Below are 144,179 nucleotides of genomic sequence, written 5' to 3' on the forward strand. Positions count from 1 at the left end.
TCCCATCAGGCCCGTTTCTCCGCTGTCTTTCATCGTCAACATCTGTTGTTTTCGCTCTCGTATATCGGTTAAAAAGTTCCCAGTCTTCCCACCTGAGCAGCACCAGAACTCAAGTCAAACGGCAGCGAGGGCCTCCTCTCTGAACCGCTGTTAACCCAGTTGCATCAGCGCAAGACTCAAAATCCCCGACTTACTCCCTCCAAATCTCCCCGAGATCATTAGCGCCTTGTTTTTCACCCACATTCTCGCTCGTGTCCTCAAGCACAAGTCCCAACAGCCTGTGCGGCTGTCCCCAGAAGATCAGAGGGATGATAACAAGCAGCTATTTCTGAAGTGGGACGATGCGAGGCTGCAGACTGAAGCAGAGAAAGAAGCCGACCCCCGAAAGCGGCTTTGTGCTCGTTGCTGTCTGGCTTGGGACGGAGGGGACGGCGTCGAGGCAGAGGAGAAGAGAGGAAGAGGAGGAGAGGAGGTCCGCCTGAGCCAGAAGGCATGTATGTGCAGAGTTTCCCTCTGCACATACATGTGGACTGCGTGTTCATCGTCAGGCCGGCCTTCTCCTCCATCGCCGTCTTCTACTCTCTGAATAACGTTTGTTAGTGCTTCAAATGAATTTCCTCACTCAAGTGTAACATTTCTGGTTAAAGGATGAATTTTCAGATTTTACACTTATATTCTCTTCCCCTTTGTATCATTTTTCACGCGTAACATAACCTTTACAAGTTTATTATTTATATTTTAGAACCGTATGAGAGCGCCTGTTTTTAAATCGGACAATCATCCGGTGAATGTGCAGGTTGTGTCGTGTTCAGCCGATTGTGATCACAAGGAAATGTCACATGTCACAGCTGAGAACGGAGCTCGTTGGCTCCAGATCACAGAACGATTGTTCTGTAGAAGAAAAGAGCTTCAAACGAGGTTCAAACGTTCCTACGCGTGATGTTTGGAGGTTTTTCATCTGAAAGCGCCGTCCAGCTATCAAGGAGAGACGATGAGAATCTGACCGCCAAGGAACAAAGTCGCTGTGACCTCACGGGACACGTGATATATATATATATATATATATATATATATATATATATATATATATATATATATATATATATATATATATATATATATATATATATATATCTATATATATATATATATATATATCTTTTTCACACCCGCGTTACAATTTCATGCAGACGTCTAACAGCAGGAGTTCATCAAGTGATGACATTTCAGACGCCATTAATGTAAATTGGACTGTTTGTCAGAGGGATAAAACCTTGAGGTGGTACTTTGACTTCATGACAAACATTGGTGGGATTAAGGTGTTGAGGTGCTTTGTGTTGTGTTTTTGTGATCTAGTGGGGTTATTTTGGCTTTTGGATAATTTGAATGATTTAAATATGTACTAGAGTAGGACTTTATGGCATTTTATGACATTGCTTACAGCATTCTTATAACTTTTTGACAACTGTTTAATGTGCTTTCGTTGACATGCAATATTGTGACTACTGTTTTTAAGGCTACTTTATATATTCTGCACGACCCTTTTGGAAATATTCCCAAATTTTGTTTTTATTTTGACATTTTATGACTTTTTGTACATACTGTGACTAATTCATTACTCTTTTTGGGCACGCTATACTTTTAACACGTTATGTCACTTGACATGCTAAACCACTACTTTGTTATGACTTTATTCAAGATGTTTTTTTGTGCCATGCTATACTACAACTCTTTAATCGACAGGCTACGTACATATTTTTGACATGCTATAGTATGACTTTCTTCACCAACTTATACCGTAATTATTTTAAGACTTTTTGATTTTTTAATAAACCTATTAACATATTATAATAGAAATAAAATTCATTCTAATATTATTGTACCCAGGCTTTCTATTGTTTATCTTTCATTTATTGAATCCAAACTAATTCGTTTCACGAATTGAAAAGACGGAGCACATTCGTTGCCTTTTTAATTTGCCATTCTATTTAATCTGGTATCCTTTGAGTCAGAGAAATTACTTCCTTTATTTCAACTTTCTGACATAAAGGTGAGCCCAGGTTTAGCTTTTCCACAATTACATTTCCATTGTATATGAAATCCTGCAATAACTGCTAAAATTGGCCTCAGGGGAGTGTTTGTTGTAGCTCAGTCCATGACGTGCCTCATGTTTCATTCATCCCTACAGCTCCTGTGGAGAGAATTCTAATGTTCCGATGAACGTCGTCAGGGTCTGATGACTCGCAGTCATCCAAATGGTTGATGCACATGGTTACACATTTTGAACAGCACATCTCACTACTGTACAATTCAAATTCACTGTAAATCCCCGTTTTCTTTTCCTCTCAGCTCACGTGATCAAACGATCACGGTTGAATTGGCGTTTTCAGACCTTCAGAACTCAACAGGCTGAATGAATCCAAGGCGCTTGACGTCAAACTGACGACTCATATCTGACGCGTAACTCTCTCTCCCCGCTGCTGTCAAGTTGAATTAATGCGACACCAAATCACGTCAGCCGGTGTGGTTCCACGCGGCCGTCTTCGAGCCACGTGCAGGAAAAGGGGCTCAATTGAATTAAGAGCCCCTTGCAGGGCTGCGACGTGCTTATTGCGCGATGCGTGCGGGTCTTTGAAGCTCGAGCAGTCGCGCCGTCTCTCTCCCACTGAAGTCACAGGCCGACCTGCACATCGTATCCACACGAGTGTTTATCTGTTTCCGCGTGATGCTCCTTTAAAATGAGAACACCAAGGAGCTGAAACATTTCCGACCTGAGCGTGCAGCGATGAGGCCTTCTGAACTATGCACCGAGCACCACCAGGGGGCATCAGAGGACCTTTAGGAGGAATACACATTTGATTTAAAGCTTCATGTTTGTCAGATTAGTTTGCATCTGAAGATTTCTCAGCAGGGCTTTAAACTCTTTTTATCGGTATATGAAAACAAGCGGGGGTTTGAGTAAGTCCATCGTTTCAGCGTGAAGGAGCGGTGGATAACGCTTTAAGAAGGTATTTCATCACGAGTTGGTGGAAGTACATCCTGAGGGAGTCTGATGAGCACTCTGAAGGCATGTGTTTCACAGGAACATCCAAAGAGACGTCGCTTTGTTTAGCTGAAACCACATAAAGGATCTGCTGGATGTTGGAACAGCAGCAGCTGGTCGAAAAACAGCAGCATGAAAAGAGCTGCGAGAAAAAAACATGCTGTGAAAACGATGTTTGAAGTGTAAGCATGAAAAAAAAAAAAAAAACACACCTTGATGTGAAGTTGTTTTCAGAATTGGGATTTCTATCGGCAGAACTTTGTGCTTTGATGAATGACACCGAGCGTGAGAAGCGTGATCACGAGCTCAATGTATTATTCAACATTCAGGAATTAAATGTTCTCACATTAAGCACTTGTCCATGTTTTGACTGTTTTTGGGATACTGAGACGTTTTGTTAATATTCATATTGTCTCAGTAACCTGCCAGCTAATATATTTCTCCCCAAGGCTCATATTCAGTGTGAAAAGGAACAGTTGATTAGGTAGATGATGGAAAAAAGGCAGAACATCTAATAAAATCCTTAAAAACACAACACACAAAAAGAGAACCCCAATATCATTTTAATCCATGAGTGCATTTGACATTCAAAATAACTACCGAGAACATGGATGTGATCTTTATTTGGATCCACTGAGACCTTGTTTTTGTGACATGGGTTCATGAGATATTTGTGTTGATGAAATATTAATTGGAAATATTAACCAGGTCAAAAGGCGTTATGCCCAATCAACATTCAATTCAGTGGAAATAATAGTTGATGGCATGTTATAAATACATCACCACTTGTAAATACGTATCACTACATGCACAGGTTTCTGTTATTTACTTGAACAGAGCACAGTGAGGAAGCCCCACGAAGCCAAATGAGAAGGAACGCAACTGCAAAAAAAAAGAAATGCTTGTCGAAAAAATAAAAGAACAAAAAAATAAAATCCGCTGGACTTTATTGGTCATGTAAAAAACACAACATAAATTACTGTTAATATGACTAATACAGACATCTATTCAGTTTCTTTTTTAAAAAAAAAAAACGCCAGAAAACTCTTGCATAATTTACAAAACATGGTGTCCCTGTGCTGACCGAGACGCCTGTGCCCCTCCCGCTCCAGCAGAGTTCGTACTTTTCTACTTTCGTACTTTTTCGTTCGTACTTCTTTCCCTCCCTGGACGTTGGGTATTGAAACATGAAACCGGTCCCTTCCTGTCAGTGCTGGATCTGGTACACATAGTGGTTGTTTGGTGAGGATGTCTCCTGCGTCAGAAGTCTCTGGTTTTATAAACAAACATTTTCTCGAGGACGCGGCTCGTCCTTCCCGTGCTTCTAGCCAAGTGCAGATATGCATAATGTAAACATTTCCTTTGCGCTTAGAATACTTTCTGTCGAGTCAGACTTTCATTGATGAAAACTAAAAAATTAAATAAATAAAAAAACACCTAAAATTTGCTCACTCTCTCTCTCTCACAAAGACAAAACTTCCAGAGTCCGGAGTCCAAAAGGCTTGTGCAACAGAGGAACTGACCTGTAATTGCCATGGTAAGGCTTGGTGTAGTTATACAATTACTCTGTAGTCCCCAGGTCACAATGCACAGCATTGCTTTTGACCGCTTGTATATTTTGTCTTTCGTCCATTTCTTTTTTGAATTTTTTTTTTTTTTTACAAAAACACACGACACTCAGAGTCCACAGCAACCCTCGATTACAGCTGCTTTTCATTCCGTCCGCCCGTCTCTACCAAAACAGCGTCTCTCTGGCAGAAAATGCGCCGCGCATTGTTACCTCTTCCCAATTTCACTCTGCCGAAGGAAGTGAATGTTATTGGCGCTGTCCGCTAACTCGGGGTACTGCTCGATGGAGAGCACGTAGTACCCGTCGTACCCCAGAACCTTTCCGCCGCTCAGGAGCTGCCTCTTCTCGCCCTCTGTCCAGGGGCGGACCCCTTCCTCGCCCTCCCGCACGCGCTGCTGCTCCCTCGCCCAGGCGCCCGCCAGGGACCGCTGCCGCGCCAGCTCGACCACCCGCGCCTTCTCCTCGTCCACGGTGGATCCGTAGCGGATGTGCAGAGCCAGAGCGCCGGCGCGGACCTCCACGTCGGCGAAGCGCCGCGTCCGGCTGTCCATGACCGTGGTGGACTGGGAGACGGTCACGTTCACGCCGTTCTCCAGAGTCTTGTGTCCGCTCGTGAGGTGCAGGGCGGCGAGGTCGGCGTCCGGGAGGCCCGGCTTGACGAAGTAGTGCGTGTCCCGCCCCTCCACGGTGAAGTGGAGGTCCTCCAGGTAGAAAGCGTTGTTGAGGATGGTCGCCACCGTGACGCAGTCCTCGCTGGCCACGTTGAGCGCGTGAGTGTGAACGCTGCCCTTGTAGATGGCGAACATGACGGCTCGCCCGATGGGAGACATCGCCGCCGAGAACCACAGCCAGGGCTTTTCACCTCTGCGACCTCGGCTGAGACGGACCTCCGGCAGCCGCTCGAAGGACAGCAGAGAACGGGCTTGTCTGCTTACTTCCTGCTGGACCCCAGAGATGGACTGCAGGGAAAGCGCAGTGAAACGTTAACGCTCGAACATGGCAGAAGCTGACTCTGCTCCACAGTTCTTCTTCGTCCCTGTCTGAGATAATGGTCTTTTCAAGCTGCGTTCTCAAGCCTAAAAAAGATAAATCTCCCATGACAATTTTACTGGAACACTTTATGTGTGAAGGCCATGAAGCAAAGAAGCCTGGTTTAAATAGCCTCAAAGGATTGTTTAATTAGAAGAGTAACCAAAATATAGCATATTAGGCTAGACAAGTAAAACAACAACACAGAGAAAACCTGTGCTTATTATGCATTCATGGAAATACGGCCCAATTAAAACTGATATCCTCTGTAACACATAGCAACCCAATTAAGAGACGGCACCTTCAAAATACTAGTTTAAGGGAATAACAATAGAAAATGTGTTTTTGTGTCTTTGACACTTGGATCATCATAATATATTTCAGCTGTGGAGTTTAGCATTTGTTTATTTCGTGTTCAATATGCACCGAAACGTTACCGACCGGCAGGTCATCCCAGCGCTGGCTCTTCCTCAGCTCGTAGGACGGTACGCTTAAGTCGAACTTTGGCACCGGGAATCCAGGGATGGTGTTGTGAAGATGAAAGCCGAAGGTAACGAGCCAGCTGTTCACATCTGTGCGAGAATAACACATGCATAAATACCGTCGCTCCACACCGTAAAGTTGTAAAGTTGAAACATTCTAATTTAATTTGTGTTGAGTGACTCGTTCCCGTCACTGAAATGCTTCAAAATCTTAAAATGAATTAATTACCAATAAGAATGCATATATTATTATTAAATCAAAGAGACAATCAATTGAGTGCACAACTGTGAGGATATTCCTTATTGATTGAGTCAACTAAATATATTTAGAATGGTGAGACAGAGTAAATGTAACAAATGAAAGGCTCATAGAAGCTCGAATAATCTTTTACCTGCAACATATTCCCTCAGCTCATGGACTTTGCTGATTGGATTGTTATTTCTGAACATGTACAAATTAAAAAGAGCTGGCTCCTTGGCAACTTTCTGCCACGCGGAGACATCGGGAACCGTCCACCTCCCGGACATTATGTCATAATCCTGCTCGCCAAAGTGCAGCAGTTTGGTCAGCGGCTCGTAAAGCCCTCCGTGGAACCCGAGCACCAGCTGGAAGTCCGGGTTTGAGTCAAAGTAGACCTCGCCGTACGCCGTGTACTGCAGCTGCTTGACCAGCAGCCCGTTGCTGGTGAACACCGCCACCGGCGTGCCGGTGTTGTCGCAGGCGATGTAGAACTCCTCGCCGCTGCTGATCTCCATGGCAAACAGGTGGCCCTGGAGGTCGTAGTAGAGCGAGGTGATCTCCGAGCTGGAGTGGTTGTACACGTGCGTAATCCTGGCCGGGTAGCTCAGGTCGGCGTAGAAGTACTGCAGGTGTTGTCCCAGGCTCGTCTTGGTGGACACCCTGCGCCCGAGCCCGTCGTAGCGGTACTGAATCGTCCAGCCGCTGCTCTTGCTGTAGACCCGCACCAACAGTCCTTTGGAGTTGTACTCAAAGATTTCTGCGCCCCTCTGGCGCAGGAAACCGTCCTCATCCATCCTGTATTGGATGTCTCCCAGGCGGGTGATGCGGTCCCTCAGGTCGTAGCGCAGAGGGAGAAGCCTGGCGCTGTTCCCTGCGTTCAGCAGGTGCAGGTTCCCGTTGAGGTCGTACGTGTAGCGCCACATCACCTTCTCGTTGAGGTACACGGTCTGCAGCTGCCCGTCCACGTCGTACTCGTAGCTGTACTTGGTGGTGTTCGCGAAGGGGCCGATCTTGATCTCGCGCTTGATGACCCTCCCCACGTCGTCGTACTGGAAGGTGATCCAGTACATGAGCGAGCGGAATATCTCGTACTGGATCTCCTTGATGCGTCCGTGCGCATCGAAGTGCTTGGTGTAGGTCATGACCGCAGTGGATATGATCTGGTTTATGTCATAGTAGATCACCCCAAACTTCCCGAACTGTTCCACCTTCCCTGAGATGTCGTCGAACTGGTACAGGTCGATGGGCAGCGGCGTCTCGTTGATGACGCCCTGCACGCTGGTGACGCGCAGGCTGCTGTCGTAGGTGTAGTCGAAGCGCGCGTTGACCATGCCGTCCTCGCTGAAGCGGAAGATCTGCCGGTCCACCAGGGGACCCACCTGACGGTAGCGGATGGAGCAGATGAACCCTTCGTTTTGCAGGTTGACCGTCTTCAGCACTCCGGCCGTCTCGTCGTAGGTGAAGCTCACCCTCGTGCTGTCGTACAGGATCTCCGACAGCTTGTTCTGCCGGCGGTACCTGTACAGGACCCTGCGGCCCGTGCCCAGGTGAGCTACCCTCAGCAGGAGGCCGTCCTCGCTGTAGTCCACGGCCACCGAGGCGTTGCTCTCCGGGGGGTGATAGAGGTTCCTGTAGTAGCCCACCGAACGGATGGTCTGCATGGTGTAGCGGGCGACGCTCGGCATCGTGACAGCAGAGAGCCGGTCCAGAGGGTCAAAGTCGAAGATGTACTGCCGTTGACTGTGCAGCAGGAGAACCATGGACTAAAGGGGACAAGAGCAAAAGAAGCCGTCTCCGTGGGTCATAATATGAATATGTAAGACATGATTAATGCCGTGCATTGCAGAAACATTCCCGCTGCATACTGTCCCTGACCTTTTAATGCAGAATATACAGCTTTGATTTCAAAGTGAAATACTACGCAGAGCGTCTGTGTGTTTCAAACACTCAAAAGTGAGTGAATATAGTAGTAAGTAGTAAGTAGTAAGCACCCACAAGAACGCAATGGAACTCGCGTTTACATTCAACGTCTATTTCTCACAGAGGCCCGTTTAATTAATTTAGTGCACGCAGTTTTGAGTGCGGCCCGTCTTCCCTCCCCCGTTGAAATGTCATGCCCAGTCATCCGTTGCGACACGCGGGTTCCCTGCGCTCCCTGAGCGCTCCGTGTTCCTCGTGTCAGAGTGTTGACATTGCCTCTGCAGGTCACGCAACGAACGGAGCGGCTGATGAAATCTCTCGGCGCTCACAGCCGAGCATCTCAGCGCAACGTCGAATACGGTCTGCAAAAGAACTTCAGGGTGTTTTGGGGACAGAGATGGACGACGTTTTGCCTTTTGACGTCACGAAAAGGGATCATCAGTTTGGTGGATTTCAACACTTTTATGTTTTTGTGTAGCATGTGCGTGCTACTATACGCTCTTGCAATCACTGCATACATAATTGATATTTAGCAGGCGGCGTCTTCCTACACTGTGTAACAGGGTGCGTCTTCCCGTCTGTCCTCAGCTCTGCACACAGCGGTTCAATACTTCTCCATTGCACGTGCACTGTATTCTTTATACTAATCCCAGAGCTTAGGACACTGTCATTTAGGATTACCTACTACGAAGAAATCTCATGGAAGAGATGGTAAGCCAACCCGTTGTTTAAAACATGTGTGGTCTCATTTTCTCGGGTAAACTCACATACTCATCATCTAGTTTACCCGCTGGGAAGAGGTCAAAGTAGAGTGTGTTAATACCAAAGCCTCCTGCGTGACGCTCACACACCTGCTGTTAGTGTGAAAGCATAAGTACCCGTGTTAGAGGCAGAATTATGTACCAGCAGCCGGCGGGTTTTGCATTAAAGGCCTCTTTATGGTGACCTCCGCCCCGTGTCACGCTCTTAATGACTAGTCTGCTGTATTGCACACGTCACATGGGGGTGGGGGTCATGTGATGCCCTCACCTGCTCCAGGTAGGTGTAGCTCCATATCTTGCCATCAGCAAACACCCTGGAAGCCAGGCGGCCTTGGCCGTCGTACTCCAGTCTCTCGGTGGTGGGGCCTCTCTGCAGGGCACTGATCTGCCCGCTGCTGGTCCGGCTCACATTAACCGGCAGTAGCTTACTGCTTGGCACCCAGAGCACCGGGTGGCCCGCTGTGTCGTATATAATCTTCAAGAGGAACTTCCTGTGGTCGTCGTAAATCTTCTCGGTCCTCAGGGTGCGATCGTAATCCACGGAGAGAATGTTCCGTCCGTTCACCTGTGGATATGATTTAACAATGCGCTAAGACAGAAGTCTGCAACCACTGCTGCTGCAACTACAAACGATAATAAGACACGGGTAACAGATGATGCTTAATCAGAGTTATACAACCAATATAATTGGTAGTAGTTGATTAAATTGTGTATTAATCACACAATAGTGCAGTCTTAAGAATACACTTTGGTTTTGATATCTCTCGTCTTGGTCTGGGAGGATCTTTAAACGGCATTCATGTCATTTTCCCTCTAATTGTCACAGAGATTAACGCCTTCCCTCACAGGGCTCATTTAACTGGGGGCACTGCCGATTATTCAGTTACTCTTAAATCATAACCTCCTAAATTTAGAAGAGACAAAAATTACTCAAAGGGAAAGTAACCACCCAAGTTAAGTTCATGTACCATAAGTACCATAAATCACAAATTGGGTGAGGAAGAGGAGCTGGACCACGGACAGCCAAGTACTCATGAAGAAACCTCACGTTCTGGCGCTTCATCAATTTCAAGAAAAGAAAACTATCGTAGATTTCTTTTCAAATGTTATAATAATGACATGATGAATAATGACAAAAAACATCAACCGATGTCCGACCCGAACATGACGAGCTGATCATCTAAGGATCCCACGAGCAGGTAAACGAGAAGAAGAAAAGAAGCAAACGCACCCTGAGCTTGCGCCCGAACACGATGACTTTCCCCCGGGCTTGCTCCTTGCGGAAGCGCCACTCCACCAAGTTCTGCCCGCCCTCCCCAGGCAAGCTCATGTTGCGCCTGGCGACGGTCGGGTTGGCGGCGCCCGTCAGGATGTGCGGCTCCGTCTGGTAGTGGGTGTCCATCCCGTTGGCGTACGTGATCCTCAGCGAGTTGTCGAAGCCCACTTGGTAGACGCTTCTGCATTGGTCTGTCGGCGGCGAGCATAAAGGCATCAGACGCGCAACAGAGGATCACGTGATTAACCGACGGCTCTTTATTTGGGTCTCCTGGGGTTTTTATTGGTTGAACTCTGGAGGAAATAAATGGACGTGAATGATGCGCCGGCGATAACGCGACCATCTGGGCCCTCGCACAGAGTAGAAACCACTTAGGCGCAAGGTTGATGCGTCTCCCCGACACCCCGAACACCCGCACGCCGGGGCGAGCGATCACTTACACTGTCGTCTGTCGCTGCGCTGATGCACGACTTAAGCTTACTCAACATCGACCCCCGGCGACCCCTGAAACAATGACAAATAACCGCTGACAAAAACCAGCCGCCCGGGCGGCGGCGGGGAAGGAGGAGGACGAGGCCTCACCCTGAGCCAGCGTGTAGAAGGAGCGCAGGGCGGAGGCGTTGGTGGTGATGCTGATTTCCTCCTCCGTCATGGAGCTCTCGATGTCCACCGTCAGAGCGCTGTAGATGTCCGCGTACAGGTTGTTCACCATCCCGGTGGGGAACGTCACGTTCATCAGCCGTCCTTCGCTGTCGTAGCTGCTCGACAGAAATGACAAGGCGCCGACGTTGCCGCCGCGCGCAGTGCGTTCGATTATCTGCCCCCTTTCGCACTCGGGGGACTCGTCACATGTCCGTTCCCGCGCAGCCTCCGTGATGCCCGAGGCACAGTGCAAATATTTGATATGGGAGGACGACACATCCAATCAGCCATCAGTTTTACATATAAAAACACAGCTGTGATTAATGAAATGATTGATCGGACCATTAGAATCTCAACTGACTGCTTTGCTTTTGGGGGGGGGGTCATTCAAGCATAATGTGACACAAAAGCAAATCACACAGCAAAGTCCATCACTGTGCAACGTGATCTCCAAAACCTGTTCGTAAAAATGTACACAAAAATCTTGAAGATACAAATTCGTAACAATACGTAGGAACTGGCGGCGGTTAACCACGCCCCCTGAGTGAACAACATGGCCGACCGTGTTGGATTCTTGAGTGAAAGTCTTTCCGCCATGTTGGATTTTTTGAGAGGGTTAGGGTTGGTATTCTATTCTTACAATCTAACATTGATTTCTCGTTAAAAATGCAATGTATCTTCAAGATTTCCGTATACATTTTTACAAACAGGTTTTGGAGATCAGGCTGTTATAATAGTACAATAACCCCACAACAAAAAAATGTAGTCGTTTAATAAAAAAAGACCTTGATTGATTGATTGAAGAAGGAATGAATGAACAGGTTTTGGAGATCAGGCTGCACTGTGAGGTGCATGGCAGCAAAATAAAAAACGGCTACGCGATATGATCACAAGCCCGTCATTAGTTATAATAATAGCATTATAATGAATAATGTGGCACGTTATAATAGTACAATAACCTCAAACAACCAAAAAATGTAGTGGTTTTATAAAAAAAGGTGATGATAATAATAGCATTATAATGCTATAATAATAGCTTCCTATTATTATCAGTTATAATAATAGCATTATCTATCATCGTTACTATGCACAGAAGTAACATCAAGACTTACACAGAATGTTCTTTCCGATCTCTTTCGTACTCACTCGTAGAAAGTCGTCCAGCCGATCTCGGAGGTCTTGGTGGCCAGGAGGCCGTTGTTGCCGTGGTAGGTGAGGAGCACCAGCTCCTGGCCTTGCGCGGTCAACGTCTTCAGCCCGCCGTTGGTGCTCATGGTCAGCCAGATCACCTGGTTGTCGGGGGCGACGATTCGCACCGGCGTGCGGTTGGGATCCCTGCGGATGCGCAGAGTGTTGCCGCTGCTGTCGGTCACCGCGGTGATGTCGTTCTCCGTGCTGTAGCTGAACGTGTACTTCAGGTCGCCGGTGAGCAGGCTCGCCGTGTGCTGGTGGGTGCCGTTGCCGTCGAACACGTACAGCTCCTGGGCATCGGGGGAGGCCACCTCGTACGTGTTGCCGACGGGGGTCGGCCCGTTCCTGGAGATGGCCCGGATGCGGATGTTGCCCAGGTCGGCCACGTAGAGCGTCCCATCCGGAGCCGCCACCATAGAGGACGGCGCGTTGAGCCTGGCGTCCTTGGCGTAGCCGTCGCCCGTCTGGTAGCAGTCGCAGTTGGCATCGTTCTTGCAATCGCAGTCGGAGGGGGAACCGGCCAGGTGCGTCATCTCGCCATCCACAGACACCTTTCGGATCCTGCTCATCTTCCGCTCGTCCGTCTCCGCTATGTAGATGGCGCCGTGGTAAGACACGGCGATGGAAACGGCCGATTCCATGGGGGTCAACTGGGCCCGCTGGCCCGCGGCCGCGCCGCGCTCCAGGCCGGCCAGCGGGCAGTGGAGAGGCCGGCCGGCCGCGATGCTCACTTGCCCGTTCTCGGTGACGCGCAGCACGATGTTGTTGTCCAGGACGTACAGCGAGTTGTCCATGGGGCTGACGGCCAGGTCAGTGGGCCACTCCAGAATCACCTGAAACAAGAGCGCGTCTTCGTTATCCCGAAGCTCGCTCACAGTCATCACCACGCAGGATTCACCGGGAGGAAGAAACACATCGAAACTTAAAAAAAAGAAGAAGAAAGATGGAGCAGAGGAAGCGGAGTTCATGTACACATGAATAATGTGGCACGTTATAATAGTACAATAACCACAAACAACCAAAAAATGTAGTGGTTTTATAAATAAAGGACCTTGATTGATTGAAGAAGGAATGAATATTCTTCATCACTTCACCAATAGGCTGAAAAACTCAATGATTTGAACCGGGAGTCAAATTTAAACGGACAAAGTCCACCTTTTTAAAGCCAAACTTACCTTAACCTGAAACGGAGAACACATTTCCTCCTAGAAGAACACTCGTATCCGACCATCTCAATACATCTATTTCATTACCAAGACTGTGACTGTTGCAGGAATAAAAGGTGACACTTTAGTGGCACATCATTCTCTTTGCACTATCCTAGTTTGTCTTAGAATATATAATTTAAATTGGCTCGAAGGGAGAAATAAAAAGTATTTATTATACCTTTGGGGTGCAGGATTAACTCTTATCTTCTTGCGCTGCTGATACATGAATTTAAAAGGGATATTTCTGGCCACATTGCTGTTTTAAGATAACATTCTATTATGCCCTCTATCCCTGCAAAACATTTACATTCTATCATGCTGCTGCTGAGTTAATCAAATGAAGTGACGTTGCAGGAGGTTCTGCCCCGTGAAGCAACAGCAGAGCTGCCAAAATAACCCGAAGCCTCCACACTAACTGATGCCGGAGCGCCGAGGGGAGACCCCCATTAAGTGGTCAATTAAGTGTATCAAATTACATCCAAATTAACTAAGAAACGCTACACATACAAAATATAGCAGTGTGAAACACATCTTGGAACAAATAACGAGTAGATATTGCAAAGCAACACTTTGACCAAAGCCAACTATTACAAATCTGCTGTTTTTCTCTTTATTTGTAACAGCACAAAAGATTTAGACACATCGAATGTGTGATCGAAACTGTCAAAACGCCCCTGAATTGTGCTTCTCCAAAGGGTGATTAATAACCAGACACACGGCCTGTGAGGCTGCCGCCAGTCCAACCGCGCCGAGCCAATTCCGCAGCCGCCGTGCCCGAGGATCACACGCTGGCGCCAAAACCATCGTTTTATTGGCTCGCACCGAATGACTTGGTTAATTAGCAGAAAGTGACGAGCTTAATCCTTTGTCTCGTGTTTTTCCGCCTTCGTGTTCACCCGCGCACGAACGCGCACAACCACACACGGGCGCTCTGTCCTGTTTACCTTTAAAATGCTTCAATAACGCCAAAACGCTGTTTAATTTCCTTCCGTCTGTTGCTTGTGTTGATGCTGTTGTTATCTAACCCTCTCGAAGGGATGCGAGGGTGTTTGTTATATCCGCTGTCGGGGGGTCGCCGTCCTTCCCATCTACTTTTTGAAGCGTTTTGTTGGTCAGCTGCTCCGTATTAGAACACCAGAAGCCTAATTAAAATGTCGTTGAATGCCTGGTGCACACATGTGAGAGGCGGGAGAAGCTCGTCCTGCGGCAGCTCAACACCGCCGACACACTTGAGAATTCACCGTCTGCAGAGTCGAGATATAACGGACGCCGTGAAGTCATCCGCTTCCTCGTGCATGCGTCTGCAGCCTGCTGCTTTCTGGGGGTTTTATCGTTTATCTGGGGGCTGCACTCCTGTAACGCTTTCTCACCTGTTGTCTTATGTCCCCTCATTCACAGGGAGTTAGAGCGTCCTGCGGGACAGAGGTCGGCCGTCCTCAGGCCCCGGCTGAAGAAAAGGTCATATGTGCTTCCGTATCAGGATTCAGGATTCTATTACGTCTTCAATCCCGAGTGACGCTAATTCAGCTGCAGCCACATCGAAACAAGCCCCCCCAAACGCGGTGATTATTCTTCCCCCCGCGTCGTCTGCCGCGACCTGAAGAGCCGTCTCCTCATAAACACGGCGTGTCTCCATCTTCATCGCAGCAGATTTAATTCTTCCTGTATTTTCAGAGAAAATGCACTGCTCTTGTCGAGTTGAGAGCAAAAGAGAAATCAGTTTTTTTCCTGATAATGTCGGTGTGGGAACTGGAGCTTGTTCCACAGCTATGACGCGTCAATTAACCGACTGTTTTAATTTAACTTTGGCTCAACCGGGAATTTCACATTTGAAGAGAGGCGGCAATAACAATGTCACAAGCTAACATAATTAAGTGGATCACAATTTAGCAGAAATGGGATTATAGAGCCATAAATAAAATAGCCAATACAAATCTTTTAAAAGACAACTTCCACGAAACTAAGGGAAGAGGCACTTTAAAATCGTCCAAGGGCGATGCCACCATCGATAAAGACAAGTAAGAACGATGCTACCAAACAGTAAATTAATTACGCTAAAACAACCCGATTGTACAGTTCTTCCTAACGGCATCCAGGAAAGACGGCGCACAGTTTCTGCAGCCATGATTCAAATTCCCAGAAGGAGCATTTTTCTCTATTTGAAATGTGATTGCAGAGCGTTCCAGAGAGACGGCGGCAGCATACTAAGTAACTCTTCCACCTTGCTTGCCGAAGATTTCCCGCCCTGTCAATAATTATATAAATTATGAGGTAAAAAAAAAAACGCATTAAAAAGCCTCTGCGTGTTTTCTTTGCCCTCGGAAATCAGTTTCCCAACAAAGATTCAGCGTTCATAAGGAAATCAGTTGTGCATTAATATGTTTTCCTTATGTAACACTGCATGTCAACGATGAGTCATGGGAGAGCGAGAGGGTGCGATGGAGGGGGGGGTCGGCGCTGGGACGTGCTCCGCGTCGAGCGGTCCTGGCCCGTTTGGAGTCACCTGATTGACGTCCATGCTGTGGTCGCAGGTCAGAGGGCGAGCAGACGTCAGGTCGTTGGAGCCGAGGAACGTGGAGATGATGCCGTTCTGGTCCACCTTCCTGATCGTGGTGCCGTCGACGAAATATATCAGTCCGTTCTTGCCCACGGCGATGCCTGTGCACATCGGGGGGAGGGGGGGGTGATAACAAAAACACATGAGAGCCTCTCTGCTTGCATGACTCAGTGGACAGAACACGATGGATACATGTGTCAAGCTTGCCTTCCCATTATTCAGGTCACTGCAAAAAGCACAGCCATCAATAATTCACTGGCTGCTTTTCTGCTATTAAATTATTTCGCAGGCAGAAGTGGGAAAGGCTGTATTCATAAGGTATATATGCACTTGCCACTACTTGAAACCCCCCTCTCTAAAAAAGAGGACCCGGGCACCGGAGGTGTCAATGAGTGGTGCGTTTTTGGAGATCTTTTTTTCCGACATGGGCAATCATCAACAATCTGCACACCATTTGAGAAATAAATGAGCGCGCGAGCTGAAATGACAGCTTCGGCCAATTTTGTATGAAAGGGGTGAGAGACGGGGCGTTGCCATGGCGACGGAGTGCGGAGAGTTTTTTGTTCTGTTTCTCAGCGCCGGAGCGCCGGCTCAGAGTTGTGACTCGCAGCAGGAGCCAGCGTGGAGCTGCAAAAAAAACATTTGTCCCAAACTGGGAAAATACCCGAACGCCCCCCCCCTTCCCATCCCTCTGCGTTCTGGCGTCGCTTAATGGAGACCAGCACTCATTCTATCGTACCTCACAATCTGTTATTTTTCACACCGCTTTCAAAACGCCGCGGCTTCGGCTTTGATTCCGACACAAATGTTCCTTTCGTTTCTCTTAAAGACTTTAAAATCAGCTTCACCTTGAGAACACCATTTATTTCTCTTTAAGAGCTCCTACAGAAGGTGAGTGGTTGGGCTTGACCTGTGGCTGGGTCCGCCCGAGATTACTTTCTGCTGAAACATTTACGAGCTGAGGGAGCCCGCGGCGAGTCGCGGCCGGCCATTTGACGGTCTGAGAGTCTCAGACAGATGAAAAGTGTCACCTCGGAGCAAAGTTCACCAAACGTCTGAGAGGTGGAAAAAAAAAAAGATGGAGCCGTCTGCTGTTTCTCCTCCGGTTTGGGCTTCCACCATTTAGTCCCTCCCTCAGATTGCCTTCTCTCCAGCTGAGCGGCTTCATCCGGCATTTAGGGCACCAACAAGCGTAAAAGAGAAGTGAGCGATCCGAGCACTGACGGCACCGAGGGCCACGTGCTATTTGAATGTGGGCAGGTTGCCGTTGGCGGGTCATCGACTGCTTCTCTGAGACTTAAAGCGCCGGATGCTTTGCTTTCACAAGAGCCCCTTGTGGGAAGACAAGTAGGAACAGGAATATCACCCCCCCCCCCCCCGTAGATTATGCAGATTAAACCCCGTTATTACCTTTGGGTCCGGTGAGCGAGGCCTCGGGCGCTTTGCCTCCGTCGCCGCAGTGGTTCTCGTCGAAGGGCAGGCAGTGCTCCCCGGTTCCTGCCACCACCTCGGCGTTGGACTGCAGCTCCTTGGTCCCGGTCAAGGTTTTGGGCCGGTAGATCCGCCGCGAGTTTGTGTCGGACACGTACAGCTGCCCACTCACTGGGTCGGTGGTCAGGTAGTAGCGATGCGCTGGGTTGTTGCTGCATTCAAGAAAACGACTGGGTTGTAAACTACACACCGTCCGCTTCCTTTGGGCTTTCTTTTTTAACAACGAAGCCAAATAGTCATTTATTAGGGCTGATTTACCACCATCGTAAAATAAATCAATACTATGCGAGATAACTGAAACAACGTGGGCCCTGATCAAATTAAGCCTGATCTTCACCCCCAATTAAACATTTAGTGAAATGCATATCATTTATTTAATTGTACCTCTCCAGAGAGCGAACAGAAAATAGCTTTGTTTAAACGCTAACATTCTGCATAACGCCGTATATTACATTAAAGGAGGCAAGTTAATGCTAATGTTTAATAAAAATTATTTTCCAAAACATCCCGTAAATGGTGAATTTTGTTCCATTTGTTATTTTCCAATCCTTTGACATACAAACCTTTTAATCAAGTTTAAACAAGTAGCAACATTGTCATGCACGTGGATAACAAACTGAATGTCGTGAACAGCGTTTTGTGAATGAGGAATAAGATGCAGAAAGTGAGACATGGGAGGCTGAAAGGGGGGGAACAGGAAACCCTGCAGCGGGCTTCCTGTTTGCAAAGCACAAACAGCAACTTGTGTCCCAGATCGTTTCATTTGTTATCGCTCCCCTGCTGGGAAAAGCTTCTGGAAATTACATAATTGACTTATGGCTTATGTTCACAAAGAGCAACAACTAATAGCACTGCATCTGTTTCTGCTTATTTGATTTCTTTTTTTTTTTTGTGTGCGTCTCATTATGAATCCATGATTCAAAGAGCAAACGTGTCAAGGAGAAGGAACTATTTTACAAGCCCCCGATTGATTGATATTTAGACTCGAAGAAAACCAATTAAATCATCATTTTCGGTGAGTTCCCGGTAAACAAATTTCTATTAGGTCAGAGTTGATACATAGACGGGGGCTTAAGTGTCATTAAAGGGCTAAAAACAGAGGCAGTTAACATGAAACACAGCGGCGTGCAGCACAGCCGTAAACACGGCTTCTCTGCTTGTACTCCGGCTTAACGGCACTTTAGTCAACGCTGGTCGGCTTTGCAAGTCGGGTGACGCCGCGGCAACATAAGTGTGGCAATGAAACACCTTTATAGATGGAGTCGCACGGCTATTATGAGTCAAAGCAAACGCCCATCGAGCTCGTACGGAGAATTCACAACGACGTATGTGAGTGACCCTCGGGGGGGGCCGGGCACTCAGAATGAAACACGTGTGTGATGTTTGCCGCCCTGCAGTAGAGGAGTCATATCTAAAGCTTCTCATGCTGAGACGTACGACTGGCGGCGATCTGGACAACGCGATTGGTTAATCCAGCACTTGTCGGGAGGCGGCCTCAAAACAAAGGAATAAGAAAAGAAATAAAAAAGAGACATCAAGCGGATCGTCTCAAAGGAATGAGGGAAAAGCCACCCGGATGCGTCGCGATAACTCGTGAGCCTGTTTGCCACGTTCGCTTCAGACGCATCAAGGCCGAGTTAATTTTAGATGGCTTCTCTCTAAATCCGTGTAGCTTTCTGGCGTGATGCTGTGAGCGCCGCGCGAAGGCTGCGGAGCGTTCATCCAGGAGGTTTTCTGTGAAACATGAACCGGGGATTGTGTTCTTCAAAACCACCGAGAGACATTATTGTTCCTGAACACACCACGTGTCCCCTCGACGCGGTTTCCTTATTTACCCGATTCGCTGCTGGTTAAACCACTAACTGACCCCTCCTACTTAACCATACAGTAAATGACAATACAATTGACACGGCTGACATTTCCGTCCTCATATATATCAGCAGCATCAGCAGAGCCACACAAATGACACCCCGGAGGACGGTCCAGGCCGGATGTGTTCCGGTGACCGATGTCGGGGTCGCAGCCCCTCGTGTGCTCTGCGGCTTTGATCTGAACTCTACAGCGTCCGAGCAGCACGATTTAGAGGAGGGCAAAACAATGACGATGAAGGAACATGGAAGGGGGCTCTTTCTTTCATCTGTACTTCTTAGTTTGGGACCACTGACGTGGCCGAACGCGGCGGAGGGAAGCGCTGCTGCGTCTGCATCAGGTAAATGAGTTCAGATGTCCAATTAAAATGAAATCAAACATATTTTCACGTCAAATAAATCCGTGGCCACATCGACTACCTCGAGAGCCAGACAACCTGGCTGTGGTTTGCTCTGCGTGCCCCCCCCCCACCCACCCCTCCGGCCCCTGTGGGGCGGTGGGACAACCTAATTGCATCTTCACATGATCTGTTCACGTTGTCTCAATCATGAATACAAAGCATGAGCCCGTCTGGATGAGAGCATCTGCCAAACAGCATCGTAATGTAATTATGCTGCATGCTCCACAGTGGGGCTGTTTATGGTGTGTGTGTGTGTGTGGGGGGGGGGGGGGGGGGGGTTGTATGGGACAGCACTAAACGCATTAACTTTCTTCTTTACATTTACACTTAGAAATACTTTAAATATGTAAAATGCAATTCCCTCGCTACACACATTGTGCAGCTTCCTCCGGTTTAGATGTAATTAAGCCATAATTGTTGCTATAATTACCCGCGGTAATCACCACCGGTACGAAAGGCGACTGTAAAATAACTGAAGAGGATGATGCAGATGGAGATGAGTGAAGAAAACTAAAGCAACGTGCACGGACACCATGCACCTACCTGTGTCTAAAGTCTTTATTTCTATGACAGGATACAGGGGAGCAGGAGGAGAGGGAGAGAAATTCACACAGTGAAATTGGTTAATCGTAAAAGGATGAGGATAGTAGTAAAAATAGTAGTAGTTTCCTTCTCATACAGAAGACTTACCGGCTTTAAACACTAACCCTGGTGAGGAAAAAAAAAAAACAAGCAGCAAGAGAACCCCCCACCCCCCGGAGGACGAACACAGTGGCCGGCAATGACGGTCCGGCTGGCAGGAGGTGGAGAGGAGGATCTCCATGAAGCTCCATGCATTACCACTTGGTCCCCTTATTACTGAAATGTTGATTCGACCACTTGGCCGCTGAGGCCCGACTCCAAACCGTCTTTTACGTTAACAGCGTTCAAGCACCGGATCGGAAACAAGCAGATATTCTGCAAGCAATGAAGATTTGGTGTATTATGCACTTGTGAATCAGCACTGGTTACAACCTGCAAACTGCTACCGTCGTCTAAATGTGGACTAAATGTGTCTCCGGTGTCTGTTGGATGTCAGAGCGAATGGAACACGACGAGGTTTCACAGAAGCGTCTTTCTCCTTGCACACACTGTGAAATAGTTGCTTGGAGACAAACAGTTCCTTAAACCATTATTTATCCAGGAAAGGCTTGCTGAGCAGACACGCTCCTTTACAGCACCACTGGGCCTCGCATTCACAGCTACACGCACATCTGCTCAGGAGAACTGGCCCGTGGGGGCCCGTCAGCGCACACAGAGGGGGCTTCCTCAATCATTTCCCCTCTTAGTCTCATTGTTTGCTCCTTGTTATCCCAACGCTGACGTCCTGCTGTACTACATCGGCCATTTTCTCGTTCAGCTCAACGAGAGAGTGGGTCCAAAACTTCAGGCTGGTGCTCTTAGTACTTTTTACGCGCTTTCCCATATGCATGCGTCTCATGGAGGACGATGTACATTCCATCAACATCTGCCACTTTGAAATAAGCCAAGTGGTCGAATGGGAGTTATTGCAGACGGAAGCCGCCTTGGCACGAGGGCGTAAATCATCCCAATTACACACCGAAGACAGGATGTCTTTCCTAATTATGGAGACGGATGGGGGAAATATTTCACATTTTCTGTGGGAAGGGGAGCGATGTGTGTGACTGACTGGCCCCACGCCATTTTAGTTCCAGTAGCAACGGAAAGCGGGACCCAAAGTGCACATTGCACTTTAATTTAAGGGTCAGCTACAGTACTCTGCGTATTTGTAATCGTTCTTGTTGAGCCTGCGATGCAAAACAAAATGCATATATAACAGGTATGAAACCCCATGATGGTGATATTACAGCCCCACCCCCCTCCCCCCCCAAGCGAAGAATATCCCGCCGACGAGGCGGCGCTCTCACCTGAGCTCCATGATGCTCGTGACGTTGCCCGTCGGGTAGATGCGGCGGATGTAGTTGAAATCGCCGACGTACAGACTGCCGTCGATGCCCCACGCCAGAGCCACCGGCGCCAGCAGCTTGTTGCCCTGGGCCTGCCCGTTGCAGCTGGGGCAGGAGATGCTCCGGCGCCGCCCGTTGCCCATGACGGTGGAGATGACGGGCGGCTGCAGGGAGATGAACTGGTTCTCCCCGCTGCCTTTGTAGAGGATCCCTGGCGAGAGGAAACAGCGGTTGTTTGCAGGTGCGAAGCCGTGATTGATGTTCGTCCTCTAATCAATCAGGAAAAGTCCGGCCAAAAATAATTACATCTCGTTCAACTGATCGTATCAATATTCAACATGAGACAAGATTTGACATTTGGGGAAATACGCTTTGCTAGATTTGTGGCCCAGAGCTATGAGATACAAATGATGCCCACATAATTATGTTTAATCCGTAGAAAAACACCCATAAAAAGACCACTTGTGGTTTTAGATGATAATAAAACGCAGCAGCCATTTCAGTTTGCAGCCTTGATGCTGAAATGGGCAACATTTAGGTTCTAGCTTAATAGAACGTAGCATACTTAACCCGTATAAATCTTCATTTTCAACTCAAAGACAGCACATAAAAAAGATATTAAACAAGTGAATAGACTTTGCTTGTGCCAAATATGCTGTGAAAACTGAATACAAACTAAAATGTTTTGGCTTATTTAGCTGAATATACGATCAATGTGCATGAACTCTGCGGAACTGACAAATCAGATTAACAGATTACAATCTCAATTCCATTCCACAAACTATTATCACACAATTTAGGGGATTTTAATCAACTTCTCATAATCACTTTTACTCAACCCGTAATCCAACATTCGGTTCATTAAAAACAAATACGGCTCATTCATGACACCTTCTCACTGCAGGTTTATTCATAGCGGTTTGCTTCCCGTAGTCGAGGATGAACATCAGACGGCGATGCGGTTTAACTGCAGTAGTTGAAGTGAAGTGGAGGCAAAACACAGACGAGCACGGAAACGCAAAGAAAACTTTATATAGTATTATTTTGTTATGAATCCTTAAGTCGGGGGGGGGCATAAAGGCAGTGGAGCGACCTCACATACTGGGACCCTCTTCAAAGGGGAAAAACACATCAAAAGGGAAGACGTGTGCGCTGGAAGCACCTCGTGTTTGAATCCACACCGCCTCCGCCCCAATTCCTGCATCGCTGACTCCACCCAATGGCCACAAAACACCGCCCGCCCTCCCTCCCGCGAGACGCCCCCCCCGACCCCCTCGACGGTTTTCCTTTCATTGATTTAATCGACTGAAGGGCGAATTCGAATGAAGGCGCGGCCCGGCGAGACAACCTGACCAATCCGTCTTCTGTATCCGAGAGCGTTGCGCAGCAAAGACAAATAGGGCCGGGGGGGGGGGGTGGAGGGCGGCTTTGAGCGGGACGCCATCCGCCGCGCGACCCTGGGCCTTTAATTGAACCGTGATCCGTGTGTGTGTAGCGCACAAACACAGCTCCACACAGAACAGAATGAGAACGTCTCCTTTGACGTGACGGACGTCCCTCGTATCCGGGGGCCCTGATGGGGGACGCCAGGGATCACTGCTCAGGTCTTCTCCACTTCCACTTTCATCTCAGCTCCCCGTGCACACGTCTGGCCACCAGCGCCAAGACAATAAGTCCCCTCCTCAATCAGCGCCCCCCCCCGGATACACGCCGCACTTTGTACGGAAACTACACCCGTTCATTCTTATCGTTAACACACACACACACACACACACACACACGACTTCTTCAGATCTCGACGTCGAGCGAGCGAGGAGATTAAACTTGAGTCCCCCCCCGAGGACACATCGCTGCTGATGATGGTTGCAGGGACGGAGCTTGTGACGTCTCAGCTGGAGTGCTGCGCTGATGGGACTTTGGCTTCCGCCGATCCGACGCCCCCCGGGGGGGCGGGGGGGGGGGGGTGGGGGGAACTCCTACAGCGTCCGGACTGCAGAAATATCTTCTTTTTTTTGGCTGAAATCGTTAAAACCTTCTCATGAATAAAATACCGCTTCTCTTGTTATAAATGGTGATAATAGCTCTGTATTTTGGATGCATCAGCCAGCAGGAACCAGTCCGCCCATCGAGAAGAACAAACCAGTGCGACTTCTGATGGAAGTCGGTGATGGAGAGCCCCCGTTTGGCATAACGTGGGGGGAAAAAGGCTTCTCACAAAGTCTCAGAATCTGTTGTCCCTTTTGCCCCCGGAGGTCAAACCAACGTCGGCTGAGGGGAGCAGAAAGACGCTTGCGATGTAAAGGTGCACCGCTCCGTCTTCGTGCCGTCGGCACCAAGCGACTCGTCTGTTGACCGCCAGGAACGCGGAAATCAGAGGGATAATAGAGGAATATTAAACGCGATTCAAAGGATACACAGTGTACACAAATGAGTGCGTGGGTGTGTAGGGGCGTGAATCGACACGTGAAGCGCGTTTTCTATTAAAAAATAAAACGGAAAAGAGAAAACTAGAGGCGTCATCACATAAATATTTCATCACGGGGAGGAAATTGCTGTTGCTCTTTTCATATAGTCTGACCAACTGCTGTATATAAAACATTCTCATTACGTCGTACAAGGCAACCTTCCTGAATCAGTTCCTTCAATCGATTCCTCTCTTCATCATTTCGGGGGGAAATCACTCCTTTGATAAAAGGCTAATTTGAGTCATGTGGTGCCAATTCTTTAACGCCGACATCACAGCTTCCAAGGAGATTAATGGTACCAAAGCACGAGGCCGGGCCTCCATCGCGATGAGAAAAAGCCCGGGGAGCCCAGAGCAATGTCACCTTGGCGACACGGGGGGGGGAGGGGGGGGGGCGCAGGGATTGGTCGGGTGTCTAATTGCGCCGCGTGCTTCTTTTGTTCTCCTTTGCGCCGTCCTTCCCCTCGGGTACCGCCGGGGGGGGGGCGCCACTCGCCGACCGACCCACCAATGATAAGAGGCCCAACGCGGGCCACGAGAACCGCACGGGGGGCTCCGACCGCGGGCGTGCACGCGGGCCGAGACGCCGGACCCATGGGAGGGAATCGCCCCGGACGGAGGCGATGGAGAGGAACGGCGTATCCACCCGTAATGAAAGAAAGGAGGCAAAGGAGGACGTGACTAAAGCACCGGCACCGGCAATTTGCCTTATCTAGTCCGACAGGCCCCCCGAGTGCGTGCGTGAGAGATGGAGATGGCTTTTCGCTCGGGTCTTTTGCCACAAAAAAGTCCTCTGATGTTTGAAGTGGTGAGAAAATGGAGCAGGAGACACAACAAAGAGAGATAGCAAATGTCTGGAGCCAAATCCGCCGCGCAGCCGCGGAGGGCCGCCGCCCGCTGATGCGCCGGGTGAGGACATTAGTCAAGGTTTTACAGCATGAAAGAATCAATACTGCAGCAGCAATGAAGGCAAACAGTGATATTTGGATTCATCTTCACGCCGGCACGAGGATATCGAACCGCATTCCTGGCCCCAAAGCCCGCGTGGGCCATAAATCTCAAATGTCAAAAAGTGGCTGGATGGGAGACCGAGTGATTCCGCTCGGATTACGAAACGCGAGGGGGGGGGGGGGGGGGACAAAAGACGGCGCCGGCTCCCGACCCCCTGGACTGAAAACCACCGCGTGAGGACAGGGAGGGAGAGATGGGATTACAGACGGGCGTAATGATGCTTCCACGTGGACCAGCACACCGACAGAGTCACTGACAGAGACATTTCACAGTGCGCAGGAGCTCGCTGTCTTCGGCTTGAAGCTGATGGGATTAAACAGATTGATTAAAGCTCCCGTCAGACACCGGTTACATGAAACTAACTATTTATGAATCCTCCAAATTTAGTTAGACCCTGTGATGTATTTGTGGAGGGGCGCTGTGATTGGACAAGCAAAAAAAACCAGGCTTTCGGGAGGAAAGAACTTGACACCATCTGGTTGTTTGTTTCACTCCTGTCATCAGTGTTTCCGCGTTAAAGCGAAACGCTTGCACACGCCCATTTTCCACGAGGCCGTGGCGTCCGATTTCAATCCAGACGCGCGGCTCTGTCTGACGAAGTGCATTTGCATATCACACGGGGGGCTGCGTGTATCTGTTGATCTCACAACGACTCCGAGCGCGATGCTGCCGGAGTGGAAGACGGGGCGGGATGAAACGCCGACGCCCCGGCAGCAGTCAGGCCGCAGGCACGTTTCGGCGTTCTCACAGAACCTCCTGTTTTTGGATCGCTTGACAGATTGGGTTTTCGGAATCGGGCCCTCGTGATCTGGTCCTTTAATGTTGAACAAAGTGAAGCGAACACTCGGCTGCAGAAACTGCTTCTGTTGACGGGTTTTTATCCCGACCCGCATCCGACAAAAGACAGCCCGTGTAATCTCGGAGATGCGAGAAGACGGTTACACGTGTACCGAGTACATGGACGATGTGGCTGCGTAAACCCACCCAGCGTTGGTGGGATGAGTGGGGTCGCATGCGAGACGCTGTGAAGCGGCTGTAATTCGAGGCGCGGGCTGTGTGAGTTTACACAATCGGTACTTCTTAAGAAACACACCTCCTCCCGCTGCCAAAATACCTGCGAGGGGAAATACCGCGGGACGTTTAATTTTAGCGCGATGATCCGACCGTGGCTAAAGGCAGATATGTCCCGTAGAGGATGTGGAAGGAGTCCATTTAAAGACAAACACACATGGGGGAGAATCGGTCAGCTTGGCCCGCTTGTATTTTCTCCGCTGCGTTGATGCCTGATGGCAGGAGAGATTATGAGAATTACGATTCAACGTCAGCGACGAGGAATAAATAGTTTGACTAAAAAACATTCTATTTTCATGCACAATTGACCACACAAACACTTTAATAATGTGCTGTTTAACAAGTGACCCTCATTAACCTCGTTACTCTCACCGGACCTTCTGGTGGTGCTTCATAAATTATACTATTTACATAGTTATATATTTGCACTGGGGTGATAAATACATTTTAGGATCATTTTATATTGTGTCCTTCAGTAACCAAGACAATGCAGCTAATCTTTGATTAGCAGGAGTTTGTAAAAAAAAAAGAAAAAAAAAAAAGAAAAGTCTCCAAAGCACAGAATCCATGCGACTGCTGCCTGCAGACCTGATGAAAGTCTCGCTGGATTTGCAAATGTTTGCCGCTCTTTGACGAGATGATTCTTTCTTCAGCAATCAGAAGAGGTTGACAGTCCTCCCGGTCAGGTGACCAGTGGCGTCGGTGGGCGGGCTGGTCAGAGGAGGAGAAGCTGGGGCCAAAGATTACCAGCATGTTTTGGAAGAATGTTAATACTGGTATTATTGCATAAGAGGTCTTTAGGGGACATTTATATATATATATATATATATATATATATATATATATGTATAATCATTGATCTGCTGATGGCTCAACATGATGGAAGATGTTACACGTTCATGCCAACATGCCACACTGTTCTCCTCAAGGACAAACTCCCATTCGCTGCCAACTGAATGCCATTTTAAAACCCAACCAGCAGGCAGACAAACAAGCAAAACCCTGGATCACAAACTCTGGACACTGTGAGGACTGAGGAAGAATCTCGTCTTATTTCATATTGTAGAGATGAAAGGGACACAAATCTTGTTGGACCGGTGGAACAACGGCGGTGAGCTGGAGCAGATTTCATGTAAAAACCTGGCAAAGTGACAGCGCACAACGCCTGAGGCGCCTCTCCTTATAACAGCTGACATATTACAGCTGCAAACAGATGTGGCGCAGCGCAGAATCCAGCAGATTACACAATGTGACCCCGCGATGACGACTTCTGCTGCACCGGACGCGTGTTTTCCGAGACGCTGAGCGCGTTTCACGCTCCCCGAGTCATGTGCAGCAGCCTCGACAAAGACAAACTCCTGTCCGTTCACTGCACTCGCCGATTAAAGCCGCTCTGATTGATGACAGTGCGAGAAATTAATTTAGTTTGCAGAATTAATGAGAGAATTAAACCCGACGCCTGTTCATCAATAGCGCGAGCCTCCGCGCGCAGCCGACGGCCCCGTCTCCTTCCCGAAATAGCCGCGTTTCGTGGAAGGCCGGCGAGCGCCGCACCCTGCTGACTTATTCACTGATTTATTCTGCCATTACTGTGAACGATCGGCCCCTTCAAAACTCTTCTATTATCCCCCCGATGGGACGACGAACCATATTTCATTTTGATTCAAGTCTTTATCGCGGTGATTCGGGGGGGTAAAGACCACCTGCCGGTAACGCTGAGAGGCCGCCTATCTCTGCCCCGCGCGCAGGGCGGCGTCTCCTTACCGCTCTGAACGTCCAGCACGTGGTGCTTGTTTAACATCCACCCTCCCATGTTGGAGGCATCCAGTTCGTAGCCTTGCAGCGCCGCCGTCCTCTTCTCCCAGAGCACCACGTCGAGGCAGGACTCGTATTCGTATCCCACGGACACTGAAAGAGACGAAGGCAGAGGCCTGCGGTGAGCGAGGTGGCCGCCGCCTCACCTGACACTTAATGAGGCGTCCTGCGCACGCCGAGGGTCGCTGGGCCTGTGGGGGTTCCCGCGTCTCGCCTGCACTTTCATGGATTTCATGCTCCTTCCTCTCATTTGTTTCATCTTGTGCAAATAGGAAACAACGTGAAGCGGCCGGAATTATTGCGAAGGGCAGAAGTGGAGAATATGACAGTAAATACCCTCCTGCACGTGCTGCACCAACACTGCGAGTTCTTCGCTAAAATCTCATCTAAAAACATTTTAAAAAACTGCAAAACATTACATTACAAGTTCTACTGGACAGATCTGCAAAACGTATATTTGATTAATTAAACATTTAATTTAATACACAAGTAACACATCGGTGAAATATTGCGAATTTGTTTTAATTCAAGCTTCTATTTTTCTTTTCTTGCGAACCTCTTCTTTGTTTCTCTGTTTATTTTTTAAATTTCTTTATATTGTACGATAACAATCAAGATGACGGCAAACATAGAAGATATTCCATCACGTATGATCCCATCAAATGATCCAGTTATTTCTGATGCTGCATGCGCTTCCCGTATTGCTATTCTAGTCCGTGCTTTGCTGCTGGAACATCGCACATGCAAATATGCAGCGCCGGGGGGGGGGTATTTCAGCACTTCACACCACCTGCTAAATCTTTATTGCACATGGCAACAAAAGCAGTTCCCGGTTAAATAATCCTCAATTTAGAAAGAACTGAACAAAATCAATCTTGCAAAGTTCACCCAAGGTTCACAGCCTGCAGGCGGCGTGAGTAAGTGAGCGAGCCTCCGCCTCCACGACACGCTCCCAGCGTGGTACTCACCCACAGCCTCCGCCAGGCCAAAGACCTTCTGATTGTAGGCGTCGGTTTTGTCCCAGATGAAGGTGTACGAGAGGTCGGGGAAGGCCGGGAACGACTTCTGGAACTGACGGCCCATGACGGCCACCATGAGGTGGACCTTCATCAGGCCGAAGGGGAGGCGCTCGTGGGTCAGGAGCACCTTGAGGATGGGCTTGTAGCCAGCTGCCCTGGAACTCAGGTAGACCAGGTTGAGGTCACTGCCCGGTATGGCGACTTGCTCATGGAGGACCTGCGGTTTAAATCAGCAGTCAGACTCAAGTAGCACGAGCAACAAGTTGGCTGCTATTTCACGCAGAAGATAATTCTCGGTACAAAATGCAATATATTTAGATGATGTGATGATAATATACTGCTCTTCCTCATGTTGGTTTTGCTGTTATCACTCAGTAATTAAACATATGCATAAGATACACAGGCTAATTAATCATATATATTCTACGCTGTACAGTTTAAAATAATACAAACTACTTCTTACTTAAACAAAACCACAGTACATACGTCCAAGTGAATATTAAGGTCAATAACTAACCCTTCATTATACGAGCATATTGAGTCATTTCAGAGCCTGTGGATTTCTAATAATTGAGTCTTGTTGCTTTGACCAGGTTTCCTCTCAAACTGCCACTGAAGAATAGACATTTTATTTCCCTCCTCGAATGTAATACAGATCTTTTTTGTTCTAACCGATTTGGGGGCTGCGGAGCCATATTCTGTATTCAGAGATTTTCAACTCTGATTTGAGCCAAATGGATATAAACCAAACCCTGAGGCGTGGAAACCTCCACGCAATGCGCCCTGAGAATCTATCAGCATTACAGACAATTTACGGCTGAGTATTTGGGGAGACGCCTCAGTTCGATCGAAGCTCAAAGGCAAATCTGACTGTTTGAAACGAGCGGCGAGGCCGCGGCAGCAGGACGATAACACCGTGTTCTCAATACCGCCGCGCGTTACGTGGTCAGGGGTCGACTTATTAAGGACATCCGAACAGTGAGATACCAGCGCACACGCGGGACCCCCTGACCTGTGTCTCGGGGATGACGGGACTGTCCTCTGGGGACGTCTTGTACAGCGTGGAGAGGGGCGTGGCCAGGATGAGGGGGTTGGGCCGGGCCAGGCCAGTCAGGTAGCAGCCGGGGATGTCGTTCTGCTCCCGCTTCATCACCACCGTGTCCATCACGTGGAACACGTTCCAGGGCAGCCACACCGTGCGCTGCAGCGCGGGGAAGGGGGCGCGCTCGTAGCTCAGCGTCAGGGAAGCGCCGCCGTTGGCCAGCAGGTCGAACCTTCACAGGACACCGTGGACACAAAAGTGTGCCGCTGAATGAATTCCATGGATGTGGGAACGTGGTGAGAATGAAAAGTTTCACATCGCTTCCTCTTGATCTGACATCTTTTCATCAACTTTATTTCTGAAAGCAATGACGGCAGTAACTTCGGAAAACGGGCCTCTGGCTGTAAAGAAAGTATTTATTTAAGGACTAAGTCTGAAAATCCTTTCTCAAAAGAAAAGAGGACTTTTTAAAAATTGAAGTGCATTCATTTTTCCCAGCCTCCGTGCATATTATCATCAGTCACTGAATCAAATCGATGGCTTGTGTTTAACCGGGCGTGCTGCGAGAAGACACTGTGTGGTTGAATGTGGTTTTGGGGCTTCGGGAGTGAACTGGTTCTAATTAGCACGACGTTACTCGGGGAAAAGTTACTGGTTTGGAAATAAAGGGCGAGTCTTTGAAGTGCCGCTCTCTAAATTCTGCGAGCTCCACCACCCGGGGGTGTAGGGGGGGGGGTGACGCATCTGTCTGGTGACATTGCTCGCGTTCACATGCACAAAGACACACACACGCACACGCACACACGCGCGCGCCAACAGCCAAGCTGTGCAGCTGACCTCAAACAGCTTCCTTCTCAAGCTCTCTCCACTTTGGGCAGTGGGGAGCTCACAGCTGCAAGAGGCCAGGCTTTGATGCTTGCCCCCCCCCTCCCCCCCTCCTCCCCTCCTCCCCCTCCTCCCCTTCTTAACTCCGCTGAGCGGATCTGTTGGCTAACCAAGTGTGATTATCCCCAGCCATTTATCAAGCTCCTTGTCAGAAGGGTTACGGGGGCGGAATATCTGAAGAAATCAGCTAATCCTCGGCTATCCGGCGACCCGAGGATTGTGCTTCGCGACAACAGCTGCGCAATTCGGTGCCACTTACGGGACTTTTATTCCACACACTGGCGACGCGGAGACGCGTGACCTCCAGCCGCGCAATGTGAATGAAAGGCCGCCGCGTGCTATCTCCGGCGGCCATCGCCCAAATAAAGCTCCAGCCGGAGATGAACCCCCCCGTAGAAGAGGACGCGCTTGGGCCTGGTTCGCGTTGCCGTCGGTAAGGAGCCGTCGGCTCGTGCAGCAGGAGAAGGTCAGACAGTAATCCCATGTTTTACTAGGCTGCAGGCGGATTGATTCTACCCTCGCCGATTCAATGCATTTTAAACAGCCTGGTTCAAAATGGCCACCACCACTGTGACATTTGCATGAGGAATCGTTCCAGGGCACAATGTGCTGCGCTTTCTATTTGTTTTCCAGCGCTTTTTTTTTTTTTTTTTTTGGTTTGTTTTCTTGGGATAACTGGACGACTCTCGCACTGTAGGACAGATTGTCCCGCATTTTTTCCACGCTGGTCTGGGGACACCACTCCAAGCCGCGAATAAATAGTTGCAAGGGGCAAACGGCTGCACCTCCGAGGGGGGGGGATTTCTCCAGAGGGCGACAGAGCGGCCGTGTTTGTTTGAACATGTAAATCAGTGGTGATGAAGGCACAGAGCGTCTCTCGCTTACATGCCGTCCTGCCGCGTGACGGTGTATCCGTAGTCGGGGTAGCGCGGAAAGGACACGTTGACTCCGATCAGCGGCGTCCCGTCTCCGGTGAGGACCTGACCCCGGATGACCGACGCCAGGCTGTGCGGGTAAACAAACACAAAGAGGACAATTTGTGAGTATTTAGCCGACGAGGCTTTTACAGTTAGTAGGTCTGTAAAGTAAAGCCAACTTAGTCGGTGCACAATATCCAGCAAATGGCACTCAAATGAGATGAGCGGAATATCTACTCTGACCTCACGTGTGATCTCGAGGATGTAATTCAAGTGCTTTTACTTTAAAGAGCATGTTTTCCGTGTCGCACTCGGTGGTTGCGCTCGCTTGCTTGATACGTGCACGCGGGTAGCGCTGGTGATGAAAGATGATATGTCAAAAAGCATCGCGTCAGAAACAGCGGATCCTCTCTTCACGTGAGAAGTTGCGAAGCTCGGCGGCTGACGTGTCAAGAGGCCCTTTGAAGGAATTCAGAGGAACAAAATGCAACGCTGGAAGCAAACTGTCAAGGGACCAAATAAATGAAAAGGCAGGTGGCAAAAAGTGAAATACCGCAATCCGAAAGAGCGGCCACAGCGCTCCGGGAAGGCGAAGTCATCAATTGTGCATATGTGGAAAGAGAAATCATTTCGGATACAAGAAACAGAAAATGTTCCGCAGTGAAAAGTGGTTTTAGGCAAATCTGGAGTCTGTGGCGAAAAAAACCTTTTCCCCTTTTTTAGAAAATAAATGCAGGCGAGGCTGCGTGAACAATAATCCTCTTTCCGATCAGTCTTTTGACGTATACACACACTTAGTGGCTGCGAGGGTTAAATGCTTCACTTGAGGGCACCTCTATGGTAGTTTGTCTAGCATTGGGGAGCATTACTCATTCACTTTGCTCACACACATTTTCCCTGCTGGCAAATGGATTTTCTCCTGGTCCAAAGCATCCCCGTCACTCGCCTTCTCCGATAATACTCGGGTTTTTTCTTTTTTTCTCTGCCGGTGTTTGCTTCATAAATCACAGCGGCGGGATTAAAACCACAGATATCCTGTGCGGTTATTCAACGTGACTGCAGGAGACTCAGGTAAAACGTGCCCGAGCACGGCTCCTTTGTGTGGAGTCATTTGTTCAGCCGGTCCTTTGTTTGATGGTAAAAAGGGTCGACAATGCGATTTTTCTCCATCAACGTTTAATTGTGCCCTTCTTCCCCACCGTAGAGACTCATTTCAAAAGGCTTCCCAGCGCATTCGTCACTGGTGGGCAAAGGATGTCTCATTTTGCCACTTTGTCCGCGGGTCATTACGTAAACGCGACCGGGCTGATCAACAGCTTTATCCTCTCGTATCCCCCCGGCGCTCAGAGCCCTGCACAACCGTCTCCGTCCTCCATTCAAGTCCACTTAAGAGCCGCACTTCCTTTCCCGCGTCTCGATTAATCTTTTGAGAGCATCGCTAGAAAAAAGCCAAACCCCTAAAACGGTCGCCAAGCCACACCGCCGGCTGAGACCCCGGAAGTGTAAATGCACGCATTCTATTCCGTCATTATCTCGCCGTGGAGCAACGCCGCCTGGAAGTTGTGCTCCGGCTCGGGGACTCAAACCGCAGCGCGCGTTTAGTCGTCCGAGTTTACTGCATCTGCACCTCCGGCGTTTACATGGCTCCCTGAAGCACGGCCTCCGTCACTCTGAGGTCTCTGAGGTCAACGCTGCTCTGGCTTTGTTCCAGTGCTATTTTTATAATGTATACTCTGCAAAAACTCTCAATACATTTTTCAGCCCATAACCTCAAACATGTGTGTCCATTCTTCTCCCTCGTACATTTCTTTCTAAGAAGTATTTAGTTTTTCTGCTCATTTTGTCAAATTATGCATGTTTGCCGGGCCCATAAAATACATGATTCACTTTTGACTGAAACACTCCTACAAAGAGATAAAAAGGCAAATGAATATTTGCAGCTAGAGAGCTAATGCCACTATCAGACATGAAGTCGACAGTAAGCTGAAGACAATGAGCAGGAGGATTACGGAGAACCGTGCTGGGGGGGGGGGCAGATTGCCTCATTCTATATTTTCACTAAAGCGCTATTTACATAAGGATTACTTTAAACTATTGGAGGAAATATTCCCGAAGCCTTCCGCTCACAGGCGGCAATCGTTTTCCTGCCCATCGGCTCTCCGTCGGGTAAGAGATCGTCCTCCCTCGTACCGAACTTTCAAACCGCTGAGGGAATCGGGCGGCCAGACTGCAAAAGTGTCAGCGTTAATAAAACACCAGAAGGTCACAGGTGTAATTAATGTCTTTAAAACCCCCTCCTGCGTTGAAGGAGAGGGAGGTGTGAGGGGGCGCTGATGTCAGGGGTCATGATCAGGTCAACAGCTTCCAATTAGACAAAAGCCTTATTGCCATTTGTGGTGATTATATCAGAGGGAACATTTTATTCGCTTCACGCTTCAACTCTCACGGCTGATCGCTTTGTTGTTAGAGACAAATGAATCCACACATCTTGAAATTGATTCCCCCGTGTTTAATATTAAAGTGCCATTGTGGGCTCTTTGCCGACTCGGAACCGGAGGAAAGCGTCTCGTTTAAGACCAACTGGGTTTCCGACGAACGTTGATATGCAGTAAAAATGTTCTTTTCTCCCCCGTCCGGCCTCCCGCTGAAAGAAATGAACGCATGTGGCAGCGACGCCGCTGCAAACACACGTGTCACAGTGGCGAGACGCGAGACTCTCCAAACGCAGGCGTCCCCCATCCCCGGCGAGCCGCCGGCCAGCTCACCTGCTGTTGAACGGGTTCTCCCAGCCGATCACGTGACTGCCGCCGGGACCGATCAGAAAACCCACGCGCTCGTAGAAGCCCTTGGACAGGGGCCGGGGGCTTGAACTTTGACCCTGGCCGGCGACGGCAGCGGGGTCGGGTGAGCCGCGACAGTACGTCTGACCCTGGCAGGAGATCTGAGTGCAGCAGTCCGGGTCCATGCAGTCCACGAGTCCGTCTGGGAAAACAGGCGGGACGTTAAAGACAGACAGGCGGGGGGGGCGGGGCTTTGCTGACCTGCATGCATTACTGCACGCGGAGACACGAAAGTATGAACTATTTCAAAGAATGTTACTTACTAAGAACCCCAGCGGTGTTTTAGTGTGTGTGTGTGCGTTATAGATAGATGTGTGTACACAGTCTCAACTCTGCATTGTTGATCTAGTGCGTTCAAGCGACATGCTGTTTAACAATCTGCTCTCTTACAGCATTTGCATATTCTTTCCCGGGATGTTTTGCGTGTGATTGATTCGTCGGCGGCGGGACCGCGCCAGGAGCGTCGCTCTGTTCGCTTCTAGCCTCACCTCCCTCGTTGTCCTTGCCGTCCGAGCAGAGCGTCTCGGTGGCCACGTCGCATCCCAGCCCCCTCCAGCCCGACTGGCAGATGCAGTGCCAGACGTTCTGGTCCAGGATGCACCTCCCGTTGTTGTTGCACAGCCCCGGGCAGCCGTCTGTCAACGCATCATGGACGTGTCAAGCCGGGAACGAGGGAAAAGACAGGAGCGAGGGAGGGAGGGGGGCATTTAGAGTGGACGGGGGGACAGAGACGATAGAAGACAGTACCGAGTGAACATACAGTACGATACACCTCTGACAGGACTCGGGATGTGGGAGGGGGGGGGGGGGGGGGGGGTGGGGGAGGAGTTACTGTCGTTTCACATGAGCACGGCCACGCTGACGAAAGTCAAGCGCGGGATCGAGGGAGGAAGCAACCCGCTGAGCCTACTCAGGGTTCAAAGGTCAATCAGAGGCGTGGAGTCAAATCCCAGTTTTACAAATCGAACCAAGGAGAATTCCCCGTGAGTTCGGAGGACTTTCCGGGTGCATCTCGTCTTGTACAATGTTGCATTTGAATGAAGCGTTGAAGGGGTTAAAAAAAAAAAAAAAAAAAAGGCACAAATCCCATTTAAGAAGCAGGGAATCAGTCAGCGTGTCTAAGAAGTTCATTTCTTTTTCCCCAGAAAATCATTAGAGGAGGAGAAGCCTATTGCGGAAACACTCATGTGAAGTAATAGCAACATCAAAGGGAGTAAATGTGTAAATACGGGGGGGGGGGGGTGTGGGGTGGGGGGGTGTCAGGAGTCTCCACATTTACAAAGAACAGAGCACTTGCTGCCAAACCGCATTCCGTCTAGTGGAGGGTGGAGACAGGGAGCCGAAACACGACTAAACCACACCGGTTCGGGGCGTTTAATCTGGCAGACACAGGGAATTAAGACAGGGTGTGGGGGGGGTGGTGGGGGGGGGGGGGGGGTCTGTGTGAGACTGGTTGAGACGGACAGGAGATGAGGAGACATATCGGACGAGCGGGATCACAGCAGGAACATTATGATCGACTCGGACAAAGAACAGGTGTATAAACGCCGTGCTAGGAAAGACAAGAGAGCAGGGAGGGGTCGTCTGAGACAATCTCTCTTAGGTGGGGGAGTAGGGGGGGGGTGGTGGGGGTAGGTGGGGGGGGGGGGGGGTAGTGGTTCGATTTACCTTTATATCCTATCTTGACTGCTCCTATTACACAACCGAGGAAAGGGGAAACATTTGGAAAAAGAAGATTACTTATCTCCCGGGTGGCAGAGCGCTGAGACCGACAAACACATTTACTTGTTGGAACTTGCAGGGGGGGGGCACAGAAAGCATCGCCGGCTTAAAGCTGATGCGCCCGCCAGCGGGAAGTACTCGGTGCGCGCGAGATTATAGCTGGCTTTCGCTTCGTTTGTGGAGTTTCTGCTCTAATTTCAATCACAGTCGCCGTGGCGATTGAGCCGAATAGAATGATTCCAGGCCGGAGCGACAGGATATGACTGGAAAGTTCGCTTCCTTCTTCGTTAAGCGCGCAAAGGCGCTCCGTCTCAAGGGTGTAATTCTCAAAAGCAGAGTGAAAAGTGTCTTTACCTGATACTCTGGAATCCAGGGCTGCACATGCAAGCCGAGCGGGAGTCGGATAGAGAGAGATGGAAAGGAGGTATAAGTAGGAGTTAGGGCAGAGGAATGCAATCAGACAGAAAACAAGTCGGTTTGAGAGCAGGAGACCAAAGAGACACGAGAGCTGCAGGAGTTTAGCTGCAGTGAGAGCGTGACTTAGCGTGCAGACGTTACTAAAGCAGCACGGAAATGATGAGAATTATACATGCTCCCGGATTAGGAATCAGACTTTTCTCCTAAATCGCCCCCCTCAGACGGTGTTTGGACTCCTGTCCATAGGAACCGAGATGAATGAGACCGACCCCCCCTGAGGCATTGTGAAATATCCATCTGCTGTGCTGAAGCAAAGAGGAACGTGTCTCTCGTTGGGACCGACTCAACGCGTTCCCCTCTGTGCTCGTCGGGAGGTACGACGGCCCATTATGAACGCACGGCGAAGCGCTCACACGCAACCTTTTCTTCTCTTTTCTCTCCAGCGTCACCGTCACCTCCGCTTCAGTGATTTCAACGGGGGCCCCGGTGGTGAACCGGCGTCACGCTGCACGCGGCGAGTGGAAAAAAAACGCCTCCAGCGGCGACAAGGCCGTCACAAAGGGTTCGGCCGGGCATACGGAACAGGATCTAGATGCCCGGCGACAAAAGCGACGGCCGAGGACGTCCTCCATTCGAGCGGCGGCCGTGTAACGCGATTAAAAGGCGCCTTGTGCAGATGGAGGTTATTCAGGGTCTGAGAGACTAAATAAGCTCCGGGTACAGGAAGAAAGAAAAGGGAAGAGGGACGATTTAAGGCCCGATTAATAAGACCAGGAATGTGACCCCCCCCCCCCTGACGGCTTCCCTCCCTCCCCGATCCGGATGTACGGGCTCCGTGGGCCGCTCGCTGCTCGTGACAGGGCCGGTAAATACGTAATTAGGCCCGAACGGTTTGGAGAGCCAGATCTTTGCTTCACGGAGAACGCGCGTTGTCGGAGGGCTTGGAGATGACGCCGGGGGGGGCGGGAGGGGGGAGCTGTTTGATGCGGCGTGTCAGGGTTTAACGAGGGGGACCTTTGACAGCGGGCGCGGTGTCGAGGGAGTTTGAGTTAAAGGTCAATAGGAAGTGACATCTCAGGACTCATTATCCTCATTAATGTCAGGTGAAGCGCTGCCATTTCACAGAAATGATATTCCAAGGAGGCCTCGCCGCGGCTCCGCGGCTCCCTACACACCTGCCCTTGACTCGCTAATACGGGAGCATCATTTCAGCAGTTCAGCAAGGTGAAATATCTAAATGGATGAAGGAAAAATTACGAAGTTGCTGTGGTGGGGGGGAGGGGAGAGGGGGGGTATTTCACAATGAAAAGACTTGTGAATAGTGAAGCGTATCTTGCCAAAAAGCCAAAATATATCACAATTCTTCTTTGTTGCAACGATGGTTTTTACGGTTATTTAACATCAATTAACGTTTTTATACAATTTCTCATTTAACATCTAATTCAGCCGCTCTGGCTAACAGAAGTTAGGAGCGACGCTTCCACAAGCGACGGCTGACACTCAAAAGAAGGAATCACAAGCATTATTTAGTAAAAGGACAATATTTCCCTGTGAAATCTGTAAATGTGTGTGTGTGTGTGTGTGTGTGTGCGTCACCGCGGCTCACCGATGGTGCAGTGTTCACCCGTCCAGCCCTGGTGGCAGTCACACTTGCCCTCTCGGCACACTCCGTGGTCGATGCAGCGCGGGTGACAGTCCCTCTGCTCGCAGTCGGGCCCCGTCCAGCCCTCCTCGCAGTGACACGCGCCGCTGATGCACAAGCCGTGGGGGCCGCAGTCCACCACGCACACCTCTGTTGCAAAAGGGGGAAAAAAGGCAAAGCCGGAGAGTCCCGTCGCTTTTCTCAAAAGCTTCTTTTGGTGTTTTTATATTCTGTGACTGCTTTAATGCGTTTGATTCTCTGGTAATTGTGTCGACTTGAGTGGTTCAACTGTAAGCAAGAGACTTTTTTTTGTGAGGGACATCCTGTAATTGGTAATAAGGCTTAAAAATAAAAAATAAAAAGAGAAAAAATTAGCTGCACTGAAAATATTTCATCTCAAGGGCCTTGAGAGGGCCTCATATTACCGCCGTCTATGAAAGGACATTTTAAGAGGCCAAAAAAGGAGCACTTAACTGCTTCCTCTGAACGCAAAATACAAAATGTGTTTTCCAGGATACACAGATACACGACACGTCAGGGTATTGAAACAGGTCCCCGATCTACTGGCACTCTGCTGACATTTTGCCAAATTATGCAACGAATAGTTGGGAAAGGATGAAAAATGGGAAATCGTCCAACACAAAACCGGGGAAATTAATCTTCATCCACATTGCGAATGTTTTGCCGCAACAACAAAGGCCCCTAAACTTGCAGTGGTTGACATTTAATTAGTAAACTGCGTGGTCCACAACAGCTGATTATAAAGCACATTCAGATGTAATGAGCGCCTGCTGGAATGAGCAACAACTTTAAACAGCAGGGTGAAAATAGACGCTGTGCTTGTGTCCGAATGGAGCCAGATGGACGATATCTGATTCAGTGTGCGACTTATTCATGTGAAATCCACTCGGCATCAAGCTCCGGAGGACCATTCCCTGTTCTCTCCGGAGCAGCGGCATTCAAATGATCGACGGGGCGGCGAGCAGATCAGCGCGGTGGCGGCCGTGAGCTCGCGCTCAACAAGCTGCTCCTGTGAGGGAACGAGGAACGCTCGTTTACCGGGGAAACCCGAGAGCTCGGATCAAAAGCTCCGGGAACAGAAGCGCCGTGAAAACTCTCTCGTTGGACGGCTGTCCTCGAATGCGAAGTGACTGGAGGAAGATGGAAACGCAGTTCGCCCCAGTAACCGAGAAGTTTGTACATTTTTAAAAAGGCCAAAAGTAATAATTCTGCGGCGTAAATGCAACCCGCCGTGCAGAAATGATCTGCTAACGTTGTTCATGAATCATTATTGCTTTTCTTCAAGCTTCATCCATCCCACTGTCTTGTACCGAGGCTCTCTTAGCATTCCGTCTCCAGCTCTCTGAATGGGAGTTTTTCTTCGATTGAGAGACCTTGGATGGTTCTGATTAAGTCAGGCCCACACTGCAGAATATTAAGCGTGCCTCCGGAGGGGAGTCATTTGATTCCAAAGGGATTCCTCCTTCCCATTGAATCTATGCAATCAATTTTTCATTAGTCCAAAAGTGTTTATCTGCCTTTAACATGCCCCTGACTCCAGCCGGAGAGGGGGGGTTGCGGGCGGTCGATACGTGCTACTCGCTTGTTAATTCAAATATATTTAATTGAAGAAGAACCGCGGCATTAATTAAGAGGGAACGCTCCAGCCGCCCAGGTGGGTAAACCTTAACATCTGGACCTGCTCAGCTCAGTCTGCTCTTGTATTGACAAGCCTGAGATGTCTTGCTGCATTGAGTCTGCAATGTTCTCCACAAAAGGAAAATGAAAAAAAGGAGGAGCACAAAAGAAAAGGAAAAAGAAACGCTTTCCAAGCAAACAATTATTCCCTTTTGGGACGGAGAAAACCGGCCGCATGCCGCTTCAAACGCCCTGCGCGCGTACAGCATCAGCACCGTGCAGCCTCGTCCCGATTCCATTCTTCGATTGAATCGCAGCCAGAAGAAACGCATTTCAACATGCTTTCATGGTGACAGGAACCAACTGAAAACTTCCACTCAGTTGTGGCCGCCGCGTCTCGCCGCGGGCTCAGACCGCCGAGAAGGAGTCTGTCCCCGAGTAGGAGACGCCCGCATCGATCACCCGAAACCTCCCGCGCGGGCAACGGGTGGGAGGGGCCGACCTCTGAACCAGCGCGTGGCCTACCTGTGCCCGAAAGGACCTTGTGGACACCGAGCCGGGAGCAAACGAGGGAGCTCTGCAACCTGCAGACGAGAACACTCCTCCGATGAACCTCAAGCTGCAGTAAATAAATGTACGAGTCTCGTTTTTTGAAGCAACACCCGTTTGTGTTGGACCTCACGGAGAGGAGTAACGTTCTGCAGAATCCATCCAAAGTGGAACTTTACTGGAGATGATTTAGGGGAGATGTTACCCGGAGCTCATAAACACAACAGTGACGGTGCTTTAAGCATGCACGCATAGCTCACGGGACGACAAACCTCCGTCGGGAAGGTGCCCATTCATCTTATTTTGGAGAAAATCCAGACTTTTCTATCAATAATTTTGTTTCCTTCAGGAATTTCATTCCGTAATGTGACATTCATTTTGGAAAACAAATGGCTCTCTGCTGTTCTCTAAATTATATTCCAAAAACTGAGGTGATTAATAACTTTAAAATGTGATTTAAAAAAAAAAAAAAATCATTACAAGATTAAAGCATACATCTTATTTTCCGCCTTCTACAGTTTGTTGGAATTCAAGAGCTGATTAATGATTAAATAAAACGTTCTAAATGAGACACCCACATAGACAAAACGTGCTCAACTAGATTTTTTATTTTAACCTCCAGCTTGTTAATAAAGGCTCCAACATCTGCTGTTGTGGACACATGTTTTCTGCAATAAGTGTGTGTATGTGTGTGTGTGTGTGTGTGTGTGTGTGGGTGTGTGTGTGTGTGTGGGGGGGGGGGGGGGTGGGGGGAGGTGCGTCGACTTTGAATAAATGTTGAGAGAATTTTGACGCCAAAGAAGCATTAACTAGAAAAAAGCATTGACGCGAGTGGACTGTCTGGAGGGGTCTGCTGGAGCAAATATCACTGCGCTGATCAGATCAGATTACATCACTAGGTTGATTGTTCTGCCATTTCATCATTTAAAAACCAATAAGTCGAAAAGAGCTCGTCACTTTTCCCAATAAGCAAATAATTCCACAACAATATTAATAATCCCATTTCGATTTTTTTCAACCTATTTTCATACCAATTTTCATATTCAATGAACCGTTAATGAATGTAGTATTATGAAGTATTTGTTTTTCATTAACAGGACCAAAAAAAAAAGGTCATCTTCTTTACTTTGAGATTCTGTGGTTTTCTTTTTCATACATGATTGTTATATTTACATTTTGGAGTTTGGGACGGAATAAGAGAAGATCCATCGTCCGTCGCTTTGTGACACGTCTCACAAAACAAACCGTACAAACGGTACAAACCGTCGGCAGGTCGACCAGTAACAGCTTCGTTTGGTGCGGTGAACTGACCGATGGAGCAGTCGGCGCCCGTCCAGTTGGCCTCGCAGACGCAGGTCCCCGAGTCGGTGTTGAAGGCGCCGTGGCTGGAGCACTGCTCCGGACAAGTGCTCTTCAGGATCTCGCAGCTGGCGCCCCCCCAGCCCGGGTTGCAGTGGCACTCGCCGTGGTGACAGGCCCCGTGGGCGGAGCACGCCGGGTCGGCGCAGTCCACTGAGGACGCACAAGACACGGCCTTGAGTTCACCGCTTCGTCGACAGGCCGCCGGCCCCGGCTGTCAACCCGCTGCCCCTCTGCCACCGGACAACCCCCCCCCCGGCCACTCCGAAGAGCTCCTGCGCCAGGTGACGGCTTCAGAGCCCCGGGTGAGATCTTTTTAAAAAAATGTTTCTATTTAATGTGTTGAATGGTAGCCATTTTCCACTCAATGTTCTACGTCCTCAAAGTGATATTATAGGGTGCTTCCAATACCCTGACAACATAATTATGCTCCATTATAGGCACCAGGAACAAGGGTGCAATTAGTCTCAAAACATATATAATCAATTACTATTACCAATTTGCAGAATTACTTGATGATCTAGGTTGATAATTGGCAATTAAGACCCACGTAATCAACCCGGAGGGATAAGAGCATTGTGCTGCAGCTGATCGCTCCGTGCGTCTCCGCCTGGACACCGATGTCGATTAACGAGCTCAAATCTACCAACGCCCCCCCCCCCCCCCCCCCCGTCTACGTTCCCTCCCCCCACAGCCCCGATTCATTTAGTAAAGCCAACAGCCTTTACATGCGCGAGGTCGGCCGTGGCTCGCCGCCGGTGATCGTCTTTCAGAGATCAATGAGGTAAAATGAACTGGAGGCGAAAAGGACGAAGAACCACAGAAGAAGACGCTCTCGGGGAGGGGGGGCCACAATCTGCTCCGGCGCGCTCCCTCGTGTGGTCTAAACCCCCGAGAGGAAGTTCATTTGCACGCACGCCATCAATAACAACATCCAGAGCATTACCCGCTCGGCGGAGTTGGAAACAGGCGATTGTTTCCCCAATAGACTGTGTCGGCCCCCCTTTACCCCCCTCCTCTCCCCCAGAGCCCCACACGGAGCGGCGTTGCGTGTAGCTGCTTCCCGCCACGTTTACCTTGTTCACAGCCGGGTCCTTTGTGGCCGCTGTTGCACACGCAGTTGCCGGCCACGCACAGCCCGTGACCGCCGCACTGCGGGTCGATGCACTGCGAGGCGGGAACGTCGCACTCGGTGCCCTTCCAGCCGCTGTAGCACTGACAGCGCCCCCTGGTGTACTGGCCGTTACCGCTGCACAGGACCGGACAGGCGGCTGAGGAGAGACGACAGGCCTGGAGAACGTGCAGAACACAAGGCTGCATCTGAAAGCTCCTTTGATTAAATGCTGACTTCAGAGCTGCAGGATTTGTCTGTGAAGATGGTCGGCTGGTCAGCTTATTAAACCTTTTCACAACGAAACAGCTTGGTTAAAAATGATTTTTTTTTTTATATGCTGCCAACTGCTTTTTGTGTTCATTTATACTTAATTCAGGCTACCAGGCGGAGCGCTCAGCGGCCGCTGGCTGGTTTAGTTCATCTACTCAATTACAGACATTTTCTTTCTCCCCATCAAGAGAACTGTTTCCTCGGCTTGTCACAGCCCCAAACCTCTCCGTCTTTTCATGTTTTCCGACGTCTCCAAATCTATTGAACGGTGCCTCTGCTTTTGACCATTTTTTCTTTGTATTTTGTTTTTAACTTAATTTGTATTGTGGTTTTTACTATTTCACGTGCATGTATTTTATGGCTGTATTTTTAACGACGTGTTGCTGCTGCCTTCTTGGCCGGGTCGCCCTTGAAAATGAGATCTCAATCTCAATGGGGCTAAATAAAGGTTAAATAAAAAAAATAAAAAATAAAAGTTACATTCGAATTGTTTTGAAATAAAAGACACTTCTAAAAAATCTAGGACAAGAGTCTGCATATCTGGATACAACCAGCGTGACCCTTCAAATAAGAACAGGAAGTAAGATCTGACCTCTGGAACAGTACGGCCCGATGAATCCTGGGAAGCAGTGACACGATCCGGCCACACACTCTCCGTTCCCGTAGCAGTTGTGCGTGCACTCTGTCACAGACTCTGTGGGCACAACAGCGAGCAGGTTGCTATTAATAAAGCATCATCGCAACGCCAGCGCAAATCCCACATCAATACAACACTTGCAAGCGCACAGATTGATACTTACTGCCAGACAAGTAATGGATCAGCGCTTTTCACACAACCCTGGTGCAGTGCGGGTGTCATGTGTTCACTAAGGCTAAGCCTCCATAACGTGTGCGCCGCTGCCTGCGTCTTCCCGTGTAAGCTATGCTAAATAAAACCACACCGGCATTCTAAATTAGGCCAAATAATTCGCACATTTTGCTCCTCTTCCTGTCTGCTCCGCGCTCGCCCGCCACCCTCCAACGCCGTGAATGACTGATCATGCCCGAGCCATGCAATCTCCTGAGTGGTCACAGCTCAAATCCTCTTTGTTGAAGTTAATCTGACATATCCTAGAGACAGATCTTTTGTTCATTCAACAGACCATTGCTCATGAACTGCACCCCCAAAAGACCAGGATCCTCGTTTTTGATTGACGTTAAGAGGGCAAACTTTTTGGTTATTACTCTGACTGGCATTGGATGTTCATTGAGCCGGTGTCGGACCCGAGCAATTTTGACCTCACACATCGATCCCCTCATATTTGCACGGCGGGATCGATGGAAGTGCCCAAAGGAAATAGAAAAACGGTAACTCAGACCTTAGTGTTTTTCCCTCCCCCAAAACCCACAAGGAGATGTCACAGACTTCCGAGCGCTGCAGAGGAGGGTAGGGAAGGATCGATGCCCCGCGCTGGTATTGTCGTACCCTGGACGATGGCGTTGTAGGACACCGTCTCGGCGCTCCGTCCGTCGTTGTAGAACGCCAGGTGCCACACCCCCGAGTCCAGGTGCTGGATGAAGCCGGCCTGGTGGACGGCGACCGGGTGATCCGGCCGGCTCCTCGGCTCCGGCTCACTCGGGGTCCGGTGCTCCTTGGCGATGAGCCGGCTGCCGTCCAACAGCTCCACAAAGTCGTACTGCGAGAGGTCACAGCAGACGCGGGCGATTGTTACTCGAGCGTTTGCGTGATTAAATCAGGCGCGTTCAAAAAGTTTGTATGGGATGTTGTGCATGCAGCTCGCCTGCCGATGTCCTCGACAGTCTGAGAGGAACTCTTCAAAGTCGTAATTAAAGACACAACCAGAAGAGGTTTGTGTACCCGGCAAATATTCCAATATAATAAATGTTGATTTTTCTGGCACAGTTATCTGGAGTTGATAGATGTTGTTTGGAGAGTTGTTTGTGTGCTGATGAAGCTGATATGGCTCTGGGGCTAATGCTCGAAAAATAATCGCAAAATATATTGTCAAGTCGGACAGGAGTGCACTTAGAGGCTCCGGCAGCGCGCTTAATAGAATCTGTTGAATTAACACTGCGCACGTTCTGTGTTGATGTGTTTACTTCGAATTCAGAGGTACTCACTGCTTGAGCGTCTGCACAAAATACAATCAAAAGCGTAAACAAAGTGAAAAGCTTCCTGCAAGGATTCTTTTAATTACATTTGATACAAAACGGCTTATATTGTTTGATTTATTTTAATGCTTTTGATACATAAAATATATGTATCCTTCCTGGGACTTCATATATCATCGAATTAGTTTATTCCGAGCAAATACGTCTTTTTTCCTTCTATACAGATGCACAATGTGCTCAATACACACGCGGTGTACATACGGTAAACATAACTACGTGTCCCCGGCCGCGGCGGAGCAGCAAACGTTGATTCACGGGGTAAACAAGGAGTAACGAGTCGTCCCCGCCGAGCGCGCGTCGAGCCGAGTGGAACCTCCACAAACCTGGAGCCGCTTCCGACGGAGGCCGCGGGGTCACAGAGCGCCGCCGCGGCGGGAGACAAGTGTCGCACGCGCCCCCGAACAGATGCAGGCGGAGGACCCCGGGCTAATGTTCCCGCCGGCTACGCGGACGCACTGAGCCGACGCGAGGCTCCGCGCGGAGGAGCCGGTGTGCTGCGGAGAGCGTGAAGCGTGCACAGAAGAGCTCGGGATTTAAACCCAATGATGAGGCTGTTTGCCGAGAGCTTTGATGGAGCGCTGAGCCTTTCGCTTCTGACGGATGCACAGCTGAGATGCTTTTTCTTCTAATTAGATCGCAGACTTCTACATTTTACAACAAGCAATCTAATTGAATTTGGATACATTTTACAAATAGCACCCTGAAAAAACGATAATCCAGAATATTGAAGGGAGAGAAAAGGGAAAGATACCAAGATAAGATGCATCCTCAGGGTGTCGAAAATATGAAACAATGTTCAACATGTTTTTATTCCATTAAAACCGGATGCACCCCCAAAGTGTGTCCTCTCCCACCAAGGATGATTTTTCAATATGCAGTCGCATCCCGTGAAATATCTGCTGTGGAAATAATGCCTTTTCATCCCAAGTCTGGTTTCGACCTAAATCAGCAGCTCTCATCCGATTTGTTTTGCCTCTTTCAGGCCTTTGTATTGTGTGTTTCCGGCCCCTAATGAAATCACAACAACCAATTCCCAGAAGCATCAAACAGCAACAACAACAGACCCCGCATGCACTACCTGTCCGCCAGCAACTGGCAGGCGGACGCGACTATCGGCCCACAGGTAACCACTCGCCTCTCAGGAGCCAGCAATCGTTTCCCAGGAGCTAAAAGCAGCAGAAATGTTGGACTGACATTCATCAGGTGCAAAGAGACAGACGTCCAGAATCGCCGTCTTCGGCAACTGCTGGCAGGACGGCTTAATAAGCCGGTCATGTGTCAGCGCTTCCCATCTGTCATCGTGTTATTGAGTTCTTTTCGTTGCCTACTGGCCCAAAAATTAATCATTGCGGCTTTCGATCGGCATCCAGCCTTAAAAACAGACAATGTACTGCTGGGAGTAAGTACGTGTAGTAAAGACAGGAGTCAATGCTGGGGAAACAAAACTGTGGATTAGACCCCTTTGAGTAAAGCAGGGGGGGCGGGGGGGGATTCAGGGATATTAACCTTGCGGAAGTGGACTTCTTTGTATCGTTGGCTTGAGGGGCGGGAAGCAATAAAACATTTCATCCCACGAGTCCTAAACCTCCTGACCAAGTGAATACATCTCGCTTAGCCGATGTAAAAGGGGGGGGGACGTGGAGGCCGAGGGGGAACGCTCAGCGCCTCCAGATTGAGCCGCCGACTGCAGTCTGGCACTTGGTGACAACACACCCGAGTGGCGATTCTTAAGAAACGGACGAACAAAAGTTGTCTCCTTCTGAGCGCGTTCGGTTCGGCATCGGCCGACGCTCGATAAGCAGAAAGCAGCACGTCTGTGTTTGTGGGAAGTCGAAAAAAGCCGCTGCACTTAAATGTTTTCTTGTCTTCCCGAGCTGTGAGTGCGACGCGCAGTCGATACCTCTCATTGGGGTCTTTCATGCTCAGTTAAGTAAATGCATTGATTTCTTCCCCTGATCCCCAGAACACTGTGTGATTTAGAGGCGGCGACAATGGACACGGCGTCCAGCATTGACCAGCCTGAGTGTCTCTCCGCAACAATTGCTGGAGACATAAAAGCAGTGTGTTGTTAATTAGCGCCCTTCGCTCTGTGATTTTGTTTGGGCTTCTTTTTTTTTTCTTTTTTTTCACCTTGAAAAAGCAATCCGGCTCTGCTGTCGTCACTCACGTCGGACTTTCCCCCGTCAAAGAGTGGCCCCTAACTGTCTCCACTTGAGTGAAGCCCATATTTACTGGGAGAGAATGTCAGGGAGGTGAAGCTAAGAGCTTTTGTAGTCAAGTGCGGTAGAAAATAACCATTGTCTGAGTGCTTCCATCACCGTCCCCCCCCCCCCCCCCAGACGTCGGCAACGCGATGGCCAGAAAATGTCATTCAAGTGACACGTCAGACATGTTGGAAACACTTCAAGTTTCAAATGGCCGACACCTAGAGGGAGTGAGGGACGTGCGAGCCCACACAAACCGACGCGGAATCGGGGCGAATTGGAGCCGAGAGGAGAAAACGGAAACCAAACCAGTGTCCGGCCCTGATTGGCAGATGAATACATGTCATGAATTCAAAAAGGGGGAACCGCTGGAGGCAGATAGACATTACGGTCTGAATATGAAGCTGACTCGATGCTCCCACATTAACGTGTCATCAGACGAATGTGAAAAGGGTCGAGTTTCCTGTCTCGTTACCTGCGTGTGAGACGGGGCGAGGCCCTTCCGTCCGTAGACGCCCACCAGCGCGTTCCGCTGCACCGAGATGTTAAACTTTAGGAATCGCGGTTGCTCCAGGCTCAGTTGAGAACGCCAGAAGACCCCCGGTGGGACGCTCTGAGCCGCCCTCTTCCCCACGTCCACCTGTCCCGAATCGATGGAGTTGTTCTCCGGATGGGGGACGCCGCTCCTTCCTAGAAGACAGAAACGTCCGCTCAGACGACGCCGTTTTTTTTATGGAATCCAAACGGCACAGTTTCAGGTGATGCGGTTTGGATCCAATCGTCACAGAAACATCAGATAAAACCTTCATGGGGGGCTTTTTGCCGGCCTTTGATATCCAGTCCAATCTTCTCCCTTTACTCAACTTAACAATAAGACAAGTCATATCTTTTTCCAAATGAGCAGTGGCCAAAAAAGACATGATTAAAAGTAATGGTTCCCCTGCGCTCCGTGTGGCACGGCTCACTGTAAAAAAAGAAGACCAGATATAATTGGCTTTTATAAGACTCTAACAGGCCACATCGCCCATCGTTTCTCTTGTCCTGATGACTCATAGAGTAAGGCCTCATCTCGGATAAGGTCTAAATAGAATCTGTCAGATACACTGAGCGCTACCTTCCCGAAGCAATAACAGCAAATCAAAACAACGCCGCGAATGACGTCCTTAAACTGTGTCCTTAAAGAGCCAAAGATGGAGAGCCGGCCAGGTTTATTATCGCCCGTGCTCGCGTGAAAAACGGCGGTCTGCAAGGTGCAATTACAGGAACAGATTACATTGTTAAGAAGAAAAATGTGGCCAGCTTCCTAAAGGCCTCGCGGTTAAAAGCTTCGCCGGAAGAAGGAACGCAAATGTGCTCTTTAGAATCCGCCGCTGCGTGGATGGCGCCGGGTCCTCCCGACTCCTGTGAGGCGGCTTTCAGTGTGCCTTCCGTCGCTCGCGTCCCTCAGCGCCGTGAGTCCGCGCAGCCGAGGCCATCGCCTGTCACTTTAGCTCCTGTCAAGGCGAAGACTGGAAGCCAAGTTCGCCTCGGGGGAGAATGATAGCCGGCTATTGATTGCCTTTAAACAGTCCAAAACCTGCCTCGTGCCATCTTAATTAGCAGTACTTATGAGGATTTAAACCCAGCAGAGTTTAAACAATTGAGCTTTTGCCCGGCCCACTCGACTCCGTTAACGTTCCTGTGGCCGTGCATTCTGAGCGCCGCGCTGCGCTTGGAGATCCGTTTGGTGGCTCCTGCTGCAAAGGCGCCCGCTTGGTGTCGAATGCACAACAGCCCGAGATCATGATTACGGCCCAGCGGTCGATTAATATCCAGAAGGTGAAAGATCCCGATAAGGTGCACGGGCTGAATGGGCGTCACTCACCAGGCCAAAGGGTTCGCTGTCGCCATTTGTCTTTCTTAATCGCCGTCTGAACCTTTGCTTGATTTATTTCTCTTTGTGGTATTTAACCTTTTCTTAAGCTACCAGTTAATAACACGCGGCTTTATTTCCTTTAATTTTACACATTTTAATTCCTCATGGAACTGGGCAACAGTTTATTATTTGTGAAAAGAATTATAAACATTGACCCTGATGAAAATATCGGAAAGAAGAATGGTAATCACCTCGAGCCGCATGCAAAGCCAACAAAAGAATAAACACTATAATTACTGTGCATTCAAATCGCACAGGCTTTCTTCTATGTTAATTAGTCATTTGGTGAGCGGTCGGTCTTGTATTTCCTCACCGTCAGCAGCCAGAGACGTCACGCCGCTGGACTGAGTGGGACCCGTCTTCCCAACGCCTCCGTTTTCAAAAGCCGGCTGGTTGTCCAACTCTTGGAGCTGCCAGTTGAGGCCGAAAAGGTGCATCGCTGCCAAAAAAAACACACACAAAAGAAGCCGTTTGGACTTAGCCGGATGACAAAAGAACCAAATGATGTGCACATAAACAGGCCATCGTTTCGAACACAAGGCGGCAAGAAAACAGTTTCACATTTCACAACATTTCAGTCGTTGCATTAGTGTTTGTTTGTGTTAACGGTGCACTGACAGAGGACAAAGTCATTCCAATCAATACTTAGGAACCCTGCTGCGCTCCCATGTTTCCTCGAGGAACACTGATCACTAATGGCGCCGCACACCAAAACGGCATCAAACTGAATTTACCGGATGCAGAACACAGAAAAGTGTCCAATACAAAGCAGCAGGGAGGACGCAGAGACACAGCTATGCGTGCGCTGAAAGTGGAGGAAGAGGACGAAAGGAAGCGTCTTCTAAGAAGTGGCGAGTTCATTGAGAAAGACGCTCGCAGCAGGAGGAGGAAGTGGGAGGCCGCCGCAGAGCTCTTACTCAGCCAACCTGCTTTATTGTGTCAGTGTCGGAGGCAATCAAACTGTGTTCTTGTTGTTTTTTGGAAAGCGACGTGCGCCTGTGAGCACAGCGAGAGGCCCAATCTCCTTCAAAGCCACCGGCCGCAGAGCATGCCGAGGAAGCATCTTGATTTCCGACCGTTTGATCCGGCGGAAGAACTTTTCTCCAACACTTGCTGCAAGACGGATATTGACTGCAGCAGATAAGCAGAGAGGTGGATGTGGGGGCCGGAGAGGACGAACAACGTGAAGGAGACCAAAAGACAGATTGAATACCATTACGGATGGTTTATCAATGAGTGCTTTTCTTAACAAATAAGGTATTTGTTCCCGAACGCACACTGTGACTGGTGGCTCAAATGAACAGGGGCTCCCGAAGCCTCGAATTCCAATCAAATAATGCAGATTTAACAGCGGGTGATGATGTTTGGCGACACAATACATCCAGCAAGTGTCAGGCTGCATTTCTGATGCACGCCACAAGCGACACAAATGGATGCTGACTGGTCCTTCGATGCATCCGACAGGTCGGACTTCTCTCTCTCGACGGACTGGTCTCGACAGTTCCTCCCGACGCAGGAGCTTTGCACTTTGTTTCTTTTTGCTTCACACATATTCCCTCGTCAGTGCCATTTCCTGCTGTTATTGATACGGTTTAATTCATATTTCACCCGATTCAGACGTCTCAGCGTGTACAGACGGACAGAAGCGATGAGTTAGTGTTAGCTGCCAATAATCGCCAATAATTACATCAAATTGTACATTCACCTTGGCATGTGAAACTGTGATTCATATGTACTCCTTCAAAGTGACAATGACAATGCTAACATGTTACATTTCCCAGGCTCATGTTACATTACAGAAGGGGCAGATGAAAATTACATTTAGTTCTGCAGTTATTTGGTCATAAACTAAAAACTGAAACTTTGACCGAAGGACAATTCATGTTTGTAGAAAATTTCAACCAAAGCTTGTCAATATATTCAATGTAACCTACACATGGCTCATATAACAAAGCCTCAATAAGTCAGGGCTTAAACAGCATCTCCACTGGCTTGGTTGCGGATTGTAGAATCTAGTGAATTTAACAAGATTAGTGCAGAGACTCGCGTCTCCCAGTGCCACCAAATTCCCCCAGTGTGTGTCGGTGGGCTCTTGGGTGTCGGACACAGCACAGAACCACCAAGAGTCTTGCCCTCCAGGACCTGATCCCCCACTTACCTCATCAACAAATTGCTTTGAGGCGAATAAACCCTCAATTTAGGAATTTGCATAAACTACTCCTGCAGCCACGGCCAGTTCAATTCATATTTATGGACCATGGGCAATTATGTTCCCGGGCGCGAAGATGAGAAAGCTCTCTGAAATGGAAACGTGCCCCGTGGAACCTCTGCACCATGGATGGAGGGCTGGATGTCCTGTTGGTTTGATCCCTGACATCGCCGTGCCAGTTAGTGTACAGAAGCGCAAACCCGTCTGCACGGGGAAAAGGTCACATGAGCCTGAGATAATCCTCCTGGTGGCAGCAAACCCCCCCCCGTGTTACCTTAAGAACACAGCGTTAATAATGATAGGGAGGAAATCGTGTCTCTCTTTAGTTGAGAAACCTACCAAGGAATTAAAAACACCAATGACTATTAAACCTCTTAAGTGCTTCCTGGTAAAATATGCAGAGGTTGCCATTGTGGTGGCCAAACCTCACCCAAAATAATTAGTCCATTTGCCATAGAGAGGAGGCGACCATCTGGAGCCACAGTGTGCCAACAACATCTTGGAGCGCAACAGCCTCAGAATGATGGAGATAAACATTGTTTTATGCTGGAACCTGCCTGCACATCTCCCCAGAAACACCCCCGGGGGACAGCTCCAAATAAGCCGCGAGGCAGTGAGCACGGCTAAGATCTTCCTGTTTTCTAGTGTCTCCAACCTCCTCAAATGCAATGACAACAACTCGAACACGAGATCGACCCAGGCAGGCTTTGTTGGGTTTTTTGGTCCTGTGGCAATTGAAGGAAGCTCTCTGTGGGATTTCTAGATTTTATTTATAATAGTATTAGATTAGTATCAGAAGCAATCTTGTTTTTTTTTTCCTACTCATCGCCGATGTTGTAGTTTCTGTGGTGTGGCCTTGTTGAAATCAAAAGTTCCCATGTCAACTATTTTATGAGGGCCGTCGCTTCAATAGACCGGCCTTCAGCGAAAAAACACACGATTAACCGCAAATGGACCCTTTCTTTGAAAAGTCTTTGAATGGAGCGGTTGAAGGGAATTAATTACTTCATAGACTCTGTAAGAAACGCTTTTGCAAAGCCAAAATAATCCTTGCTTCCTATGGTTTTACATTAGGTTTTGTTTGTGCGGCCGAATCTGAAGTGCAGAAAAATCCACATGCCGTCTCTGCATCCAATCAGATCATCAAAGCTGGACTCGGTCATGATTGGCCTCCCCTTGTATCTGAACAAATGCTGAAATTCTTCCAATCAGGCCAGTTCGCAGAACTGGAACTGCAAAGCCTCACCTCAGCAGCTTTGCCCCGTTTGAGTTACGGGAGATGCCGCTGCTCTGCGAGGTGTTCTTCAAATTAAATGAATTCAGAAAAGAGACTTCAAAACAAAATGAACTTTTTGTTTCCGAAATAACACAAGGGATATTATTCTCACACACGCACGTGTGCCCGTGGTTGTCTTTGAGTCTGTCTTCGCACTGACTGTGTGGGCTGACAGCAGAAAAGTATCAAAGCACCAGTGCACATTCTATCTGTTTGAGTCATTTCACCTGGCAGGAGAATTGGCCATGGATGAAAAAAAGAGAGGAAGTGGTGGGAACACGATCAGACACCTGAGGCAAGTGGTAAAGAGGTGCATCTGTTTAATTCAGGCTCACACACACACACACACAGCAAAGAGGCTGGAGCACCAGGCACACACCCTGGAATCGGGCCAAAAATGCAATTCCCAAACATGCGACAGGTCTACAATTAAACAAGTCAGTGATTGTCGAGATGAAAATGTTGCGAGTGAATCCAATCTTGCTACAGCGGTTAGGGACAAAAGCTGAACAAATGACTCCTTTTGCTTGTGTAAGCTGAGCACAACTGTCTCAGTACGAATAAAGACACCAAGCGACTGCCGGCTCACAGAGGAGGAGTTATGTGTACACATCTGCACCAACTTCACCAGCTAAGCTCATGAACGACAACAAGTAACACCAACAGTTAGTCAATAAAGGGAATGTGAGAATTGATACAGCACATTTATGACCTCTCCTCCAGGAGAGCTCCCCCCCCCCCCCCCCCCCCGCATTGACCAATAAAACACTGGTTATAGGATCTTCCCAACGACCCCCATATATCTCCTTATACAACTGTGCCACATCTCCCCTGCCTGCGGGCTGGGGGAGTACTTGTATTTGCGCTCAGGGAGAGAGTGTTAAGATTAAGGGCTCGGATGACGGGGGACGGCATGAATCTGTAACGGCTTTATTGCTGTGGTCAAGACTCCAAAAGGTCAGCGAGAAGCCACATTCAACACATGCTGTGAAAAAAGGAAACAATGCCCAAACGAGTGGAGAGGATCTGTCCCATCTTACAGAGGGCCGTGGTCTTCTGTGAAGATCGTGTTTTGGAAGCGTTTCCTTTTGTTAGAACTCGGTCTCCCCCCGACCGGGGTTTCGTTTTGACATCCGTGTGGCCACTTACGACGCTTTCACGCGATCCCTGAGGAAATGAGTTCTGGGGAACAGAGAGGAGTGTTTTGTTGGAAACTGTAGCACGTCTGCATATCTGACGGAGGCCGTAGTCACGCGGACCTTCCTGGATCCTATCGGGACATCTGTCTGCGATTCCTGCACAAAGGAAAAGGCAGTGAAGTCGAACTACTCCTGGCAGAGATCAAACCTCGTCGAGATTAAGAGGCCAGCTGGCCACATTCAGCGTAAGCAACTCCTCTATCATTTCTCCCGTTTGATAGACGTGTCGTCTGAAGATTGCACATAATGGAGTCATGTTTTCTGACTCGAAAGCTGAGAGAAATATCGTATCGTTCAGGCCGTTTTTCCTGCACCTCCACATCAATACCAACAAATATTCAGTGGCAGTATTCATGACAAAGCCTTGCTCTTTGGTTAATTGTGTCTGGCCAGATGTTTCATTAGTTTCACATGACCAGCATGTAGTTATAACCGCACCATACCGCTGATATCTACTGGTATTAACACAAAGATTCATCCGTTCTCCCCTAGAAAAACAGAAATCCTCATAAAAGGCTCGGATTTCAGGGCAGATATTTCTCTAAATCGCCCCTCTAGAGAACGCGGGAAAAGTTCTGGTCTAAGCCCCCAGTCGGTACAGATGTTCAGCCTGGAATATGTGCCAATGTGAGCTGTTTACAGATGAGATCTCACCCTCGTGAACTGCCTCCAAACACGATCAGGGACTGCTGCGGGGAGGAAAGGAGGGCTGCTTTTTTCTGAAACTGGTTTGAAGGCGGTGTGGCCTTGAACCGACGATGCCAACGGCTCGCCGACCATACAGATTGAGAGTTCGGGGGGGGGGGATGTGTGTCGAAGCGAGACGGTGATTGAGACACACAGAGAGACAGAGAGAGAGAGACGCTGAGCAGATGTCAAGTCTTTTGGGGTAGCTTCAAATCAGGCGTTAACTCTTACACAGCACGCTCAAGTACACCACTCATTAATCTCCAGAAACAAATTGCAAGTCAAGATGAAAAGGTTTTTAGGTGCGAATGCTCACCATTAAAATGGGATGGTTTACAGATCTGACACTTTAAAGCGGTTTTAATTGTATTTTTTTCCCCTTTGCTCTCTGGGACAAAGACTCTTTCACATTGGACACAACAGTTTAATATTCCACGACAGACCAGAGCGGCTTGTTTATCTTTTACGCAATCTCAAATCCAAAAATGTTTTCGGCTTTCAACCCCTCAAGGGCGAAGCGAATACTTGAGGAGGTCTCGAGCACTGGTGTGAATCATGTGTAAATCAGTGTCAAATATGCATCTCTCATTAACATGAATAATGCCCCCTTAATCTGTTTTCCCATGTTGAGACGTGTCCGTTCGGGATCTGGAAGGAGAATGACTGATTTTAAAATGCCCCGACGGACGCCGCCCCCCCCCCTCATCCTTACCAATGCAGTAGCTGAGGATGACGGACAGGACCACAGCGATCCCCACGGCGACCAGGGCGGTGCACTTCCAGGAGCAGTGCTTAGGTGACTTCTTGAACTTGAAGGCCCCTCTGGACAGAGTGTTTCTGGGCAACGGACGCGCCGGTGTGGAGTAAACCGTCCCCGTCGCCATGGTGTAACCGGGGGCCGCCGCGCCGAAGAAAGGGGTTGTTCCGGTGCCCGTCTTAAAAAGGAAGTGCCTGCAGAAGATGGGGGGGGGGGGAAGAAAATGTTCTTGAGCTGGACAAACGATCCCCTACATGTGTCACAAAGGCTCCAAGCAAGTCAAAATCAAAACGGTCATGAAACCAAAGAAAACCCAACAATACCTGTGAGTCTCCCACTGCAATAGAAACTGGGATGAATTATAATATTCAGTTTATTCCTGACATTGGAAGAGGTGAACAAAAAGTGCCTCATAAAAACAATCATCTCCCACTTGCCCTTTTACAACTGGGCCTTTGCTAATAGCCCATTATACCTGGGGTAATTAAGAGGGTTTAATCAAATGCACTAGAGTGATGGTCCTATTAACTTATAAACCCCCACATGAAAAGCTCTTAAGTAAATGAATTAAGCCTTGTTGCCACTCTTGCCACTGCTTAAAGATTAATACCCAAATGCCTCCAGGCTTATGGGGCCAACCGGAGCAATTGGACAGATTGACCATGATTCTAAATGCTTCTGCATTTCAGAACTGCACCATTTCATGCGTGGCACTTTGTCCCATTTCGATAAAAGATAAAACTGGTCGAGTAATATTTAACAGCAAGATTACAATTAATCATTGTTCAGATCCAAAACCGTTATGTCCTGATTGATAATACTTACAAACCTTGCAGACTTATAAAACAATTGAATGAAGTATTTGTACCGACCTACCGACCGAACTACCCATCAATATGTTTGTTCACCCGCAACAGTTGTGGTTAAAGTGCCTTGCTAAGGGGCGCCTCAGTGTGATAAACGTGGGAACAAGAGCTACATTTTACATGCATCTTACATAACGTTTAAAAGCCTATAGATTGCAGGAGGAACGCGTTGCCATGGCAGCCGCCGATTTAAATAGAGCTTATGAAGCATCAATTATTCGTGCAGCATCTGGGAAGTCCCTGAGTTTTGTATAGGCTTTTTAATCCCAACTGTGAATCCGTATTACAAGAGCCTGAGAAGCGCTAATTAGGCGCTTAATCTGAAGATGAGCCTGAAATCCGATGTAGTGGCACTTACTAATGACGGTTTCCCCGATTATTTGGTAGGAAAGGGGGTTCAACTAAACTGTTTCATTAACTAAAATGTTCTTGATGTTGACTCTCCGATGATTTGTGGTCCAAAAACATACTGAGGGAATTCACGATTGAGATTTTTCTTAAACTGTTTCATCAGGTTTGTTTGTCATAAACTCCACAATGCATTGCTCATATCTGTGCCTTGCTGCTGATATATGAACCACTCTATCTCCTGTGAGGATCTCTCAGATCCAAAACCTGCTTTGATCAATGCTTGTCTAAAAAGAACAAATGTCAGGTTTGGATTGTCTGGCTTCTTGATGCCCTGATTGACACGTGCTGTCATGGGCAGGTTCCATTTAAAGGTCACAGCGTGTCCCTGCTGGAATGACAATGCTCAGGGCGCCTGCAAAACCCGGGACAGGTTCGGATTCTTCAATCTGGAACAATCTGCAGTGTTGCTGCAGCAGACACAGACAGTCATACACGCTGCGGTATGAAATGAGGTCAGACAGTGTGAAGTCAGACAGTGTTAAGAGCAAGTGGATGCAACCCGATGATGTAGACGGAAAGAGATGCGATCCTGGGAGTTCATCTTAAATTAAAGGGATGTTACTCTCGCTACTCTCTGCAAGTTGCAAAGATGATGCAAAGACAGTTTTGCCCGTAAATAAAATATCTGAAATCTACTGAGGCTCTTATCTAAAGGGTTCTTGGGCACCCAAAAGTCGAAAACACCTGAACTACAAGCATCGATGGCATGTCCATTGCACATCTTTAGCACGGTCACATGCACAGGGCAACGACGCTGATGATGAATATGCAAAATAAAAACAGATGTAAACAAGTTGTGGGATACCTTATTTGCAAAATGTAGTTGATTGAACCATCCAAGTGCACATATCATTACTGGAGACATATGGCACGCTGCGGGTGGGTTACAAACCAGAGAGTCAGCCATATTTCAGTCATTTATATCCCTTACGCTTTGCACGCTGTCAGAATCTGTGTGTACCAGCATCAATGGGACAAATTCCCCTGCTGGACATTTATTGCACTCGCCGTTTAATGTAATTCTGTTTTTTTTTTTTCTTTCTAGGGGCAGAGCAGAGTGAAGGGGTCTAAAGATGAAATGCTGTTGGACATGATTAACAAACAGCGGACCGGTGTAAATGTCCGCCGGACGACCGGCTAATTGATTACAGCCAGTGTGATAGAACACGGCACATTACTATGCTAATCCAGCCAGCCCCAGTGATAGCAATGTGGCGCCTTCTTTGAGCGAGCGAGAGGGAAGAGAAGAGCAAAAGAGACAATGGAGAGAGTGTGAGGGACAGCGAGAGGGAAAGCGAGCAAATGAATGGAACGGAGCGTCAGCGCCGTCGCAGTGCGTGCACGCCTGTCTGTGCCATTGAGGAGCCGGTAGCACAAAAAAAAGCAGCAGCCGGCCCGGCCTCCTCTGCGCTCACGACATCGCTTGTCATCGGGGGTGACATTTGAAAACGTCCTCGCAGAGGACAAAAAGACACAACAAGAGAGTGGGGTGGATTTGTCTGCGGCTAAGCTCCAGCTGGAGGGGCGAGGGAGCGCGGCGGAAACAACGCGGAGCGAAGCCCCCGGAATGTGTAATCTGCCTATTAGCTGCTGTTCTGTGTTAGCGTTAGCATTTCAAGGTGAGAGCTGGAATAATGAGGTTGCTTCAAATCCGCGGTCAGATACTAAAGGAAGAAAAGAAGAAGAAACAAAAAAAAAAAACGGGGCTACAGATGTTGCCGGGTGTCTCGGCGACTCGTTTTTTCCCGCTCGGCGCTGTCGCCCTCCTCCAGATCACCACCTGCCCTCTCAGCAGGGGGGGGGGGGGGCTGTTAGCAAGTGCTATTCTGGTACCGCTAGCTCCGCGACGGTATTTGTGTGGCGGAAAGCTTGGCTGTAGCGTCTTGCCCACGAATGTCAGCGTGGGGCCATTTTGAGACGCTGGGATTGTTTGCGGATGGAAAGTATGACTGTATGTTTAACAAGTTTGATAAGCTTTTGCGTAAGAAGAGCTAAGCTCTAATATTCACACACGTGAGACTCCGGCCTCCGGAGTAAGTCGACATGTATTTAGCAAACGTGTTGCATGAATAACTTTTCATATGACTCATTATTCATCCCGTGTTTATTTTGTCTTTGTCTTTTGCACCAGATGGTAAAATTCATCTGGACCAGATGCACCTTCCAGTAGCCTTGATATTGCAGGACCTTTGAAATAACACAGCAATGTGTGCTCGGCTCTAAAAACGTTGGCAAAATGAATGGAAATAAAAAACACAGAAGAAAAATAAAAAAAAAACGCACTAGCACTTTATCCACAGGTCATCATTTCCTCCCCTTTCTATTCCCAAAGGCCCGCTGGTTGCTCGCTTACACATGACTAATCCGTCCCGTTGCCACCCCGACACCGTGGCTGTGAAGCATGAGGCATGAAGCATTTGTGCATCGCACACAAACAGCCGCACACACACACACACACACACTAACCGAATCCTGCTTGGATTACATCCGCTATTCTTTTTTTGCCCCCCGAGAACAATCCTAACACGTTCTCCATCAGGGAAATTGTGCCGTCCGCGGGACACAGTGCCACACGACGCTCATGGAGCCGGGACGTAATTTCATTTCACAAAAGGGGTCCCTTGACACGTGAATCCAACCGGGATTGACAGCACATTTATAACTGCGACATGCAAAGACTCTGAAGATGGTGGATGTCATAACGACTGCTCTGGCTGAATCTCATTGGACGCGAGTGACAAAAGGAAAACTCAAGTGGGCTCCAAAGGACGTACACATGGAAGAGCAGACCAGCGGAGCACTTATAGATCTCACAGATTGCATCGTAAAGGCGTCACAAATACTAATTTCACACATACTCGTGTCTTCTACTGGAAACAATCATTAAGTACTGCTCAGGAATAATTATCATATATCTGTAATAGTCTCTAGAGGGACATGGCAGTTCATTTTTTAATGAAATTCGATGGAATAATTGAAAATATCTAGAAAAGCATTTCGGTGAAGCAAAGTGCTTAGCGAGGAGAACCCGAGGGGTTCAGTGTGAGTACTCTGCATACTTTAGAGATCGGAACGTCTCCTGTGCACTTTAGAATTTCAACGAACAGCAAGCGTTATCGCTGCTCTGTTACCAACTAATTGAGCCCTTTAAATGAAGTGGTCCACGTAGGACTAAAGCAGGACAAAAGCAGAAGAGAGTGAATTCACTGAATTATCTCAATTGGAACATTTCTCATAGCAGGACTTCTTCTTCTCCAGCATGTTCACTTATAAATGCTCTCTTTTTAAACGTTTAAATCTTTTGTTATCTTTGAGAGATTATGGGTTGAGTCCGTTCGTCCATCCTGCATTCTGACCCATCATCTGAATATTTGTCCTGCTCATTCGAGGTTGCAGTTATTCACACATTAACTTGTCAACATTTGTGATGTAGGCTGTAACTATCGCTTGGCCAGCGACGGCGGATGCGACGCAGAGGGAGGCTAGCTAGTTAGCCGCTAGCAAGCCGGAGGGCAGCACCGTCCTGGTGTTGCTGTTCTTCAGAGAGTTAGCAGCAAACCAAAGCTGCAAACAACACGAGGTTTGTTTTCTTTTTTCAATTTCCTGAGCCGTAAAAAAGATTTCACGTCGTATTTTTAAACTGCTAAAGAAAGTGAGCCAAAATGCAACTGCGCGTCTGACAGTGTGATCACAGCTCATAATAATGAGCCGTAGTTACAGTAGAAACTGAGTGCAGCACTTGACTCATTTCAAACAACACCGAAAACTATTCAAGGTAAAAGCTAGCAGTCAAATAAGCACTTGTGCTTTGAAGACCAGCCCGTCGAGGGGGGGGGTTACACACACATAATTCATTACTGCTAATTGCTGTAAAAGTAGCTGACGCTGGCAAATACATGCTTTATTTTCAAGGAGGTCTTGTGGAAGGAAATTTATTAAACAAGAGTATTACAATGTGATTTATACTTGACTTTATGTTTAATCAACCGTCTTGTATAGAATAATTTACTGCCTGCACGTGTCACCCCATTTACTGAGAAATATAATCAATGTCGAGGTTTGAAGAGAGACTCACATTCCTGCCACGGCGGAGGCCACCTACGTACATGCTGTGCCGGGCTCCCCACCCCCAAGCCCAAGCCCAAACCCCCCTGCAGGCATCCTAATAAATACTTTCTGAAGCTTCTGTTAACATTTCCCAACCCGGTGGTTTTCACGACGCGGTGAAGCCGTGTCTTCCCTCTTGGCCCGGTTGGCGCCCCCCCACTGACAAGCGCTTGATTTAGGCTCCACTGTGCTGATAGTGATTTATGCCTCCGCTGATGATAGGTGTGCACATATTGTTTTGTCGATAAGACCGGGACGGCTCCAAGGTCATCGCGCGGCTGGCGTTCAATCACTGCGTCCGCCCCAGAAAGTGAAACTGTCGCAGCGCGTCGCCTTCGATTCGGTCGGATCATAAGAGGTCGTTGCTCCGCGCCGCCACGGACACACACTTCAAAGTTTACACCGGCGCCTCGGAAAGGGGGGAACGTGGTGGCAGGGAAATAAGGCTGGGATCCAATCATCTACTCAAGGCCGTCTCTGAGCCGGAGCGCAGTGAACCACACTTCATTAGCCAGGATGGTTTGAGCTCCCTGATTAAGACGAATGTAATGTATGTTTCAAGAGGGAAAACTTGGCGGCGGCTCTTTGACAAAGTAGTGTCTTGCGCAGCTACTTTTTGAGGTGGCGCACAATCCCCTTTACGGATTTAACCTTGGTAAATCGGAGCCTCTCTGATCTGAACCGGCGAGCGCTCCGATATCCCCATAATTCCCTCTAATCAGGCACTGGGCTGCTGAGTGTCGGCCTATCTAATTAGGTGATAATCGTGGGAGCACACAAACAGCAAAAAGACACTTGACAACATTATTCTCAACCGACGAGAGAAAACATGGAACTCAGCAGGAGGGACATTATGCCACGCACAATTTGTGTCATGGTACTTTAAGCCTGATGAGGTGTAGAACTTGAAATGGGTTTAAACTTAAGTAGCCAAAATCATGGAGAGAATTATGATTTTATTATTCACTTACTCTCAGAGGAGTCGCACAAAAACAATAATAAAATCAAACCAGTGGGTTCATGAGTGGATGTAGTCTACCACAAGACGCAGTGTGGACGCATTTTAAGTAAAATATACTCGGTTTTGTTTTCGACTGCAGCTCAACACCTGGATGTCCCCCCGCTGTGGGCCTTTGTGCGTCACCCACCTGCTCTCCAGGGCCACATTGCTGCCCAGGACCCAGCTGTCCTGCAGCTGGACGCATTCCGCCGTACTGTGCAAGTCGGTCGCCAGGCCGGCTGTGGGCGGCGGGCTCGGGCTCCTCTGATTGGCCAGTGAGCTCCGGCTCAGGGACGTGATGGACGGGTGGTGCTTGTGTGGGGGCGGGGCGGGCGGGAGAGGAGGCGGGCCTTGCTGACTGGAGAGATGGTCACCTGGATTGACGGGAGAGAGACATCAGCGCGTCAGGTTGCGGGTTCTTACTCTGTTTTGCAGATTGGACAGAACAAACAGAGAGCAGATGGGCGACGCTGTGCATCTGGTTGTGGTTGAAATGCACTTATTGTAAGTCGCTCTGGACAAAAGCGTCAGCTAAATGACATGTAATGTAATGTGTAATCTGCCTCGTGTGTACCATATGCATACAGCATACAGCCACTTAACAGACCCACAAAAGTAAATACAACCGAGAGCAAGACATTAAGATGAGATGCAACCGCTGCAGAAAGCAGGGAAATAAGAGCTGCTTTTATGGGGACACACACATAATAATTGTCGCCAAAACGCCACACGGCTGACAGTTGGCTTCTCTTAAACAGAAGGTCACTTAGGGAGGCAGCTGTTCTTTTATGGGCGCTTAACGCAATGTTTCACGTTTGATTACAGCCAGAGAAGACTCTCAAATAACTAATGACCAGAACATCCATTAGAGCTCTGAGAGAACAGGTTTTCCAATTTCACACAAAGCTGTGTAATTGGCCCCCAGAATGGCATGTGGTGATTATCTATCCATCTTCCCTGTTTAAAAGGTAAAAACCCACAGTGCTGACAATTGTGATTTGCTCCAATAAGCCCCAAATGGGTATCGTCTTTCTTGCCTTACAGTGGCCCGGTGAAGAGAAAGCTGGGAATTGTGTCTTTTAAGAGCTGTTGTTTTTTTGCATTGACAGCATAGTTTTATATAAGGCCTCAAGGAGCACATTTCATAGCACACCAGCGCCGTGCGTTTCAGCGGTTTGTTTGATTTAACCTTTTGCTTTGTCAACAATGCATCACAACCGGCCCCGCGCTGCAACAACGCAGCAATCCTTACATGCTCCTGCTTCTCATTGCGTCCTTCTGTGCATGTAAGTAAGCCGTTCAATTCAGACAATCAAGCCTTACATTCGCTTCCGCAGAGCAAATAAGAAACCTGTCCGCCATTCAGAGCTTGGAAATCATTTCCACCGCTTCGGGGGTAAAAATCCTTTCGGCTATTTCAGGCACACTGTAGATTATTTCTCACATTAAACCGAAAAGAATACAGAATATAGGCTGAGGAAGATCGTAATGAGAATGATTATAGGGAGTAACTCAAACAGCCGACAGTTGCAGCTGTAATAAAGCAATATTGATAACTGGTAGGAGCAGGTTGTACCAATCATTTTCTATGGGTTTATTTCTTATTCACTAAAGAATAGATTTTTGGAACATCGGTTTCATCTGTAACGAAACAGACAGGAAGACAGACTAACAGTGAAAGACGAATTGAGTGGAGCAGAATCAGGTGAGACAAGAGTGCACCGTGGAGGCCAATCGAATATTAATTGATATCTGATTAGACTTTGATCAAACCCAATGAAATATGATCCCCCCCTCATCAGGACACATCACTTCGTTTAAAGGCGGTTTCTTCTGAAATTAACCGTGACACACCACATTTGGAAAATCCGCAGCGGCCATGACATACTGATGAGTACAAGACATGCTGCTGATCCTCAGGCTGCAGGGCAAGTCGAAGGTGCAAAGTGGGATAATAGAAATATGAGGAACATCCACCAACAGCGGCCGCTTCTAGTTCACCTCTGGGCCTCGTTCCATCGCATGAGCCCACACCTGCCAACAGCTTCTCTCTGCCAGAAGCATTTCTCACACGCCAGCGCCGCGGTTCAATGTCATGGGGGAGGACGGGGGGGTTAAGGAGGACGTACAATCCGATGGGCTCTGAGAAACAGACAATGATGTCACGCGGCAGTAAATGGAATGTTGATAGGCAGGAAGGATCAGTTTTAGAACTCTCTTCATTATCACAGAAGAGAAAAGAGCTCGGGACACTTTCTATATGGCTGCAGGCCATAATCAGCATGCTTACAATGTGATTATAGAACTGTATAATTCTACACTATAATGCTTTATAACAGTAGCATGACATAACATTTATTAATGACTACTAAGGTCAAGCATAATAATACGTCATGATCGCTGGTCATTGGCAGACATGCGTTTGCATCATAGTGTATTATAATCCCCATTGTTGTAACGCAGTGCATTATTTTCCATGAATTAGAAAAAAATTAAGATAACAATACATATTATTTGAAAAATAATCATAAATGTATTTAAACCAAAGAAAGACCACTTGAGAGTAACTAATGATTGCATTGTATTATCTCAATGGGAATTATAATACTGAAATAAAAAATGCATGCTATTTCATGGCGATTGGATTAAAGCATTTTGCATTCGTAGTGTGCAAGTGTGTCCAATTCGAAATGTGAAGTGCTAACAGCAGATTGTAATACAGTATAAGTAGGTTTATTACGGGTTATGGACGTGGCCATCATACAAAGTGCTCCTGCAGGGAAAATGTCACATTCATGTCATTGAATTAAATTCCATATCAGGAGAATAAACTACAGAATCGACTTGAACACAAAGAGCACTTCTCTATTTTTAGGAATCAAACAGCTGCCTTTGTTGCCGTGCACAAACATCTTCTCTTAATAACACCCACACGTGAAACAATCGACAGTCGATGGCGGTAAACAATCCGCCTTTTCTTTGTGCATAACAGAGACACAGGACAGATATCGCACACATCAGTATCCATTTGTCTTGTCATGTCTGCGCATTGATCTAGTGACATTTAGTCCAAACCGACATCTTGATTGGCCTCGTTAATCTGCACTGCTTGACAGTCTGAAAACTCAATTTTGTGTACAGTACCAGCCAACATATTAAGAGTACTTGCGGTTCAGGTGCGTTATGGGGGATGTGAATCGCGCCGGCACAGCAGGCGGGAGATGAGTTTCAACAAGTCCAAGCGCTCTCACTATCGGGACTTTATGTTGAATGATTTTATGATGAATCAACGTGTAAAAAGAGACGCCTGAAGCGCAACAGGAAATAAACCTTTTTTTTCCTCCTCTTCTTCTTCTTGGTGAAAGCACATGCTGAGCACAACAAAAAAACACAAAATCCCCCAAACCTTCAAAGCGGTAGGATTGGACATGCAGAAAATCGGACCGCATAATCCCACAATGTACTAAGGGAAGTGAATTAACTCTGCTGTGTACGTACTCTGCAAAATGCACACAAAGCCTGTGGGGGAAAATGAGGTCCTCCACCTGAAATGCTGCTCTTGAAGTAGCCCGAAAACGTTGGGAGTGAAACACTGACACCGTTTCGTCGTTGAGCGAAGCTAAAGCAGAAAAACTTTAACTACTGAAATACAAATCTGACCGTATAATATTTTACCAAGGGAAATATTTTGGTCTCAATCCTCGGAGGTCCCAGTGAAACGGACAATATGGCCTCTGACGCTTCTGCACTGGTGAGTATTCCCCACTGAGAAGGACTTTAGTCAAATGGATGGAGAGGGATTTAAATCAAATCATTCCTATTTGATTGGACCGCTAAAAAAGGGGGCCGGCTTAAAATGAAGCGCATCGGTTTTCGTTTAGTTTTCAAACACTATTTTCAAAAAACTATCGTGCCTATCAAAAATACTCCGACCTTTAGTAATGGTATCAGCTGTGGGAACAGATTTAAAATGGCTCCTCCGTCACCTTACAGAAGAAGAAACACACCCACACACACAGAAAGGTTACTGGTGGTTAACCCATGTTGAGTAAAACAGTAATACTGAACACCAACTACATCTTTTATACATCTCCTTCTGAAACTTCAGTCCGTGTGGATTTTAAGTGATTAATTATGCAAAATAAAATCTTAGGGAAAAGGCCGCTCTCATTCCTTAGATCTTTATTTATGTGAGATGGAGATCAAATGCTGCAACGGTTGCTTAAAAAGGAGCCTTGTTGAGGAGTTATCAGCGAAACCAATCAAGAGTTGTTGTCAGGAGTCTAAATTTGAATACTGGAGTGAACATTTTCTAAATGTGGCACCAGCCGTGCGTTGGTTCAACGTGCATTCTGTGTGTTTTAAAGCCACGGGGGCCAAGCGGGCCACAATATGGGCTTCTTGGCACCCCAGCACTTTGAATTAGACCCACTGACGTGCGCATGCTGGATTGTGTGTTTTTTAGAAGATTAAGCATACTAAACAATGGACCTTTAAGAAAGCTTGGCATTGTCTTCTGTCGGGGCACAGAGGGAATTAAGCTGGCCTTTAAAGTGCAGGCTCGCCAACTGAGAAGGCAGATGAAACAGCTGTGTGCTTCATGGGCTCTGGCTTTGAAATCGGATCAAGACGGATGCCTCTTTTGCATAATTCCTCAACGTCATCTTATCATCGGATCCATCGGCAACATGCTGAAAGAGTCACAAAGTACCTTTGTGATAAATATTGCATGCCGGGGCTGAAATGACGGACTCATTCCTTCCTTAATGATGCCCGCAGTGTCCATCCAACGACGGCGTTTTGCTTCAGCTGCACGTGATGCGTTCGCTTTTAGAGGTTTATAGTCTCGACGTCGAGTTCCATGAGCAGTATGTTGTATACTTGTTTATTAATTGTGTATTTGGTGAATAACTGCCTGAGGCTCTCACTGTGATGTTCACAAACATGTTGTTGTTACTTCTTGATACTCTCCCCGTTCTGAAAAGCTCTTTTCTGAAGCATTGACGAGCGTCGAGTACTGCGCATTATGTCCCAACACAGTCTGAAGACAATTAAACGCCGTTTTTCACTCTCTAAGCTTTGCAAGCTTGGTGAAAGCCTTTTTATGTTCATTGTGTAAGTAATGCAAAAGTACTTGTGCCATTTTACTCTCCATTAAGAGACCGATTGAACTGCTAATGGCATCGAAAGGGCGTTTGCTTTGACCGGCTTGCCCTTCGCCGACAAGCGAACGCGTGCACCAAAGGAATCAACACAGGGCACCGAACTGTCAATCACAGCCGATCGCTTGTATTTTTATGGAAGAGTCTTAATCAACAAATGCTTGGCAGAAAGTTTGATTTTCAGACAACACATGATAAAACAAAAGAGGGACATCAGGCAGAATCCCTGTTTGATTTGAAACAAAATGAATAATGGATTTGGTGGCATGATACAACATGCCATTTGGACCAGGTATGTCTATATATGTCAAATCAATAAATTCATTCTCAGCACAGCTGTGGCCCCCGGTCGAAGGCAGTCGCTGCATCCTTCAGTGGAAAAGGAGACGGAAGCCTTTCCTCATGGGGGGAGCGGGGGGGGGGGGGACTCTGGAACTCAACACCATTTGAACAACCTTGCCCTTGGTGGGTTCGGGGGGATTTACTCTGCAAAGAGAGCTGGCAATTTTCAGTAGCTCTGGGTTTTGAGCGAGAAATAAAAAAGGGAAGCTGTGTGAATTCCATCATATTTCCTGCCACATACCTCCACTGCTCCCACAGCCGTGCCCACTCGAGTGCAGACTGTCTGATCAAAGACGTCTTTCAAGCTCTTTCTCTGCAGGGGGAACCAGGATGTAACCAATATTTCGGGGGTTACATAATCATTGCATTATAGAACAATAAATCATTGCTGTTCCCTCATACATAATGCACGGGTAACTCAAAAGTCCTAAGTCATGCAGCGGGCATTCGTCAACTCTAATTCTGATGCATATCCCAGACTGCGGCTCACCTAAAATGCATGATCTGTAAATACACTGACTAAGTTCAACCTTAGTGGAGATGCACCGTGAATACGAGCAGTTTCACGTCGCTGTTTGTCCCTCTCTCTCTCCCCTCCCTTCCTCCCTCCCTCCCTCCCCTCCTCCTTCCCTCCCCTAGACATGGCTACAGACGGCAGATCATCATACAGATGATGACTGCCGAGCAGTCCGTTCTGACAGCTCTCAGATTACATAGCAATTACACTCCTTCTCAAAAGCCGCTTCGACAAATTACTCTTCTGACAAAACACTTTGTTGTATTTATTCATGTGTGGACAGCTTCGGCCTCCTCGTTTGTTCCACAGACATTGTGTTCACACGTCGGTCAAATGCTACTGATGCATTTACACAAACATGAACTTCACCAACCAGTGACCACAGGTTCCTTTTCAGGTTCCTCAGCAGCTTCACAAGCAGTGGACTTGCCAAATGTTCTTGAATTCCTCTGATCATGCACAAAGAATTCGTGTAGATTTTGTCCCTAGATTGTGCTATTTCAGGTACACTTTGTGAATCCTGCCTGAACGGAGCCTTTGTTTAACTCATCCGAACACGATCAGAGGCCTCAGACATGCGAGATGATACCTGGAAGGGGCAACTAGAGGGGGCGACCAAGCTGAGGTGTAAGGAGGGAGAGAACACGTCCCATTTCAACCTAACCCGTGTCATTTGTACCAAGCTCTGAGCATAGCGCTCAATGACGGCAATATCGTACGAACAATTGAATCCATTGGAGTTTTTCATTTTTGGTTTAACGTCTTTAAAGACGTAACCAGGCTGAACAGGGAGAGTCTGGAAACGGGCTGCAAAAACAAAAGCAATGGGCTGAAAAAGAGGAGAAAGCTCAGTATATGTGATGCTCACTGCAGAGTCTGGTGACTCTCCGTGAGTCAGCAGTGCATCATATTTTGAAAAGATTGGATTTAAAAAAAATATTTTATATTTTTAGAAATAAGAAAATAGTTGATACAGCCATTTCCCTTTACTTTAAAAAATAGCCAGAAGTAGCACAGCTACAATGGACCAGTGACATTTCTCCGCATATTAAATAACTAACGAACCTGCCCAGCTTCTCCAGATCGGCAAATCACCAACAGGGACGAGGCGAACGCAGACACAGGAGAGACACGCTCTCACCCGGATGCGTCTCTGGCCTTCGGTGCTCAGGGGTCATTCCCTGCATCTGAATGGCTGCCGGGTCTTGGGTGATGGGGCGCAGCGGCGTGAGCCGGCAGACGCCAAGCCTTGGTTAAGGTGGTTTTCGACACGCTCGCTTAACGATTTGCAGCCAGTTTTTCTCTTCCAAGGAACAACAACAAATCACCGCTATTCTTTCTGAACCGTGAGTCACTTCCCCCGACTCCAGCGATATGGATCTGAATCAGTAATTGCACAGAGAATGCTGTGTACATCATCTCGGGGGTCATAGAAATGTGACGCGTTCGCCGGAGAGCTATTCATGGGCCTCCCCTCTCATTTACAGCTCGCTTCCCCCAATCACTTGAGGAAATAGTTGGTGTAAAAGAAAAAGTCTCTTCCAATGGCTGCTCTAATTGCGTTTCCTGAGCAAATCTGTAAGGAGATCAGACAAAGGAAACCGTAGCCGTCTAAAAATGGGAAAGCTTATCTCCTGCTGATTAATTGTTGGCATATTGTTCTCAACTGGATGCACTCCACTTAAATAATGTTCACCTCTGCTTGGGGACGATTTGAGGGGAATTAAATTCAAACAGTGTAGACCTTTCACACCACGCTGAATAAACGAGCAGCTATGCAGTATTCTATGGGGGGTTGATGTTTACATACTTTTGCACATGGAAATAACGTCTGAGCCGAGGTCTATTATTAAGTATCTGTGAAGATGAAAAACGACACACTTACAAGGAGGAGAGGACGAGGCCAGCATTCGCTCTCAAACAAACAGGAGTGCGAGGACATGAGTAGGAAACAACACAATTTCAAAGTTGCCCTGGTTAAAATGGAACAATTTGGAGCTGATCGTTTGGTACGAAGATGATCGACTGCTTAATAAAAGGCGAACATGAGACGTCGACGCTTCATGTCAATGCAACAAACGATTGCTTTGTATATTAATCAGTCCGCCGCTCATCTTCTTGGTTGAATAAAAAGTGCAAAAAAACCCCGAATGTCAAGTTTAAAAAACAAAGAAAATCATGTTTTGCTTGAGAAGTGACTCAAACAAACTGCAAAGTAAATGATCACCTCTCATAATTTCTTAACGGGTGATTCATTCAGTAATTCTTTCTGAGTTGTTAATAAACTTATTTAAAATGACCATGCAGCATGTACCTCCACAGACACCACAAGAGAAAGTGACTGCTGAACGCGTCGTGCACAGTGTGTAATCCAGCGTAAAACATGGTGCTGTTTTTCATACAGTCTTACAGCTGATAAATACATGGCGTCACACAGATTCCTCATTTGGCTTTGCAAGTCCCTGTTATCTACAACCACAATGAACAAACAACACATGTTGGTGCCTCCACGTCTCCCCCTCGTCGACTCCTCCAAACATTCCCACATATCGTTCTCTGAGCCAACATTTCTTGCAGAGTCCGCCGCCGGAGCCGAATCTCCAGCAGCACGCGGGCTGCAAATCCCTCTGCTTTCAGAGGAGCTTCCCTGAGGCCGCGGCCACGAATTGATATCCCATTGTTGCGTTACTCTTGGCCGCCGAGCCCGAGCGCGGGGCGGGAATAATAACCGGCCGACTCATTGGCAATTCATGCATCCGCCTCGCCAACCAGTGCGTTCTAGCGATGTCATATGTCAATATCCCCGACGGGCGTCGACCGTAAACTGGATGCTTGCAAGCACATGTTTGTATATGCAGTTCATGCACGTGTACACACACACACGCACGCACGCATGCACGCGCACACGGTCTTCAAAGCTCACTGAGCAAAGCCTTGCAGCACTGCTGATGTTTGGTGATTTCCCGTCGAAGCACCCGGTGCTTCTCTGAGATGCGACCTGCGTGCCCTCTGAGGCTCGTTCAGCGGCGCCACGAGGCCCGCGGCTCGGCGCCGAGGTCACCGCTGGAGTCTGCGAGGCCGATCATGCGCGAGGTGGCAACACAGGTGTTCCCTCCTCTTAACGTGCCAAGCTAGGCGTGCTGCTTCTGCAGGCCCGGTTCCCGCTGCACCTCGCTCGGTGCGCGCAGCGGGAACGTGTTGACGAAGACACTGCAGTTAGAAATCAGGTCCAATCGCCGGGACAAATGTGACTAATCTAAACTTGACTCCAAAATGTGGAATTATGTGGACTGTATGTTCATGACCTCAATCATCACACCGTCGACTGGCACACGGCTCCCGTGTGGGAACGTTGGGGCTTTTGGCAAATAAGTGTTTTGTTTTTATTGTCCATATCTAACTTACAATAAGAAGTGCGGAGAAACAACACAATACAATTCCTAACCGTTGGGCAACTTAACTCAATATTTAATTCAGTGCAATATTTTCTAAAACGGCCTCAGAGTTCACTTTATTTCTTCTTTGGGTTTATGTGGTTTCATTTTATTCATGTTTTATTAATTCATGCTTTGAAAAAAAACTATCCTAAAGTCTTAAAGTCTTATCAAAAGTGAATTGCTGTTTCAATGGGTCTACTTACGTCGTTATGCATTTTAAAATAGTCAGAAAATGACAATAATATATTCACCACAATCCTTTGGAGGACAACACACACACAAACAGTCCTGGTGAGAGCGCAGACTTGGTGATGTGTTGTCTTGCTATCAAACATAAGACACTGTTCTGATCTGAGGACAAATCAACTCTAATCAGGATGATTCTAACGACGAGCTCTCTGGAGGGAAAAGGCATTACGATTAATTAGTGAAATTCGCTTTTAAAGTGTAATCTGCCGTGCAGTCGTTGTTCATTTTGAACCCTCCTATTTGAGAGTAGTAGCGCTCACACGCCGCGCATTAAATCGATACTGAAAGTAGTCGGGGAAGTCAGATGCACCGCCGTTCAGAACCTCCGCCGCTGTTTTGCTTGAGAAGAGAAGACCGGCCTTTGAAAACACCACCCGAAGCCTCATCTGTCATGTATCGGCTGCAGCCTAACATTTCACTTTGTTTGGCAGACATTGATTTTTTCTACCTCCAAGGTGTTGTCAAGGAGGCATCCAGCTCATACATGCCCCCCCTCCTCATACGTGCCCCCTCTGCTGCCTCTCCCGGGGCTGCTATAGAAGGAACGGCAACAACACACGCAGACACCAAAGGAACCCCGGAGTAAATACTACATTTCAAGGTGGGCCGAAATATTGGCAGATCTGTTGAATCAGGGCGGCGGCGGCGGGGAGAAAATTTGCGTGCCTGGTTCATGTTGTAGATTTGTTCATGTGCTGTGAAAAGTCATCCAGATTCAAATAAGCTGTGTAAATACACTCAGCGATGAGCCCCGATAGGTGGAGCGAGCGGTGTGTCACGCGTGGAGCGAGCGAGGACGTGACGCGGCCACTACAACGCCGTGAAACTATTTCATCAGGTTTACCAAAACCTCCGTCCACACGGTTCGCCTATTTTCCAGCTCAGCAAGTCAGAAAACAGCAATTCATCAACCACTGTCTCACCACAACCTCCACTCCCCCCTCGCACACACACACACACACACACACACACACACACACACACACACACGTGCAACCTAGTTGAGTCACACTTTATATTCATTAAGTGTCAAAATGCTATAACAAATAGCTGGTTTATAAAACCACCAGTGAATCTTATTTAGGGATTATGTGTCACCAAAAGAGAAATGAACGAGGCGGCCTTGAAGGTAACATCCTCCTGCAGTTGGATCAGATTAAGCGGCTTTATAACAGTCAACACCAATTATAACAGAGTAGATGAGCATTGCACTTTTGTTTAGGTTTAGTTATAGAACTTCATAAAATGCAGAAAGCAAACAAGCATCGTAACACTCTAATTAAAGCACTGCTGCCACATATCGGGGGCTGAACTAGTTTATTAGCAAGACTCAGGAGTCCACAGCCAAGCTAGCGGTTCTGCAGGGCTGCACGATTATTGCCGAAACAATAAGTACTTTTATTCATGGATTCTAGCAAAAACATATTTGTATTGGCCTTCCATATTTAAATAAACAGACACTGCTTTGAGAGTTCTGATTACATACAAACCTCCTCCCTTGAATGATTGGTAGTTGATTATTTGTGAAGCACTAGTGCACTTGGCATTTTAATATTTGCTGGCTAACTGAAAGAACGGCTAAAGGCTTTGCATTAGTTTTGCACATATTTGTCACAAGCAAGTATTTGAGACATTCAAAGTCTGACTTGTTGATGCCGCTGGATGACAATTTAAGGGATTAACAAATGTATTACAAATCATGCAAAGAGGGGGGGGGACTCTGAACTAAATGTCAGGGTGATCCATCTAATGCTCATTGGGGCATTTTACTCAAAACCACAAATGTCAACCTGCTGGTGGCGTTGGAGGACGTCTCAGTAGAGTCATTAAGACACATCGCCCGGGAGACATCAATGTTCATGGCACCTCACGGCACTTCATGGCACCAACAGTGTATTTCAGCCCGGATTAAAGGTTTGGTCCAGCTGTCCAACATTAAAACTGCAAGAGCCACAACGCAACAGAAAAAATGCAGAAAAGAAGGACTGCGAAGGGAAAATGTGACTCTCAAGCGCTCAGCAAACCGTCTCTTTTGTCTCTAGAATTGATCCCCGTTAATTTAACAAACCAATTCACCAGTTGAAGAACAGGTGAATAAAACGTATCTCCCAACGTGTTGCACCTTTAGTTGAAAGGATAAAGTCCTAATGATGACGCAGTGTCGGCATCTCATTTTACAAACGAGAACGAGACAACGGCGCGGTTCGCTTCTTGCTAAGAGCAAGCACGACGATAAGCATGGCGATAAATATCCTGAAAATGAGAACAACCCCATTAGGATTCCTCCACAGGGACGGAGGTCAAAAGTGCAACAGCTACATTGTTGCACATTGCAAGACTTTGGATTGTAATGCAGCAACTCGTGGAACGACATCAGCTAAATATTTGATACACAAACTGGAGGTAATAGCATAAGTAGCAAAAAGAGATCATTTAGGCTAATGGTTGCAAATGCAATCATTACTTCTAATGGCGTTGATGAGTTAACATAGACTAGGCCTGCTCTAATAAACCTGATGAAACTCCGTCTCCATAATGGAAATTCATTTCCATCTCTCTTCTGCAGCTTCAGCTTCTGATGTTAAATTGGGTTTTTCCTTTTTTTGTCCCCCTCTACAACAACAACTCCACCGATATATTTTGACGCATTTATCCAGATAAACTAGCTGAGGTGAATGTGTCTTTGTGTTGGGGGGGTGGGGGGGGGGTAGTTTGCAAATGGTGTTAACAAAACAAGGGCAACAGGATAGCAGGGAACAGATCCATTATGTTCCATGAGCACATTTAGCCTCTTCATATGATTCAACGAGGCTAAGCATCTCTGCAGTTTGGGTGCCGTGCGTGTAAACTATGCAATTTGCGTTCTGTGCCGCAGCAGGCATCAATTAGCACCTCCCACACGCCGCTACATCTGAACTGCATCAATTTTGGGAACATGATGAGAATCTGTCACGACTCGAGTGAACGGAAGGACGCGTTCACCGCGTAGGAGCTCGCTCATTGCCCACCTTGGGCTTTTAAATCAGGAATAATTATCAGACACCGTGCTTCATCGCTACGGATGGAAACAGTATTCATCCCTGATCCATTAAGTGTATGATGGAAAGACAAAAATATATATTTTGTCTGGGAGGCACGTGGATTTCTTGATTATACCCCGGCTGTGTTAAGCAAGGTCTTATTTGCACAGTTTCTCCAGTAATGAAAACAAAGGATTATCGCTGCACCGTTGCATATCTGAAACACACTCACACGGATAATGAAATTAGCTGAAGTCGCAAGATGCCGCAGATACAACAGCACAAAGGTCAGAGTTGTTATCATTATCTATTATATACATGGTAACCGTTTACAATGGAGTGACTTGTATATACACGATGCATTTACATAGTAGTGCATGTTACATGATACATGTCAAGTAAGGTTAGCTGTGCTGTACGTCTATTTCTATCTTTCCTGGAAACTGTTGCAAACACTTTCTTGGATCTTGAAGTGGTATTTCTTGAATATGTACACACACACGCACCATAATTTTGACTATGATCGTAGTTGTTTCAGTCCCCAGACATATTTTCAACTTGGGGGATAGTTGTATTTGACCTGGGAACAAGGTCAAAGGTTGCGTTTCTCTCCTGAAAGGAATGACTTGTTTGCAGTTGTTTCCATTGCTGGAAACAGCTGCCTCGTACGTCATCGTCGGGTTCGCAGCAGAAGGCGCGTGACCGGGAAACGTCTCTGCGGTGGGACGCGCAGATCGTCCTTCAGCTCGGGCCTTAATCGTGTTTGCTTTGCCTCAATTAGATGAGGGAGGTGCGTCGTCAAAACGCGCGAGCTTCCTCGCGTCTCCTCGGATGCTCCCTGTGCTCTTCCCTCCCGCTCACCAAATGGCGGCAGTGGGAGGCAGAGGATGCCTCGCGTTCACACCCGGCCAAGCCGTTTCACGCGGGAACACATCCATCAGAATTAGGGTCGTAAAAAGCCAAGATGAGACTGACAATGGAAACTGAGAAGTGAAATCGGAGAGAAAAGGCGGCTGCCGGCAGCATATGGCTTCTCGAAACCATCATTTATCAGTTTATAAAAGGCAGCAGCTGCTTACGTTCTGGCTAGGCTTAATATTCCGTGACCACTCTGTGTGTAGTTCGTTAGTCGTGACCAGATTAAGCGACGCAACGAGCGCCGGACCGGCAGTTGGCACCGCAGTGTCTTATTTCAGCCATAACGCACAGTGGACCGTCACTGTTTCCTCGGGTTCCCACCACAGTACATGACGCCACAACGTGACACAGTCTGTGCTCCAATGACATGAAGAAGCTCCAGCAATGTTGCAGTTTAGATTGATAACGAATCTGGACCGGCAGTCAATAGACACGCTTCACGGGCCAATCTGCACTACCGGACACAATGTGATGCCACAGCTAATCACGCAATGGCCTTCTCACTGTCAGCGAGAACGTTCCATCAAGACCGGGTGTTTAAACTGGAGATATGCTCATTTTATCAGAGGGAATATCCATTCAACAAGAGTAAGATACTTACTCCAAAACCCCGACGTGCCCTGGACGCCGCAAAAATGGTGAGCGACCTCATCCTGATGTTTGTACAAGACATTGTCAATAATGTAATCCCTATGATTCAGTTAGAAATCACATCTGCCACATGCAGGTGAAGGCCACTTTGCCTCCTACATATTCATGGCCAGCAGTATTGACTAAATGTCGTGTTCGGCTAAAGACACAACGGGAAGTGGGAAAGCAGCGGATCAGTTGCGTGACTTTAAGCAGCAGAGAAATGCATACGGGAGACCGCGGGATTAGCCGTGAAAGCTATATGCTAACGCAGTGTCTTCGCTCAGGCCCGGACAGCGGCTGACACCGAGGACTTGCCGCAGCGGACGTTCTGCGGGCTTGCCGCGGTGTAAGGAGACTTCGAAGTATCCCTTGCCGTTAGCAGCTAGCAGTTAGCAGCTATTCGGAAAAAACGTGAATGTGAATCACACCTGTGGCGGGGGGTGGGTCGACGCCCACGCCGAGACGGAACTACGCGTTTACGCGGAATCCCTTGTGTTCCCAGGGTGACAACAGAATCTCATTGTCAGGTGTTTAGTCGGATAAGGTCGCACACCTGAAAGGGATTAGCGTCTGCTTTTCATCAATGTAATGCTTTAAAAAGCGGTTCAGCAAAGGTGCGGCGGATCAACCAATTTAAATGCTAAACCCCTCTTTCTCTCTCTCTCTCTCTATCTCTCTCTATCTCTCTCTCTCTCTATCTCTCTCTCTCAGAAGATTGGGGCCGAGGGCTAAACACACATACTGATAAACAAATCAACATAGCTGTAAGGACTATGAGCGAGGGACAACAAACAAATGACGCTCGCCGCTCTACTTGTACACACAAGTACTGAGGAAACGGCGATATGACTCGCAAATGTGTTTGAGGCGAGCGGCCTTGTTTGGCGTGATAATGCTTCCAGTGTCGAGGTCCTCGGCTGGAAGGAGCCACCCTGGGGCCCCGTACTCGGCGCTGAACATGCTAGCCGTGTCTTCGTGATAACGGCAGGAGGAGGCCATTCAGAGATGTCACCGCTTTCTGGTGGCACGGAGCGCAGCCGCGGCCACTTGAGCGCGGCGCCGTCACCCAGGAGCGCGGCCACCGCTCGCCGTGGCGCGTCGAATCAGGGACCCACGACGTGACGTTACTCTCTGAGAGCGGCATGATGACCTCCATCCATCTCCTCTTCGTCGTCGGGAAACATTAGCGAAATACCAGTCAGCAGTGCGAGAAGCGGGACCACCGAGAGACGCCCTCCGCGGCGGCGGCGCGGCAGTGCATCAATGCCACCGGCCGGACCGTCTCTGTGCAAACACTTTGCGCTATAGACGCGCTGCTGTCGTGAGAATCCCATCTGCTGTCCCGCCACGTTGGCAAACAGCGGCGGCTCTCTCTGTGCGACACATAGCTGCCACGGCTTTCTCATCACAGATTCCCATTCGGTTTTATCTCCTCTCTGGCCATTTTAATCCAAAGTCATCTCTCTTTTTTTTTTTTTCATCATATACAGAACCAGGTAAGGACACAAGACTCATTGTTTCATAATCAGCCAGGCGCAACGAAGGTTTCCTGCTGCACACATTCAACTCGGTCATTCCGAACGCAATAACAAGCCGCAACGACGCCTTTTTTAAAAACCATATTGCCACATTTGACACGCGCCATGAAGCAGAGGCACGAGCGCTTTATGTCTTTCCAAAGCCTTTACGGGGCACCGTCCCAGAGAACTGGCAACAATTCCGTCCATTACCTCCATCAATCTGCGTTTGCTCCATCGGGCTCCGTTGATGTTGACTGTACGAGCGTCCCCTCGCTAGACGGGAGATTTTCGGAAGTAGAACTTTGTTGTTTTTTTTCCCCCCCGTCTAGTGTAGCAGCACACATGTCACCGTCAAGTGGTTTATGAAACCACCCGTTCCCCGACTCCGCTGCTGCCATCTAAATAATGAATACTGTGCCACTTGCAGTAATCCTCCGGCAGCCATTCCCAGAAAGAGAACAAAGTCAGACAGAGCACTCGTTGGCTCCCCTTCACTCCTCAAAACAAATAATGCTGATTCCTGAAAAAAAAAAAAAAACCCACTCAAGTGGCTCCGGCTCCAATGACGCTGCGCGTTAATGCCCAGCAGAACAGTAATGCAGTGGACTGTGTGGTTATTGCAGTGATTTCAAATTCTTGGCCACATCTAGGTCGGGAACTTCAAAGTTTTGCTCGGGCGTCTTTCTGAAAGCGACATCAAAGTGCAGGTAAGCCGATTTCAAAAGGCATCAAGAGCTATCGAGAAAGGGGGCAGTCGCTGCAAAGGGCACCTTCGGGCGTCCTATAATGAGTGCTAAGGAAGAGAAAAGACGGAGGAGGCAGGACAGTCGGGCGAAAAGAGAAATTACGGGCGAGAGGGGTGAGCTCATATGAAAGGTATCCTTAATTAGATGGAATGTTTGCCCTCGCCCACAAATTCCTTCATGTGGTGCCAGAAAAAAAAAAAAAAAAAAAAGCAAAACCCAGAGCTGATGGGTCTTGGGAGAAGCATCCGACTAAGTGGCCTTTTATTGAAGGATAAAAAGCTCCTCTTTGCTCTGTTCCCATCCACCGCCTCTGATTACGGATGATGTGAAGGCGGATGAAAGGGGGGCCAAGGAATTTTGACGTGTCCCTTTGTATGCAGATGCGATGACGGCGGTCTGGCGTTTTCCTGGCGACACCCAGGAACCGCCTCCTTCTAGTCAGCCAATTACACCAGGAAAAAAAAAAAACTCATGTTTTAGTGTATTAGAAAATAACAGAAAAGAGTCTGCGGGCAAACAATTATCACAGCCTCACGGTTTTCCAAATGCATCCTAAACGTGAACTATGATCCAAAGCGGTGCTACGGTTAAGTACTTCTATCAAGAAATGCATCAAACTTTGTCACTCGCGGCCGAGTTGACGGATGGAGCGGCGGCCTAATGAAAGCTGCGAGGCGGAAGGCAGATGAGATGAGTGCTGAGCTTTGACCCTGGACGTGAACGCAGCGAGGGCCCGGGGATCGCTGTCATAAAGCAGCTAAATGGCTTATTTCACCTCCAGCTCTGCTCGCCACCCACTGGCATCCCTGTTTGGATAATGACACCCAGCGAATGTCTGCGGTAAACAGGCGAATGAGCGGGCCCCCCCCCCACCCCCCCTTACCGGTCGCCACGACCATCATTACCGGCCGCCGTAGCAACAAACCATTAAAGGACATGCTGACGTTTATACTGGGATTCTTCTCGCGCATAAAAAGACATTTTGAAGCTGAGAAGATTTTACAGCAGAATGAAGCTTTCTTCTTCTTCCTCCCACGCTGACAGCGACGTTAGACGTTTGTTCGTTTAACACTCGGTTAGTATTTCAAATGCGTTCATGACTGAATTGTGGCAAATTGCGGCTCCCGCAACAATGTCACTTTTTTTTAAATCGATAGCACTCGTGTAGAGAATTTAATTCCATCTTCCAGCGCATTTCTTTTCTGGTCACATTTTTTCTTTTTAGTTCTCAAACTGTTGAAATGTTGAAAATAAATGGAAACTTTGCGGTTTGGCGGGTATTCAAACAGAAAAGTCACCTGTTAATTATGTCGGATCTGGGACGTATATTAGTAGTGTGTCATTATCGTAAATGATCTACAGATCTTCAAATTGAACTCCTCCTTTGTAATTATGCAGCGCATTTCATCTTTTAATTAACTCTCCTCAAAAGACACAGGTTGAACCTTTCAGGTGTGCCGATTTCTCGTCCACATTGTTTGACTGAGTTTTAATTAAAAACAAAGACTCACCGTCTCCCAGATGACATCACACTGTGGACAATTTCACACTCGTATGCTTTCCAAAAGCCTATTAAGATCTTCTCAGATGTACCTATGAAGATAATGTATCAACAGTAATGTCAGCTTTGTGACACGAGCGCCGCGTTCTTCCTGCTTATCTAATAAATGTCATGTGTCCACATGAAGAGGACGGACGTATCCCTGTGTGCTGTGCATCTATCCAACTACAGGTGCACTGTGCGTTTTGGGGACCGGAGGATGTCCACACAATAGATCCTGTTAAGTAAAACACATCCCTTTTTAATAACAATATACACAGAGGCATCTCTTCAATGCTCGCCTCGAGGGCACTTTGTGGCAATCTTAAAGAAGAAGATAAAACGATTACTGAACTAACGGGATCATGGGGGCCGAAAATAAATCGAGTAAGAATCTAATAATATTTGCAGATGTTTGGTTTTGACATTTAAAGCTGCTGCTGTGGTTCATAACCGGATATGAGCTGAACCTCTGACGTCAGGAGGATGAAGCCCAACAAACGAGTAACAAACAAGTAGTCCTCGTGCAGACAGCACATGCACGAAACAACAGCTCATCCTTTCATTACATAAATTATAGAACAGTTCATCCGAAAGCCACATCATAATGCACAAAAGCCTTTGTCGGCGAAGGCTCTCGCAGGCCCTGAGGTCCTGTCATGTGTTCGCCAGTAAGACGGAGAGGAAAATAGGACCCACAGAGCTGCCTGGTGAGACATGAGATAAGAAAACTGGAGCAGAAACGGCTGAGACTCTTCTGTTAATGCGAATTGTGCGCAGCTTTGGTCCACGGAGAGATCCGCGAACAAGAAAGCCGGCCTGCGCAGCGTATTGATGGCCCATCTTCACGCGACAGGGATTGATGCTGCTGAAGCTATTGTTCTGATTGCACGAGTGCTGAATGTCACCAGGAGAACCTCTCCTCTACAGCATGTATGGAGGTACATTTGCCTTGCTCTCTAGGGACGAAACCCCCCTTTTTTTCCAACCGCTGACATATAAAGATGGCGGGATTCCAGTCTAACGACCTCCTCAGCATCAAGTCCGGCCCCTCCAATTACCCCTTCACAGCGCTGCACCGGCAAACAGGGCCAGAGACTGCTACAGCGAGAGGAAAACCACCACGGGGCTTCAGAATCACACAACTGATTGGTGTTAAAATGAACAAATGCACGCACAAAGTAATTCATCATTTCCCACTCGCGCAGGCGGCTCCATGCATACATACCTCTGTGCACAAGTCACCTCGCAGCCAGAGAAATGATTCATTGTGATGCATCATAAGAAGCAAAGGCTCATTGCATGGACCCGCTCACATTTACCCGCAACTATGACCCTTTGCAGGATGTGACTTATTCCTGCGTTGATGCATCTGCTCGGCTTGCGTTGGCCACCACTCGCCTCGCACAGCGATTACTCCTCGTCTTCGTAGCTATTGGTCCGCTAAGCACTTCAATCCATCTCTGTCTCCGAGGCCGTGACGTCAACCCCAAATGATTAATCAAAAGGTAGTCAACACGCAAAAAGCAGCAGCTAAGGTCCCCTGGTGGCCTGCGTTGCCCAAAGTACTTCAAGGATGTCACGTTAAACGGGGAACTCATTTCCAAACACAGCACGAGAAATACAACGGGAACGTCTTATCGCTCCGATGCATTCCTGAGAGCTCACGGCAACACGCTGTAATATCGCATTTCATACAATATTAAAACCCCTCCTTTCCGTTTGTTCCACGTAGTGGAGGAGTGCCTTTGATGCTGTGAGCAAAAGTATAATCATTGTATCCTGTGTGTTTATGTAAAAACAGAAATGAGCCTCTCAGTATGTTTCCAGGTGACCGTAAAGCTCGCGGCGGGACGTGCAAGGCGCCGTGTTTTCAACGTGTTGGGCCACTGCACAATGTCTAACGCAACCCTCAACCGCCCCCCCCCCCCCCTCATAAGAAGGAGAGGATCCCCGAGGGGAATGACAGGATTACGATTGGCTGTAGCGTCCTCCGGCAGCAGTAAGGCCCCGGCTAGCCGAGGAGATGCCCGCGCACGTCCCCCCGCCGTGAATTACACATCCAAGTTGTTCACAGACACAATTTGTGTCCAGATTTGTCGATCCAGATGTCCAGCAAAAGACAAGGATAAAAATACAGTGAAAAAAAAAACAGAACGTAACCCAGATGAGAAGATGCCGGTTCATTTATTCGCTACGGGATGGAAGAAGTTACCTTAAGGATGGCGCGTGGCGATCCCCCGCTGAGGCTTCACTGTACCAGCGTCCACTCGTCAAGCTGCGATGCTGCTTTGTGTGAGACGCACAGGCGCTCCGGATCTCCTCCTCCTCCTCCTCCCACCACCGCACGAGCTTCACAACAGCCCACAACCGCACCGGCACATGGACGGCGCTCAAACCCAGTGGACCGGAAAGTCACACCAGCAGCGCTCTAGTTGCACGCCGCCGCCGCCGCCACCGCTGCATGCCGCACTCTCCAGCAGCTCCCTACCTCCTCTTATCCTTTCTTCTCTTCCCTTTTTCTTTTTGCTCAATCTCACGGGCTTCCCCCCCCCCACACCCCCGCACCCCTTCCCCTCCTGGTGTGAGCCGGCAGACGAGAGAGAGCGCTCGGCGATTCGCACCACTCTATCACGGATCGTGTTACGCTGTCTGGCTGTGGCGGCGATCACGGATGATAGGCTGAGGGGGCTTTTCCGCGTGCGTGTTTACCCCTCGGAAGAAGAAGTAGCGGGAGAAGGACGGAGAGGGAGGAGGGAGGACGGGGGGGGGGGGGGGGGGGAGGCAGCCTTTAAACACAACAATCTGGAATGTAATCAAAAAAGAGAAAGGATCATCAAGCCAGGTGACGGGCTGTTGGCGTGGACGCATGCGGGGGAGCGTGATGGTGAGCAGACCTCAGCGTGCTGCTTTGAGAGGCTCGGATGAATCACATTAAACAACAATCCGGGATTCATCTTTGTTTTGCTCATATACATAATGAATGGTCTTATTATTGAACTATTTCGTGACATCCGAGGCTTATTAGAATGCACGGCGGCGTGCGATGGGGTTCACGCGGCTGCGTGAAAAGGCGCTAAAAAGCTTGTGATGATTTGATCACAGATGAACATTTGAACAATGAGTCTGCCGGGGCTGAGACCGTCCTCGCTTTGATCCACTCTTGTTTGCTTACTTTTAAAGCATTTTGAAAAGGAGGCAAAATATTTGACGGGCTTTTTGCGAGACGCTTTCTTCAAACCGCCGCTCTTAATCAAAAGAACCGACTTTCTCCCACATGGTCGTCTCTGAGCTGAAACGGCCGCTTCCTCGTTAGCTTCTTTTGATGTAGCATAAATAAAGGGGGGGGGGGTCTAAATACTGGTAAACAGTATCACTATGTCCCTCTGTTAGATGGTATATTTTATCATTTACTTCTTCCATGCTGAGAAGTCTTTAAAAACGCAATACGCATGAAAACAGATCGGTCAGGGGAAGACCCGATATTTATACACTGGCTGATTAATAGAAAATCGTCTCCTGGCTGGCGTTGACTTTTTTTATCTGCCTGCCTGGGAAAAAATAAAAAAAATATTTTGCTTTCGAGTGAAATTCGAAATCTTGGAAATTGAACGGAGCACATTCCGTCAAACTCTGCCCTCTATTAGCGGCTCGGAAAACTGTCCAAGACTTGTTGTTTATCTGAAGGTCCTCCCGAGGCAGCTTCAGACATTGACAAAGACTCAGAGCTGCACTCAAACTTCAGCTTCAATAGGAATCCACGAAGAAATCTATTCAGATAAGAATACCAATAGAAGGCTGAATTTACTTTCAATTTAATATTACCGTTCCATCAAAGCTTTAGGACTCACAAAAGACATAAATACGCAAGGTCTGAGTTCAATACTATCCTTCAAGCTGCAGAAAAATTGACTTTCCCATAATGCAACAGGATAGCATCTTCCATCAGACCCTGCCTGCCTCCTAAACGGCACATCCAGTTTGTAACTCCAACGCTTCCAGTTAAAAAGGTTAACTACCCGCAGAGAGAAGGATTCATATTCTCTTTTGCAGATCGTTTCCACCGCTTTTCCCATTTTAAGCGTTGCGATGACAGACACAAGATTATTTTCTTCACTCGAAGTCGCTTTTGAAAGACCTGCAGTCTCTGACTTATCTATGAAATCATCTCTTGGAAAATACGACAACTTAATAATTGAATAACGAAACACACTTTATTGTGACACTACCGCTACAAAACATTTCATATGATGTTACGGCCCATTTTACCTCGATCACCACATTCCAGATCACCGTGTTAAATCACACAGCTCACACCAGCACGCGTGTCAACTCTAGCAACTCTGCAAAGCATGCTAATTTAACACCAACCAACCGCTTCAATCCAGGTGCCAAGAAATAAACTGCATGTGAAGTCATTCAGCCTGCATGTGCTGCGATGTGCTGCGTGAGTAAAGGGAGGGGTGGTGAATATATATGTGCTCCAAACTCTTTCAAGATGAAATTATTAAATAAACAAAAGTAATTATTTTAATTTATGATAAGAAATGTTGTACTTTTAAGCAAAAATTACACGCGTGTCCAACTTGTGTGTCTAAAATGTAAATGTATTCTTATGATCTACATTTAAAAACAGGCCTAATGAGACATGCAGTGCCGCACTGCATCATATCTGCACAATCAACCCGAGCATTCATCTGTTTTTCTCAAAATGAATTATGGCGCGGGCTCAGCGGTCGGTAATACGCCACTTTCATCAACGACCAACAACTCAAACAGCAAAGGGCCGATGCGTCTTCTTTGAAGGTGGACATCAAGAGTGACGCCTCTGGGGTGGAGAACAAGGGAGGGCTTCCCGGTGCGAGCACACAGCGGCTCAAAGAGCCCGGTCACGCCCGCGGACTCGAGTGGGGGAACATGATACAGGAGTTTGCCGCGCGGCCCTTGTAATACTGGACTGGCCCAGTTCTGTGCGGGGTTGAGGGAAGGTTCCCGCCGAGTGGCCCAAATGATCATATTCACCATCCGTCCTGGAGAAAAAAACGCCGTCAGACACCTGCTACAGGACGCACTATTTTAAGATGGGAGGCCTTTCTGCATCGGTCATTTGGGGAACACCTCGGAGACGATGTCGATTGCTAATCTTTCGGGAACAACAAACGGCCTCATTGTGATTCCCACAGGGGGCGCCTGAGACACGCGGGTAACGGAACGCTTTGTTCACAATTCCAACAACAAGTGTTTATACTGGAGAGGGCACGGTTTGTACAATACAGGGTTTGTGCATGTGTTAAAAGAGCGAGACACAAAGGGAACACTGTGTACTGGGGGGCTTGGTTGGGAATACTGTAATTGGGAGCAGGGAGAGTAGCCGAGGACGTGGTGGGCTTGGTTTTGGTCCGTTTGGGGAATAAAATCGGAATCTTTTGAAATATACGCCTTTTAACCGCCACCCGTCCGTGTTGATCCATCGCCTGTCAGAGGAGGATTACGCCGAAAGCCCACCTGGACACGGAGCTACCTGCAGCCAAGTGGATCTTTTTGCCACAGCGCCTCGTGCAAACAAAGGGGGGGCGGGAGGAGGAGGAGAAGGAATCCGCACTGGCAACGATGCTGCAGTCATTTTCCTCCGGGGGAAACGGGCCAGAATCTTCTTCACATTATACACTTCGTTCCCCGGCTGAAGGGGGGAAATAGACTTTCTTTTTCACTAAAGAGCTGTTGCTAGATAATGGCAATTCAAACCAGTTGGAATTTGGACGAGCCAAAGCTGTCTGATGTGTGTGGGGGGGTCCGAGGGGGGGTGGGGGGGGCAGTTCTCTTTGCTCTCCTTGTGCTCCATGGTCTCAGTCCAGCTGGCCTTTAGAATATGGATTATGTGTTGCCGCACCCGGGCTCTCTCGCTCCATGGGGGGGCTGGACTGGGAACCCGGCTTCGGCGGACTCCCCGCCGAGACCCCTGGGTGAGAGGACGCCGGGAGCCCCCCCCCCCCCCCCCCCCCTCGGGTTCTCAAGGCCGCGTCGTTGAGAATGCAGCGGGGTGTTTCCCAGACCGGCACCATACGTCCGTGTGTGAGAAAGAAAACTAGCGACATTTAAAAAAAAAAAAAAAATGTAAAGACCGTGAAAAGCGGGATGGTGGTTGGTTGGTTGGTTGGTTGGTTGGTTGGTGGGGGAGGGAGGAGAGTGAAAAAGGCGAGCTAGAAGCAGCGACCATGATCGTGGCACTGCCAATCACAACGCCCGCTCGCTGGAGGGGGAAAAGAAAAGGGGGGAGAATAGAAAAAAGACCCCTGGGAGTTTTACCTTTAGAGAGTCCGGGCAGATACAAAGCATCCAAATGGCCGCCGTGTGCCGCTGCGTTCCCCCGGCTGAAGTTAACCAGGGGGTCCTAATGTCGAGTGCCAGCAGCGGACACAAAGGTGGCACGGCGTGGCTAAATGGGGCAGGTGATTTCCCATCTCCTCCACTGGCCTCCAGGCACAGCCAATCACTGCTGGGAAGGAGCGGCGCCCCAGCCTGGAAGCCGGGGCGGCCCGAGTGGAAGGTGGCTGCAGAGGGAGCCGGAGTCTATCTGGGACCATGCATTATTCACAGGCACCACTACGGCACTAAGACCTCCACAAAGGAAAGGCCTCGGGTTCCATCAGCGCCGACTTGTTTCCAATCTATTATTGATGGCAACACTACACCCTATACTTTTCCCTGATTTACTGGATTCTATCATTGTTTCTATAATAAAGGCTATTTCCAGTAAAGTCAGAGAAAATGGGTGGAATATTTCCAAGCGCGCTGCCAGCGGGGGCTTATTTCAATGAATCTTTTAGATTCACAACTCGTGAAGCATTACTCCGGTACTAAAAGGAACGTTTTTTTTTTTTTTTGTAAGCGTGTGCCCACCCTTACATGTGTAGCGGCACCTGAAACACGAGGGTGATTCATCCATCATGTCAGAGGTGGGTTTCTGTGCAAATTTAATTTCAGCATGGAGACCTCAAGCAAGACCTAAGTGAAATAAACGAGCCATCCAATTACCACATTATGATCACATGCAGCCACCTCTTACAAAACGTCCCCGTGAGCAGCCCCCCCAGTGACTGAACCGGAGCGGATGCTCCTTTGCAAAACCAGTGCCATCTTGTTTTATTGTTTTATGTTAGAGGGGAAGGGTCACCCATTGAGCCCTCACAGCACAGACATTATTTTTGCTAATATCAGACAGACATCTTGTATTGCAAAATGGACCGAGAACATTTAAAGGAGTGATGCAACGACAATGCACGGCCGTTAAATGATATTACCATTTATTTATAGTCTTCAATTGTATCTGGTGAGCTTGATTATTGGTATTTTAAAGTGTCAGTTCTTCAACCCAGAGGCGGTTGCTTGGAATTTCAAGCCACATTATTACCACGCACACATCAAAGATCTCGCCTAAATCTCTGCAGAACACAATCAATCTGCTCACTATGCAGGGCCGGGACAGCGGGCCGTCTCTCCCTTTGAGGGTGTCGACGCGTTTGACCGATGTGCAGTCGATCCCCCAGATTGTGGCTAATCATCATTACCGGCTGCTGAAACAATGACTTTCCTTCAGCCCGCTCGGCTTGGAGAAGGACACCGGGGACCCGCCGGTTTTTCTTACGGGGGCTTAACACTTGAGTCTGGATTTGAGGAATTAAGGCAGACTTGGACCCAACAAAACGTGCACTCTGATCATCCATCCAAGTCATCGACTGCGGCCTGCATCGCACTGTAAAATCTCTCATGAATTAAACAAAATTCAGCCACGGGTCTGGTGTTTTTCCGGGCGTGTGTGGAAGTGTTGACGTTTCAGTCGGGGGAATTGTATTTCGTGCATTTGCAGCCAGAAAACAAACGACGCCTGCTGCATGTTGCTAAGAGAAAATACAAAATGCGTGAAAAGAACAATGGGAGGGAAATGAGCACAGATGCATAGCGGAAGGTATTTGGGGAATTCTCCAAAATGGACAGCGGATTATGAAAAATGACTTCTTCCTTACGGTGCTTAAAGGTTATGTCTCTATTACACAGAGAGCAAAATGTCAGCACTATCCCCTGAAAGAGCCAAGACCATGATATTAATGGAGAGTCCAGGGGACGGGCTTCCCCTGACTGAATTTCCCCTCGACTGGACACATTATTCATTTAGCTGTCAGCCGGCACCTGGCGCTTGTAACACCAACATCTACAAGCTAAAGGACGGAGGGGAAAGGGCCCACCCTGCTAGGCGGCCAGTGGCCAAACCAACTCTCCATTCAAGTAGAAACTAAAGTAGTCGCCCAGGACTCGACGGGGCCTGATGTTCAGTTTTGTAGCTAATATCGTAGTTTCAATCGGCTCTTGGCTTCCTCCGAGTCTAAACCAAGGACGGAGGGGTTGAAACGTGGAGATGCTGCTTTATATTTAGTCCTTTAGACCGCAGACGCCCTCATCACATTTCTCAAAGCAATCATCGGAGCATTTCTCCGTGTAATCTAACCGCGTAACTCCACTTAGAAGACAAACGACAAAGAACGTCGTGTTGTACGGAAATGTGATGAACCCGGACAGGGCGACGTAATGGATTACAGAGCGAGTCATCAGTCACTTTATCTCCGATGCAAAGCGGCCTTTGCTTTGTGAGCAATATTATTTTCGTGCCGAGGTAAATGTGTTGCGTCGGGAAGCAGAGGGTGGAAGAGAAATTCTCTCTCTCGAGCTGTTTTAATGAAGTCCCAAATGCCATCCTCGTACGTCTTTCAAGAGCAAACTCCCAGAGAGTCCTCTGCAAGCCCGAGCGTCCCTCAGTGAGTCTTCGACTGATAAGAAAACAAGCTGCTTCAGTGAGAGGCAGCCTAACCAGGGAAACATAAACAGTGCACGCCATAAAGGGGTCAGGGGCGGCCAGTAAACAGGTGGTTGGGTCTGTTAAAGTCGATGCAGCGAGTTCTGATTAGGAGCCGCTTTCCTGCTGGAAAAATAGTTCAGTAAAGGAATAGTTTTGGCCAACGCTTTGCCAAGAAGGACTTCAATCATCGCCGTCTTGTAATTCATTTGCAATTACCCCTCACTGCTACATTTTTATAAAGAGGCTAATAGAAAAGGGGATTTTACGGCACCACCATTACAGAGAAAATTGTCATTCAGTGTTTCTGGTGAGTGCAGCAAAGAGTGTCGGCGGCGCAGTTTAAATTAGAGCCAACACGATTTTCTCACAACAATAGTGAGGAGCGGGTCGGGGCGCAGGGGGGGGGGGGCATCCAATTACTAAGGTGCCGTGCGTGTCATCTTGACACCACATTTGGGTTTCTCCAACAACGTATTAAATACACCACCAGTAATGATTGACTCGCCATCGTAGCCGTTTCTGTGTCCGGTGTCACACAAACAGCCCAATGCCGCGTCAATATGGCGACTAATACGTCTACTCCGACAACCGCTTAGGAGCTGGTTTTACTGCGCCTGAAATCAAGCAGCAACTTTTGTCACATTCATATGCTTTGGGTTCACATTTGGGCTCTTGCACCTGGACACGCCTTTAATTTCCCCAACCAATTCTTTAAATCATTTTTATTCCATTCCTAGATGAAGTTCAAGGAGAAGAAAGTAAAGTAAAAAGAAGCCACGTTGTCTTGAATCACTATTTAACTTGTATTAAATGGCCACAGGGAAACTTTGCACATCGGCGGCTCCAAATGGCAGCAAAATGTGAGCTTCAGCTCCGAGGAACCGTGTAACATGTCGAGAGCAAACTGTCGGCAGCAAGCTCGCGTTTGCCCAGCTGGCCCGTCTGAGCACTTTAAACCCGGCGATAGCAAAGCCAGGGGAGAGACGTCAGAGCAAACTGTCGTGAGTCCGGCTCGTAACCAAGATGTTAAAATGTGTCTGTTTTAGGCCAAAATGCCCCAGAAATAATAATTAGCACAGTATGTGAATATGTGCTGTTTTCCCCAAGTTATCTCTGATAACAACTCATTTTTAGGTTGTTGGTAGATTAAAAAAGGAAAAACATTTCAAGCTGTCCCCACCGGCTTTGGGAAATTGTGATATGCATTTTTCTATATTTCCTAGAAGTTAAACTAAACCCAAGAATTAATTAAAATAAATAACTAAAAATTAATTGACTATGAAAATAATGACTATTTCCCATTTAAATGTGTTAACTTGGACTGAAAAGCAGCAGCTTGCGTTTGACAACAATCAGAATGGACATACACAGTGTTGTTTAGCCACATTAGCTTTTCGAATGGAACCCCACGCTGTTGTCACCCTTTGGAGCTGCCACGCAGACAGCTTCTCCAGGTAATGTAGGGCGAGACAATGGGCGGAAACTGCTCTCCCCTATTTGCCAAATGGTGTGTCCTCTAATGCCCCGGTGCTGCTGTGGCGTGGGCGGCTGGGGCCTCTAAAAGGATGCATCGGTCTAATAAGACGAATGGGCTCTGACCCCGGAGCTGCTAAAAGACAACCCGGCCAATTTATCCGAGTGACCTCTACGCTTGGCAGCGACGTCCCTCACCTCTGTTGGAAGCCTTTGGGGAGGATCAATAGCATAGAGGCAAAAACACTCAAAAACAGCTGGAAGCTGGGATACAATCACGCAAAGTCCTGCGTTTCTTTCTGTATTTACTAAACAGTGTCTTTGCTCTGGAGACAATAGCACAACTGTCTTTACCGTGGGGAAACATGCATAATGTGATCTGGGGTATAGTGAGTTTTCTTTTAAATATATTTACATTACTGTGGGGCAACTGAATCGCCCCGAAATCAAATCACGCGATCTCAAATCACAGACGGCCGATGTAGAGCAAGATGTCCGCCGTGTGCTCGCCCATCGGTAACCGCATTACCCAGACCCGGCCGCTGCACGCCGAGAAGTGCGCTTTGAGTTAAACGAAGGATTCCGTTTCACGTTCCGTTCGTTGGGTTGGGTCAAACCGAGATGGCGCCCAGCTCCGATAGGTGGAGGCGGCACGCGAAGAGGAGACCCTTTTCCCCTATTGAGCACGACCGGGTTTACGCGGTGTACGATATCAATCGGCCTCAAATCCATAACTGCAAAGTGCTTAGGTTTGCACGGGTGATTAGATGAATTGAACTGAGAACAGTCTGTTACTTGAGCATCTCCTCCCGGCGCGGATACCTAATGCCTTTGCCTCCGCCTCTGGAGTGACCACAGTCCTGGGATGCTTCGCCCCGGGCACTTGGCCAGAGAGCTTTATGTATTCTGATACCATTCATTTTTAATCAGGGCCAGAAAATACGTCCAAGCCTCATGCAGGCAGCCTCGGCCACCAGACATCCATTTTGCTCTATTCCAATTGATCTGGCAGCTCTCCTCATTTTTGAGTGTATACGTTGATTGTTAATGCCGCTAACGTCTCAGAGCGAGAACTGCTGCACCGCTCATTTAAAATGCGCTGCCCCCCCCCCCTCCCTCCCTCCTCGCCTGTATTTTGAGCAGCAGCAGAATTGCGTCTTTCACCACTAAGGAAAATAGTGTAGCGACTGAAAAATACTGCGTGCGTTCAGCTCATTCCACGTCGAGGTGCTCGACTCGGAGGGATTCTTCACATGGCTGCCGAGGAGGAAGGACACGCGAGGGGAAGGGGGAGGGGGGGGAGGGGTGTCTTCTTCAGTGGCGTAATGAGTTTGACAATGAAAGTGACACTGCGTCCTCCCCGGACCGTGCTGTGTGATCAATCATAACAACGGCTCACCATTTCCTCCTCTGGATACTGACCCTTCTCCCTTCGGGATGCGAAGTGTGTGTGTGTGTGTGTGTGTGTAGTAGTCTGAGGCTCTGTGTGTGTGTGTGTGTGTGTCTCTGGGTTTGATTGGGCCCTCGTCCTCTTCCCAATCTCCCATTGAAGTCCTGCGTAGCCGTCAGGGAGTCCTTTAGCAGGGGGGCTTTTCACCACAAACTGCAAAGAAATGCCCAATAGATGGAAAACAGATCTATTTCGTTGTCTCATTTTAAGCTTAAGAGTTATTTTGGAGAAGTGTGAGACATTAAGCTTATACGTTTTAAATGTTGATTTGATGATGTTATTCCTGAGAGAAGAACTGCCAAGATGTAAATATCCAGTATGGAGGGAGATTATTTTAGTTATCAGCAGCCCACTTGCTGTCATTTCTGTGCCTTTTTTCCTGTGTGTGCAGCAGCAGAACTCAAGTGAAAAAAATCGTACATTATTGGTACTATCAAATTTTCTTAATATTCTTCAGCTACAAATGTCCAATGTCGGCAATGCAGCGTCTAGACACATTTTATAGCCATTTTTATGCCACTCTTAATTGTTAACACGGTGGAGGTACCGCCTATAACGTCCTAACAACGACATAAAAATCGGATCAATACAGAAACACATCTGGACAATAACTCAAGTGAAGATGAGGGTTTTTTAAAGCCACTGAATTTCAGACTGCAAAAAGAAATCTTATATTTTTACATGGTGCAATTCTCCTGGAAATAGTGATATTCATTAGATACTTTGAATACTCAAAATAGTTTTTATTACGAATACCATTAACGAGTCAATAAATAATTAAAGAAAATTACAAAATAAATTACATAAATATCTAAACATTGACTATTGATGAAATAAAGATTAAATAAAAAATTTTTACCCGTAAATATACAGAGGTGGTGAGAGTACTTTCAGCTGTGTGAGGTCCACAGGTCTTCGCCTGTGAGGAACCTGCTTCAGCAGCAGTTAAGTTTACTACCGTCAGTCCTTCCTCTTTCTACTCCTCCATGTGGACTACTGGGGCCGGACACCAAGATCCGGGCTGTGGTATCGTTTCTTTTTTAAATTATAAAGACCTTTATAAAATGTATTTCATAGGGTTTCATTTGATTGCCTTTGGTAAATGATATATGAATAAATAGAGATTTTCTTTGTTCTTATTTTGAGACGTTACAACTGCAGGTAAAATAAAGAGAATAGAAATAATAAGCGAATCGAAACACGTGTCCTGTTCCTGCCTTTGCTCTGCTCGTGTCTGCCTAAGAGTTTAAAGTGGGATGAATAGTGTTTTATGTGTTCTAAAGAGAACATTCTTGTACAGGACTCCACCAGCATCTTTCACCTCATTAACCCAGGCAAATATTAGACTATTTGATGGAGGAAAACTCGATTAAGATCGAAGCCCTTTGATTTGTGGTATTGTTTGAGCTGCATGAAGCATGATGAAAATCCTCTGAAATCCTGTTTGAAGTCAAGGCCATTTCGATGAAACATTTATTTGTGCACCTATAAAAGACTCCAGCACACTTCCACTGCAGATGAAAAGATCCAGCGGTATAATTTGTAGGTAAAATGTGCTTTTAAATGTGCTAGAAAGGAAACTGGAGCAGAACAACACAATTAGGACGTTACCTTTAAGCTCTTATTTTTGTCATCATCTTTGGTCACTGAATTAAAGCCGGTGTTATTATTACTTTCACGTTGGCTTTACTATCACTACTCTACTGCAGCCGTTGCTGTCACCTAAAAGGAAGCTAGACTCACCAGAGTAAGATACAGAGAATGTGGTTGTGTTTGTCAGTATACAGGAAATGTATTTATGCATTTATATATTTATATATCAGTCGTGTACTAGTTTTGTTTCAAGGTGTAAAAACTGAAAATACCGGCTGGTCAACAATACCACTTTGGCTTGTGGAGGAAAAATAATAATTTACAACACTGGTTTTATTGTTTGGATGCAACACGATTCATAGATTTGTGCAATCCAGCACTTTTCTGCTCGGTGAATCGCTGAAGGACACGTCGGAAATCCAACGTTCAGACGAGAGCGAAACGGAGAAGAAGCACCTGACTTGCAATTTTTTGATCCAATACGGAGGCGCGCGAAAGGTCAAAGCCACGTCACCATGACAACAGACAACAAATGTTCTTGTTTCCCGAGATGGGCGAGAGGAAGGAGTTGGTGAAAGGAAGAAGACACGAAAACAAACAAAAGACAGAAAATCCATTTCACCCGAAAACGACAACAAAGTAAAAAGACCTGCAGACTACAGCAGATCCTAACGGGTCAACTTCTGTCTCACTTTCCTTTTACTCTACTTGCTCAAAAAGGAAAGCTATAGTTTGCTGATATCCAATTTACAAGCAATCAGTGCAACTCACCCCAGGAGACTGAGAGAAAAGCATTAATGGTTGCAGGGGAGATACTAGTAATTCGTATAATTATGAACCACCCATTTGGACCAACGTAGAAATCCCGTTCTCCCATTGATATTCATAGAGGACAAAGTGGTTTCCTGACTACTTCTGTATCGCATGGTAATACAAACACTCAATTAGGCTGTGTGATGAAGTGAAATGAGCCTTCTTCTCTTGAGGATAGTAAATAGTAGCCCTCGTAATTGACAACCAGCGCGGTAATTCCTAATCGTAACAACGCATCCGGCAGTCCGGCCCACGCCAGTGATTAGGCCGGGCCGAGTGCGGGCTAACCGTGTTGTCAGGGATGCTCGGTAAGGATGAAGAGGAGAATGTCGACGCTTCAAGATTAGGTGACAGGAAACGGATGCCGGACGCGGTAAATGGGGGTTTTTACGGCGCGGCTGCGTCTCTGCAGTGACACTGGTCTGACATGTGCGAAGGCCGCCGTCGGTCCGCCCCTCCTGCCGTCGGCCTGCATTGTTTTGAAAGGCAGCCGTCGCTTCGTCCAGGAGGGTTGGGATTGGTTTACAATGACGGGAACAATGAAAGGCCTTATTTATTCATCTATTTCATCCGAGAGGTGGGCGAGACTAATGTCACACGGGCCGTGACCGGGGAACCCAAATCCTCACTGACACACAAGTGCTGCACGTTGGCCTGTAGGCACTGCAAAGGGGGTTGAGAGTCAACCTTTGGGGGAAACAAACAGGAAACAATCAGTCGATTGATCCATTTTTGGAAGTACAGAAAATTAATCAGCAAATATAATGAAAGTGGGTTTTAATCATTTGAGTCATTTATGATGAAAAACGTGACGGTCACCATTTCCCAAATTTGCAGCTTCCTCCTTTATGATTTTCTAATTATTATCAGTGTCAATTGAATATTTGTGAGACAGTTAGACATCGACGTAACTTTGGGCTCTGAGAAGTTGTGATGGACTAAACTAAACTAAATTATATAACTATATTGATAAAAGACAGATTATTTGCAAATTAGCATTTGATAAAAATGTTCCCTATTTTGAATCCCCCCAAAAAATGCAATATATGTTTTGGTAATGTTGATGTAGCACAATAGAAAAATTCTGTATTTAAGGAAATAAATTTTAAAAAATGCGTCCAACAAATCAGAATTATCCTCACATAAGTGAGCAAATTTTTGAAGAAAATAATGCATTAAATTACCAAATATTTCTACATGGACATTATGTTCCTTTAACATGGTTAACGTATCTTTACCATATAATAGTATCAAGAAAATATGCTTTCCCTTATTAACATGCAAATGTATTCGGCGAGACGCTCCAAAGTCTCCTCGGATCATCCGCTCTGCAGGTGGTGCTCGTGGTGCGAGTTGGAAGTTGTGTGTTGCTGTGTTCAGAAAAAACGTGTGTACCCACGCAGACATACGCTACACCGGAACCACAGAGCGCTGAGAGGGAAGCAAAAACGATCAATCGAAAAAATCTGATATCGGTGCGGTATCGGACGTTTGCTCCGATGAAGGTAGACATGTTCCCGACCTTTGCTCTGCACAGGAAGAAGAGGGCGACCAATCACAAGGAGGAAGCAGAAATCTGCTGGCAACACCTCGACCCGCCACGCCCCCCCCCCGGATCCCGCGTGCGCCGTCGCCCCGAGCGACGACGACGACGACGACGCTTAAACCGGGTGACAGCGGAAGCGAGCGGGGGGGGGGAGTGATGACAGTAGACGGCGGCGATCAAAGCGCGCCTCCTCATTTCACGACACCTTCGCGGCTCCCACTAACAAAATGATGGAAACGTCCCGGAGTGTTTGTCAAAATAAAACATCACAGATGGTTCAGGCCTTTCGACCAGAAAAGAAAGAAAAAAAACCCTCTGTGATGTTATTTATTCTCTTTGCGGTCGTCTGCTTGTGCCGTATTGAATTATGGAAGTGGCGAGGGAGGCAACCATCAATGGGCCGATTCCACTGTCTCAACACCAAAGCGCGTCTCTGCGACGGGGACTTTGACAGATGGCGTGTCACCTCCGTCGGCGTGACGTCCCGCGTGCACACGCCTGTCTGTTGATGCGTGATTAGGAATTTCGTTTTTTTTCTCCTTCTTTGGAGTGATATTTGGTCGTGTGTGTGTGTGTGTGACAGGGTGAAATAAAGCATGTTAGCATGTTAGAGGACGTCGGATTCGCTTTGTGCGTCCCGCAACACTGATTTCATGAAGCTTTTTCCGGGGGCCGCGTTCGCACATCCGGGAGGCGGCGCTCTGCAGAACGGGGACCACCGCGTACACCTGTGACATTTATTCCTTTCCCTGATACGTGGCCTGGTAAACATGTTGCACGGGGACATCCAAAAGGGACGGCTGGGGCGGTTCACTTCTTACCCCTCGTGAAAATGATTTGGGACACAAAAGTCCCTTTCTCTCCTAACAAGGGGTCAGCTGACGCCACGCCGCTCACGCCGAACAATAACCCCCCCCCCCCAGCGCCGTAGCTGCAGCGCCGAACAAGTCAGCGTGTGCTTTTTTCACACCCCGTTAGGAGCACAAGTGAACCGGGCCATGCTGGCTTTCTGATCCACGGCGTCATTCCTGTTTCATGAGGTGTGGACTATCGATTCTGAAGGCAGCACAGTCAACGTTAGGGGGCAGGAGGAGAAGGAAAAAGGAAAGAAAAGCACGCAATTGTTTCACACGGCAGATACGCGGCGACCTAATGGCCCTGACACACGAATATTTATATCACGATGACACTTGAACCGTGAATATAATCATTTAATGTTTAACCATTTCAAATGCATTGCAGGGAGGGGGCTTAGCGGCCAGGTAACTGCAGGGGGGCTTCGTTTCGTACCACAGTTTTGTGTCCTAATTTAATATTGACCGTGTTCCGTGTTTGTTACCAGGACTGGCAGCAGTGCTGTGTGCAATTTTGAGCCCTTAAATCTTAAATAAAAAGGCATTCTCAACTATAACGGGTTGAGAAAATTGCATTCCATCTACTACAAAGCATGTAAAAATTCAATTTAACGAGACGAGCGAGAGTGCATGGTTAGTTCCATTATTTGTTTTCCAAGACATTCAAACAAATTCCACATTTGTCCGACAGCATGCGTGGGACTGAAAGGGCCAAGGACGCCATGTGACCCACATTCTGACCCAGCCGGCACAAATAAAGCTGCAGTAAAGACCAAAGGGTCATTATGACACCAGTTGTGTCTCTTGGTGCCTCCATCTAGAATTACTGTTTGAAAAGAAACTAATTTCTATCCTCCATGTGTCGTGGAGAATACAGGAATATTTCACATGCATTTCATTGATATGTTCCGTGTTTAAATGACGATATTAGAAAAATAACTGGGTTATTTCAATAAATTGTGGAACTTTATTTGAATGCAGTTCTTATATAGATGACATTTTTTTTTAAAGTTACCTAATTATAGTGAGACTGGGGCTCAATGGATGTCTTTGTCCTTTAGTCGTGTACATGTTGCCTGAGGGGAACTTTAAAAATGGTACATGCAGTAAACGGTTTCAGGACCCGTTTTCTCTCCTCGAGAACGAGCATTTCTTTCTTTAATCAGAGTTACCCTCCGACGGACATGAAACTCGATGCAGCTGGCGCACGTCACAGCGCCTATGGAGCACGAGACAGTGAGCATGTGTACATATACACAAAAACACACAAGGGCATGTTTGCATTGGTGTTTGTTTGTGTATGCAAGCTGTTACTGTCACATTTAAGAAATTAAATTATTCCAGATGAGGTCAAAGAGCATGGATTCTTATTGTGTTCATGTGATATGGAAAGTATGGAAACATTTAAAATGAATGATGAGTTATTAGAAAATATTTGTAGATCACATTTGATCAGAATGATGGGAATTTCCGCATTTATGTTTTTATTGCTTAAAGTGTTATTTTAAAATATTGCTATATCATATTTTACAAGAATTATCTGAATATCCACATTCATGTTTTTTTTATTAAATGGGTAATTAATTAAAAACATGTATGTGTGCAATTAATTTCCTAAATATAAAAGCAAAAAGTTGAAATATATATATATATATATATATATATATATATATATATATATATATATATATATATATATATATATATAAATAAATAAACAAACAACTCTGCTTGACTTGAAACAATGTACAATAGTCTTAAATGCTTATATACATATATATGAAAACATATCATCTATTGAGGTCTATTGAGAATCAAATGGATGCTGTGACAACTTTACAAAACCAATAAAACAGACGTTTTAATCAATCAATTCTGTTGTCACTGGCAGGGGATCTAAAGTGTAAAATCAATGATTTTCTTTAGAAAAAAAAAAAAATCTATATATATATATATACACACACACACACACACACACACACACACACACACACACACACACACACGTGTATATGAAATGTAATTCATCTTTTTTTTAAACCAATTATTTCTACACACGAGAAGAAATAAAAGTAATCATCACACATGGTTCAAGAGTTGACACATGACCTTAAAAATCTGTGACTGCACAGAACTTTACTTCCATCTCCTTCACTGGCTGCGTGCTCTTCAGTCCTGACAAATTAAAAAATATGCTCACAAATGAATCACTTTGCAAAAAGAAAAAAACCCTCTCTGCTCATCTCTGTGGCTGCACCCGACAGAACGGCCACCAAGTGGATCTCTCATTCTTGAACCACGAAGGTGAACACCTACAGATGCTCTGTGAATGCTCCGAGCCGCTGGTACTTGTCTGTGTCGAACACTCGGTTAAACGCAGCGAATTAGAATGAAATATTGAGTTAATTTATGAATAAGTGGGGCAGAACGGCCCCTTGTCGGAGCTTCTGCATGCATATTCAGTTGATGGAAACCTCTGGACGGGTCATTTCTCTTATAGCTGCTTCATTAAACTGTGAAAGTCAAAAGAGCAATGCATCCTGGGATAAAATAAAACAAAAAAAAAACATTAAGATCTATGGAGGTGGAACGCCGGCACATTTGTCTTTGCTCCGGCTCAAAATGTACATTACACAAAAAACGCTCAAAAATGGTTTCATAAAAAAAAAAGGAGTTCAAATTTAAAATTACAAAGTGTCTCATTTTTTTTTTTTAGAGATTTAAAAATAAAATAAAAAGATTAAGCAGGTGTCGTTTCTTTTATCTTTAATGAAGTAAAATTGGGGTAAAATCGAGTCGGATTAAGCCTCAGTGGGACGTTCTACGAACTGGAGTCAATCGGTGACGTTTCCAAAGAAACTCCAGAGGGTGTGTGAGCGTAAGTGTGTGTGTGAGCGTAAGTGTGTGTGTGAGCGTAAGTGTGTGTGTGAGCGTAAGTGTGTGTGTGAGTGTGCGCTCATGCAGTACAAGTGGTGGGGGGGGGGGGGCAGGAGGTACGATCGAAGCTCAAATGCGAGCCCACTGAAGCCCGACTGTGCGTCGTCCTGGAGAACAGGGAACACAACACTCGGCCTTCGCTGCGACAAATCAGACTGGATTTAAGGAGGTGAAGGTTATGTTGAGGCTTCCTGACTCAACGCATTGGGACGAAGAGAAGGCCAGACATTAGGACAAGCCCCCCCCCTCCCGGAAAGCAGCTCACTGCGATGAATACTGCCATTAAGAAAATGACTCGTCTAAAAGGTTTTTCCAGAATAAAAACTGATAGCACACGAACACAAGACATTTTCCTTTTTGCTCTCTATTTAATGCTCTCGCCAGCGTAATCACGCCTAATTACTTTAACTGCCTGCCACTCTTTCAAATCCTCGCTTCCTTACAATAATTGGAGCTTCACATTCACGTGATTTGACGGGCGATGCGCTTCGACGGCAGACATCTTGCGGGCTGAGCAGGGCCCATTTAAAGGCCGGGGGGGGAATGAATGCGTCCTCGAACTGGTAACCGCCCTTCCAAACAAACACACAACGCGTTATATAAAGGTGTACGTTTCACAACAACATGCGGCTGCACTTGATCAGCAGCAGAGATTGGCCTCCTTCAAACACACGGCGCCAACCCACTGTCTCGTGTTTCCAGGCGTGATGAAATTTGCACTTCAAACCTTGCTCCCCATTTAATCAGCCGTTGTGCGCGCCCAGTCAGCCGCGGCACAACGGTCCGAGCACAATCTCACGAGTGGAGCGCACAAAGCTATCTTTGATTACACGCCAGCCCGCGGGGGAGACTTCATCTAGCTCCTTTTGCGTCCCGGGCAGGAGGACCAGGTGACTCGCAGCGACTCCATCCCGAAGGCCTTCGCCGCACGCCGCCACCATTCACCCCTTTGATCCCGGGGAAAAAAGGCAGCTGCGAAAGCCTCTCCAGATTACGCGCCCCCCCCTCCCCGCCAATGGCGCTTCCACTTGCCTCCACCAATCAGGGCCCACCATAATCCAAGCTACGCCCCCCCCTCTCCCTTTCCCCCGGCCCCATCGCGAAGCACGGGCCCGCGAACCAGGCAGCGCTGCAAGACGAAAAGAAGGAGGGTGTGCGACCTACTCACCCGTCTCATTGTCCGACTTATTGTCCATTTCGGTGTCGGTGAGCGTGAGCGCCGAGTTCGAGCGGCTGGAGAGGCACGAACCCGCCCCCGACTTGGCCCCTCCCGTCCCCCACAGCGCCATGGTGCGCTCCGGCGATGCAGGTTCATGGTTTTCCGCGGCGACCGGGCCTCTGGCGTAGCTGCTGAGCGGGTGGGAGAGGCCCGTCTCGGGGCACAGCGCCAAGCCCCGGCGGGCCGACGGCTCGCATATTCCGAGTTGCCTCAGCGAAAACGTCTGCCCTGTGGACGACACGGGCAGTAAAGTTAACAAACCGACCCACAACACGATTAACGGCCTTTAAAACAAAGCGCTCGAGCTGAGAACATGGTGGGAGGGGAGCAGGCGATCGCCTCACAGCGTCCTCCCACGCTCAGCTATCAACACGCCCAACGGCGTTTTATTGGACTTGCTGTGGATCACAGCGTTGCTCAAACTAGCTTTGCTAATTAGGTGAGTGACATTTGAACCGGGAGCAGATCCCCAGAATATCAGGCTTCACGTGTTCATCTGCACACGTGTCGAGGAACATCATTACCACACGTCTCGTGTTCACCGCAAATCAAATAGCAGCATCTGAGCAAGATAAATCAATTCAATTTAGGAGGCGGGAATATTGCCAATAAACAGAAATACCTCATGTTGACCTCATTAAGAAGCTCCAGACCCTACGAGTAAATATTCTTATGTTTGACTCATTTAGTCCAATGGATATCCATGTGTAATAATATTTAGCCATCTGGTCAGTTTGGCACCGAAACCGACTAAAAATACCATCAGCCTGAAAATGAAAATATTTCTCTTCAAACATTTTCATTTGCTGCATTTTTTTTTTTTTTTAACATCATATTTACAGTTAATCAATAATATTTTTTAGGATTTTGAGGTCAGACGTGTTGACATTTTAAAAACCAAATGGAAATAAAACAGCAGCACAACAAAAAATGTTTTAGACGGTGTGATATGTAAAATAAAAAATGCATGTGTTTCGCCTTGTTGTAAATGTTGCCAAAACCCCCAACTGAAAATGTTTTAGAAAAACAGATTTCTTCACATTAAATAATCATTAGATCTCACACACACACACACACACACGTTGAGCGGTTTCTATCTTCACTTTACCAAAGATGTTTTCCTCTAAGCAATAACATTGAAAGTCACATTGGGATTTATTCATTGTCGGCATTAAATGCACTGAGTTTTAAAAAGAAAGGAGGAACAATTGCATTCCTCCCAAAGCTTCATCACAATCCCATTAATTAGGAAACGGGCACCAATTAGCGCGGAGAAAATGTAAAAGGAGTAATGGACAGATTTACTAATGGCAATATTACGAGCCAGAGGAGAGCCATAAAATAAAATAATCTGCTCAAACTTTTGTGATTACAGAGATTAGAGCAGTTTCACAAGAGCCAATTAAAGGACGGCGTTATCTCAGCGCGATCCAGCAGGCTACGAGCACCATAGGAGATGTGTCTTTATCGAAATAGTAACTTGCTGTTTAGCAAAATAAAACGAGGTGCACAGAATTTTAGCAACAGCCGAGTGCATCAGTGCATTGAACATCGTCGCTGACCTGGCCTGCTGTACTCTGCGCTCTCCTTGTGCACCGGCTCCTTGACGCGGCCTCCGAAGAGCATTCGCGAGGGGTCATGGTCGAAGGCCTGCAGCGTCTCGCTGGAGCTGTAGGACTGCTGAGTGGGGACGCGGCAGGCTGCGTCGTCCCGGTCGGCCGAGGAGCCGGTGTACCGCCGTTCCCGGTCCTTGTCGCGCTCGCAGAACCTCTCTCGGTCTCTCTGGCTCTTGGACAGCGAGCAGAAAGGCCGCTGCTCCCTCACCCGTTCCATGCTGCCTGCATGCTGGGTGTCCAACTCCCTCCCCCCGTCACCACGGCCGGTTTCTGCGCCGGTTCACCCCCCCTCCCCCACCACAAACGCCCCTCCCGACGTTGTCTTCTCAAGTGGGTCTCTCCTTCCGTCCACTCGGGCCTCCGCTCACTCCACCTGCAGGAAGAAAGGAAGGAAAACGAAGAAAGGAGCTCAGATAACGCCGGCTAATCCATCCGCTTCATCTTCAGAAGCACACACTCATCCCCCTTCTGACTGCCCCACCCCCACTGCTACCTCACCCCCCCCCCCCCGAAACCACACCCGTGAACCCTTGCTATACATGACTTCCCCTCTTAAAAAGAACAACACCTCCCCTTTCTGTCGGCTTTAAGCTTTTAAAACCAACTCCATTTCCACTGCAGTGGGTTTAAAAGTAGTCCCGACATGTAGCAAAAGCAGCAGTTTCACACAATAACACGTTCACAAAAGGAAGAATCAGATTTCGATTTTCCCCGTGACAATAAGCGAAAATGAACATCCATCGAGTGTGAGACGCTGATTAAATGAGGCCGCGAAGCACGGCGTCACAATCGTATCCTGCTTTTAATTCAAACTGTCATTTATGTAGAACGATAATTTAGACCCATGATGTGCGTGTTAAGGCGGGGTCAGATTACGCACACTGAACCGTAATAGCAAGCAAGATAATGCATATCTGCTGTGTAAAGAATGTTTCTTTTCTTTACTTAGACATTGATCGTGTATTCATCCACATTTCACAACTCTGCTTTTGATCAAATCCAGCGCTTTATTTTTGGGTTGCTGCTTATGCCGCTGTGTGAGCATGCAAAGTGATATCGTTGCTCTGTTGCAGAACCGGAGTCATCAGCATGTCGCGTTTAGCTGCCGCTGACTTTGAGTTTAAAATAACCCGATCCGAAGTTTGTAGTTCGGGAGTCTTTGAAAAACTACTTTAAAAAGCTCGACGCGTTTTTTATTGTCCGCAGAAGACAGTGAGGAGACGCCCGACGGCCCGGCTGCATCTGTCCTAACGCAAACATCCTTAACCTGTGGACAAGGACACTCTCACAGGTGGAGACGGGGCTCTAAAATATACTTGAGGGGGGGGGGGGGGGGGGGGGGGGGCACTAACCTGCAAAAAAGCCTTGAGTGAAATGTGGATGGGAGCCAGTGTGTCAGAAGTGTTTATTACCAGCTATTTTCCCTCCCTGACACACACACACACACACACACACACACACACACACACATTTCTGTCCCACTGAGGCCGGGACATTGCGCCGCGTCCCAACATGGCACCGGCCCCGCAGAGACCTCCCAAAAACCAGAAAAGCCGTTGCGTCTGTCCTGCATGCGGGGATGATGAAGGTTGTGAGCTGCGTTCAAAAGGCCCCTTCCAGCCCCCCCTTCTCTCATAGAGAGGCAATCAGTGGCGCTCTCTCACACACACACACACACACACACACACACTCACACACACGTCTCGTCACTTTGAGGAAATTGCACACACGCGTCCAGATCTAACGACGCAGTGTGGTCCGCTGGGCTGCGAGCCCCCCCACCACCAATGGGAGGGATTGGATTTGTGTCCTAATCAGCTATAAGCCCTCGAGTGACCGGGCATGTGCCCGTGCAAACGCTGGAGCCGTACTCCGAGGACCCCAAGGTGCCGTCTTTTCACGGCTCATCAAAGCGCCCTGCCGACGACGCAGGCGATGCGCAAGGGGAGACTATCGGGACACGGGAGACACATTGATGGTGGTTTGAATTACGTACAAAAAAGGTCACGAGGGCCCTTGGGGGGAATTCTAGTATGTTTCCGCAGGCTTTAAGTTTCAAAGCTTTCCTCTAGAGTATGAACTTCAGAACACTTTAAGCAGGGAAGCATAAAAGCCACTGTGTCTTGCCTTGATTATGCAATTTGCCCACTGAGTCACACCAATCTGTGAAACAGAAAAAGGAAAAAAAGAGACCCGGTAATGTCAAGTGTCCGATTACGTTCAAAAAGACACTTTTGCGTGTAGAAATCACAATCTGTTCATTTCTTTCCTTTTTTTTTATCCATCTGCGGTACTTTCCCTTCCAGCTCCGTTGAATCGGGCGTTCGGTCAGAGGAGCAGTCGGAGATCCTCGGTAACGCACGGACGAAAAGGCAGTTTGTGATCCACGCGGCCCAACGAGTCCAGTGCAGGGAGAGTAGTACCGCCCCCCCCCCCGCCACACAACGCCGTCCTACACCTCCGCTCTTCTTTGAACCATCCCCCTTAAACCATCTGTATAATACGGTGCGATGAAATGGCGTCCAAGTCAATTGGCTCTTCAGGCCAGTTGGAGGGATTTCAAGGATCGAAGTGAGATTTAAATGTTTCACGTCTGACATCCAGATATTCATCAAAGAGGAGAGTGGGAGTGTTTTATGCCTCCGACGACTGACTACGGGGAATATCAACAAGCTTAAGACGTCCTGGAACAAATATGTTGACAAAAATAAATAAACAAACAACCCTGGAACTGACAAAGCGCTACGTCTCAGCTGGTTGTCTGCATGCGTTGAAGGTTTGGCGACGCCTAGTGGTGAGGCTGCAGAACGCAACCGACGCAAACGTCTGTTGCGTTGCGATCGAGCAGCACGGCCGAGGCCGAGGTGAAAGAAACAAACGGCCTTTTCTAGACTTTCTGGTGTTTGGTTTGTCCCTTGTGGGCTTTGGTAATATTAAATGTCATTGCTGTCAGTTCATGTTCCTGTTGGGTGTTATTAGTTAGGGTTTATGAAAACGAAAATTACCATCATTAAAAAGGTGGTTGACGTAGAAATATATATTTTTAATAGTAACATCTACATTTATACAGTTGACCTTATATTGTTTCTCCATTCAAATATAGAAAAAGCCTTTGCAGTTTAAAATGTAACGACTAAAGTAGTATTTTACAGGGTAAGTAGTAATCTGAGCTCGGTCTTCAGTAACCATCCCAGCAGAGTTTAATAGTTCATAGTAGCTGCTTCAGGACTGTGGATGGTTCACGCGTCACCGTTACGAAGCGCACAACATCACAACCACATTCAAACGATGCTGAATCCTGATTGGTGCACAGGTGCATGACACCATGGTTTTTTTTTTAGATTATTGTTCACCTGGACACCGTTTCAAACCGATGAATCTAATGAACAACGAAGGCTAGATTGTCTTAGATTATATCACCACCTCCTGACATGAACAGAGAACCATATTGAAAGCTCTGGTTATCAAGAGCCCTCCTGACCAGAAATAAATATCATTCAGCTTGGTTGTTTTTGATAGTATAAAATAAAGGACACTTTTATGAGTTTCTTGCGTGGCAAAAAAAAAAAAAGAAATCCGGCATCACTCGCTCACCTGGATCCTACCTGGATTACAGTGTGTTCATAAAGGAAACAATTCCTCACGGAAATAATCTGAGAGAACACACTTTTTCATTTAATTTATTTGGCAAACATTTACTGATTCCAGCTTCTAAACTATATTGATTTACTATTCATTAATTAACAATTAACAAATGGAAGAGCTGAACTGTGATTCTATTTCTGCATTTTAATCCGATATTGAGACAAAACAATGATAGCAACAATTCCTCTGAGGCTTTTTTCCAAGACGCATAAAGACTTCCGTGCGAAATCGACTGAAGTTGTCCCACACTCCTGACTTCAGCACACAAAGCACTTTGCAAAACAGGAGTCGCCACCACCGACCACAACGCTGACATGGAAACGCTCGGCCGGGTAATTATATTTCCGCGGAGCTGCTCACATCTCCCCAACGGTGACCTCTCTAAATACATGTAATAAAGAGCCATTGTGTCCCTGCGAGACAATCCACCTGTCACCGAGCTCCATAAGCCCCGCCCTCCCCCGTCCTCCCCCTGTTGCTGGCCGTGTGCCTGAGCACAGATCGGACGGCTCCCCGCCACGGCGAGTGGAGAGAGCGGTTTGAAGCTGGTGAAGATCAGGACGGGCTCCCTTTAACACAGCCTCCAACAATAGCCGCCGCTGACAGCTCTGCATAATTCATCTTGTCGAGTCTCTCAGCCCTTCCTCCTCCACGCGCTCCTCTCGCCCGCTTTCAGTTCCTCCTCTTCCTCTTCTTCTCCTTCTTCTCCTCCGAGCCTCTTGGCGCTTGGGGAAGGGGAGAAGGGAGAACTGGGGCTGATGGAACCATCAGATGCTGCCTGTTTCCCCCCCCTGACACCGGTGATTTTGGAGACACAGAAGTGTTTGTCTGCAGCACGTTGCCCAGTGCTCGTGCTTCTGGAAGCCATCTGAACCAGATTGTGTTGGTTATTTATCGAGGCTCAGTGCCTCAGTCGCTCGCTGCAGCGTGAAGTGTGGAACTATTGCCTAAAAATACACGACCATCAGGGCCGAGACGATCCGTTTGTGAGAGGCTGATCTTTTTTGGATTCAAGTACTTTGAGAATCCGTAATCTTCTTCATATGACAGGTGAAGAGACAAAGAGATGTATCCTGATCAAACTGGGTGACGGAGGGTGATGAAATCCTGCTCCATCCTAAATCTCTCGTCTTCAGCGTGCGATGCAGAACACTCACAAGTGGGGTAAAGTGATGCAAATCTCTGATATAACCACTGCAGATTATTCCGCGCACGCGGCGCTTTAGGCGACATCCCTCATAGTTTCAGCACATTTAGAAGACAAACACGGCGACTGGGACTGTGAAAAAAAAAAATTAAAAACCAACAAAAGCTGCGCTGGTTTTTTTTCCCTCTCCCTCGTCTGTCGATGGGAAAAAATCATAGCGGTCAACGTCTAATCCCAAACATTTCATTGTTCCCTTTTTCTTCTTCTATGAAGTCAATAATTATTTTTTTTTAAAGGCGTCTGCCAGCGATGTTTACAAATCCCCCGAATAACCCTTCACCAGTGACAGTAAGAGTTATATATTCATTGAATCTTTAGTGGGGGAAACAGCCAGCACGCACACATTCATTTCTTTAAAACGTAATTGGTAGGTGTGAACAATTGGAATATGAAAAAAAAAAAAAGTCTTTTTCCTGCGTCTGCAGTGCCTCTCTCCATCTCAAGTGATAATAGTAGGTCGTCCAGCGCATTCATACATAACAGCTCCGGCGTTCATCTGTATCCCAGACTACCAGTATTGAACCCAGCTCTTATCAGCGTGACGGGGAAGCTTCTCTCCTCCCGCCTCGCACTGATAATTACACCACACCGTCTGAGTCCAACGGCCGCGGCCATTCTCGCACGTTGGTACCACTCAACTTATATTTTGCCGCCATGAAGCCGAGGAAGTGATGACGTTCGTGTACAATTTCCGTCCCAACGCTTACTCGTAAATAATCGACTTCCCCGGCGCGCGGGAATAAAAATCGACCCAACGGCCCTGTGGCAGTTTACTGAGGAATCCGCCATCGAACCGTTGCTACGGAAATAAATTGGCACTTTGTAATGAAGCTGCGAAGCCATCACAACGCCACTGAGGGCGATTGAAGGAATACAACAACTTGCATCATATCTGTCCGACAAAGCGCAATAATGAATGCATGACAATGCACGTACCTTGTTCATCGAGATCAACAGCGATGCCTCGCTAATTACAAATTCCTAATCAAACCTCGGCCTTGCTCGACTATCCAATCTGCTATTGGTACGCCGTCAACACCGCACGCAGACAGCGGCTGGAAATCGCTGCTGGAAACACATTTGAAAGGCAGCGAGCATTCGAACATGGCTGCCAGAGAAAGAAATGTCTACGCAGAGGAGGATGTTCAAAAGTGCTGACGCGAGGCGTCGTTCGGATGCATCGCACCACAAACCGTCCCCGGCCGTGAACGCACATGCAGGGGGAGACGGAGAGCACGCGGGAACCCTGGGAAACTGAAGAGTGTGAGGAATCCGAAAACGCAACACCCCGGCGCCGCCGTGGCTGCTGGGAAATAATAATAATAATAATAATTAAAATAAAGTAGAGAGTCATTAACTTCACAGAATCAAAATGCTCACTTCGATGATATGCAATTAGAAGAAAGACAAAAATTGCATCCATTGAAGGAGTTCAATTTTTGCACTTTACAGGGAATAATATATTGAGTAAGTGTCACATATAAAAACACTATCTGTAAAGAAACTGGAGGGTTTTATTCTCTTGTTGTCAGCGTTTTAAAGGCGTATGTAGGTCATGACGGCACACTATCAGAATACTGAGAGGCTGCGGGCCTTATGAAAGAAACATCGATCTGAAACTTCAACGTTCCACGGGAGGAACTGGGCCCTGTGGCGATTGGCTCCGACCAACTTCCCGAATGCTCACCGCTGGAAGTCAGAGAGCGGCGACCTCGCACCGCGTGGCACTGCCTCCGAGGCGCCGCTTTTGCACTCTCCACTGCCGCGGTGTTCAATATTTCCTTCCGCTTCACCCCCGCTGACAATAACAACGCGGAACGCGGCGCCCGATTGGCCTCCCCCCCCGCCTCCTTCCACATCGCCGCTTCCTCGCCACCCGCCAGACCCGCGGCTTTCAGCGTGGCGGAGGTCCCTTGGCGGAATTATCGGCTCCATTGACGGGCCGAGCTGACGCAGAGCCCCCCCCCCGCTGGGCTGTCCGCGGGCCACAAAAGACCAGACCTGAAGCCCTCCGCGTCGAGGCTATTCTGGGAACCCGCCTCGGGGGCTAATATTGTATTGTGCAATCATGGAAAAAAAAACTGCACAAGCTTAAGGCCCCTTAAAGAGCGGGATAAACTGTTTTCTAACTGCGAAAAGAATATAAGTGTGATGCTTAATGATGGCGTATTGGACAGGAGGTCTTTTCTTTAAATATGTAACGTTTACCCCACTTTCAATACAATGCCGGTATTTCACAGGCGGCGAGTCTGTAAGCGACGCAGGTATTCAGTCAGTGCAATTTTCCCAAGCGGAGAGCACAATGGGTTTCCATCTCGTTCTCCCTACGACAGAACTAAGCCCATTTCTGTCCGCCGCCCCCCCGCCGGGCTGAGCTCCGCTGCCACAACGTCGAGCCCGCTCCTCAATCTTGGCCACTTGGTCTTGACCCAGAAAGTCCAGCAGGCCATGCTGGGCCATAAATGTTAATCTGGAGGTTACAACAGTGTGAAGCGGCGCCGGACCAGCAGGACGGGGGCCCCCACTCCCCCACTCCCCCACCCCCCGCGGCCGATCGCAGGTGGCTCTCATCTCGGCCTACTTTGGCCAGAGAGCCGCCGCTGTCAACACACCCCCCCCCCCCCCCCCCAAAAAAATGCTTTGAATCGTTATTTTCTGCCCGCACGCAGCTAAGGCGGTTAGCGGCACATGCGATGAGTCCCCAGTAGCCATGAGGCGGGGACAGCAGTTGTTCCCTCGAGGACGCGCCGCTCTCCTTTGTGATGAAAACGCAATGGCAGATGTAACGTTCATTTACATTTATATTATAATATTCCGGGTGCAAAATACTGTGGAAATCCATCTTTTGGTTGATGGTTGGAAAGGCTCATTTTTATGCTCCGCTGATCTGAGCTCATCTTTTTTTTGGCATTCGCGCTTTTAATTGAATAAGAATCCGGGAGAAGATCACAAATTTGTTTTATGGAGAGATTCCGAAACACGGCGTCCCCGCGCACACGAAAACGCTCCGGTCCACCTGGCGTTGAGCATTTTGTTCTCTTGTTCTCTCTCGTGCAGCACACAATGTGGTTAAGGACCACAGTGGTACTGCATCAAGCGCTGTCACTAAATATCCCCTCTAAGCACATTTCAAGAGCACGCCATGTCCCTCCTCCAATAATTTGCAGCAACAAAAAAAAACTTCACCGCGAGTGTCACATTACTGTGACGGAGCCAAATAATCCTCTGTATTAAGGTCATTAAAAGAAAATACGCGAGCCCGTCGCCCAGTGGAGGCCTCGCTCGGAGTCTACTTTGCAAGAAAACAATAATAAAAAAAACACACCACGGGATGCTTCATTTCAACGCCAACTGCTCACGATGTCTGCCTATTCTCACAAGGGCGGAAGGGGGGAAATGAACTGAGAGGGAAAACAAGGGGACACAGAGTGCGGCAGACAATAGCCAGACAGGCCGTGTGTTAATAGTGACAGATTAGAGGGCAGCAATTATGTAAAGTAAATATGACATGCAACCCATCCGTCGAGCCCAGGGAGCTGTGGGTAGTTTGTCGGGCTGCATTAACCTTCACGTGTTTGCTCGGAGGTGTTGGAACAGGCGACTCGGGCCACCGTGTTTGCCATTTCAAATGTTAGAATTCATAAGGTCATCTCGGCATCAGCGAGTAACAAGGTGGGACATTATGGGCGCGGGTCTCTGGGTAGCTCTCAGATTAGAAAAGGAGTTGTTTTTACAGGGGGGGGGGGGGAGTCCTCTCCGTTGGCCCCTAACGATCTATATAACTGCTTGGAGCCGCTGTTGAAGCCGGCGCCATCCCTAAAGGAGGCAGTTCTCATCACACGGAATATTAAATTCACTCTAGGAATAATGAAAGGGGAAATTAGGATAGGAACACGGAGCGACGGTGTTGTGCACTCAGTTCTTCAAATAATATTCCTGAAGTCTTTTTTTTTTTTTTTTTTTTAAGCGTCTCGACGGCGCCAGAAATGGCCGCCGCCCGGCTTTGATCAGCGGGAGTGCGTCCATTATGGGCACAGTGTGGCCTCCACCAGAAAACCACCGCGGAGACGAGCAAAAGCAGCCGAGAGCCTTGTGCTCACGAGAGCACTCGTCTCACTCCTCAGAAACTCTTCCTATAAAAAGCGTCTCCGGGACATCGCCGCCAAGCACTGAGCTGCCGGATTCAGAGCAGGCTCTTTAAATTATTATCCACGCCTTGAAAGAACCAACCAATGCGTGTTCCTGCGGCGGCCGTACCGACTGCGGCTTGGGAGCCGGTTCCTACGTGGCCCCTCCAAGAGCCAAAGGATGAAGATTAGCGGAACATCAATCACTTCAAAACTAAATTTCTCAAGGCAAAACCCCGCCGCTGTCATCTCACGAATCCCACACGCCATTTTGTCAAGGTAACGGTAGGCTCACGTTGGGATGGGCCCGAAACGCACTCGAGACGCTGGCCACGGACCCATCCGGCAGGACGGACGCGCCGGCCCTTCTGAGCCATCGCGCAGACTCGGAATGCGTGTGTCTGCGTAGCGTGATCCATGTCACAGACCGGCATTTGTTCGAGACGAGGCTCCACGCAAAGAGGACGAAGGGGACGAAGAGGACGAAGGGGACGAAGGGGAGGAAATCACCTCAGCAAACGTCCAAACGGTTTCATGTTATTACGTCACGTCCCGAAGAAGAAGTAATGTTGGTTGTCAGGCAAAAGCACTAATGCTGAAAAATAGAAACCAAAAGTTCTGCAGGGGCTCGTCTCCCCCGGGAGGAGTGGAGGCCCTGTGGCACAGAACCTTCCGACGGGCCTCTTTCAGACGGGTTCAAAGGTTCTGATGAAATCGGGTCTCCCTCGTCTGCACCGGAGGCCGAACGAAGCCACGGGTTGGGTACAGTTTAGGGAGTGTGTGTGTAAGCACTTAGAACAGGATCAAGACGGGTTCTCTGGAGTGGATCTACAGCCCAGTGAAAATGTAATAATAATGATAATAATAAATATATATATATATATATATATATATATATATATTCTCCTTATAACAGCAGAGACACCCCATCGTGTCAGCTCCTGGTCTGGGGCGAGAGGGCTGGAGACTGGGAAGAAGATGATGTTCTTACAGCCATCAGAACTTCACGTAACCTCCAGAAACCCAACCTACTCTTGTCCTCCTGGGTGCAATTCTTTCAACGACGCTTTTTAAAAAAGTCCAATAAATTCCTCGTTAGCACAACAGTAGAACAAATGGGTGACTCTTTAGGTTCTAATTGGACAGCTTCACGAACACACACATCGTGCTCAGCGTCGTCATCGGGCTGCTGGTGCGGGACGGAGGCGGATCGGGATCCCGGCGGCTTTCGGGATATTATAGCAGCAGAGCGTGCGGGGCAAACGGCGTTATTGTGAAATCACGTGACCTACTATTCGGAGCGAAGGGACCCAAACGGAGTGAAAACACACCGACCTGCGTAGAGCCTCTGGAGCCGGTCCGGAACACCAACTTCCCGCCGCGCGCTTCGCCGCTTTACTCCAAAAAAAAAAAAAACTTGGAACGGTCCAAACAAATTCTTCTCCACGGGTGCCTTTTACGGAACCTTGCACCCCCCCCTCCTCCTCCTCCTCCTCCCCCCCTGCACGGGGAGCCCCTCTCGGCCCGGGCCACGTCGGTAAAGGACTGCGGCGTCGGGAGGAGCGCGCGAGCTCCGGCTGCCGGCTCCGCGCGGGAACGTGCCTCTGCTCGGTCCTCGTGGCTCAGCGGCGCCGATCCTTCCACGGATGCAGCGTCTCCCCCCCCCCCCCCCCCCCCCGTCCCCCTTCTCCTCTCCCTTTTCTACACGGGAGGCGTCGCGGTCGAGCTCCCCGTCACCCGGCAGTGGCGCGGGATGTTTTCGTTGTTGTGCGTATTTTGAGGAAGAAGTGGCGCGGCGAGGACGCGGAGGCTCACCAGCCGCTCGCACTGCGCTCTCCGCTCCGTTACGCACGTGTCAGCTGACGAACTGCGCACATCCCGTCGCTTCCTCCGCTCTGCCCATCAGCGCCGCGGGAGAGCAGCGGGCCGTTAACAGGGAGGAGGTGTCAGCTGCGACCTCCAGCCGGTGCGCAACACGCGAGTAGCTGCACGTCTGGACAAAAGTAGTTCCATTATTTAGACAAGGAAAAAAAATAAAAAAAATACTTCAACGGAATATTAATGCCTGCATCGGTTTAATGACTAACAAATCACGCGTGTAGTCATTTATCAGAACATCTCCTTGAAATTCTACATAATTAGAGAATGATTATTTCTACAGCATCACCGCCACACACCTGCCCCGTTCTCCTGCTCGCGCGCCCCTCCTCGCTTTCGTACCGGGAAACTGCTCATTAAGCGCACCTACGGGCGCGCGCGCGCGCTGCCACGTAATTGGCCGACTCTGAAATCTCCAGTTTCTCACCTTCGTTCTGACAAAAGGGTTGGGGGGGGGGGTAAATAAATGTGTTATTTCTCACAGAAGACTAACGGCGGAGGTTTATCGAGCTGTTAATTGAACTGTTGTACAAGAAGTCCTAAACGACTTGTTCAAATTAAAATGTTGCACTTCTGTTGGGAGGGAAGCTTGATTCTTGTTGTTTGGCTCCATCCGCCATCTGTAGTGGAACTGATCAGTCGCAAGCAGGCGATGCATTCGCACGACCCAAACCATTAAGAAATGCTGTTGTGATGCATATCATTTTTTAGATGCCGTCCCCATAATGTGTCACATTAACACGTGGCCTCCGACAGGCTGGTTTCACACACAGAGCTGAACATCTTCTGTGTTTTGTGGGTGCGAGAACTTGCGTTCCACTTAAGCGCGATAAGTACGCTCGCCCTCCGGCCGTTTTCCATCTTCGGTCTTGAACCAAAACCACATTGGCTTTGTGTTTGAAGAAAACAACCCACAATCTCACAAAGGCTTCAGTGACAGCATTTAGAAGATGGACCGCGCGAGGCAAAGTTTCATTAATTACAAAAGCGACAGTCCGTTAATCCCACTAGAAAGCATTTTGAGTCATTTGGCTTCTGAGGGAAAGAGAAGAGAGAACTAACAATGCCAATGGAAGATCACAGACCTTCAAGCAGTGGTTGGCCCGGCCTCACAGCTCAATAGGGGGCCAACTGCTGCAGCTCTGACTGGGCACATTTTTTTTTTAATCCCCTCCCTGAATTTAGTCCACGTTGGACCACATGCCGTGATGAAGTTATCACCGAGGACAGCTTTCCTCCGAGCAAAATCAGCACTGGCCTTCGATGTCTGATTCTTCTATTATACCCGGAGCACATCAAAAACTTGCCTCCAGCAAATGGCATTATCTACATGAAAGGCGATCGGCCGACAACCTATCTCCAACTCTGTCATTCAATCTTTAGTCAAGGGCATGCGGGAAAGAAAAGGGGAAGTAGAGAAAGGACATGAAGAAGGAGTGGAATTCATGTGAAGCCACTACTCCTCCCTCTATTCTCCAAATCCAACCGCGTTTTCCCTCCTATGTAATTGTTGCGTGGGCCTTCCAAGATGTGGAAGTTAGTCACTAACATGACATATTCACATCTTTTCACCGAATGAAAGTTCTTTAACGTTCGGTAAACCAGAGGGTTTTATGAAGGATTAAAAGAATAAAATAGCCCCCTCTGTTTAAGATAAGAAATGAAAAAAAAAAACATGCCTATGACGAGTCACGTTATCTTTGCATCCTTTACTCAGATTTAATTCTTCCAGTTGCACCGGGAGCGCGTCCGTGCAGTCAACTGTGCCCTCTATTGGAGGCCAGTCACTTTCAACATCCAAATTCAAAGCCTGAAGCGTGACGGCTGTGCACGCGGTAAACATCGCTACGTTCTGCATGATGAAAAGTAAAGGAATTAAAGGAACGTGAAGCCGTTTGAGTGGGATGGAGATTTAAGGATTTAGCCAACACTGAAGCTTTGTATCAAACAAATGGCCCGCAGACACATTATAGATTGATGATAGAGCTTCCAAACAGAATGTTGTTTTATCGGTATGAACATGCTGTGCTTGGTTCCTGCATCCTGTAGTGCAGAGACTATTTTTTTGTTGGGACTTTCCAGTAAATGAAAGTGAGGAACAGACACAAAAATCAAATGCAGGAGACTCTTATTATTTGCATCTTGGGCTTGCGGGGAGCGTGGCTGAACACACAAAACATGAACCAGAAACTTCACCGCTGAAGCCCAGGAGCATAGCATACATTAAAGGATAAAAAAGCGCATATCTCTCCTCAGCTCCGTCGGTTTTACACATGTTCATTATCGGCAGAGAAAACAGATGGGCCACACCACGGGGACACGGAGACCTGTGGACATAAACAAAAATAACATTGACAAATTATGCATACACCCTTGGTTTCCCGTGCATGCAGGAATTTGTCCCCAAGGGGTCAGGCAGCTAGTCTGATGGTTCGACGCCGTGTCTCGTCTTGTTTGATGTCTGTTAAAAAGCAACAGCGACAATAGATGCACGCTCTGTATATGTGCAGAGCATTACACTCGCACAGTAAAGGCTGTTGCCTTTTGTAAGTCCGGCATTGTGCTGGGCAAACTGAACGGACGTGTGTAAAGGGATTGGACAGAAGTTCCCTTTTCATGTGGAAATGAATCTCTTCCAAAGGGACAAAACAGCTTTTCCCCGTTGGTCACACAGGGAGGATTTAAAAAAAAAATCACCTTCTCTTCCCATTTACATCTGAGGGAAAAGCAAATATTTAAAGCCAAATAAAAGTTTGTGTACGGCAACATTGTTTATAAATGAATATAAATAATTTCTTTTGCAAAATAAGAATAGGAAAATAAAAGCTTGATATTTTGCATTACAGTCCGATTTATTCAGAGGGCTGAAATATTTCACTGTCGTCTTCGCTAAAAGAGGACGGAGACGGATGCCTCTCTGCCGAGCTTTCAAACCTCAGAGGACACTTTGAAATGAGGTGGGAGGGCCTCGGGTTTTCTTCATCGGCCATTCTGTGAACATTTCTATTGATTGTAGTGGGTCGCTATGGCACCAAGTCGAAGGAGGGGAGCTACAAAACCTGAGAAACCAGACAGAAAGGAAGCAATTCTCCGGCCAATGAAAGGTAATTAAACTCCCACCAATTGACTCCACATTTTCACTTTGGATTGTTGCAATAGTTTGTTATTGCCATGAGCGTGCACATTTTATACTCCATCACAACCCTTAGTCACATTAGAAGCACATTTCAGTAAAAGTGAAACACATTTTGAAAAATCAAACTGGTTTTTGTTGTTGTTCAAAATGCTTCAAACGGACAGACGGCCTCAAAGGGACGAGGAAAAGCCGCGGGAGACCTTGAGAAGCGCACTCGGTTAATTTGAAAAGGTTAAGCAATGAGCAAAGAGGGAAGCAGCAGACGTAACGCACGCTTTCCCTGACCCAGAGTTCGGATCCGTAGCGCGCAGGAAAAGTTTGCCTTCGGGGTGCTTTCTGCCGCAGAGACCCTCGCGTTAAGGCAGCAAACCGTGGTTGTGTTTTGGACTAGATCGTGTTTTTGGTTAAAATAAACCCTTTCTGGCAGAAAACCCCCGAAGGCAAACTTCTCCCGTGCGCTGTTTCATTCAGTCGTAACCCGACCATCTGCCGAGCGTCTTCCAAACAGAAACATGAAAGTTACCAACATGTTAATGGAACCAAGTGGAGTGGTGCTCACGGTGGAGTGATCAATGTGTTTCCCGCAATCCACTAACGCTACGTTCCTGCTATTTAAACCGTGGCTCGTCGTTCTAGGCGCGTGGTTTTCGATCGGTCCCGGGTTCCAAATCCCGGAGGAGCCCGATGGATCTCGTTTGACGCTGTCATCGGCTGTAATTATTAAGTCATGTTAACAGAACTGTTACTCCGCAATCAAGTCAATCTATAGGGGTCGTCGTGGCGCAGGGCAGCTGGGTTTGAGTCCCAGCTGCCACATGTCCCATGTGGACGTGTCCCTGAGCAAGACAACTAACCCCTAATTGCTCCCTGGGGGAAAAAAAGCCACGGGTTAAAAATGTAATGTAATGTTGCTTTGGATAAAAGCGTCCGTTAAATGACCTGTAATGTAATTTAAATTCTAACAAAATCTAACACTTCATTTCCCTCGATTATGTGTAATTAATTATATTTTGCATCACCAGTGCAATCTGAACAAACGCTGTTTGCCAAAGAACAAAAAGGGTTTCATTTGATTTGTGTTTCTGCTCAATCGCACCAACTTTTCATCACGTGACTTAATTGAATTCATTAATCAGAATTAATTTGAGCACTTGAAACCACATCGTAGTGACCTTCATATTGATGGATGTCATTTTTCCTCTCTTGTCTTTCTTCTTGAGATGTGCCGCTTTGCCCGAACTATCAGTCAGCAACACTTCAAGTATACCGGAGCAAACAGCACCATGCGGGCATGAAAAGAAAAACCTTGAGCTTTGATAAGGAAGTGCTGTGCTTTATAAAGTCACACTGGAACACATTGCTGGAGAGAGAGCGGCGTGTCATGAAATCAATAACTATTTTTTACGGACTTCCAACAGATCACAAATTCACTGGGTCCGATGTGAAGCTCGACGTGGATGGAGTAGGTCATCCAACTTCCCCTCCTGTCACTTTGTAAGCAACACAGGCGGAGGAGGAGGTGGAGAAGTAGAAGGTCCAGGGAATCCACCGCCGTGATCACTACCGCTCAGCTAGTGGATGAGTATTATAGTGCACGCCAGTATAGCAGGGCATCATAGGCCCGTTGCAGATTCTCTCCCCAACATGGCAGCTTGGTCAATCATAACATGTGAACCTGGAGTGTGTGATTTGCGCGAGCGTTGCTGCCTCTAGTGGCCGGAGTAGTTACGACAGGAGACGAGGAGGAAGACGACTGGGTATTAAAGCCTCGTTTAACCTGCCTGTGCACTTTACTTAACGTACTTCTTGTGTGTTTTAATTCGACTGTATTCACAATGTTAACCGTAAAAAACACCATCAAACTACCTGGCAGAGTAGTGACGCAATGAGGTCCAATCAAAGGTTTGTTTCCGACACAAGATCAATAACTTTATGTACTGCATCAATGTTTGTCCACAAGAGAGAAATGAGGGTTTTATACTTCAACTGTAAAAGTGTATTCTGTATGTTAGTCGTAGTAATAAAAATCAGGATCCCTGTATGTGTGTATTTATGTCAGGTGTTACTCTTCACAATGTTATTGAGTTTTTTCGCCGTCATGAAGTTCTCTATTAATCCGTCTGTATTACATCAATAAATATGTGAATAAATACATGATAATTATGTAGCCTTTTAATGTGCTCACCAAGAAAAAAGTAGCGGAAATGACTTTTTACTTCCCTGGCAACATTGATCTTATCTGATCTTCTTTGAAATAGCATAGCTCAACACGAGTAACAGATGACTTAATCAGGTTAAGTCATTTTTTGATAATATATAATGACTCCAAATGTGCTCTACCAAAAATTAGAGCAGACAGTTAAAGAATAAACAATAAATAAATGATGATGAAGATTCATATATTTGTTTGCTTCCATGTAAAACAACGATACACGAACGTTGCACGAACGTTGCACATTGATGGAAACGCACCTTAAAGCCTCACTGCACCACAGCGAACCAACTTTTATAGGAGACGAGCCTGCAGCAAAAGTAATCCTCCAAAGCAAACACTGCATGAACTCGCTGCGCGCATTTTCTTCTCTCCCGACACAAAAGTTTCACTGTGAAGCTCTCGATATATACAGTATATCAATGTCGGGTCAGTTTCTTGTCTTTAGAGAACATTGTGTTCTCCCTTTTCCTGTATCACACGCAAGTTCCTCCATCTCCTTGTGTGCACCGTGTGTGTGTGTGTGTGTGTGTTGCCGGATTGTACCGGAGGCCGACTACAAGTCAATTTCAAGACTAAAGACCAAAACTTGAGTCCTATTCAATGCTGGAATGAGTAATAATTTGTGCGCATGTCTGTTCGTTTGCAACATATTGCTTGACGTCACACTGGAATGTGATGTTACATTTTGGCATTTCTGCCAACCCGTTGGACAAAGGGGGGGTTTGTTAACATGCATGATTGTTTGTGAACTTTCCCTTAACATAAAGAATCACAGGTGAAGACTTCATTGTAAAGAAGTAGGCTTTGGTACAATTTAAGTCAATCCCAACATGGAGGGTTCGTGTTCTTTACATCACAGTTACAGCAGATATCCTCCTGTTTTTATAACATGAACATGAATCAGAAATTACAAGATGTAAAACACTTTATTCATGTTCATGGTAAAACACATTAAAATGGTTCCCGAGCTGATCGATGACTGACCTGTACAGAATGACACCATCCACGATGTTGTGATGCTGTTGCCATTTTAGGGGAAATGCAAGGACGCATCAACAGTGTAAGAAATACAGGTTTGTAGTTTACTACTTACTATAAAATTGCCTTTGGATTCATATGAGAGCATTTGCTTCTTCGCGGAATCACGACACTTCAAACATTTGTAGGAGTGGTAAACACACCCCTTATTTCTACAAGAAATGTCTCCCAATAAGGAAGCAAGATGCTCAAAATAATAACATATACAAAGACGTGCACAAAGTCTGCTCACAAAATGTTGGATAACGAGGACTCCTGCAACCAGAAGCCGTTTTTTCTTTTTAATTGGCTCAGAGTTTAAACAACAAATTCCCACAGAAAAGACACCTCGGCTTTGTTTTTCAATTCCGTCTGTGTAGAAACAACTTCCTCTTGTTACATTTGTTACGCCGTTGATCATTTCGATGAAAAAGGCAATTGTAAGTTTACAGTTTGTTAACAGGAGTAAAACTTTAGTCCTGACCCAAAGCTTATGATTATCATCTGTTATTGGGGGAACTGGAGTTAGGGTCCGTCTCCTCGTGTCATGGACTGTGAAAAGGACCAGGGTGAGGACGGGGGGGACGCGTTATTTCAACACTGCACAAAGCCCTTTTTGTCTTTAGTGGTAAAGGTATGCTGGGACGTACGTTTGTGGATTCCTCCTGAATTCACCAAACTAATTGAACATTCTCTTAATTGCACATTTAGGAAAAACCTACACCAAACCTTTCAGTTTCATTCCTACTTTGTATTATAAAGGTGTTAGTGTTACTAAGGGGTTTGTATCAACCACCATAAATTGCCTGAATTATATTACATTTTATTCCCCAAAACTTTGCATAAGCTTTGCATAAGCTTGCATAACTTTTGCAAGGACTGAAATGCAACTTATTGGGATGCTCGACAAAAAGCAGATCCAACGCGCTTAAATGAAGAGCAAAACGCTGGACCAGCCCGATGTCTCGTTGCTTTCATGTTATCCTTTGCATCCGGACATTAGCTTAGCACCCATCTCACCTTTTCGTCCCCCACACACACACACCTCCTTCCAATTTTCCTGTGTTTAGTCCCTCTTAGGACATCTTAGGACATTAAGTATGCTGCCGGTGGGCGGACCACAACGCAACCTCGCGCTGTTTCACCGGTTTCAAGTGTGATGACAACAGATGCTGCGCTGGATTGCTTCCCGGCGAGCTTGAACTGGTTTGCTGGGACTTTAAACCTGGGATTACGTTTTTTTGACAAAGTCACGTAGCATTGCAACGTCCGACTAATCCCTAAGTGGCGCTCATTACCAACTAAATCAGCGGTTTTATCAAGTCCTCCGTATTCAGTTGTCCTGGATTAGAGAAACCAGGGTGGGATTAAGACAGTACAAACAAGGCCAAACCTTGCTTTACCTAAACAGCAGCTGCAGCTGCCAAATTCCTGGCGAGTAAAAAGTGACCCGGACGTAATGTAAGCTAAGTAGAGCATTACGCTCTCCCTGGCGGGTTACAGCACTTAGTGCAAGAAGCAATAACATTCACTCCGTGAGGACTTGGTTAAACGTAAGCAACTTCTGTGTGCTAAAAGTGCCAGGGCAAGAACACAGCACCGCGTTCATCAGAGCCCGAGTGAGCGCTACTGTACTCCAACACCGGGCTAATGAAGAGATATGTCCTCCATTACGGGCCCATATTCCTGCAGCAGCGATTAGAAAAGCCTCCAGAGGGGCTCCATCACAGGCTTTCATTGAGTCTGGACCTTTGCAAATCTTCATATCCTGCACAATTTTCATAAATTGAAGTCTAATGAGCGCGGTTGACATAACTATGATTTATTGTCTCAAGAGGGTTACCAATTTCACCGCTGCACTGCAAATTATGAATGTCAAGGGTTTAATCCTATTCACATGTATCCTCAGCTTGCGTCACGTGAGCAAAAAGGCTTAAATGTTGCCGTGTTTCGTTATTGTAGGTGTGTTATGATGATACTTTCCAACATGCGGAGCGCTAACAAGCTCCCCGAGGGGGCCCTGATGTCCTTATAGGCGAGCGTGGAGATCTATGGGACACACTTCAGTTTGCTGTGGCATGCTGTGAATGGCTCCATTGTCAGAGGCGTAATTACGATAGCGACATTATTAAGGTTATGTGCGTCATTTGGGGTTGTGTATTGATGTTTTGAGTTTTATTTCTTCCGTTTTTTTGTAGGTTGGACATTTTACCTAAATACTCGCTGTACATGGAGACCTGGTCCCACTTATTCTTTGAATTCTGGATCGCTGGCCGGAGGTTTGAGACGTTTCAAGATGGGATTCCTTCCCCACCGCCCACGACCACTCGGCAACACAAAAGTGTGGACCGTCAATTTTTCAATTAGCCTCCGCTGTCGAACCAGGAACTACCGAGTGGGGGAGGGGGTCCGGATCGCGATGGATGGCGTACAACGGTACTACGGGCCTCGGACATCGGGAGAGCAAAGCGAGCACCCATAGCGGCCCGTGGAACTATTGACATGCTAACGTTTCAGTCCGCCGGGCCGCCGTGGCACCGAGCTGCAATAAATTGAGACGAATGATCAATCGATGACAATTTCCATAATCGTCATACCTTCCGTAATTCATCAAGGTAATGATACCCGTGTCCCTAATGTCACATTTATTCCATTTTGTGCGCAGCGGCGGGCGCTGAGCGAGCACCCCCTCCCGCCCCCTCCATTCCCTCCCCCACCTCACTCCCTCTCCGAAAGAATTGATTAAACAGCAACTGCTTTTCGCTCCCGCTTGTGAGCGGAAGAGCAATGTGTTATTTGACCAAAAATAACAATGAAGGGGATGGGAAATGCAATCTAATTCCTCTCATTCACATCCCCCCCCCCGACAGGGACACGGGAGGCCATTAGAGTTCAGAGCGGGCGCCGTTTGCAAACCGGAGAGAGAGGGAGGATCTCTGCCTCTGAGGTTCATCATTTCCACATTCCTCGTCTCCGTTCTTCTCCGGGTTCTTTTCCTCCCTTTCCTTCGCTCATTAATTGCACAGTTTGTCTTTGACAATTATTCGTAATCATTCGCCCAACACAGCCGGTCATTCGAGACGAAATTTCCCGCGTTGCGCGTGGACACGCACCTGGGCAGAAATAACAACTCCCTCCCCGAGGTCACGTCAGATTCATTTTTCCAAACGATGTCCAACGTCATCTTTAACAACTGACTGCCGACGTGCAGGTGAGCGAACGCTTCCATTCAAATGGGTCCCCGAGACAGTAAGAGGCTGAGCGTCGGTAATAAACTCCTTCTCGTCAAGCCAGAAATCATCAAGACTGACACAATGGAGTCATCGAATGGTGGCAGATTCGTTTGGTTACATTGATACTCAAAGTCTGCAGGCATCATCCAAACGGCTGAAATGAATTAAATCAAACAATCTTGCAAGTCGTACAGTGATTTTTCAGGACCTGTGTGGACTGTGAGGGCAGTCATTTAGTGAGGAGATCCAGCAGGGAAGTCTCTATGAAGCTGACCACAGGTGGGAAACAAATATACCTCGGTTTTCATAGCAACCGGTCGCCTCCAACGGGGGCAGGGTGAGTCACAGTGAGGTCATCTGGAATCATGGGCTGATCGTGTTCTTCGTGTTCTTCTTTTAAAAATAAATGCGTTCAAAATGTTCCCCAACTTTGTTATTCCAGAATCGTACTTAGCAGGACATTTCACACAACTACTTTCATCTCCATTTTACTGAAGACTGTAGAAATACGTCTGCCACGAGCTACTGTACTTTGATTAAACACAACAGAGCAGATCCATCGCTCACTGATATCTATGTTTCTTAAAAATATAGTGACATTATTATTATTTCCAGTCGCAGGGATTTAACTCCTTTAATTAGGAAGCACCGATATCTGTGTTAGATCTGTTTGATATGTTGACTGGCAGCCTCTTCAGTCAGATTATTACATTTCATTTCCATTCTCGGTCCCTGGACTCGTACTTTGACCGATCACTCGTTCTCTGTGTCTGTGTGCAGTCGGACCTCTGCTTCTGCTTCCAGCCGTCTCCTGGAAACTGCAGAGTAAATATAACAGCTTTCGCTATCAACACCTCCCGCGTCACATCGATGTTCAGCTGCAGATGTGCAAATTCCTTACATACCTGAACAACTCCAACCGAACATATTCGGTTATTCCAAACCCCTCCAGAACACATGACGCCTCGAGTGATGCAGGCGTGGGGGCGGGCTGGAGCCTCCTCACACGCACTTGATTGACATGGTATTGATTGTGATCTCTCTCTCTCTCCACGAACACCACGACAAACTGCCGATACGGCCGTCTCCGGGATGCCCGGCCCCCGGGTCGGATTTGGTAGTGACGGACACGGTTCGAGAGGAAAACAGTGGACGGCGCGGGAAACCGACGGTCCCATTAAAAATAGACATGCGTCGCGGCCTTAAGTTTACTAGCAAGAAAAATAATTATCTCAACATCTTTCGGAAGATGAGAAGAACTTTCACAGTGGCTGGGTTGAGCACTACAGAGGGGCAGGAGCAGCGGGGAGTGCATATAATTGAGCTGAAATTGGTCTCCCATGGCAGTGATACTTTGTTCAATCTGATGCTCGGCAGCGATTGGACCATCGGCTCTCTCATTCCTCCTCCTGAAAAGAGGCTCATCTATTAGATCGCCTACCATCAAATCTTTGATGAAAGGCATAATTCTTGCCTTCGGCGATAACAAGATGTTAGTATCAGCTAGACACAGGCTAGATCTTACTGCTTGGAATGTTTAGTTTCTTCACACACTCTTTACTGTTGTGAGTGAGCATTTCGGATGTTGTGTTTTGTACACCCGTGCACAGGGGGACCTTTGTGCGCGCGTCCTGTCAATGTGCAGGACGGTGTTTTTGATCAGCAGTTTGTGTTACACTGGATGAAGCAAGGCTAATGTTCTTATACGAGGCAGAAAATCTAAGGTGTTTGTTTTCTGACCCGAACCAGCGGGTTGAATAGAGTAATCAATTCGTCCCGCCTCTCTTTTGGATCGATATTTGCATGTGGGGGGGAGCAGAAAAAAGAAGCTCGCAGGGGTTCCGCCGGTGTCTCCAAAGATACAGAGAGGGGGGATGAGACGTCTAAATAAAGGTTTGATTTCTTTGTTTTTTTGTATTAAAGTGGGCTTGGCCAACAAATGTGACTGTTAAATCCTGAGATAAGCTCCTGAAGAGCTTTTCAACATCTTGGCGTTCAGGAACACGGAAATGATTCTGACAGAAGTGTTTCCAATGCAATTAAAACACCACCAACATCCAAGGCCACAAGCTATTTCCAGTCATTGTACTGAGGTTAAATGCGTCCTAAGTCACACATGCTGTAAGTTAAATAGTGCATAATACATTTTATAATCCGGCTTTAAAAGATGAATACCCCCCCCCCATGGAAAGTGCCGCATTCCAACAATAAATCCATAGTGATTGAATTATTCTGGGATTTACTTATGTTTATGTAATACATGAGGTTACTCAATAGATTTAGATTCGACAATTTAGATTCTTTGCAACGGGGTCTTTGGTCCACCAGTACGCCGCTGAATGAGGTAATCCACAGCTTATGCTGTAGTGTTATTGCACTTATGGATACTTGATGAAATGCAAACTTTGTGATGAATCTAAGTCCAGGTTTCCTGGTAACCACCACTCTTTGTTTTGGGTTTATTTTCATGCAGTTTTAATTCACACCTGCCGGCCGACCAGGAACATACGATATGATTTGAAATATGAGCTTTTTTGCAAGGGCATAATTACTGTTAAATACTCTCGTTGAAGCCCACTAAACCTGTCTCTGTAGCCAAGCTGCCCCGGAATAAATGAATGAATATTTGCAGCTGTGCACCTTTTGGTCAGAGAACGGTGTAGATGAGACAATAATACTGATGACACATTCCATCGATTCCTCTCTCCACAAAAACCGTTGTTTTGAGTGTGATAATTAGTCAGTTGTGGGATTTCCCTTGGCTATCTCTATTAACCATCATCTTTTCAACACGGGGCAGCTATATATATATATATATATATATATATATATATATATATATATATATAAATGAAAATCATCCCAATTACAACTTTTTTCTAAATAAATAATAGGGACGAAGAAATCACCAACTGTAGTGAATCAAAATTAGGCAAGTTACTGACATTTCAGTCATAAGATGCCAATACAAACAGTGGCATACTGTAAGGTTTTGGAATCGTGTATTTCCAAGTTTTCAAAGGATTCACAAAAAGTTCCAGACAAAAACATCTTCTACATCCTCAGACTCCAGGGGCGTGACAGTCAGAACTTTAGACTGACGCGTCTACAAACAAGAGCAAGTGTATCATATCTGTGCTCCTTTTAAAACTCTATTCATGTCCTCTGAGGAGGAGGTGGTAAAACCAGTCATGTTAAAAAAGGGCTAATAACTGTGCTCGTGAGTGGGCCGCTGTACCCGCCGACGGTGCGCGTGATAAATTCATGGCGGCGACATGGCTGAGTGGCTTTCGGGGCGTGGGTTCATTTGTCAGGAGGCCTGGTGCGATACGACGGGTGGCACGATGACGGAGCACGATGTCGCTGTTTGTTTGTTTTTTTTTGTTTTTCGCAGAGGGAAAAACAAGCCGCGAGTCTTTCGGATCGGCATGGATGCCGCGTTCATCGAGCCACCTCTTCAAACACCGGGAGTCCGGGTTCATCAACATCTATTTTCAGCCACACTCGTCGTCGCCTCCAATCGATAATTCATTTGAGTCATTTACTTTTCCGGGTGTGTTTTCTGCGTTTTACCAGGGAAGAAAATGTTCTTGGTCTAAGGCTGCTGTTTGCTAAATGTTGTCTACAGCAATGTTGACAAGGAAGGAACAGGTGCTCCTTCTTTTGTGCGAACACATTTAGGTATCTGGGGTTTACTGAATGTGAAAACAGGCCTGGATCAAAAAAACATGTGATTCAACTGTAGCCCCCCAAGCGCTGAACCGTCAGGGAACCTCTCTCACGACATCTGCTATGTAATTCATCCTATACTTTTCTTTAATTTCATGGTCATTTTACGAACTGCCATGAACACTTAATGTTAACGATTCTGTATAAGTGTGATCTGAAAAGCTGAACAGCTGAAAAACTGCCCTCTTTGTTTACCTTTTTTTATTTTTAGCTTACGTGCTTTCCCCATGTGATGCTATGTTTAATGCAATACCAAGCTGCCATTTCAGTGTACTGATTAGTACACTTTGCTACCAGTGATTCTGCATTTTTACGTGTACAAACCTTTAAAAACGTATAGTTGTACTTTTACATTGAGTCATTACCATGTGCTCAAATCATTGCATTAAGCATAAACATTTTATCTCTCTTCTGGTCTTCTGGAACTGATCCTCACCTGGGTGGTAATGACCTGAACTCACATTAACCCGGTGAATGATGTTAACTGTGTGCATTCAGCTCTTCACTCCCCTCTTCAAGAAATACAAGAAAAGAAATACACTTTCTCGGCCTGTTTTTATTTCCAACACCATTTCCCCCGCCATTTAGTTGCTTGGCAACCAGAAGTGCATAGTGCAAACCACATAATGCTCCTTGTATACCTAATGAGCTGTTTCTATTACCAGCAGTGCTCATGCATGCACCTCGCATTTCGGCGAGAGAAAGATTGCCTCCTGTTGGATCGCAGCTGTAACCCGAACTCTGTATGTAATGTTTTACAGCTGGTGTATTTCTCCCCACGGATGGTCGGCTTGTTTCCGCTCCATCAGGGCCGGTCGGCAGGCCGGCAGGAGCCGCGAGGAGAGCAGCTACTAAAGTCAACATCCAGAGCCACGCCACGAACCGTAAAGCACAGGTCCAGAGTGTCATGGTGTTAGCTCAGGGAGACGGATGAGGGCTGCTGGACCTACTCATCCTGGTCAGATGAAGGCTGTGAAATGTGGACTCAATTAGCTGACCCCCCTGCTCCAGACACAGACCATCCCTCCGTCCTGTACAAGCTGCCCGGCCCATTGCTTGTCAGGTGTTGCTCCACAAAGGAGGACTGCGCTGCACAGAGTCTTTGGGTGCAGATGAGAAGGAATCATCCTGACCACACCGATTGATTGATGAATGCCAGTGAACCATGTCATTGGTCAGCGAATGCATTTGTGAAGATTAACTTAAGGCTATCGATCGCAATCAATTAAATAGAGCATGAGCACATCGTGTGTGTTGCATAATCAGTAACTTTAAAAACCAACAAGTGTGTTTAAAGGAAAAAGCTCATCGTTCAGTCACATGAAGAAGTGCTGTTCTTGGTAGATGTTGTCTATTGGTCACATTTGGCAGTAAGCGTCATCATTGTGGGTGGACATAATAACGGAAAGAAGACCAACTACTTTTCATTCTAGGGGACACCAATCCAATTGTCTCTGGTTAATTGATTCCATTTTTGCAAATACACACTAAATAGTTTTCAAGGCATCAAAGGGCGCTTGAGCATGGGGGCCCTTCCTAAGTATTGTACATTCCCATTGAGCAGCGGGGGGGTCAAATGTGTTTATTGGAAACTGTCGACAATTACAGGTACACACTTATAACCCAGGAAGTGGGAATGTTTAAAAGCGTAAGAAGACGTAAAGGGTCCGCTAGCGATGAGATGAACTCACCAACCCATGTCATTATTTCATTGCTAGGAACATATATGCGCAGGCTATTATATAGCCAATGAAACCCGAAAGGCTTGTTAGTCCTTGTGACTCAAAAGAAGCCTCCAACGAATCCGTCCTCACAATACGGAGGAGGTGTGCGGGTAGCAGGTTGCTGTGTCCTCACCGTGGAATTAGAGAGCAGACTGAATGTGCTGTGAATGTAAAGGAAACCCGTCTCTGTCATCAGGCCTTTCTTCAGGTTCCTGGTCTTTTCTTGCTTCAGGTGTATGGAGTGAATGTAAATCCTTGACGTCCACGTAGCGAAAGACGAGATCTTATCAAAAGAATCTTCGAGGCTTAAACGCGTTCATTAGATCAAAATAAAGTAGAATAAGAAGAGCGATGGGACGTGATGAAATACCTCTACTTTAGAGACGTGAGGTCCCCCGACCCCAAGGACACAATCGCCTTCCCCTGGGGGGGGGGTTCAACCCCAAATTTCGCAGCTACTGCCTTAAACGCTGCGCAGTCTTCTCACAGCGGGGGGGACGGCAACCAGAGGAGCCCGTAGTACAATGTGCTGTACGCGGTGCTGAGGAAAACGCCCCCCCCCCAAAACAGCCAGTTTGGCCTTTTCATTACGTCGGCACCTGGTTACCTGTTTTTCTCTCATCTGCAACAGCGTTGTTAAAATGAAAAATACGGCGCGCGCGTTGCTAACTAGCGGGACGGGGTGGCCTCGTTAACGCGGCAGCTGTGTCCCCCGGAGGATCGGGATGGTTCATCTCTCTGATCAATTTTGCCAATTACCAATCAAGCGAGATGATTCCCTGCTGCCGTACAGGTGAGGGGTTGTGCTGAGGTTATTAAATCATTTGAATGAGTGAGATGAGGACGGGGGGAGAAGAGGGCAATTACAGAGGCTCTCAGAACCTACGGAAGCGGAATCAATATGCTGCTGGTTTTGACAGTGAACTTGAAACCAAGACGCATGTTTATTTTTGAATACATGAATATCGCCTTTTCTGGAGCTGCACTGAGTGCATGAAAGGGAGGCTGTATTCCAAACGCATTCGCATTTCTGAGGCACTCCTAATGTCGCCATAGCTCACATGCTCCCTTTCAAGGCTTTAATCGAGTTAGCACAGACGTAATCACGTTTGCTTCATCCCGGTAAACTTACTGGCCGGCTTGTTGTTGCATATATATATTATTATATAAATATATGTTAACTATGGAGAATTATTTATCTTTTTATCGTGAAAACCGTGTCCTGGAGCACAATGTGACACTCTCGCTGCAAATGCAAAGACGTTGCGTGTGATAATATGGTGATTATGTATTCTGCAAGCCAGCCGCGCAGCAGAAGAGTGGAGGGTGCATTAAGGGGCTTTGGCGACCGCGGGACCCCCTGCTGAGATGAGAGGGAAGGTAAGAGCCAAGCAGAGGGGAGCGTGGAGAAGGCCAACCAATCGGCTGCACGCTGGCATCGGGACCAATCACGGCTACAGCTGGGGGGGCTCTGTTGCTCCCTCTCTCTCTTATTTACTTCTCCGTTCTCTCTCTGCAAATCTCTTGCCCTATTCTTCACTGATGCCTCGTGAGTCATGTGATCGGCCCCCCTCTCCCTCCCGTCTTAGTCTTACTACAGCCCCTCTACGGACCCCCCCCTCCCTCCCCCTGGTTACTTATTCAACGGGAACACAGTCCACTCCCCTCGGCGGCGTTATTATTCCGTCACTAAGGAGATGCACATACCATCCATCACAATGTACAAATTCTCAGCGCGCGGATTCGGTCGGGTCCTAATTAAAAAGCCTTTCCACTCGTTTTCTTGAGAGATAATTAGACTTTCATCTCACCAGGATGCCACATCCATAGATCCATTCTCTTCTTCCTGGAAGCTTTATAGGAGACCAAATAAATTCAGGGGTCTTTAACCACCCTCCTCCGGGGCCACCAGTCAATAATTAAAGAAATCTTTCGTTTAAAAAAAGAGAAGGAGACTAATATCTTCAATTCCTGCAGAAAATGAGTCTAAGTGCATAGAGACTGAGAAACCTTCTTTTGATTGAAGCTGGAGGTCGTGCTGTGCTGGGATGAGGCTTCGTATTGCAGAGTTGAAGACATTGATTTTTTTTTAGAAACAGCGTTGGTTAAAGCGTCCGCTTACAGCTGATCCACTGCACCGCCTGGCTGTAACTCTGACGTGGAGGCCGTGGAGCTTTGGGCCTGATATGAGACAGCTGGAAGGGTTGAATTATTGAAGAGCACGGACCGGCTCTGAAACACGGGCCATGTCCTCCCAGCTGCTGCGTGGCTGCAGCCGACACTTCGGCAGTCGTCAGACGTGTGCAGTTAACAGGGTCCATCTGTTATCGAGGCGTAATGAACACAGTCAGAGCCGCGGAGAAATGAATCACTGCCACTTTATTAATGCTCCACAATAGCAGTGATTGTGCCATCCGTACAGTCGCACTGGTAATAATTATGATATGTGATTATAATGATGATTGGAATGCAAATGATGGCGGAGGAAAAGATGATGATGATGATGATAATGAATGTGATGTGTGTCTGCCATAATGATGACGGTGCACAAAAAACACGGGTTGGTTCAGAGAAAGTAAGAAACAATAATCAACCCGGTGACAACGTTCACATTTATGCCCATTATGCATGCATGAAAACAGAAATGCTTTGCATATCTGCACCGGACTGGAGGACCTGCAGGACGGGAGAAAAACAACAAGACATTGAAGGCGTTGTTGCTGTAATTGTCGACAGTTTCCAATAAACACCTGACAAATTGAAAAGTCATCATTCTAATGTAGAACAGGCCAATGATGAAAAAGCATGCAGAGTGCAACCTCCAAAATCAATAACCAGCCTGCCTTTCATTACATAAGTGAAATTGGTATTCATCTCATAGATATATATTTATCCCACTTATACCCTTGGCTCAGGGGGAAATTCATTTAGCAATGATTACCTGACTCAGGTAAACCCAATTTCCATTCACTTGTTACCCTGAGCCGGTGACAAGGGCGCAGCCAGGGTGACTTTTCAGCACTTTTTGGTTGCAGGCGCAGCATCAGCACTTGATGTCATTGACTGGGTGGGTTTGAGGAACGTGTGTTGGAAGGGGCAGGGGGTGGGGGGGGTGGTGGGCATCCGTTTGCCACGAGACTGTCAGAGCAGGTGCGCCGCAACAACACAAACCCGAGGAAGTGCACGCCGGCGTCGGGGGCCGCTGCTTAGTGTGACGGCTGTCAGCGAGGGAGGCCGCGTGGGCGTTCAGCAGCCTCGCTCCCCCCTCGAGAGCTGCGTTCGGATAAAAATACTCCGGCACTCAAAGATGCCGACGGGGTTGTGGTGTATTTACGATACTGTTGCAGGTGGAACTAGGAAAGCGTCTTAAAAGGTGATACGAGGCTTGATTTAAGGGAGCGCGCTACTGCAGCAGACTTAAACCTTTTAGCCCGAAGGTAGACACCGTTGCTTCAGAACACTCCAAAGGACTCCTTCCTCCTTTGTGCTGCACCAAAAACCAGTTTGATCCAAACGGTAAAAAAATGTTAATATCGTCGGAACACGTGATTAATTTGTTTTTCAGATTAAATAAATACATAAATGGATGGGCCGATACTTAAAAAGATATATATTTTAAACTTTAAAAAAATTATTCCTAGTAAATGGAGATGTTAGAATTTTGTCTGTCCTTCAACGCCTACTTTACATCAACTTGCTGTATAATTTGGACTCTTTTTCCGTTGATGAACATGAGCTCATCTGAGAAAGATCAATACTCGCTTCATCAAGCCGTCGTTTCTCTCATTAACAAGGAACTTGTGTTCACATCTTTGGTCAATACAGGTTTTAATTGGCCCTTTTGGGTGATTCTGTGCAGAAAACTAAGTTACACACAGCGCAGGGGTCTGGCTTCACACTCGGGCGCCGCTAAGAACAGGATGCGCGCTGCAACATGACTGACCTGGAAAGCGCAGCCACTGGCGGACTTAATGCCAAACATTGACCTTTTAACGGTTTGGGGATTGGTTTTGTGTTGAGAGCAAACTTGAGTCTCATGGTGCTTTCTGCTGAACTGTTTGTTCAGGAATCAGGAACATTTATTACCACAATATGTTTGTTAAAGTAAATAAAGCAGCGAGCAGAAAGCGGCAAGTGTATGTGCATGTGGAGTGTGAAGGGAGTGACGGGTGGGATGTTAGAGTCAGTCAGTGGGGGACCGGCTCTGTTGATGAGCCCGACTGCCGACGGGAAGAATGGACCTGAGAATGGACCTCAGCCTCCTGCCAGATGGAAGGGGCACAAACAGGTTTTGTCCGAGGTGAGAGGGGTCGGCTAAGACCTTTCCTTCCTGCCTCAGAGTCCTGGAGGCGAATACGTCCTGGAGGGACGGCAGATCGCAGGCGATCACCCTCTCTGCAGAGCTGATGACCCGCTGCAGCGTGCCCTCGTCCTTGGCTGTGGCTGCAGCGTACCAGACGGTGATAGAGGAGCAGAGGATGGACTCGATGATGGCCGTGTAGAAGTGGACCATCATCGTCTTTGGCAGGTTGAATTTCTTCAGCTGCCTCAGGAAGAACAGCCTCTGCTCCCACTCGAGGTCCTGGGTGATGATCGAGCCCAGAAACCGGAAGGAATCCACAGCAGTGACGGGGGAAGGTGGGACTGCGTTCTTCATAAAATCTCCACTGTCTTCAGAGCGTTGAGCTCCAGGTGGTTCTGGCTGCACCACGACACCAGATGGTCAGACACCCACCTGTAGGCGGACTCGTCCCCACCAGAGATCAGTCCAATGAGGGTGGTGTCATCTGCAAACTTCAGGAATCAAAGCCGAGTCACTTGCTGAGAACTGTTGTTGAAGTTTCAGTCCAGTCGTTTAGCATCTCTCAGCGCCTTGCTGAACCTCTTGACTGTCTCCTAAATGCCTGATTCTTCTGCAGTCATAGTTTTATGAGTTCCGCTGTAAACCCGGGTTTGTCGTTGTTATAACTCACCCTGGTGCATGATGGAACACAGCTGTCCTCACAGAAGCCAATGTGAGAAGATGTAAATCTTAAGATTTCACACGATCTATCTATCTGTCTACTGGGCCTTATTTTGGTGACTTAATGACACATGTGGCTGCTCTGTGATGTTCTATCAATAACCTTCAGCAGCATACAGGGTTCAACAATTCAACAGACCTAATTAGAAATCTAGTGTACAGCAGCAAATGAACTCATTGGATATTCATGCATACATTGGATATGAATATGTGTGTTTTTGTTTCCCTAAATCAATCCAAATCCAAACTAAAGACCAAACCTCTGCAGACCGGGGCTGCCGGGCTCGGCGCCAACTACGGGAAATTGGAGGCTATTCTAATCTCATTTTATCCAAACAAGTTATCAAGCCTCCAAACGGAACTGAAATGGGCCACGGGGAAAACACATTTTCATACAGATTCTGGGTTTTATGGGGGGGATAGTGTGCAAACTCTAGATGTAAAAAAGGCTTAATGAAGTTTATTTAACTCCTCTGGCCCATCCAGATAAAAACAGTTACCAGCTGCACGCCACCAGGCTACATTTGGAATTTCACAGATCATAAGGTTTGCTCGCAGTTTCATTTACGCAGCCATTCAATTTGTTTCTCTCCATTACAGACTGCGCGGATAATTGTAGCCGACGCCATCAGCGGTTGTTTTGTCCATTGTGTCATCTGTAGAAATCAAGTTCATGTAATTAGCATCTAAATGAATGGTTCCTCGGCCTGGTTGAACTCAAAATGAAAGGTGTTGCACTCTAGCAGTGAGGGCGGCTCCACGCTCCCGCACAGCGTCTCGTTCCCCTGCGATTAAAAGGCACCTCGGGCCCGATGGCGCACTAATGCATGTGCAAACCAGACTTTTATCCTGCGAGATGTTGCTCCAACCACGGGAGCTCTCATTAGCGCAGATATCAGGTAGGAGTAGCGCACCGCCACGTGTGCTTGATCTCCATCAATTTACTTTACCACACACCGGTTTGGTTTCGATTTGAGGAAACTCTTCGACGTGCACATTTTTAACGTCTTACTGAAAGCGGAGATGATATCTATCTCGGCGGTGAACTAGCTATGGCCATGGAACCGGTTCTGGTGGATCTTAGTCTCCGTCTAATTAGCTGCTGTGAGCATCTGACAAGAACAACAACATCTTTGTTGCTCTGCCGAGGGGGGAGGGGGGGGGGGGGGGGGGCGTTGCAGGGGGTCAATCAGAGCCAAGCGGCGCCACAGAAATACATTCCAGTTCAACGGCCCAATTTAAAAATTCATGCAATAAAAAAAAAAAAAAGACTGGTTGTTCGGTGACATATGTGCGTAATAATCTAACAATGCCCCCCCCCGGCCCCCCGGTAAGGAACGTCACGAGGAAGACGACTGTTTCCGTGTCAGACATCGGTCTAACCAGCAAGGATTCGTTTTGAACAACAAACAATCGAAGACATTTTGGGGTGTGAAACAGTGTGTGAAGCGCATTAGCTCTCGGTTTCTGTGCTGCTTCTTTTGGGAGGGAGGGTGGGGGGGTGAAGGGTGTTCAAAGCGCTTCCGCGGCAAAATGCCGCCTGCTTTCAAAGACCCCCCGCTGCTGGTGTCAGAGCATCAGTTCTCTCTGTACTCCATAAATTAAAGCTATCCCAAATGTCTTGTGGCATAAATGGAAGCTTCAATCCTCCACAATAATTAATTGGGACTCTCACACAAGCTCGCTGCATCCTCGCGAACACCAAGAGGTTTTTGTGACGGCTTCAGCGTCCTTTCCCACAGCAGAAAAAGGTGTTAACTTCCCTCGATCCATATTACAATGTGTGGAATTGGAGTCCGCTGGTTATGAGCCAGTTCTTAAAGCGATTACATCAAATGTCTCCATCTGTTATTGTTTAGCATCAGCATTATTGTCTTTAATACAGGGAAAATGGAGGGAAATTGGTTTTGCCACCAATATCTGTGATTATAAAAAAACGGAATGGTATATTGATGTAAATGGTGTCCCCCCCCCCAGGGAATATACATTATTGCATATTCCCACCACAGAAAGCCCAGCGGTGAGAGGATTGATTACATTTTCCTGTCTTCTCATGCCCTAATTAAAGATCTAAGATACCCCCCCCCCCCAAGGGAGGACTAACTCGACTGTTTCATCCGTCAGCCACATCATCCTAATTCCTAATATCTCTCACCTTTTACACATAATCCCGTTTGTACTACGGAGTGTAATTTTGATTAGGCCGGTGGTATTTTCCATACGAGGACTCGCTGTGTGTCACGGGGGAACACGGAACGTTACCTTGTTGTGCATGATTTCATCAGGGAGAAGAACTGGAAAGGATGCAGGAAGTGCTCATTTATGCTCTTTAAAGTGTCAGCGACAAAAGGAAACGTGACAGAGGAATGACGTTACGTTGGCTTCTTCCCACTCATTCAAAAAGATAAAACAGATGGCGGCGCATAAACATTCGTCGATTTGGCGACAGGTGCCAATCAAAGAGCTGACGCTGACCACTTTGATGGCGGCGGAACGCAGACTTGACGTGCTTCTTATGCTTCCTCATTATCCGGAGTGAAGCACAGCACGGCAGAAGGTTTTAACAAATTGAACCTCTCGCCTTCACGGCGTCTCCGACTGAATCCAAATCAATAATTCTCTCTCTGGGCTGAAAGAGAACAATGATCAAAAAACGAGGACTCCCAGCACTCCAGAGGACCTTTTATTTTAGCTCGGCACGAAACTGGCCTTAAATTGAATTTGGAAATCAGCACGGCTGAAAAAAAGAGAAAGAAAAGTCTTTACTGAGCAAATGAGTGAACATCTCTCGTCTTCTGGTGTCTGAAGTCAGCTGGGAGAGAAGAGGTGTCCGACCCTGATTGGAAGCTCTATTGCCAACAAAACAACTCAATCAAAGTACACAGACTGGTAATTTGTCTCAATCGTCCAAACAATTCCTGCTGCATTCGCTCTAATTAACTGCAATTGAAGTGATTGTACTCAAGGAAGCTTTGCTAAGCTCACAAGTTACCTTTGAATTACTTATTTTAAGTGAAAAATGACTTTGGGGGGCTGCAGACATGATTATTTCATCTGTGATGATCGGGCAGAGATTCCTTAACGGCTGCACAGCAGAGGACATTTTTCCTTCTCTTTTCATGTAAGAAGTCGGCCGTGGGCAAACAAACACTTATTGATTGTCATTCACAGCTCTGATGGTGAGAGGGTTGTAGGAGAAAATCCACCACTTGTTGGGAGGCGATAAACGATCCAATCAGGATTTCATTTAAAGAAACTTCACAGAGGACGATGACATACGCCAGCTGGCCTCGAGGAGCCGTCTCCACACAAACACATCTCGTACAGTCTGTGGCGGAAAATAATCAGCTTTTTTTCTACTTCGCTCAATAATCTGTACACAGACCACATGACAAAATTACCCTTCTGGAGAATAGACGTCTTTGCTCAGAGGTACATGGCACAAAGTACTTCACTGACTATTAGAGGTTTACTTCAAGGAGCCTCCAGTAATTGCAGAGCAATAAATAATTTGCACATATGTGATTTTCCTTCTACAACTAACATATGTGATGTTAATCCGTGGACTTGGAGAAACGTGTTTAGTTACGTTAACCGGCAGCACGGCGCAGATTTTATTTATTTCGTTTACTGTCAAACTTTTCCATTAAATCTTGTCCAACTGTATTGGAGTTATGATTGTAATAACACGTCCTCACGTTTAACAGGAGTGGGTTGACACTTAGTTTTCCTATAGTTTAAGTTTAGACTTCTGGACATGCACACTACGACTGTACCTGCCAGAACACCAGAAGCTTTCTTTCCCGAGAGAGAGATCTCGCTACACGTCCATCGATCGCGTCTTTCAGGACCCGGCCCTTCAGGATGGGTCAGAAATTCAATCCGTCTTTAGCGTCTCATCTCGACTCGTTGGCCGCCCGTCTCCTCCACAAAGCTCCAACTGACACTGACATTCCTCTATTGCAGAATTTATGGTCAAAGTTGTCAGGAGTTTTTGACAAATTGCCTGATAACCAGCCAGTCAAGAAAAGCAGCTCTTGTCACAGCGGGCATCAGCAGCAAGGACAGCAAAGGAGCATCTTTTAATGTTCAGACACGCAGCCATGATGTGTTCAAATCACTGTCAGTGAGGAGGGAAAGCCTGCGTCTTCAGGTGTGGAAGTCGCAGGCACGTATGGATCATGGGTAGATCGACTTTGCTGGAAGGTGTGAGGTGAGAAACGGATGGATTTCTGACTGAATGCTGCAGGTCGCTCAATCTAAATGACAATGAAATGGGTAAATATGGCATATGTATGATGCATATATTAAATGATATATTCATAATAGTGTAGTTTAATGTTAAAGGTGAGCGGACTCTTTCCGGTCAATGTTTCAGTTAGCTCTTTTTTATAATATTGGCTCCATTTATCTAAAGGGCTTTGTCTAGACTTCAGTAATTAACCCAATGCTAAATAAACAATTAGTTCAAAATAATATTTAATATAGATTCCCACACATTGAATGCATGCGTTGACCTTCGGAAGGTAAGGATTAGATGGCTTTGCAGTACAAATGCAATCGTTGTTCTTACTAATTAGCACATTTTCCAGCATAATGGCCTCTAAGTAGGTTATTTACAAACCCACTGGTCATCACTTCAGCCGCTAAATGAAGTGCCGATTGTGTGAGTCAACAATGTGACTTAACAGATTCACCACGGAAAACTTCCAGGCCTTTAACACGATTTCTAAATAGGGAAAGAAGGTTATGTAACCCGAGTTGTAAAGTACAAACTTTAATATCAGTAAATGAGTAGTACATGACTTGTTTAACAGGTATTGTGTTTCTTAAAGGAACAATGTTTAGTACGTATTCTACATATCATATTTTTACTGAAAATAAAATATTGTGTACATCCCAGTTTTTGTGTTGACTACAGTAGTTCTCCGACACAAGATGTTTCCTTTGGTTGCAGTGTGTAAACTGACCTCTAGAGACCGCCAAATCCTACAAACTGCACCTTTAAGAAACACCTGAATTGCTGGCGGAGTACGTTGGACGTAGACCAACCAAGACACGTTGTTGATCTGCAAAGGACAGAGGGACTATTGCTCGAGGATCAAAGTTAATTCAACATGTAAAATGATACGAGTTACTAGAATGACCTGTTTTTCTTCGATGCTCCTGATACTTTGATCCTGGGGACTGATGTCATCTATCCACTTGCTGTACTTTGTATGGTTACTGCCATTAGTATGGATTTAATGGAACTAATGTTTTTTTTTTCCGTCTCAGTGGTGTGCAAATTCGAAAGTGAAAATCAAACAACGGAAACGAAGCCAAACATTTCATTTATCTGTTTGTGCAGCTTTAGAAGGATATTTAAAATTGGATGTACTTTTCCAATTATTTGATAACAATCCCTTGTCAAAAAGCCTTTTGACAATTCTTAAAATCCATTAGGAATCAAATGGGAATTTATCTTATTTTGGAACCAATCGTCTAAGATTCATCGCCCAAAGAAATATCTTTGGGCCAACTTTCCTCTGCTCCAAATTTGCTTCGGCACTCCAAGGGTTCAAGAGTAATTTTGAGATAACTTCACATATTAATAAAAGACACGATGACATAAGACCTAAAAGCAATTATTTACTCATTAAATGGGTTAGCAGGTTGGCCTGAAGCTGCGGAGGCTAATTAAAAAGGTGGTTGGCTCCATCCCTGACGGGAGGCTCTATTCCCTCTGCGAGCCAGTGACTGAGGACTAGTTACTTCCTACAGAAAAACACTGATGCAAAGTCAGACGAAGGCCCTTGACCCCCCCAAACTCATCAAGTAATAACGTCGTAAGTTTCCCCAACACAAAAGGATTACACAGAGCGCAACAGAGAGGCTGATGTGAGACCAACATGTATGAAAGTGATGCTCAGGACTGATTCTCCTTTGACTCGGAACAAGTTAATCAAACACTACAAGGGCCAGCCACTAATTGAAATAATGTTTAAGGCCTATCTCATGCTATTGGACTAAAGCAATGAGTAGGTTTAAGTAAAAAGCTGTTCATAGATTTCCAGAGAGGAAAAGGTCTCGACGCGCCTCTGCAGGAGCCAGTAATCCAACGTCAGAAATCATTGTAATACCCCCCGCCAATCACAGTTGCAGAGAAAGTGGAGTGGCCCCACCGTCACATGTTCCTCAGCAACATCGGGGGAGTCAAAAGACAAAAAACAGACAAAAACAGTTAATCAGTCACCCCATCAAACAATCTGAACCCGACTCCAGCCGGCTGGGGTTAAACTCCCCAGACTGTGTGTCTTATCAGGACGTCTCCGGCAGCAGGGAATTCAGAGCAAGACAAAAAGGAAAAGAAAAGACAGACGTGCCGCTGCCAATTGTGTAAAAAGGGCCTCTTCTTGCTCTCTTATGCGTGAAGAGGAATGTAAATCTCTGGAGTAATACCTGTGGTCTTTCTGTTTGAATTTACCCAGACGTTTCTTCCTCTAAAGACATCTCAAACCCCTCTAAGGGATATTTCCACGGGGTTTAGGGATCAGCTTTTCTCAGCCTGTGTTCTGGAAGAATCCAGCACTGTACCCTCTCAGGACTGGAGCCCCACATCCATTTGCTTTCCTCTTTTTATTGAATGCTGTTTTGCTGTCTTCGTTCAAACGCCTCTGACACACCAGCAGGACGCCGCCGTGGCCACTTGATTGGAACACTCTGGTGTTTTTGCAATTCAATTCACAATCGCGCGAGTGCGAGACCGCGGGCTTCATCGTTGGACGCACGTCGTGGCAAACAACCGAACATCCGTGTGTAGTTAATGCTTCAGCCCCATCACCTGGACCAGAGGCACAGGTGCATTGTGATGGAATGGATCGCTGAAGCTACTGAGGAGCGGTGTTCTGTCTAGATGCCGCCTTCCCCTCCCAGCAGGGCGACTTAACAGGCCCGCAGTGTGCACCTTAATCCTCAAACCGAGGAGTTTCAATTTATAGGTTGTGACAACAAGCGGAGCAGTGAGGAGCGTTTGGATAAACGAGACGTACTTAATAGAATTAAGGAGTCTCGTCCCAGGTGTTGAACAGACCTTTAATGTATTTATCTAAATCAATCCCCAAGTCCAATTTTCCATTTGTGTGTGAAGGCCAATTTTATTTAGATGGATTTCTGAGGAGAATACTCTCCTTTAAGTGAAAAAAGGGTAATACTTGTATAGAACCAACAAGCTACAAGTTATTGCACAATTTACCGTAGTAAACCGTCAGGAGTACCACAGTACTAGAGTGCATTGAAAGAAGGGCGCATGCCTTAGGTCAAGGTTATGCATTGTTCGAAATGCTCTTCCAATTATTAATCAAACTAAGTACAACAAAATAACTGAAAACACGATTAGGCAAAAGGAATACTGTATACACAAACAAGGAAATGTCCGCTGTGTGCAGAAAGGTAAATATTGTAATATAATATTTTTAGGCTAGTTATTTACATTTTGTTAGAAAAAGGAGAATGTGCAGCAGGTTCTAAATTCCTATACCCACAACTAGGGAAGTAAAACCCCATAAAAAGACAATATAGTGTACTGTCAGTGCGTAGATGGCATCTCCCTGGGCAGCAGCTCCCTGTTAGTTAGGAGTATATGTGTGGATTTATCTTTAATCCTGCATGTCTGACAGTCTGTTCAACACGCTTCAAATAAATGAAGAAGCAAATACTGGATGGCCTCTAATCCTAGTTTGCAAAAGACATTCCATCACAAATAGCACAGCTGTATCTAAGCTCCTGAAGCCTCCGTAGATGGCCGACTGACTATGCGGATTTGCTAACATGATCTCAGGGGACGACATGATTTCTCGGAAACGTTTATGCAATGGATTTGGCTCAAATAAAGTATTGTTAATGCACGATTTACATTTTTATCATGGTGCGCACACAGCGCACAAAAACTACTCTGGGTCAACCTCGGGTACAGTGTTGACGGGAGGGATTTCACAGACAGTGATGTGCAACGTAGGCGTCCGTGTGACTCATTCCAAAGCCGCGGGGCGCTTTCTCTCCGAGGGGAAGGTCTTTATGGTCCAAAATGACTGAAGCAAAAATAGTTTAAAGAAACTAAATCACTGCACACTATCATTAATTGACTAATATCCCCCCCGTTCAGCTGAAATACCACATTCAGCAAACATCAAGCCTCTTATGGTTTTATACAGTACGTTGCTCATTACGTATTCAACTTGAATTGTTGTCTTTGAAGGTACAACACATTATTCAGCCTTCAGTCCGGCTAATAGCATTGGTATCTGCTTATTTTATTCTAAATATGAATACAAGCAATACAAGTGTGACAATATATTGTTTGTTACCAAAATCTTAGCTGACAATTGCTCTTGGACGCCAACTACTTTGTTACATGAATTTAAAGTTCTACAAAGTGAGTTAAATATTGATGCACATATATGGACACGGTTCTCATTGACAAACATTGCAAAGTTTTAATGTGACAAGTCCTCAAACAAAGCACAGTTGACCCTTAAACCTGCGAGAGAATGGGAGTAAAATAAATGAGCAATTAGCTAGTTAATTGGGATTTGTTGGCTATGCTTTAAAAAGGTAGATGTATGTAAAATGCCTCCTCTATTTTTTATATATTTTACTTTTCAGCGGTACGTGCTCCATAAACTGATGTTGTTTGATAGATTTGGGTTATGTTTTCTCAGAGGACGGATCTGTTCAGTGGAATACTTTGTCCACTGCCAGCCATCAACTGAGGATTCCTTCTTGTTCTCATGGCTGACAGCTGGTATCGCAGCTTACCTGGTTGGCATTTTACCCCATTTACCTCCTCAGAACGTCTACTGATCTGTCAACCGACCCGTCAATGCTGCCATCTGAACTTCCCTGTTTGCAACTTTATTACAAAGAAAGGTCTCTGGACGAAGCGTCGTACCATCTGTCTCGGACGCCGCAGAAAAAGCGTGCAAAAAGAGCTAATTGACTTTGCTGGCATTGGAGATAAAGTACAGAAACCCTTGAGATGGCAGAGAATCTTTTTGGTTTCCTGTATTCATTTTCTGTGTTCATAGGATGAATCGAAAAAAGCTGATTGGCTAAATTGTGAAAATACCGGGATGGGATTCCCACAAATCGTTCATTAACCGATTGTTCTCTGCCTCCACGCCATCAACGGAGACACGAACAATTTAAAGTTTACCTTCAAAACCATTAACACCATTCTGCAGATTCTTATTCTGACATTGTGACTCCAATTTGTCAACAATGGAACTAAAATTCTTATTATTATACTGACATATCGGGTCTCTTCCTTTAGCTATAAGACGCACAAAGTTAATATATTTGTGCGCGGCACATGTAGCATATTTAAGATAAAGTTAGGCAACTCGATATAGTTATGGTCTGGACCGGGTTTGGTTGGCTAATCACGTCTACAACCGTTGACCAATTTTTCCAAACATGTCAAATCTTTTGACTCAATTATATGATTGACGGTTGCTTAGTATTGCTAATAGCAACTAGCTACTGTGCAATGCTCTCAATACGTGTGCTAAATATTATTCAGAGTAAAGACCAATACATTTGATGGACCTAAACATATTGTTCCATTGTCGCTTGTTGTGTCGAAGTGCGAGTTAACCCGAATCTGCAGTACAGAAACTCCAACGGTCGCGTCTAATAATTTGTCCACCAGGGAGCAGAGGGGCGGTTTGCTTTATTTTTTTCCCTAAAATATTACATGAGCTAAAATATACAATGACTAAACTTGTAATAATCCAGGACCACCGAAGACGTTCATTTATTTCCCCTAAGAAGACGTTGCCAGATATTATGCTGTGCACGGCACTTGTGTGGTTTGGATGTCTTTTAAGATGCCATCAGTCACACGTAATGACATCGCAAATGCCCTCCGAGACTGTTATGAAGGACCTTATGAAATAACCCGAAAGGACACCGGTGACTGATTGTTGGTACTAAAGACATATGCTGTTCTTTAATTTCAATCAATAACACGGGTGAAAGTAATAAAACTCTCTCATCCACTTTCTCTCTGTCAGACACCCGTGTCAAAACCACACTGGAACGTCGCATTGTTTAAGGAAAAAACAATGAATAAAATATAAGCGAAAATTGTATTTTTTACATGAATAATGTAAAAGAGGGCACGCTGTTGGCGTCCACGTCTCAAGGTTAGACTATATTGTCAGTTTCCTCCACCCGCCCTGCGCTTTGTTCTGGTTTGGCACAAAATGAGAGGATCCAATTCCATTAAGTTTTCCGTTCCGAGGGACACTTTGCCTCCTCCGCCGGGATGTCTTATTTCAGGACCTTGAAGAGAAAATTCCCGACCCAGCGGGAGGTGCGTTCGTGTCAAGCCGGCGCCATATGGTACGACTTGGAGAGAAACTACGCCGAAACTTTTCACCACAACCTACATCCTTCACTGTCACAATCAGCTGCTTCTTCCCAGGAGGTAAATTAGAGGAGATGAAGAAAGGACTGACACAACATTGATTTGTACGCTCAAACTATTGAAGGGTGACACTTAACTAACGACCGTGTGCTAAATCTGCTCTCCGAGGAAATGTG

The 144,179-nt window shown here is 47.2% G+C and overlaps 1 protein-coding gene across 8 annotated transcripts; it reads right to left on the reverse strand.

Annotated features, from left to right (window-relative positions):
- Positions 1-3,588: 3,588 nt before the first annotated feature.
- LOC120817311 (teneurin-3) lies at positions 3,589-113,563 on the reverse strand. Of its 8 annotated transcripts, XM_078102025.1 has the most exons (31): positions 112,976-113,563; positions 102,608-103,034; positions 100,995-101,273; positions 62,374-62,599; positions 55,797-56,035; positions 50,027-50,152; positions 48,274-48,488; positions 44,888-45,098; positions 44,015-44,116; positions 43,115-43,309; positions 41,991-42,191; positions 38,457-38,642; positions 36,788-36,808; positions 36,380-36,403; positions 35,200-35,346; positions 34,637-34,853; positions 31,840-31,959; positions 30,040-30,301; positions 28,977-29,244; positions 27,958-28,101; positions 21,609-21,858; positions 20,224-20,244; positions 17,331-17,563; positions 15,867-16,021; positions 12,111-12,988; positions 10,905-11,080; positions 10,278-10,513; positions 9,315-9,611; positions 6,517-8,128; positions 6,084-6,214; positions 3,589-5,572 (listed from the first exon to the last, which is right to left on the reverse strand). In XM_078102025.1, the coding sequence occupies exons 2-31, from the start codon at positions 102,876-102,878 to the stop codon at positions 4,820-4,822; spliced, it is 8,196 nt and encodes a 2,731-aa protein (XP_077958151.1). In that variant the 5' UTR covers positions 102,879-103,034; positions 112,976-113,563; the 3' UTR covers positions 3,589-4,819. The 8 variants fall into 8 exon arrangements, with proteins under 8 accessions (XP_077958151.1, XP_077958152.1, XP_077958150.1 ...); XM_078102026.1 differs by lacking the exon at positions 36,380-36,403; XM_078102024.1 differs by lacking the exon at positions 112,976-113,563 and having other exon boundaries at positions 102,608-103,107.
- Between the last annotated feature and the right edge of the window lie 30,616 nt (positions 113,564-144,179).

The sequence above is a fragment of the Gasterosteus aculeatus genome, chromosome 4, assembly GCF_964276395.1.
Source record: "Gasterosteus aculeatus chromosome 4, fGasAcu3.hap1.1, whole genome shotgun sequence".
In the NCBI taxonomy this organism is placed as follows: Eukaryota; Metazoa; Chordata; class Actinopteri; order Perciformes; family Gasterosteidae; genus Gasterosteus; species Gasterosteus aculeatus.

What these genes read in the sequence shown, in the direction of transcription:
- LOC120817311 (XM_078102025.1), bottom strand. Translation starts at nt 102,878, where the DNA reads ATGGAACGGGTGAGGGAGCAGCGGCCTTTCTGCTCGCTGTCCAAGAGC. An exon ending in CTACAACGCCATCGTCCAGG is followed by an intron (nt 44,117 to 44,887) that starts GTACGACAATAC and finishes TTGTGCCCACAG; the next exon opens with AGTCTGTGACAGAGTGCACG. An exon ending in CTCGCTCACCGGACCCAAAG is followed by an intron (nt 16,022 to 17,330) that starts GTAATAACGGGG and finishes CGATGTGCACAG; the next exon opens with GCATCGCCGTGGGCAAGAAC.